Source organism: Oculina patagonica, chromosome 13, assembly GCF_052425735.1.
Source record: "Oculina patagonica isolate OP01 chromosome 13, crgOcupat, whole genome shotgun sequence".
Classification (NCBI taxonomy): domain Eukaryota; kingdom Metazoa; phylum Cnidaria; class Anthozoa; order Scleractinia; family Oculinidae; genus Oculina; species Oculina patagonica.
Genome location: NC_135770.1, coordinates 18,301,315 through 18,416,864, shown reverse-complemented (window position 1 = coordinate 18,416,864; position 115,550 = coordinate 18,301,315). Strand labels below are relative to the sequence as shown.

Sequence of the window (115,550 nt, the reverse complement as noted above, 5' to 3'; positions counted from 1 at the left end):
TTACAAAGGACATGGAAGCAATGTTGGTGTACCCAAGAAAAGAAGTCCTTACAAATTCTTTTATTAAAGGTACACCAGTATGGCGGCTATTACGTCATATCCCGAAATGTCTGGATGTTCTCCTTGGCAAAACCATGATTTGACACTTCGCAAACTACACTGACTTTATAGATTTCAATACACTTACAACTAGATATTTCAACAATATATGAAGCGTTCAGGCATTGCATCAATCAATCAATCAATCAATCAATCAATCAATCAATCAATCAATCAGTCAGTCAATCAATCAATCAATCAGTCTGTCAGTCTGTTAGCCATTCGTTACTGGGTCAGTATGTCTTTCAACAGCTCCTACTTTCAGTTAAACATTCGACCAATAAATACCAATAACAATGATGATGATGATGATGATGATGATGATGATGATGATGATGGTATATAATAATGACCAACCATCCATTAATTAAACATCATTTCAACAACTCTTTCAATAATAAAAGGAGGCAAGCGTGGCCGAGTGGTTTAGGGCGCTGGTGTTGTAATCCGGAGGTCACCGGTTCGAGGCCTGCCCTTGCCACTAGCTGGATTTGTATCTCGGTTGTCCCGAGTTCAATCCTCGACCACGCTTTGTATTGCCAACTGGTCTGCCTCCTGCCAGTTGGGATTTTTAACCTTGTTATGTTCATTTAAAATTATTTGTTTCCTCTATTTCGTGGCATGCCTGTCTCTTCTCGTTGGATATGGCTAAGTGCAGACCACTAAAAAAAACACATAACACAAACACATAATAATAGTTATCAAATAATCATGCTAGATCGGTTTACCACAAGTTACTCAGCCATGAAAATAAACTAATATCCTAAACTCTTGTACAATGCAAGCAGACTTTATTTCCCAATCACTATGACATCTTCCAGGTATTTCCTTTAACACCTTGTCTTCCAAAAGTTTCCTAAAACGTAACAAGAATATAATCCAGAACCAAATTTTTTCTTTGGGGTACTCATAGTTGTCAAGTACCAGTAACTTCAGCTCACAGCCTAGCTCAAATCATGATCGATTTGATATCTGCGTTATCAAGACTCATGATTGCATTTAATAAATTATTTGAGAAATAATCCGAGCTACCTAGCTATGGACGCAATAATGCAAAACAAAAAGGAAAAAAAAACATCTACCAAGTGGGTTGCGTCAGCAGCAGTGGGTAGTGAGTACTAAGGCTTAACCTAAGCATACACCATTATAAGATGTTGACCGAATGATCACGTTTACCAAGGTATATTAATTGGGACAGCACTCGAAGGAGGATGAATGGCAGAGAACTTGATTACCAAAGCAATTAGATGGGTTACACAGGTATTTAAATGTAAATAGCTCGGCTTAACTCCTTTGGGCCTTGTGTGCCTTGTGTAGCCACGAAATTGTAAGGCAAAGTGAGTAAGGAGTGTGCTTCAGTTTGAGACGTTGTGACTTTCCTATGCGGTTGACAATCTCCGAAGCAAGAACTTTTATTTTGTAGAAGTAAAAATGTCCAATAGAATGGTTTTAATGGATGGACTGCATTGAAATAACTCTTAACAGTTTATTTTGCCAATGTAATAAAGCAAGATGTGTTATTGGATGGCGCAATTTATTGAGCAAGTCTTGTTCTCGCGCCGCCTTTGTGTCGTTGGGTAAACATTGTGAATTGATGTTGGCCATGTTATTCATTGCTACTAAAATCACTATTATTCCAAGTACTGAGGGTAGATCGCAACTATAATAGGTGCTTTTGAATTTCTTTCCAATAGACCCATTAGCGTTTTGTTGTTTGTATATGCTCGTGTGGTCTGTTCCATTATTATTATGTGGCCTTAGCAAGAGAACCAGTGCTAATAACGTTGCCATTAGAAACCAAACAGTCTTTGTGAGTCATTCATTCCTTCAGTTGTGATGTAATGCGGCTCGTTTGTACAAGGATTAGAGAAGGCCACTGTGTGTCCAATATTATTCACTTTTGCCTATTTTAATAATGCATGTCATCGCGAGCGAAACAACAAGAGCTGTGATGACATGTTCAATTGCTCACCAAGTTAGGACACAAATTCCGGCACGGGTAATGTACATTTATAGGGCACAGGCCGAATTGCCAGACAGAGCATGACTTGGTGATGCGACACTCTTTTGTACCAAACAAACTCCTGCAAACTTTGTTTAGCTGGCACCTTGGACTTCGAAAATTTTGCTTCACATGCTATGCTCAAAGTTTCGACGCGACTCCACCTACCTAACAAAATCCTTCAAGCTTGTGCTACCTTATCCAAACTTTCTGATTGTTGAACAAGCTCGCTTATGATCTATTATTCAACAGTATAGACGATTGACAAGATGAATGCGTTGTACATGTAAAGTTTGGAGAGAATGCAATGGAATTCATCTCAGTGATAAAGTAAGAAAAAAAGGCCTGCTGGGAAAATAACTCAATCATGGAAGACAGCTCACTGAACGCATGGCCTACCATGCCTGAACGCTTTGCCGAACACCTTGTCAGCGGTTTCTCTCTGGCAGTTTTGGAACAGGTAACTATTTAATGTATGTTGTTTCTTTACTTTGTTAAGTGGCAGAGCATTCGTGTTTGCCAGGTGGGTATTGTGGTCATGAATATACTAGCACAGTGCGTCTTTTTTATTTATCATTGCGTTCTTGTCTAACGCCAAACTATTCAGAATGGCATTTTCTGTTACCAGCGTTTCTCTGTCAACCACCCGCACCGGAAAATTTAATTTCGAGGCATATCCGCTACATTGACGTGATTAAGAGGCGCCGGTCTTCTACCAACAAGAGGGTTTGGGTGAAAATTTAGTAATCGGATAAAAATGTTTTAACTAAGCCCTTGTGTAATGACGCATGGGCTATTGCTGACCGTCCTCGGCCGTCTTCATTGATTTTCAGATTACAAAGCTTTTAGACTCTGCTCAGGAGCCTAAGCCAGATCCCCGGAGCCTCCAGAACAACATAGAATCCCTTAGAAAGGAGAAAGAATACTGGAAGAGCTTCATGGAAGTTGACGAATGGAACAGAGATACGGTTCGTGAGATTGAAACAGCATGGAGGAAAAGGTATTCAGCCGGAAACTTGGTCTGTTTAATATTATCTCAAAATTGGCTTCTTCTCTTTTATCTTTGTCAGTCAATCATGATCAGTCATCAAGCATGATGAGTCACATTGTTTGCTACTTTGTCAATCCAATAACCTATAAACCAAGATAAGAAACACTCGATTGAAGTGGAATGTTTTGATAATAATATATATGACGAGGAGTCAAAAATAACACTTAGCTCTCGCGCAGTTTGATATTGCTTTAGAAGTTATTCAACTGATGGCATGCTGAGAACGTGAAAAAGCAATTCAATTTTTTTTTGCAGCTAGCAAGAGAGAGGTTAAAATTACTACCACGATCGTAGACTCCTGTATTTTTTTCAATGATGTTCGGGAAGTACGTACGAGCAAAAGCAATAATCCTACATGAAGAGAATGCAAGTGTAGTGTGAAAAGCAACACGCTCGAAAATTTGCATTCGTGCGCAGGTAATGGAACGAAAATTAAGTGAAGCTTATCACTTAATTTTGCTTTCGTGTGAAAATTGAAGGGTGACCTAGAATTCCCGCCCCGTAAAGAGAGTCAGCGTTATGGTATGCTCTTTGTTTCCACTGAGCCCACTAATTGCTCTGCTGGATAATACGGCGGCAATTGGCAAAATATCAAACGGGCTGTTTGTAGTATTCTTAATGAGCTGTTTTTTACAGAAACAATAGCTTGTTATCACTTCGAGGTTGGCTTTTGTCGCAACAAAAAGATTTAGCTCTTTTTCGCGTATCCATGTTAAACTAGGTTGATATGAATACAGAGCTCTCTGCTGGGTTGTTATTAAATTGGACAAGGCCATTACGCATTTCCTGCTTTACTTAGATGGAGACTACTTGTTATATGACCTCAAAACTGCATTGAAAACGATATCATTTTATCACGAAAACTACAAAGTTGTTTTCTTGTTATTTACAATGCGACGACGAACACTAAATGGTGGTGCCCTTAGCACCACTGATTTTAAGTTGAAGACAATTAATACCTTAAAATTTTCTATCTTACTCTTCACGAGCCGGCCTGTTTTGCTATCTTTGAAATTGGAGCAACATTGAACGTAACGCCGATTTTGTACCTTTTTAATTTTTGAGCACGACATGAATAAGAATGGTGGTTTGGGTGTTTAGACTGAGGATAAGGAGACCGTGTCCGCTTCTTGGAAACGATTGAGTTTCAATGACGACCTTTTTTCAAAATGGGTTGTGCACACTTGGATTCTATTAATTATTGCTTTGTAAATTGAGGGTGTGACAGTTTCGGAAATGCAATCTTTAAAAACATGAAATTTGGTTTAAATAACGTGACACTTTGGCCCTAAATTGCCTGTCTAACACGGTCATTTATCACCCGCTTGATGGTTAAACACAGAAGTGATTAATTATCACGAAAACGTCTTCGAGAGTTGAAGTGTTAAAGAAAAAAACGATTTCTTTTATCAATACCATGCAACATATCATAATTCAAGAAACAAAATAAACAGGCACAAATATCGTTTTATCAACCTTACTATATTAAATGAATCATGTTTACTAGGATTTTGTACTGCATTTACACTGAAGTCTTTTGTCTTGAAGAACAAGTGGAGAGACGTATTATCACGCATGCCGCAGGCAAAACGATGTTAAGACATGTCATTAGGTTTACCCTAACATGCACGAATAAAGTATTTTACCTAATCATGTAGCAAAAAGAATAATGAATTTCCGATTTGGGGGGGTTTGTAGGTTTAGAAGGACCAATATTAATGGGACAAAAATAAGTTGATAATTCAATAAAAGCGACACACAGACACATACTAAAAAAGAAATAATGGTCCTTTTCAATCCAGGCCTTTTCTTTTGGGAACCCAGCGTAAAGAATCTCAAACTGACTAAAACGTAATTGAATCCAGTCAACAAACGGACAAACATCGCAGCTCAAATGGAATCATTTCATCATTTTTTTGTCCGAAAAATTAAAGTTCTCAAAAGCAGCTTTGTCCTTTATCTACACTCCCCTGCATTGAAATTTCGCTCGAGGCTGTAAGCCCTAAATTAAAAATAAATACCATGTTTCACCTCTACACGAGCGATATGTTTGCCTGCAGCAAGAAAAGATAAAGGTAACAATCTGTGTTTGTGATGAATTATGCTTCGTCTGTTCACAAGAACTTGTCAGTGATCAAGCCACTGGCAGATTCCTTTCCAGAACGTTTTGAAAATGTAAATCAGACACCCTCCTCATAGCAATGGCTCAATTAATAGGCCTTATGCATGATGACGTCTTGCTCAAATTCACCACCATGCCTCGTTTACGCGAATTATTTTCAACCTTCTGTCACCTTTATGCAGTTCACGTGGGCATTCTTTTTATCTTTGCTGCTTAGGGAATTCGTTCATGATAATGCAGTCGCACTAAAGCGGGCTTGTGGTGAAACTAGCCAGTCTGACTTAAACATGCATAAGGGCTATTGCACATGAATACACTGTGGGTGTTCATTGATGAGTTATTAGGGCCTAAATCTTGTCAGCGTCTATTGTTAATAAGGCATCACTTATCATAATTCTCAGTTATAGTGCAGGAATTCGTAGTAGTTCGACAAGTATTAAGAATTTATGGGAGCCAAAAAATAAAGAATTAATATATTTTGCCGTTCACGTTTGCTTTGGGTGATAAAGGCCAATGTTTACTTATGTATCAATACAAGTTGAGGGCGCTATTTTATCAGTAGCCATTTATGCTATGTACACCAAGCTTGTTTCATAATTAGACCATTTTAACAAGATAATGGCTCTTAGCACTTGTTGTCGAAGGCCCTATTCCTCGTTGAAAAAAGGCAATCATGATGACACTTGTTGCTTATTTTTTATTTTAAATGACGCTTTTCAGCGCCCTAGTTTCAACTATTAAAGTTCCTATTGAGGGTCTTGGATCCACTACCAAATTTGAAACTCTGGGTCTAAATGAAAAACTGTTGACAACTTGCGCGGTCGGTTGTGCCGTTTGCAGCAAATTTGAAAAGAGTTTCCGAATCTTATTCCTCAAGTGAGGAAATAACAAAAAATAGCGCGAGCGCTCCTGAATACCCCAAAAGTTGTCACGTCAGCATGACAGACGTCATGTTGCTAAGCGACGTCTTAGACGTAATCCGTGGGCTCAAGCAGTCAGTTTTAGTAGACTGGACTCCGACCTTACGGGAACTTGTCACCTCAACTGTGATGTGACGTGGAAAACAAACGTCTGAAATCACATTTTTGCTGTGAAATTGTTCATCTGAATGCTGAGCAATATGCATTCCCTGTTCCCTAGCAATATTGACGGTGGTTGCACAGCTTGGATATTGCAGTTGTTAAGGTGTGTCTTCGTGCAAGTAATCGTACAAAAACAGTCGGCAAATTTTCATTACATTATGCACGGCACTGAAACACCATAATCTCACATTAAACAGAAGCTATTGCAAACGAAGTTCGGTAAGGATAGTTTAGCATTGGGTTCATGATTTGAGATACAAAATAAAATGTATTACATGTAGTGCAGGCATTCTAGTTCCGTGCAATTAGGAAGGAACTCAAATACATACACTACGATCAAGCAAACGTTCCTAACTTAGCACTAGTGCACCCATCTATTGTACGCATAGTTAAATACTTTTACTTTTAGGTAATTACACACAAAGGCATCAAACACACTCCAGTACTAGACAATACCACGTAAAACATGGCAAAACTCAAATATATGCTACTTAGTAAGGTATTTACAATGTACTTGTATGGCCGATGTGTTTGTATTATTTAGCACTCTGTGTTTACATGCAGTCTAATATTGTTCTTATCGAAATCTTTTGTCCCATTTAAATGGTTCCCAAAAAGCCACATGCACTAACTCGTCTTATCCGGATGTTTTTGCAAATACCTACTGTTTCCGAGTATTGTAATTCAGTTGGGCAACAGAAATGATCTGCGTATTTGCAGATTTAGAATGAAAATGTAGTCCAGTCCGTCACATTCTACGAACCTTCCCATATATTTTTACTTCTGTCGGGCTCTTTCAAGAAAACTTTATAACTTATCGATACTTTCAAAGTAGAAAGGCTTGTATAGGACTGCTAAGCTAACTATTCAAAGATGATGTTATTACTTCCTTCTTCCGGGAGATATGGATTCAAGACTTGCCCAAGCAATTTTCACTGAAGCAAAAGTAATATTAATCTTGCTTTGAGCAGTCTTGAAAGCAGAATGACGAGGGTGCCTAAAAAGAGAAGGTTAAACCTCTGATAATGGGCATGCAATAACTCATGCTTTAAAGAACTATTGGAAATTAATAGTACAATTTATGTAGCATGCTCTTATCTTTAGTGTTTTACGTTAAGGAGTTGAAATGCTGGAAGTTATTAAGTGGCTCATATAAATTTCAACAACTGGTTGATAACTCTTCTATCTGTACGTTTAACATTATAAAGTCATTAACGTTCACTCATTTGCGTCTCTGTTTGTGATGCCGTTATGATATTAAACTAGGTAATAAAACTGTCAGCGAAGCAGAACCATTTAAACTTATATTTTAATTGGGCCGAAAATCCGTGCAGTTATACTCCCAGAAAACAACGCTATATACGATAAATGCTTCTTTGGCTTCTACGACATTCTTTTTAAAAGCCAGGTAATTTTACAGTCTTGCAGGATGCAAAAAGGCATCTTTTGCAGCACTTAACGTGTTCAAACAATGTTCAAGTGGTGTTTTCACTTCTCTGTGAGCAGCGAAAGAAGTGTTTGTTATTTCCTGTGCATAAGCTGTCACTCGTTTAACAAAATTGCTTTTAAATAGTCTTGAAAATGGTTACTGCTAATTCCCAATTTGTGAATTTCTAAAATATGTTAGGGACTTTTTACATCTGTGAGAATTTTGAAAGCTATAACATGTTCGTTAACCATCTATTGGAAATGAGTTGTCCTATTTGAGAGCTTATGTTGGATCTTACACCTCCATTCATCTTCTATTAATATTTGTACAATGCCAATGATAAAATGACATTTATGCCATCAAAAGAGACGCTTTTTGCATATTCAATTTCCTTTTCTATTGAGCGATTTGTTTGCGTAGCACACAAACTCTTTACCGCTCATATGCATTAGTATTTCTTTTACCCCCTTCAAGGTTTTCTTCATTAACCAAAAATGACTTAAATACCTTGCTGTGTTGTTTGTATAACAATTCCGTTTAGCGGCTTTCTTTTCCCAATGATTGCGAGCAGATGTTTGCACGAGGCAAAGAGATGCAAATTTAAGCTGACTTGTTATTGCCATTCCTCCAGTGCGAGGCATTTCTATTTGCAAAAACACAGCAATCCTGTCTTTAATGGAATCGAAAAAAACATTGGACAACACATTTCAGGTTCTCATTGCCATTTGCCTCCAGCCGGCGGGCGGGATTAGACCCCAAATTGATCCCTAACGGAATAAAAGCGAGTTTTAAACAAGCCGACACTGGTACATGTCTTCATTGAGACTTAACTGGCTTCCCTGTTCTGCAGCCAATTTCATTTACGTGACAAATTACTGTTCGTCAACAATGCTTTGTTTGCTAAAATAATTAAACGCAATAACTGAAGTGCTTTTGTCGGCTTCAACTCTGTTTCAACTCTTAAGAGACAGGCTAAGACTAGCAAAGTCATGTAGACTGATCAGTACGACACACTGCGCACGTGCATTTAAGGAAATGGCGGGAAAATGTGGACGTTCGTCTTACGACGATTCTGGTGTGCTACTCGCTTGCTAGGTCTGACGGCCCCCTGGGATCAAACGCTTTTTGAATAATTTGGTTTTCTTGTTCTTGTTTAAAAATAAAACTGGTTTCTACGTTTTAATCCGCATCAAACCTCGTTCAAATGTTTGACGAGGTTGACCTTCTCCAATAAAAGTGTACAGATACATTTCGAACAAATCGAACAAAGCCTCTTTTTAATTGAAATGGTTGAATTACAACACATTTAAACGAAATAAAATGTGATCAGAAGTTTTATGTGATGAAAAGCAATAATATACCAGGAGCAAATTGAAAAAGGAAACAGACAAATGTAAGGTTGTTTGAGAGCTGTCTTTCTTTAGATCACGCAGAGTTAGAACCGAATTCTGGAAATATTGAAATGTTTTCTTCGTCCGTGGCCTGCTGAAGTCCTATTTTCAGTTTCATGGGTTTGATAATTGCATGTTACTTGATAAACTGTAATACATCAGATGATTGTCATTACATGTTCATTTTAATAAATGCTGCCTTTTTTTCACCTTGTTGGACGTGACACTGACACATCTCACTATTCATTGACGTGTCAGATCCAAGGAATTATTCTTTGCCTCGCGTAGTCCCAATTACCTTCGTTAGTGCTTCTATAAAACGCTCTGAAGGACATTTTCGGGATGTATTTTAAGCACTTACTGAAATTTTTTAAAGATTATTTTCTGTTTTCTTCCTTGTCTACAAGTACTGCGTAGCATAACATTGCATCACACTAACAACCCTCCACATCGACACCATTATGTTCACCACCAAAAAGGCCAGTCATAAAACAATGCCTTGCGAGCAGCTCTTTGAAAAGTTCCGCGCTCGTGACGATAGTTGCATTGAAAACATTACGTGTGTATAAACAAAAGCCCTGGGATTCCATCATTGATAAATCGTGCAGAGACATTTGGGGCAACCTTGCATCTGCAACTAGCATATTCCACCAGTTCAGTTTTATTTCACCTTATGTTAACTATCTTGAATTAACTTTGGAGATATAACAATGTTAAAACTTTTGACTGTCGAAGTTGTCGCTCCGGTTCGGGTAACAGGTAGTAGGTCACTTTGTGATATCAGGTAACTAAACGTTGTGCTTTCATTCTTATTGACCGGCAATTTTCTGCCAAGGTTCTTTCACTGCAAAAAGAGGGATCTTTTTGAAATATCTTGTTGTAGTATTTCTGTTTATTCTCAAATGTGTTTTGGTCAATGTTTACAGATCTCAGGGCGACCAACCAACGGTCTTACCACCGCTAGAGCAACTTGCTGAAAACGTAAAAGAACCTGTCGAAAAGCCACCTCCTCACGCACGACCCCTCAGGCGGTCACATACAGATCCTACAGACCTACTCTGGGTATTCCGCAGACGAGCTTCCTTGTTAACAAAACGAGTTCATCAAGAACTCGTTTCGAATCAAAGTGATGGATGCAATGAGCCCTATCGTGTTGAAAATGATGGAAAGAGCTACCAGACAAAGCCAGGAACAAGCGAGGGTCTCATGGACAAGGTAAGTACATGTGTGATAATTATTTATAATGTAACTTTGTACATAAATGTAACTTATAAGACATGGTTTCTTTCGAGAGAGAGATTCTGAAGTTAAATGTTTGGCTTTATCTGAATTTTTACCCGGTATGTCAACCAATCTATTGTTTCCGAAATGCTTCTATAATCTCTTACTGGAGATAATTTACTACAAGAGTTATATGTGAATAATATCTTGTTGAGAGACACATTAGGGGTCTAATTTACTACTAGATGGAATGAGTGCCTGCATATATTTCTGAGTCATGATTGTTCGAAACGTACAAATGTATTTGCCTTACACAAACCTTTTTACTATTATTTGCAATGTTAATTTATTTTGAGTGTTTGTTCCTTGTAAGCCTGGGTGTTGACTATTATGCTTAATAGCAGATACTTTTCATTGTTTTCCACAGAATGTAAATGCCGTTAATCTGTATGTTAAAATAACTTGTCTCACTTGTCTCAATAATAAGCGAGAAAAAAGTATTAACAAATTTTCTTCGCCCAAGTTTGATAGATGAAGTGTTCTGAAACCTTAAAAGGAACCTTAAACATCACCATCAACAAGCACTTTCCCAAATATAAACATAGAGTCATTTTGAAATAAGTCGAGGGAACTTGATTTTCTTAGTAGCACGGCGCCAGACTGTCCAGCAATTAGGAGCTTTATAAGTGCAATTGACAAAACATACTCTCTGTTTGTAATTGAGATCGTAAACGGTAGCTGTAATCAATAATAATATAATAATCGAATATTAATGCAGGATAACCCTTCAGAAGTTGCAGCTTGTATGGTTTTGTGTTTAGTTATTGAAGATGATTTGATCAAATTCAGTTTACACCAATTATTTTACGCGTTCTTTTTCAGTTTTCGCCTTTTCTATCCAATGGCCATTTCCCTTTCTCAATTCTTACTAGTGGACAATCAAAGCGTAAATTGATGCTCATAAACCTTATCGTAATTTCTTTTGATTCAACTAACAACACTTTAAAACAATTGCTTTCCCTAAAAATTATATTAAGGATTTAAACAACATGATTTTTATTAAATCACCAAATTTTCAACTCATATAATTGTATCAGTGTAGAATACGAGCAATTTCGTTTTTAAAATGTTTGGCGTGAAACGAAAAAAGAGCGTCCAGTATTGCGATAAATTAGCTCAAGATTCAATTGTTCTGTGTTGAAAGCAAGCTTCGCTGCAAAATAAAACTTGAAAGAAAGCAATTAACCGGAAGTATGTAAACAATGAGAGAAATGAATCGAAATGGAATGCGATCATAGCCTTTTAGAGCTTTTTTGCGGAGTAAACCATTGACTTCATGATATAAAATCTTTCTAATTCTACTAAGGACCACCTACAAAGTTTTGAGATTTGTGATCCACAAGCATGCTCGACAAATTCGTTCTATCAGGCTACCAGATTGGTAGAAGCTACAACGCGAACAATTATAGGCGTTAAGAGACGCAAAAAATGACAGATGAATTTTAATTGTGGTTTTGTATTGGATTGCATTGTTTGATCAGCGGCTTTTATATCACAGTGGGGGGTCAAAAGATCGGGTTGAAGCGACTAAAAATCTTTTGTCTTTACGTTATTTTATTTCAAGTTAAATGAATATCTGCGTCTCTTAATAAACTTGGTGTTGAAACAAGATCTTCGATTATTATGTGCGACTTATTTTTCAATGAGATTCGGCTAAGAAAAGAAAAAAATGGAGCAGAACATAATACGAATACATGATAAAAGGAATTACATTTGTTTAGTTCTTTCTACACAAGATTTAGTGAGATGTTTTTGACTAAGTTTCTTCAAACCTCATTCTGTAGCTGACGAGTTTTAAATTTAGAGGTACTTTTGTCCAATGTTCTACAATTTTGTTCAATGTTCTTGAAAAACAAGTCGGCAAATAAATCGTTAACAGAATGAAAAAGTAGGATGAGTAATTACAGGTTTTATTGTAACCTATTGTTTGAAAATATGGTTAAATAAAGCCCTTGTGTTTCTGTGAGTAATGTTTGATCCGATAAGTGCGCAAAGAAGATACCATCTTGAGTAAAGAGTTTTCTGTCAGCTTCGATCAGGTTTCTTTTTCATTAGTTTTCTACATCTCACTGTGTTAAGTACGTAACGTCGGACATGTTCTTGCAGTGAAACGGTGTGGAAAAACACTACAGTCAACAAAAACACTAAGAGACTGTATTGATTGTGAGGACTGAATTACCGGGGTATGTCTGTACGCATCTAGTTCACTAGTCTATGAATGTTCTTAGTTTGTCTCTTTTCAACTTAAAAATTCTTCACATAGTTTTTCCACCCACTATACAACGTGTTGTTACAATGGCTTAGAAGGTGTTTTGTTCGGTTTGTCACTGTTTAACCCCTGAATTTCTAGTAATATTTGTTTTTATGAAACAATATCAAAACTAGTTGACAAGCAGACAGATGACGAACCTTCCCATTTTGTCCATCATCCTATTTAATAATGTTTCGTCTTCTGTAAAATATTATTTCAAACTGCTGCTGAACCCTGATATAATTAGCCCTTAACGAGGTTCTCGGAAAAAGAACGATATTCTTTAACCCGGTTTAAATTACTACAGTACTGTGGAATCTCGATTCCTTCATCCCTTGATATCTCGAACCTTCCGCCTGAAAACTCGAACCAAAAGCCGTTTTCCTTGGATTTTCTACCCTCTGTCGTCGAACACTTTAATTAAGTTTAACCCCCGATTTCTCGAACTCTCGATTTCTTGTAGCAGGACAATGTATTGGAACAATATCCCAGTATAACGAGCCCCCGTTAGACGACTACATTTTTCCAATCCCTTGGCACTTCGTTATATTCTGTACTTCTTAGAGTTCCCAGGGGGACTCCCATATGAAATGGACAGGGTGCTCGACGTCTCACTTAGAGGTGTAAATTACGGGTTTTGGTCTCAACGTGTTCAGGGAAAAACGCCAATATTTATGATAGGTCCAGGTCTCCCTGATACTAGGTCCAGACCTATCAGGCAAAAGTTTTTGCCACGCCCAGATTGGTCTCCTTAAGGGTTTTTTTTTTTTAATGTGTCCAGTTTAGCTGGGCTTAACCACTTTAAACTTGAATCAACATACAAATTTTCTTAACTGGTTTTCATTTATTTCTTATTGCACTAGTTTGAGGAATTTGTCAAAAACTAGGAAATATCTTCTTTGGTGATCCCTTCCTTAAATCTCCTGTCCTCTTTTCGTAACTATCCGCTTGAGACCTAAAGAGAAATTTGATGCTGTTTTTTGATTTAACAGACAAAAAGCTTAACAGTCGAAAAGTGGAAAAATACAATCAGTCAAAAATTCTCCTTGCTTAATCCTCAGTAACCACTAGTATTTTGTTACTAAGGGTAGAAGGTGGTAGATCCGTATTCGTTTTGGCTGTGGTTGATCACATCCAAGTCATAACTTCAATCCAAGAAAGTTAAAAGGAAACAATGTACATAAATTGGCATTTTATTCATGCTTATCTAAAGGGGTCTAATCTGGCAACTTACGTACTATATTCTGATTACGCATAGCAAAGTATATGCAATAAGACAAGTCAGTCCAGGTGTCATGCCTGCCGAGAAAGATGTAAACCCACCTTTGAAAAATTGACGATGAATGTTCTGAGCAGCAATCAGCAGTCTAACAGTTTTGGCCAGTTGAAGTCAAACAAGTATTTCGAAGTCAAGATTTGCAATCAGTGTAGGAAGATTTTCAGTGACCGAGAATTTTTGATTAGTTGAGAACTAGTTTTGTCAGTGGGAAATTTTAATGGATCAAGAATTAAAATAGTTTTAACTTCCTAAATGAAATGCCTGAGAAACTCCAGCTCTTGTGACGTCGTTTTTCATCTGTAAAAAAAAACTAGTTTTACCTTATCAAGTAAACTCCTGCTCCTGCCTGTCAGGTATGCCGTTATAAAAGTTACCTGACAAACTCCTACCGCTCTGTTTACCTTATCTGATTAAAGTTACCTCACGTCAGTCTTTACCGACAGTTAAATTCCGAAATTCCACAAGCCACACATCAGTCTTTAGACGAAATGACGAAATTTCGACAGCGACATACGGGCCATTCTAAATTGCCGATGGAAATCTTTAACATTCCGACGAGAGACATGAATACATACCCCAACAGTTCCTCACTAACCCGCAGATTCTTGGAATTTCCACCCCACAATCAAACAGGAAACATAAAGGGCAAACTGTTTACAACCTGAGACATGGCCTTTTATCCAGTGAGATATGAATACTGTCGAATAAGAATCTCAAGTCATATCATGCAATAAGCGGCACAGCCTTTTGTATACGAAGTATTCACTGAATAAACGGTTATAAACAAAGATAAATAAATGAGTAAATAAACAAATAAATGAATAAAAAAATAATATATCTGGATTAAAACAAACATCTTAATCAAGGAAACGATGAATAGTAACATTAAACCTGGCTTCCTGCTTTTTTGCTAGCAGTGTCCCACTAATCATGACTAATCCGAAAATGTTACTACGTGTACGTTGCATGCAATCTTCTCTCTTGATCTTTTCAGTCGCCTCAAAAACCGTATTGATAAAAGTGATGTAATAAAACTAACAGAACTAAGGCTCTCTTTTTACCATGTCTGAACAGTTTCCTATTTTGGTACATATTATGCACAAATTGTTCATTTTGTAACCAAAATCCTTACTTATAGCAAAGATTTGTTTGAGCCTGTACACGTGGCTCGTTGTCATTTGCGAAATTCTTTTGTAAATCATCGCTTCATTCACTGGGATGGTCATTGCAATTGCACATACACGACATGGAATTCCGTGGGCGAAAATAATAAACTGGGCGGAAATATTGTAATACAGCCCCACTAGGAAACGATTTTCAGATGGATCCTCTTAAACCGTCGCATGAAAAGCTTTAGCTCTCTCTTGCTTCCAATTAATTTGATGCAAAATAATTTTTAACGATGAGATACACCACCGTCGCCATGCATCATTTGCGTGCGACGTAAATAAATGTCATTGTTACACCTCCCATGTCCTTTTGTCGTCGCAAGGCTATCAAGTCGTTAAACATTGATTGCGTGCAGTGCACCCTGCGACAATTCCTAACGCCGGTCTTCGCAAATACAGGTGACTTATTAGACCATTGAACACCAAGGATCCCGTTGTGTGAGGATCCCGTTAGGATTAAGGTTGTTACCAAGTAGAATAACATTCTTGAGAGTTGATTTTTTCAATATGTCATACAACGCTTTCTTCCTTTACAGACGCGCAGCTCGCGTTCAGACAGTCCCTCTTCACAAGACAGTCACCCCAAAGAACTCACCATGGAGGACAGAGCGAGAGAGTCGAGCAGTGACAGCGAGACAAGAGATGACACTCCTTATGAGTGGACTGCCATGGTGAGCAAATTTTAGAAATCTAGTCATTTCTAATTGCTTCGATTGAACAGCATTCATCACTCTCGTATGCATGATCTGCTATTTCGTGAAGCCGGGCCAAAATGCCACTCGATGCTATTTTGAAATTAAGATCAATGAAGGCGATAATAGACATAATAAGCTCTAAATTAGAAATGGTGTTTATTATTTACATGTCAAACTACTCAGTACTATTGGTCTCCATGAGACTGTTTGCACTGAGAGGCTTAACATATTGATATCTATAGTGCAAATTGCCTAACAAAGCAGTCATGCAGAGCTTAGACGGGCCCTTTGAGTTTAGACAAATTCGTCACCGTTGGTTTGGCTTCTTTTCGACTGAGATTATATATAAGTCTCTGAACAATGACGTGTGATGACGGAATCAAAACATTCACGAAATAGGAACAGAAATGTTTGAGTATTTTTACAAGCCGTTTTAGAAATGATAAATAACAGTGCGCAATTATTCAGTACATGTAATGTGATTTATCAGATGCTTTATGAATAATTTAACGTGATAAGATGCTCAATGAATGATTTATTTGACAGCAAACCGCTATAAACTTGAGGAAGGCAGTAGGTTAAAACAATTGGCTTATTCACAAATGCACATCGAACCGTGTTGTTAAAATACGTTGGCTGTCACGAGGATTAGATAACCTTGTAAAAGGGACCTAGTTTGATTGTCCAAATTACAGCAGTGTTTCAATTAAAGATCATAGCTCATACTGAACCATTTATACATGCCTCTCCATTTTTTCAACCGCCCCTGTAATATGAGAAAAAAAAGCTCCCTCTCAGTCTGACTTTGCTGGTTGAAACATATTGTAGCAGAATTCACTTGAAGCAACACTGCACTTTGTTATCTAAAAAGAATTGACCGGATTGAAGAAAAAATACTTAATTACCAACTGAATGCCTTCCTGTCCTCTTCGTAATTTTATGCGTTTTCCGTGTGCTACTTTTAGCTTCACAAAAGTCTAAGGTCTCCTGACATAACTAGATAACGACGAAACATAAGAATCAAACTGGCGGCGGACTTTTCTTGATATTATCCTAAAAGCCTGACAAACTTCGTGTCGATTGCAAAACAAACAGTGCGTCATCAAAAGTAAACTTTACCTTTTTTGCCACTCGTCATAAGGGCCGATAATAATGCCATTTTGACAAGACGTGTACCATTAGTGAATTCCACTGTTACCCCATATGGATTTTAGTTCAGTGAGTGATTGATTCGATGTAGTTACAAGGTAACATTTTTTGCTATCACGAAATATTTTTGTGAGAATTTTATTGGATTTGACGTTGCTTGGAGCAACGTGGACGATTCCTTAGGGAACACGTACAAAGTTTGAATTTGAACAACCGAGTAGCTTTTGATTGTTTGTGGGATCGATTCTCAATTGGATTAAGCAACTTTTGAATTACGTTCTAATTGACTAAGGAATCAGCGGTCACTTCAGAGTTCTTACACAGTTATAGCTGTGATAATGAGCTCAATTCGTCGTCGACAAAGTCATCCTCGTGCATCAAGAACCGTATCTGACCCTTCGAGAAGTCAGGTAACATAAAGTAATTGTTTATCTTTTTAATAGTTCAGTAGAGGACTTTTGTCTCAATAAGCCCGAAATATGACAATTATGTCTTTCATATTATTGCCTATCACGGTGTTTTTCGTCCCAACTGCATGTCCAATCAACAGACAATTTCGTTATTGAAAGAAAGTGAGTTGAACAACTAAAAATATACATGTATATTGAAAATCAGTTGAAAAGGATTGATAGTAATCTTAAATGTTTGCCATTTTCTTCTGGCGGCGAAGCTAACATTGGAAGGGATTGAAGCACCGCTTTTGTGTGTGCTTGTTTTGATGAATGGATGTATTTTTTGTTTAATTCGTAATTAGTAAGGAACTGTGAATAGTTGATAAGACCAGGTAATTGCCTTCAGCAAGTGCCGGTTTGAATATTGATCACTCTGACGAGCGAGTGTGCTTCGTCAGATAAGAATAGTTTGAGACTTCCTCCAGCGTCTTTGATTCAGCTTTCCCTATATAGATATATACTCTTTCCTGTTAAAAAATTCCAAATTCGTCAGTTATCGACGTGCAGATAATATATACGTGAAGAGCCACTTAAGAATTATCTTTCACTGTCCTTCATTAAGAATACTGGAGAGTTTTTTAAGTCCGAGACAACAGATCGAAAATAAGTGAGGCGAGGTGACCGTCAAAATTAATGTCCATCAGGCTTTTGCACTTTTCTGACTTTTGAACGGTACATTGCCCTTTAGTTCATTGTTCAAAACCTAAGATCAGTATACCGCGTTATAGATATTTCCAATGACGAATCAAAGCAGACTTATAGGTCGGTAGAGAACATCAGGTTTCTTTTATTCCATATTCAACTAAATCATGTTGCTTATCAAACATTAATCTAAGACGAGTCCATTTAAGGTCATTTTAAAGATAGGAGAGGCTCATTTGCATTAAAATTACGCGTAATTAAACACTGCAGTTATTTCAGTTGCGCTTGGTTTCATGAAAAACATGTCTAACCTGTATTTGGCATGTAGCAAACTCTCCATACCAGTCGTTTCCTTTCCGGGGGCGCTAGAGGCGAGTAATAACATTAACTTGGAACCGTCTCGAATAATACAGACAAATTATGAGAGGGTGGAGGGGAGGCTCGAAAAATGGAACGACTACTACGTGCCGGCTAAGCAAAGGCTCAGGTGCAATTATATCTGACCGCGAATCTCAGAAAGAGTTGGAAAACTAGATCCGTATATGCCCTTTGCTTTATTTTGCCGAAAGGCACAAGGAAATAAGTTTAGACTGTAAAACCAGAAAACGCCCCCCCCCCCACAAAATCTGAACAATTTTGTAGAACGAATAAAATCACTTTCCATGGCTTTATACCTTGATAAAGCTCTCTGTACCCCTCTCGACACCGAAAATACGTTCTATAAATTTTGTAGTAATACACAATCAAAAGGGAAGTGTTCGATCTACAACCCTCGACAAAAGTGTTGGCACGATTTCGAAAAAATGATCTCTTTTCTCCCCGCTACTCTTCTCACTGTTGAGCTCCCGAACATATTTCACAAACAATCCTTAGCCACAATGGGTTCGACATGAAATGGGGGAGGGGGGCCTCTAAAAATGTTGCATGCGCCGTTGACTAATGTTTAAACGTTAAGTATCCGCATTTTTATCTTCTAAGCGTCAGCGTTCCAACTACTTCTGCGCCATAGCTCGCGCATAATAATATTAGGTCGTTACTTAGGAAACCGCTTAGTTTAGCGTCTTTGTCATTTCTCTTTCGCTCTCGGTTACCGTATTTATTCGATTAAGCGCCCAACCTCGAATAAGCGTAAAGTAACCGGCCTACTGTTTATCGATATCTCCAAGGCGTTTGACTCTCTGAACCACAAAGTCCTACTACGCAAGCTCGAGCATTTAGGACTGTCTGAGAGATCTTTAAGATGGTTCAGATCATATCTTACCAATAGACAGCAAAGTGTTTTGATAAACGGAGAATCATCAGAGCCACACACCATCACACTTGGTGTGCCAAAAGGCAGCATCTTGGGCCCCGTGCTGTTTAATGTGTACATTAATAGCCTGCCAAATGCTGTTAAAAAGACCCGGATGATTTTGTATGCAGATGATGCTGTTTTCTTTTGCGACGCATCAACACGTCAAGAACTCCAAATTGCTCTGGAACGTGAATTCACTAAAATAAGTAATTGGTACACTGATAACAGGTTGACTATAAATGTCAAGAAGACCAAACTTATGCTGGCAGGCAGTAAAAGGATGCTGTCCTTATTTGAAGACTTTGAGTTTCAATCAAATGGTACACAAATCGATCGCGTGCAGTCATTCAAATATTTGGGAGTAACAATGGATGCAAAATGGAGCTGGAAGCCACATATCAGCAATTTGCTAAAGAAACTAGGTCATCGCCTTTCTCTGTTTAATCGCATATTTCATATGTTAGACAATAGAACTCGCATAGCCTTCTACAATGGGCTAGTGCTGCCACACCTAGACTATGCCGACACAGTATGGGGAGATCAACCCGGTCTAAAATCAGAAATGGAAAACTTGCAAAGTTTTCAGAACAAATTTGCGAAGAAAATTAAACTAGGCAAAATGTCTTCTTCAGAAGCTCTGAAGTCTCTGAATTGGCTCCCTCTGGCTAGAAGACGTCTTTCTCACCGATGTACAGCCGTACAAAATGCAATCAAAGGAGACATTCCGCAACATTTTGAAAGTTTTAAATCGACATTAAGATGTCTACATGGCTACAACAGACTGCCTAAACCTAAAACGGAAAGCGGAAAGAGAGTATCCTACTTCCGCTTTACAAATGACTGGATGTCTCTCCCAGTATTTTTAAGAAAGCCAATGCCATGCGCGATTTTTAAGAAAACCCTTACAAGGTTCTTACTGGAAAAACATTTTTAGACGATGAACAAATATTTTTAGTTGCACAACGTTATATAATGTTAATAGATAACTATTTGTAATTATTTTTTTAGGACAGTAGGTGGTTTTAGTAGTTTCAATTATTGTATATTTTATATTTTAGATCTCTGACATTTGTACTTCCTTTTAGATTTCAATACTTGTTTATTTCCCATTTTTAACCTTAGTTAGTAGTATTTTAATCCTTGTCCTAGTTTTTAATCTTAGTTAGCATACCACACAGGTTTTGTCTTTTTATTGTATTTTAGATTTTAATGTATTTTAAGAATTAACATTTATTTTCTCAGAAGACCCTCCTGAAAACCACCCCCCTTGGTGATTGGAGGCCTCCTCTTAAAATATTATTTATTATTATTATTTATTAGAGCGCATAATTGAATAAATATGGTAATAAAGTGTTGTTCGTGTACGGAGTTTCGTCTCAACTTACTGGCGCTGTCTATGGTTGTAGATTCCTGTTGATTTGGTTATCATCCTTCAAGAGTGTCTCTTATGTTATCAGTAATTTTTAAGTTTTCTTATCGTTACATGTTGTCTTTATATTTTATACAGCCAGTGAAGCATCATGACGAACCTCGACGCAAGATCTCTGCGCCTGCGTATCGCCCTGGTCGGCGGGAATCCGTAGTGGCAGTACATGCCAATCGAAGAGCAAGTGTAGCGGCGGCCCCAAGGCGCATAAACAGGAGAGGAAGTGAGGTAATAATATAACTAGATTACATGATAAAACGCTTTAAACTTCGCAGTAAAATTCGGATTTATGTCCGTTTAATGTACTGCTTGCGTGCGCTGCACATTTTTCGACAGGGATCAATTTGGGTTTAACTTTGCAAAAGTCATTACTAGAAAACGGCGATAACGTATTAGCACAAAGACATAGCGTACTGTTACTGTTTATTCAAACATTTACTTAACTCAAAAGATTTACACAGCATGTTTTGACAATAGTCTCTTCAGTGGACAGTGGTCAAAAATACCAAATTTGTAATACTTTACCACAAAGTCACAAGGATGGAAAACTTTGAGGAAGACTGGAATAGATTTCTAAAGACAAACTTGAAAACTCTTAAAACCTTTACGATACAGTTTCAAAGATGTGTATTTGGTGGTTGCGCTATGAAGATCTATGAAGCTCGTAACTGAATTACAACAGCGTGGCCTAGCCCCAGTCGAATGCCAAGGGAAGCATGTGCAAATTTATAATTTTCTCATCCAAGAAACCAATAAAATGCCTATATAATAATGTAGATGGTTTGTTACGTGAGCAATCGGCAAGAGAAGGAAAACATCCGGTTATTCTGACTTACTGTAAGGCCGCAAGGTGTAAGCCGACACGCAAGAAGGCCATAGCGGTCCCCTTTTGTAAAGAACCGCTCTGGCTAGTTTTTCAATAAGAACTATTCAAGTTAACTGCAGCGACGTGGACAACAGCACGACAACAAAAGGTGGACGTTTTTTTTTTTAATTGTAAAATAATATTTGAATCAAAGCTACAAGACATACTGTTTCTTCCAGTTCAGTTTTAGTAAAAAGACTTTCAGTTCCATATCAGGAGTTGGGAAATATGTAGCTTGCCTACGTACTTGCAGTTTTGCTTCGTTTACCTACTCTCTGATTAATGTTCCTGTCGTATTACTTTCGTAAGCACACTGACCTATAATTGACCCGCTTCCTGTAGCATTTAATAAGTACAGTAAATGGGCCAACCATTTATTCGCGCCTTTGCAAAATTGTGCAATGCCGCTTTGTGTGAAACTAGCGTTTCTACACAATAAAACCGATTTCGGTCATAAGTTCACACGTCTTTGCTAACAGGTATTCGATCAATTTTTCTCAATAAAGAGCACAACTTTCTTTCAATGCATCCGCTTTTAGCCCATTTCCGCACCAGCAGCACAAATTATCCCAGCCAGCAAAGTATGACAAAAGCTTGACGTCACGTCGGCCCTTTGAATGGTTTCACGTCCGCTGTTTACTAATAAGTTCTTTTGTTTATAAATAATAGTCACTTTGGTTGAACACACAACAACTTTAATTTTATATAAACTTGACAATTCTCTTGGGAAGTGCGTCGTCTTGGTTTTCGTCCTCAAGGGATCAAATAAACATCTGAAGTGTAGAGCCAAATTCAAATCTTGATGCATTTGAACCCGTGCATGAAAAACTGAAGACGGTCTGGTATGGAACATCGATTCAATGTATCATTTATTCATTACTTTTCCGATGCAACAGAATGGATCCTCGACTCAGTAATGTTTAAGGAACCTATCGAGGTTGATTCACAAGTAAGGTGTCATCGCTTCTTTCTTTATTCTATGATTTTTAATTCATTCTGTGCATGGAAATATTTGAAGGTTAACTAAATACCTCACCGACTGCGCTTATCTAGCAAACTGCAATTACTCGACACACCAGCTCGCTTTAGTGATTTGTCCAGTGTTCTTTTTGAATTGTGTCGTAGAAATAAGAAATATAACGCCTTGCTAAGCACTTCAGCGTGCGCAGAAATTTTTGACTAACCCGCACTGAAACACCTGCTTTGTAGATCGTGAAACTGAGTTTAAAAATTCGAGAGACTCGTTCTCCAGTTAATAACGTTACAACTCAGAGCCGGTCTCATTACATTACAACCTGACTGCAAATGTGCGCTGTTAAAGACTGCGGAAATTTCTTTCTAGGGTTTCTCAACGTCTTTTACAAAGAAACCGAGAACTGGGCAGGCACTTACAAAGTAAATCGTGGCGGACGCTTCTGTCGTTTGATTGTATCTTGCCATAGTTACCTTTCAAGTCGGATTATATTTCATAACTTTTATTGAATGTTTTGAATGTTATGCTTAGATTGAAATGTTCGTGTCAAAGGTTCTTTCGCAATTCTTTATATAGATTTGCTTTCTTTTTGTGAGTGAGAACAAAGCTAACGTGTAAAACAATCAACTTTGATGTCACAGAGAAAGTTGGATAGGAAGTAAGAAATTACATTTTAGCGCCACGGCGTATCACGTTTTTATATTTATATACCTGGAATTAAGCAGTCACTTAATTTTACAGGAGGAAGCCTTTTTCATGTTATTTAAGCGAAATTGTATTCGATCGCTTTGTCTTTACTGAGTTCACCAACTTAATTCATTTATCATGCAGTCACGTATTTTGGTTAAAAGTGGCCCATGGGACCATAAATTTTCAAAGCGTTAAGACAAAGCTCGCGCGTCGTTCATGCTTTTGCAAAATAGAACAGATTCCATCGAACAATCAATTTTCCGAGGCACATGTATAATGATGTGCTTCGCTTTTAATTGCAGTTAAAACCCCGCAGTAACAGCTGCATCTTAGCTTGTAAACGCATCCTGTCGCTATATTAAATGTTGTAGCAGTAATCACTCAGTCAAAATACCCAACGGGTTTTTCAAGATAGCAAACAAAGAAAAGTACGTGAAGTGCCGCAATTTGTGGTAACCGAGGGTAATCACATTTTGTGGAGACAAACAAACTGCTTGATTATCAGCTCTGCGTTGTTGTCAGTTACAAAGAGGACAGATAAAACGTCTGACAGTTTGTTCAGCAGAGCGAAGAAAAATAATGTATAATGTTAGTTTTAAAAGCGGTCTTGAAGTTGAACCACAAAAATGCGAGTTCTGCATGACCAGAAAACAGTCTATGCAGTTTGTGTCTGTCAGCTGAATGAAGTTTACTTCGTTTGAATATTTCTCGATGATAAGGTTTCGTTACCGTTTTAAAACACGTTGTCAAGGAACTCATATGTCGAGGGCGAATATTCCAGTATTCTTTTTGAAGCAGAAGTTATAAAATCGATGGTGTGTATCGAGCTAGCCCAGTGTCTGATTGGGTGAGAATTGAGTGTCAATTGATCTATTAGCACGTACTCAAAATGATACGTGTTCATGAAATGATATTCCTTATTCGCCTTTACGTAACAAAAAGTGTAGGTTTATTACTTATTTCTAGTTGACACTATCTTACAAATGTGTTGTATCCACGACATTGCGGGAAATATAACGGCCAATTAAGTGCAAATAAGATAATAATGCAACGTTACGGTACGACTGAAAGACTGAAGTTAGGAATTTTAAAAATGAGTTTCCATATTTATAATGTGTATTTGCTGTTTTCGTACAAGTCACTTTAGGTTTTTAGCCAACTTGCAAGGGCAATGGGATATAAATAATTCTACCTGTACTGCACTGTTTTTCTTTCTTTTCTTTCTTTACTGAAATGTCAAAATAAAAGCTATTCGAATTCTATATTTCTTTAAGCAAAGCACCATAATAACAGACCACCTCAAAGTTGATATTCGCTTTGTATAGTAAAAAAAAATAACATCGATGCTGCTAAAATGGGGTTCTTAAATTAAATTAGTAGAATTCCAAACATAGCTCACCAATTCACAACCTTCCTATAGCGGTACATTTGTGTATCTTGCCATACCGGCACGGCGAGATATGGGAGCCAGTGTCATTTAGAAAAAAGCCACTTGGCTCATTATGTACACGAGCACTTTTGATTATGCACATTTTTTTTATCAAATTTTAAAGAGCTCTTCCCGGCCGTGTGATTTCTTTTCTTCGCAGTTTTTATTTTTTACTTTAATTTAATTTAATTAATTTTATGCTTTTGGTGCAAGCCGAATATCAAAACTTAAAAAAAAACTTCGAGGTGGTGTTGATATTGTTACAGTATTGCTTAAACGCGGTACTGAAAGAAATGTCCTCGTATTCCCGGCGTATTCCGTGAGTATTTTAGTAGACGCAATTAGCATTTATTGCCGAACAATTGAATTTGGAAAGTTAAAAGATTATTTTATTAGCAGACTGAACAATCTCTGCAAGCGACCGGCGTCGGATTTATCTGCTGCATGCTGAGACTCTTATCTCTTGACCATTATAAAACGGCTGTTAATTTTCAGTATTTTTTATTGTTTGTTTTTTTCTTTCTCAAACTCATGACACAAGAGAGTGAAAAAGTAAGGTTCAAATCAATACAAAACGTTTCCATGTGCTGCAGTTCACAAATAATTTTTGCAGGTTGCCATCAAGCCATTGAATAAGTACGTAGACAGTGCGTAGAGCCCGTCACCGTTGACAAGTTGTTCTGGTCACGTGATCATAAAATACGTCATGCTGTGTGTTTATACCGCGTACCGAGATGTCAAATAGAATTTATCGAACTTGCAAACACTGTGGTCAGAAAAATATTTTTGGTTGAGATGAAGATAACGAAGTCCACTCTGCGTTAAAGTATTTCAGCCGCGTTCTTCCTGTTGTTCGGCCGCTGAAACTGGCTCGATATCCTGTCGGCCTCTAGACCGACAAACAGCTTAGAATCAAATGATTACAACAGTCAACAAGGGATTTAGCACTCTTTCTTGCCGTGTGTAGATCAAACAATCGGCTTGGCTGCGGCCTTGTGAACGGAATAGCTATGCTGGGAATATCGAAGGACGATTCCTCGCTTTACTTAGAAATGGTATGTTACTCAGAAAATTTATTCGTTATCGTATTAAAGCTGTATCCGTATTGCATTTTTGTAAAGATTTTTAGCGTGTGCATGGCAACAGGTGTTTTTGGATGTTAACGGACCAAAAAACTTACATGTAAATTGCTGCACGCGACCTTTACTCTTTAAACACAAAGTTCCAGCTAGCTCAACTGTCAGCAACTCAAACAAGTTGCACTCTCGGATTTCGATCTATGTGAGTTATATTGCGATTTGCGACGAAAACCGGTCCATTTTTAAACTGAGCTTTTTTCGAACCGGAATTCGATATTATTCCTGTGGCTATGACTTTAAGGACCAAATTTATATGCAGACTCGACGGCGTCAAAGTAGAATTTAAATCTTGGCGTCACGCAGTTTTTTGGTTCTTCTACAAAGTCGATACAAAGGTTTTCTTTCTTTTTCACTCAAAAACCTCAGTCGCCTTTCAAAATTTTTCTCATTCCAGAACTACCGTAGAACTTTGCAATAATTTTCTGCTAGATGAAAATAATAATTTAAGTGATACAGTTACTAGTTAATTATACAATATCACAAATTCCGCTTGATTGCTTCGTAAAGAACTAAGCAACTTTTTAACCAATTGAAAGTTCGGTTTTTAAGCATTTTTGCGATACTTTACTCTAGGTGACTATTCAACACATCCTTAGTCTTATAGTTGGTATTGTAACGTTTCCCGTAAACGGTTCTTTGAATGTAGACCAATGTACGTATCGCTCCATACAGCGACTCGAAATCATTACCTAATTGTGGAAATATGCTAAGCAATATAGTTGCTTATCTCAACACTTGTCGGACCATTCAATCATCTGGGTGGTCCAGTTAAACGTTAAACACTTAATTTTAACTTTAACATCCGTTTCTTACATCCAATGTTGTTTTGAGGTAAGGGCGCGGCGACACATCATACTTCCGTTACACGAAATACTAAATCGTTTTGTGACATCACTATTATTATCTTCCAGGCACCAGCCCTCACAGTCATAGCAAGACGGCGAAACTCGCAATCTCACCTCGCATATCCTGTGGGGATAAGGAGAAAAAATTCAAGGGCCGCCGGTATAGGTGAGTCGAGGCTCTTTCATAATGTTGTATTCTTTGTTACGTACAGTCAGCAGAAGATCTTGGTTTTTTCAAGATCAGTACACACACCCCCTTTCGGTCACGAATAAGCTAAACAAGAGGTTGGATAAGTTTGTTTTTATTTCCTTCAATTCTAAGTAATCTAGTTTTGCGGTTACAACGAGAAACCTTTTTTTCATAAATATACCTAAGTTTGAGTGTTTCCACTCTCTCGAATGATAATCATTTTTAACAGTTTGGCCTCTCTTTGAACTGAGCTCCAGTCAACAAAATGACCTCTTCAGTAGAACAAAGGAACGACACAAATCATTTAAAGCAGAGTGCTATGCCAATGTCTTTTAGCTCTTCTTTATTAATCTTCCTTCTCTTAAGATGCCAGAAGAAAACAGAAATGATAATTGATAAAAACATGAACAATATTACTAAAAAGACGCGAAAAGTCTCTACCTTAAAAATAACGCAAAAGGAATGTTAACTATATTTTGTATCCGCACGACGTGTTGCATGACTCGAACACGTCATTTAGCGGCTTATCACAAAGCCCTGTGTGACTATTTTATAAATCCTCTCGTAAAAGGGCCTTTGAAGAAAAACACCGCAGCCTTTTAGAATTGCGTGCGTTTTGGGACTTTACATTTCTTTTGAGCAACATTTTTGCCAGAGAAGGCTATGGGCCGACATTTATTCAATAAGGCACCAACAATTTACAGGGTGTTGTAATAAATATTTTATGACCACAAACGCATTCTCGCGGTGAGTCTCACGAAAGGTTAAATGGAGGGAGTTTTTCACCGCAGAATTCGCGTGCTTTCTTGTTTTTGTAATGTATATTTATAATGCGAGTGCTGTTGTACGCACATTGTATCTAATTTAATTAGGGATTTATTAGTATTTTTGGATCGAGTCATTGCTACATTTGGGGATTATAGTTTAGACAAAGTCCCACAGTTTCATTCCCACGAAGCTTAGCAGATGGGATTTCCATCACATCCTGAGGACAAATCATACAAAGTAAAACACATGAAATTAGTAAAAGCGTAATCACAAATCTTAAAACAATATTTGGACTTTGTTAAATTCAAAGTTTTAAATTAAGTAAAGAGTGATAATATATGAATAGTCAATATATATATATATTAAATTGTTTTAACGAGGTGATGTGAAGTTTAAGCCTCAGTCTTTATATAAAGAAATTGTCACTTCTTCTAAAAGATGGATTTATATTATTTAAATAAATTAGCTATAAAATACGATTAGTGGAATTAAGAGATTTGACCTGGAAACAAGACACGCATCTTTAACTCTCTTGGCCAAAGGAACAAACACACAGCAGACTCATGCGCAGTTTTACTTATTAGTTGCTTACCCGCCTTACTGCGCATGATCGTAAGTGTCACCTATAAATACAAAGGTCAATCTATGTTGTCCACTTTCACAGATAATCAGCTCAGTATACAAGCCAAAGCTAAGCATGAAATGCTAGCAAACCTTGTCCTTCCTGCATTCGTCGACCAACCTCCAAGAACGAGAGAAAGAAGAAACACTTTTACCTTCCAGGCCCCAAGTATGCGAACCAAGAAAGACGGTATGTATCCATCATGAATTGTACTTTCTGTGATTTGCTAAGATGCCGTGATCATGAGAAAGCCGTGCTGCACACAGCCCCCGCGTGAGTTTAATAGCTTACGTTGATTGCATGATTGATGATGGGTGGAAATTGATTTCTATAGGAACACCCAAACGAAACGAAAATTACATTTTACTACTTCCAGCCGGCAAACGTCAGGGCAGGATAACGACAAAATAGGAGACTTAACGTCGTAAACAACTAATTGGATATTAGTTGCGTAGAGCAACGCAGTAAAAAAATAAATGAATCCTTTCGATAATTGGAAAAAAGCAGAACTGAGCATGACATAAACTGATAAATAAAAGCAAGCTATTATATCAGTAAAGAAAAACTTAACAATTCAACGAGCTTTTTCCCAATTTTACGATTTTTTTGCGTTCATCGATATTACGTTCATCGATATTTTTGCGTTCATCGATATTTGAACATCCATTCGTCTGCATGTCTATAACTTATGTCATTAAAATTTGTTAGCAACTGTGTTTATTACATTTACCTTAGTGACTGTGGAGTTTTTTCCCGTTTACACCACCAAGACGCGTATTTTAACCAAATTTGTTTACAAAGAAAAGTGACTGAGATCTAAACATTGAACTGAACAGACCTCAGTAGGGAACAATTTTGCGAAAAAAAATATTTTTATCCTATATAGTTAAACATTTCCGTATGTTTTTAGCAAGGACAGTTTACGTTGGTTACATGCACTGAAACCTTTTGGTAAACTGTTTCCAATTTTGTTCTCTTTGTTACTTATGTATTTGTCAGCGTAAAGATAAAGATATATAAACAATATTACAATTTGTCTGTGTTTTCTGATCACAAAAAGCCACTTTGTCTGTGTTTCGTAATGCCGAAAAGCCAACTTGTCTGTGTTTTTTCTCTCGATGCAGAAAAGAGATATCAGGTTGCCAAGGAGATCTTGGAAACAGAAAAGAAATATCTTTCCTGCCTAAGAACTCTTAAAGAGGTGAGATTTGTACGACTACCTCAAGGGGTTGTAAACGTTTATTTGCGGCGAACGCGTGTATGATAATTGAAATTTGCTGTTTTCGAAAATCTATATTGACACTTTGTATAGAAACTGGAAAACAAACTCATTTAAACTAAAAGTACGTAGAGTTTTAATTTAGACTTAGGACACTCCATTCTATGTAACGATAAAGTTTTTAATGGTTACTTATCATTTAAAAGAGTTTAAAAAGCCTTCGTTAGATGGTACATTTTTCTTATTCCTGTACAATTCTGTTTTTAGGTATTCGAGGAACCAATGAGAGAGAGCAATTTAATTCCTTCAAAAGACATAGAGTAAGCGCAATGTCTTAGTACATGTATTTTAAAACAATATCAATAACGACTGTCTTATATACTTGAAATCATATCATACATGCTCAAATATCATGTTATTAACCTGTTGTTGGTAGTTTACTTTGGCCGCCTTCTACTTATTTGCTCTAAAGTTTTAATTTTTATTTCATGCTTTGCCAGCTTTTTTACAATTTCTACAATTTTCTGAATGCAGGAAGTACAAAAAGTCTGTGTATTACTATGATCATTATTTTGTTCTTTTATATCTGTAATGAGAAGTACAGTAATTGGGGTTCCAGTACTGCAAGACAAATATTCTTTAACTGATTACTCTCTTTATTTGCGTCACCTGCTTAACAGTGCATTGATTTAGCAAAAACAAATTCAATTTTGATTGCATGTGGGCCTCAAATTAATGCTTTGTAATTTCTCTTCTTCTAGCATTCTATTTCCAGGAGAGCTGGTACACATCCTTACAAGTCACACTCATTTTATGAAGGACTTAGAAGAAAGGCTTCAAAACTGGAAGTTACAAGGCATCGTTGGAGATATATTCACTAAGCTTAGCGGCTCTTATCACGTAAGTCACAACCATTTACCCATATAAAATGTACTTAACTCTCTTTATATCTAAAAAGCGTTTTCCTTAGTGACGTTGTCAGTTGAATATAAAGCTTAAAATGTCCCACTCCTTACTAAGTTTGGCTCACTTTAGCTAGCAGTCATTATCACCAGCCCTTTTGGTGGAAAAGGCTATGAAGTCTCTTAAATTTTTTTATATAAATAAAAGGTTGGTTTCCATAGCCTTGACCTTGACTGAATATTAATTTTCTGTTGATAGTTCTCTCTTGTGTATTCGCTGATACACACTGAAAAATAGAGAAAATAGAACAATAGTACTGATCTTTATCCTAATCATACTAAAGTAAGTCTTCAGGAGACAAATAACATACAGTATGTTATTCTTGAAAACTTTTTTGCAGAAGCAAACTCTGCTAATAATCTTTTACGAGTAAACCTTAACAGAGGTTTAAAGAAAAGTTCTGATATTGGTCTTGAGCGCAATTGTTTCTTCACTGCAATTTGTAACTTTATTTCATGTGTTCCTTGTTACTGATTCCATTTTCTTATTCGCAGATTGATGTTTTACGAATTTATTCCAATTACGTGAACAACTTTCCCAAGGCGATTGGCGTAATAAACAAGAGTTCAAGAGGATCCCAAAAATTTAGGAAATTTTTACAGGTAAGTCAGTAAAAGGCATAAAACACATATAACCCCTTTTCTTTTAATTTGCAGAAGCAAAGAAATCCTTGACTTTTTTGCCGATGGACGAGATTAAAACTGATTTTATCTTGCTGTTAAAAGTTACTTAGTTTTTGACTAATGCATCTTTCAAAAAGTTCTACACCGACATCGAGTGTTTTTATCTATGCTCGAGATATTCTGAGCTAACACTGATGTGTTTAATGAAAGTCATTCTTGTACTCTTAAACCAGATGTGGTCAGAAATATTACAAATATGTTCAAGTGATGTGGTGTTTTTGGAAGAGTTATCCTTTTCTTTTTTTGATAATTTTGCTGTTACTAAGTTATTAATTTTTCTTGTTACATTTTAGAATTGTTCATCAAAGTCAGAATGTGAAGGACTAGATTTACCTGCATTTCTTCTTACTCCAATTCAAAGACTTCCGCGATATGTTCTTCTTCTTAGGGTAAGTAAAGTCAAGCAAATAACTAATTTCCATATTTCAAGCTCTAGTTTCGTCAATATGTTTAGTCTTGAATTCATATCTGAAGAAATTTGTTAGCACGACCCCCATACTGAATTAACTGGGACCTGAAGTCCTTGTAAGCGAAAAGCTATAAAATAGTCTGTAGGTCTGTCCATCTGAGGTTCAGTTTTTATTCTGATCTGTCGGGGTAATACTAAACTGTTTTCTATATTGTGTCACATCATCACAATACTTGTGTTCTTGGTTCTTATATCCGGGACGAACCGTTACGAGAAGTCCGCAGTTTCAAGTTACATTATTCTTGACAAATTTCATTATCCTAAATATACGGACTTAAAAGTGTAATAAATAATTGTTTTCATGTTCTGTTTCCTTCGTTTTAACAGCAACTTTCAAAGTACACCGATGCAGGACATCCTGACAGTTTCCATATCGAGAACGCCTTGGAAACTATGAAACAGATGATTAACATTCTAAACGATTCCATTCAAAACTCTTGCAAGCTTGCCAACAACTCTCAGATTCGACGGAGCTTTAAAAGAAAGTAAGTTGATTTGTTTTGGTAAAGGGAGTTATATGTACGCTGTTATGATCACAGTTCCCCATACAGATAGCCATAATTTTTTCTTAATGTCAATTTAAATGTGCCAAATTAAGACAATGTCCTGTTATTGATCTAGTTATTTTTTTCTCGGCACTCATCTCCCAAAATTAACTTTTTTTTAAAATTAAGTTCATTATTTATCTATATGTTTGCTTCATCTTTGACGTTTTTTTGTCACTCAACTTTTCGATCTAAGTACTCAAGCAAGTAATTACGGACTATATTGTATATAATCTACGTACAGGACAGTTCATTAGCTAATATTGTCACTTGATCTAACTCATTAGCTAATATAGTAAAGTAAAGTAAGTAAGTAAGTAAAAAAACACTTTATTAAGTCTCTCCAATCAGGGATTTTCAGACCTAATGTACAAAATTAATTAGATAAATACAAATACGTATTCACAGGTCCTTGAGGAAGAAGGGAAAAGAGCTTCAAAAGAACAGACAAAATTCACAGGACAACGATAGGTGCGTAACTTATTTGACTACAAGCAATATAACCTAAACAACAATTTGTCACTTAACATTTTCTCTTGATTTGAAAACTGCTAGTCCCTCCCATGTGGTGGACTGAGGTTTGAGGCTGCAGCTCCGATAGAGATTGTAACATATGTCAAAACAGGTTGATAACATTTTTGTTATTTTCACAGAGCATCTATGGGAACCAGCAGCGTATCAACCCTGTCGATGGAGTCTGGTGGACCAGGAAACACTTGCTCGCAGGATGGATCACCTGAGCGTATCACGTCTCAAGCTGTTATTTCAGAAGAGAAGTAAGATAAACGATTTTCCTCTGTGGTTTACACTAAGATAAACTCTATCCCTTCAGGTTTATGATTGAAAGTGACGCGCGTCATGTTTTTACACTTGCCCGCCAAGGCAGCATAGCAACTGTTTATTATTAATCACCAGCAATGCTTACGATGTTTTGTATAACACCACAGAAACACACAAACAACAACAACATGACCTGAATGGCTCATTTTATAGCTTAATTATTATTCCTTTTTTATTTTAATCAGTGGGTCTCCCACACTACATCGCGCTAATGGATTTGACGAGAGGACCTCGGACGGAAGGAGATCTCGGCCTGTCAGTACCGGAGACATGGAAACATTCTATGAACGAGACGCCCATGAGGAGTTTGCTGTAATTGAAGAAGAAGATAGTGAGGATCTAAAAGACAACAAGAACTCAGGGTAAGTCTGGATGAAATTTTTTAGCATTCTTTTGACAGTTTCCCTAAAATGAAAGAGACACGGTGGCCCTTAACCTAGTGGGAGCTGAAACATAAAAAAGAAAAACCGCGGAAATCAGGATAACCTTTATGGCGGTGAACAGAAATCATGTCTGAAAATATGGTCTATAATAGACAGAAATTATCGATATCTTTGTTTATTATGTACCTGCTTTTTATCAGTAAAATTAGTTAAATAGAGATGGCAGCCTTAGCAACTGCGACAACCTATAAACCCGGCTTTTGCAAGTATAATATCGACATGTAGTAATGTTTGTTTCATTTTCTGTGTCACAGACAAAACGTTTTTCGAATGGCTGCTGACAGTTTGATAAGGAACTGGCAACGGAGGTCCAAAAAATGGCGGCGGTCGACTGAGGAACCGTTCAAGAGGGAGAGCCTAGGTGAATTGGACACCCCTTCAAAAGAAAATGAAAACAGTGACCATCAGAATTGTATTGAGCAAAGTACTTCTGTACTAGGACAAGAGAATACTGAAGATGAAAATGGAAATGTCAAGCTGGACGATAAAGATTCTACAAAGGGCTCAACGCCACCATGTACTCCATCCAGAAAATGTGTTAGGAAAAATGCTGTTACATCTCCTACAAGACCTCGTCCAGTTTCGTTGGGATATCTCTCTAATTTACAATTAAAAGAGCACGAGAACAAAATAAAAGACAAGGTGTTGTCGGATCCTAGTTTGACAAAAGAAAAGAATAAATCACTTGAGAATCCTTCAGACGTTTGGATACCTAGGCATCAATCACTGTTAGCAAGGAGGAGACCGTCTGACAACGCGCGACATTCAGTTTGTTCGAGGACCTCTAGTGTATTTTCCGGAGAGTCTTCGCCCTTATCTGGGAGCAAGAAGAGTTTGTCGCGTATTTCTCAAGAAAGTCTGGCAGATTCTGGAGTTTCTGAAACGCCTGGAAGCTCACCTTCTAACACGCTCAATAGCAGGACACGTAAAACTTCAAAGGAGAAAAGGGACAAGCTTAGTTTCTCGCTCACAAACGTTTCTGGCACAAGTGAACCTAAAAGAAAACTTTCTCAGTTAAATAGAAGAAGTTGGGGTGACTGGGTATCCGCTGAAATGGAAAACACTCCCGACGAGGTTTCTGTTGAAAGAGACGATAATGTTGACGAAGTCAGCGTTAAAAATAAGCGCAAGTTTAAAGATGTGGTGAAACAGTTCTTTTCCTCCAAGAAAAAGTAAGTATCTTTAAAGAAGTAAACGTGTATCATGGTTACTTAATAAAAAAGTTAGCGTTTGTTTGTACAGCTGAAACCGTGACTTAGTGTCCGCTTTCGAAGTCCATTTGGTGTGGGCAAGTGTCATGTGCGTTGTGAGCTTTGATTTTCAACGTGCCAGCTGCCTTCTGTATGACAGGAACAAATCTATTTTTCTATACATGTACTTATTATTCGGCAAATTGCTACGAAACCCAATTAGGGCCGAAAGTCCTTGTTATCTATCCTCCGTACGTAACAAATATCCTGAGATACACGCCAGGATTCGTCAGACTTTCGCAAAGCGCTGCACAACCATAGTTCAATTTGTTGAATAATAAAACAATTATCCTGCTCACTTGGCGTTCGGAATATCGTCTGATTTTAGACAACTCGGCCTAAGGCCTATCAGGCGATATTCCTCGCGATTTCGCAAGGCAATTGTTAAATATACTGATTTTCCAATTTCCTCTGTATACAAGTTATACACGATCGGACTTTACCGAAGGGAAGGAAGAACCCCACTTAACATATATGATGTATGCTATTTTATGGGGCTAACTTTTGTACTTTTATTTTTCTTGACAGAAATGGTCAATCAAGTCCATCATTCCCCGCAGAAACTACCACAAACGCGCATTGCTCTACTAAGAAATCTCCAAAGCCAACAAGGGCAGAAGTTGGTGAAAAGATCTCCACGGTTTAATGGCAAAGACGAAATATCTTTTCTTGTGCTTGTCATTTTACCACTGCAGTCAATGCCTATGTTACGTTGACGTCTTCGCTTCAGATGGTCTAAGTCACTCGGTGGAGGCACGGTGATGGAAGAACTGGCATGTCAGTGGATTTGAGATTAGGAGGTTGCCGGCTCCCACATACTCTTTTTCCAGTGCAGCCGATGTTATCGTGTTGTGTCTGTCTAAGACAAGGGACTTCTAACACTCATGTTAAGAAGCACGGACTAAATGCTGAGACTAGCCTGTCACTGGCTAGAATCCCAACCATGGGAGTAGCAATACTTCAAACAGCCCAATTCGTGTTGCAGCTAAAAGTTTAGCGCGGAACCTTAGGAGCCATCAGACATCTTCACTTCTGGAGTTAGGACAGTCGTACCTAGCAACCTTACTTACACGGAAACGATTAGCCAATTTTTCATTTACGAACTTAATTTTACAATAAATTTGAATTGAAAGGGGCTCTGTCACGTTATAACTGGTGATTCTTAACAAAAAACAAGTGATGTTCTAGCATTATCCAAGCAGCACGTTTTTTTTAGCAGCTGAAGACAGTCATCCAAGTTTCGTGATGTAACCCGTTTTAATTACTTTAACATCGTACTTATTAGATGGCTTTATTTCAAAACCATTTGTTTTAGGTTTAAGTCGAAATTCAGACTAGTTTGTATATAGAATAAGAAGCGCTTACAGTTCCGTGACGTAGCTTCTTTTCCTTCACGCCAAAACAACACTGATGCACAAAAACACATTGACAATGTGTTTTCGCTATTTATTTTGACGAATTCAACTGTGTACATGTACTGGAAACATTTACGTTATACAAAATATCGGCCGAAAAGCTGAAATTCTCGTTAAAAAAAATATAAAAGGTATATCAAAAAGTTCATAAAACAAGAATTATTTCAAAAGTATATTTAAACGCCAAATGTTATCAACATTCACCGTGTAAACTACATTTAAGGTACAATTCGTCGCATTTGTTTTGTTAATTGCTGAAAATATCAATAAAAATCTTATCATGACAATTTCGGTGTTTGACCATTCTTTAAGGGTGTTCGTGTTGAACGTTATTTCCTTTAAAAAAATTATGTTCAGACACTGTCATCGTTACAGACATTACTTATAAATCGCCGTCAGAGTGCTACTGGAATAGTTAGGGAGCTTAAGCAATGACAAAGGCGACGCCGAGGGCAACGCCTTGACAAAAATATAATTTATATTTTACTCGAGAATATCGCGGATATCCAGATGTATTCAATGTATGTATTGGTTAAGGACTAGCTCCAGCTGAATGTGTTAAGAAAACACCCAACTCCAAATAGAAATACGTAAATTTGGCCGTCGCCGTTCACGTTCTCCAAAATACGCAGAATTTGGTCATCTCACGTTGTTTTACAGAGAACGGCCAAGAAATGTACCAAGATTTAAAACATACGTGCAGAGTTATTATTCCGCTCATCAAACCTTTTGTTTTGTAACGTTCTCGTTCTCGTTGCCGTTGTAGTTTGCTTAAGCTTCCTAATGGCTGATTAAACAGACGGACGTTCGCGATTAAACAGACGGACGGGCGGACGAACGCCGCACGACCCAAATGAACAAACGAACAAAATAGCGAACGAGTGAGCGAGTGGGATAGCAGGCAAGCAAGTCAAGGAGCCATTAACCAACAGACCAACCTCGTTCCAAGGGCTTTTCCCTTGGCAAGAAAGAATCAACTGTCTTCTATTCGTGACCACTATGACCGACCGACCCACCTACCCATCCGCCGACCCACCGACATAAGAAAGACTCGGTACCAGACTTTTGATCTCTTATGCGCTATTCGAACTACGTTTTGTGCGTTGTAAAACTTTTAATTTTGTAGCGATATTTTAAAAAGAACTTTACTGTATCCGAAACTTTTACCTTCATCTTCATTATTAACAATTGCTTTTTTTTTTTTTTCAGGAAAACAAGTTTAACCGGCCTCCTTCGGGATTGTTAATAAAATAGAAGGCAATAACTTTAAATCACAAAGCTTCCATTGCGAACAAAACAATTAAACGAATTATATATTCAAAATATTTGAAAGGTTTACACCTTAAAAAAAGTTTCTTTGATTAAAAATTGTGTATGTATCGACGAGGATGGGATTCGAACCCACGCGTGCAGAGCACATTGGATTAGCAGTTCAACGCCTTAACCACTCGGCCACCTCGTCGGTGTACAAAAAGTTTAAATGAACAGATTTTTAATTAATATTCACGCACTGATAAAACGAAGTCGCAAGCAGGTGGGTGCAATATTTGTGTTGACTTGCTTTTGTCTTTTGTGAGTTTAATCAAAAGTGAACTCACTCCCTTTCTTTAGTTCAGCCATAGTTGCTTCCTATACATTTGCTTTACCTTTTAGTTGTTTTTCGATTAACATTTGATCACAAACAATCTCCTCTTGAGACTCCGGCTTGACGCTACAAGTAACTCTTTTGTTTCATCAGTCAGTGAAAAGAGCATACCCGAGATTAACAAGTGCTGTGGTGAAGCGCGAAAACGTTTAATAAAATTAATAATGATACCTAAATTTTATTTAAAAACATATTTTTTTATTCAAATTATAAAAATCAGTTGTTCCCTTAATTTGCTGTCATATAAAGAGCAAATTCCTAACATACTGAGTTTTGTCAGTTTCTTTTCGAGTCCAAAATAATAATAATCTGCTTCTTTGCACAAAGTTTAAATACAAGTCTTGATTAGGGTCCTGAAGGGTGACGCCCGGCTCTTGGGTCCGGGGCTTGGCCGGGGGCGCGCGCTCCCCACCGGCTCCCTGTGGGGGGCCCCCCCAGGGGTAAGGGCCCCTTGAGCCAAGCTTGGCGGCGGTGGGGGTCCTCGGGGCACTGGGGGGAGCGGGCCGGGGGCGGGGGGGGCGGGGCCCGGCGCGGGGGGTGGGGGCGCGGGGCGAGGCCGCGGACGGAGAGTCAGCAAAAGGACCTCACAAAGTGGGAGCGGAGTGGCAGGCTAGCAGGAGGCTCGGCATTCCTGTGGTCTTTCTACTAGACTGTTCACAGTCCCCTATTTTTCCGTGGTCGTAGAGATCGATGGTTCCGCCCCGCCACCCACGTTGGGATTTTTGCACTCTCCCCAGTTTTCGCTCGCGTTTGTAAACCAAGATGGCGGCCCGTCGGACTGAACGATCGATCTCTACGACTTAAATTACCATAATTTTTTGGGAGGACCCCGCCCGGGCACGAGGGAAAAATCAGGGAGTGGATACATTCTAGACATCCCACGACTGCGCTGAGACCAGATCCACGCACTGGGAATCACTGTGGGACTGGGATTGACAATGGCTGGGGGGGGGCAATGGCTGGGAATGGGTGGTCCCCTTCAGGACGCTCTTGATTTTCCTGTGGTCTTTCTACTGATTCACACTTTTTTTAGTTAGGCAGGCTTCTTTTGATTAAGTGGTATGGCAGAAAATACACCTATTGTTATGATATTCTTGTCATTCTTGAAAAAAAGTGAATGCAAACATTCCTTTTATGCCGTCCGCACAAGAGGAACGAACAATTTTGTTTCATGTGCAAATACTTAAATGCCACTTTGTGTCACGTTTGGGCGGAATAAGAAGAAGACGAAAGGGTTAATGCCAAATGAATCACTTGGGATAACTCAATATGTTTATTAACTAATTATATTAAACCGTAACAAACAACTGCTTTCTTCTGGGCCGCGTAATCGGCTTTAAAAATTATCTATATATTCGATTCACATTAGTGTGAACCCTGACATGATAATTATATGTCCATGATAACAATGGTCTTCAAGTACATAACTAACATAGCAATGTCTGGAAGCGGCATTTATGTTAATCTCTTTAGCAAAAAGTCAAGACTTATAGCATAATAATTTACTTAAGATATCAGTCGGCGAGGACGACCTTTTAACGAAAGAATGCTTTGCCTGTTCCGAACAAAATGGCTTTATTCGTATTGTGTGCAAAATATGCGATCCGTTATGCCTGGCAAAAATGAAATGCGATTCTCGCATATGTGGGCGTTTTTTCCTTCAGCCGTCGAGTTAGGCAAATCTTGTTGCCGCAAGTCTTTCTTTGGCTTTAACTTTTATGCAAACTGATGAAGCCGCAATGTGTGACCATTCACTAAGTACCTTGAGCAGTTAACTTTGGTATTGTACTGTTTGCTGACAACCTTAGTGTGTGCGACCATTATTTTGAGACCATTTACATTAAAGTTAACTGCAGACTGATTGCATGTAGTGATGTTTGTTTTTTTCAGTGTTTAACTTCATAGTTAAATTTGGGCTTATTTTACATTTTGAATTATAGGGTACTCTTGGGAGTGAAAGAGATAATCTTAAAGTTGTTATGACTTTGTCTTTACGTACAGGCATATGCATCTCGAAGAAGTGCGAAAATTTCCCTCCCAAAAGTTGATTAAACCCATGATACACACGTCTAATAAAATTCGGAACAGTTTACTTAAGAACGGATGTCCGGTAAAAATAGGCTACAGAATAAATATATATATTTGTTTTTTTTTTCCAGAGAAAAAGAACAATACTTAATTAAACTATTAAAAAAAAAAAACGTTCTGAAAATTAGTCCCAACTCAGTGTAACTTTTCATAGAAATTCTCGTTTACTGTCAGCGGTCGTTTACTCACGGCAACAGAAAAACTGTGCAAATTTTAATAATGGCGGCCGGCGCGGGATGTGTAAACAAACTGAAATGTAAACAAACTTACCAACTTTATGTGCACGTAATATCAGGGTCGGATTTGGGGGTTTCAAATGTGGTCTTATTGCTCAAATTCAATTTAAAATATCCGTAACAAAAATATTTCCAATTTTGTTGTTGTTCAAAATAGCTCATTCCATTCGTCGGCATTCCGGCGTTCTTTGGTTAACGTTGCTTTTTTGTGCGGTAATCTCTTCGTCTGTTTTCCTTTGTTGTCGTTGTTTTTTTTTTTCTTTTCTCTTCGATATCGCCTGCAATAGGAATTTGCAATTGTCGCAAGTAATATTCTTGTGTAGATCTAAAATAATCTCAGCTATACCATGTTGATATCTCAATCTATGATACGTGAAGTAAAATTTGCCCCTTCCAGTTAGCCTCCATCATGGCGCACACTGACTGCGCACTGTCTTACCACAATAAATATAAAAAAAAATAAGTTCGGTAACATTGGTATGTCTTAGTTGGCAATCTTTTGAAGTTAAGTGATAGCTGTACATTTTTATTCGTATTTCTATTTTCTCTAAAATACAGCATAACCGCAAACATTTTTTTTCATCATATCAGGGCAATGACATCGCAGTTCGTTTAGCTTAACCCTTGCATTCCTTAGCATTGCTGTGTAAAGTCTAGTTTAATAACATTAAAATATATACTGCCTTAATAAAAAAAAGAATGAGATTTAGTTTATCATCATATCTGATCAAGAAGAGGTCAATTTTCCAAAAATAGTCATATTTATTAAGCTAGCTGATCCCACTTTTCCTCGCGAGGGCAATTTGTGGTTCCCTTTCTAGTCGATAAACATTTGGCTTGGGCAACTTGATATGTTCCAGAATAACACTTTAACAAACTCTTAAAACACATCACGTCCTCTAGAAGTATTTTTAGATAGCACTCTTAACCTACTACGCAGTTGAAATTTATCTGCAACGTATCACGTCCACAGCGTACGCGTTGGGATCGTTTTCGTGTATTATGAGAAAACTGGACGGGAAAGTGTCTCGGCCATCCTTTATTGATACACCGACGCAAAATCGTCGGTGTCTTTCAATTCTCTTATAACTTAAAGACGTGTTAAATTAGGAAGTTCGTAAGATAGTTCTGATTTCCGTTTACTGAAAAGATTAAGTTCAATTTACCCTTGCGGTTGGAAAAAAATATCATGCATTCAATGCACGCTAGAGGCCGAGTAAACATGTTCATTACTGTTGTTTACAACAGTTAAAAGGCATAAATATGAAAAGGTTTATTTTGATTAAAGGGACACGTAACGCTCTATAAATTCTGCCCATTCGCTTTTTCCGTTATTTTTCAAATTTCTTTTTGTATTTTAAGCATCAAGGCAAGCTGAGCCTTCCTCCTGTCGCTTTGAGGGGGCTAAGCTACGTCGGGGATTGCCACTCTTGATTAGAAAATAAAGATATCAATTTAAAGCTATTCAAACCACGTACATGATCTGTTGACTCGAAACATCGTGCTTTTTTCCACCGCACCACCATAAAGCTCCTGAGAGCCTCTCGATTGTATAAGAGCTTCTATTTATGGTCGGTCCGTAACCCCGGGCCGGGTCCGTAACTGACCAGTTCCCAGTATTACCAATGCATTGCTACCAACACTCAACATTTGCAAATATACTGCCGGGTATAAAACATACATGTAGAAATTATTATTAAGGTTTTGAGAACTCTGCATGAGACAACAGGGGCTTCCTTGGACACCTCGACAAGTGCTTGAAATACATCCGCCGACGTCGTGGTTTCGTGAGCTGTTGTTTAAACAACAACATAGCTGTTCCGTTTTGTTGGACGATACGGGAGGTCTTTTGACTATGACATCACGGCATTTTTTACATTTTATTGGTAGTTTATCAACATTACAAGTATCTGTGTAGAATTTTATACAAATGTTTAGAAAACTTTATACTCACTGAGTTTTGTACGTGATGAGTTAAATGTTCTCGATATTTTTTGGCTACAGGCATGTGAAGAAATCGTGATAATTTTGTTTTAATTCTTTTGATTAATTTGTTCATTCACTTTAGTCTCAGTCACGAAACCTCTCAAAGCAGCATGCACCTAGAGACTTGCTTGCTTCCTGTGTTTGCTATTCTAGCGGAAAGTCGAATAGAAACAGTTTTCGTTGGTGTTAAAAACAAACAGCGTGAGCCCTTTCAATAACTCATTCAGAAAGAGAGACCTGCCGGTTATGAGTCAACACATCATCCGATCTAAAGGCCTCCCACCACATTCTTCAAAGCGCATGTTGAATGCTACACGATACTCCTCATCCTGTTTGGTCGCAGATTGGACCGGTTGCGGATCAGTCTGTGATAAACACGCAAGAATCAATCCGGTGCACCTGATATTATCAATCCCACGGGGGTTTCGTCATCTTATCTCTCAAGGGTGGTTAGGTCACATACATCGAAGTTCGCGCCTTTAATGCCCTAGTGTTTTGCCGCGTTTGGTAAAAACCGGGCTTTTACAAGGAATTGCTTACTAGAACTATACGATTAAAGCCAATTTGGTTGAAAAAAGAGCGTTGGGTGGTGTCTTTAACCATGGCGCAGTTTATTCATCCCTACAAAGTCCATCCCGAGAGAACACGAGCATGGACCATGGAAGAAACAAAAATTCCTCATCGGCCTAACTCGTCGAGTCGCTCGACGAGAAGAGACTTTCGAAGACCTGTGGTTGTGAATCCTGTCTATCAGCAACAATTTAATGAACAAACTGAATCTGTTCATGAAGAAGACATGGAGCCCACATTAATGAAAGCCCCACAAGCGCAGGGACAACGTCGAGTGACTAAAAGAGAGAACATAAACGTGATACGGGAATGCGAGTGGGACGTTAAAAGACATCAAGGACGAGAATCTCAGCAGCAAAACGCCACTAAGTAGACCACTTGTTATCCTGTTGGGAATGGTCTGCCTCACATCAATTGTTTCACTTCTTCTTACTTTGCTCATTCTCTTTGGTTCAGTGGGAGTGGGAAACTGTTCTTGTAGCGACAATGCAGGTAAGCCGGCCGTATTGATAAAAATAGGAATTCCACCTACTCGTCTAGGGACAGTTTTATCTTTTGCAACGAAGAACTCGTTGCAGATGCCTTGAAACAGCCGAATTCGAATTTTGTGTGCCGTTTTAATTATTTATTTAACTGCGTCATAAAAGGAACGACGTGCAGTTCCTTCGTACGTTTTCGAGTGTTCAAGTAAGTAGAAAAACGTCAAAGATAAACATGACGTTCCTGAAGTTTTATAGTTTTGGAGACGAAGTTTTCATAACGGTCGAGTTAAGAAGCGGAAATTCCTTTCGCTAGATCCGGCTTAAGACACAAAACAGATGTGCACTAAGTTCTGCCCAAAGTACAAACAAAACTCGTCAGCCATTCCAAAAAACAAGTATCAATTGGGGACAATAAATCTCAGTATTAGATTTGCCTGGTCCGACGAATTCTGCTGGTATATAACCAAACTACAGTGAGTTCCAAGTATATCCACTGAAAGTGGCTCCAGATAGATGGTAATATAAAAGGTCTCGTCAGATTAGTAAAACGGAAAAAGTTCTTAAGGGTACTTTTAGGTTTTCAGATTAAGGCAAGTCGAAAAGGCACCTTCCATGGCTTTCAACTAAACTTTGAACTTACTTATCAGACTGACGAGAACCACAATTAAAACTCCAGTTGAGGTCAAGAATTCGCAAAAGTCCCTTTGTTATGTTACCCAAGTTATAAACAATTTTAGAAGTGAGTTAGGCAAAATCTCCAAAGCGGAGTCAAGTTTGGAATAAAATGAATTGTACCTGTTTTAAATGTAAAAGTGCTTTATGTTTATTCAGCAAAGCTTGCAATTGTGTCCACTGATCTCACTATAAATAAGCTTCTAACGGTCTTATACGTAGATCATGCGTCGTTTTTAGCGACTTTTTCCCTTACAAGACTATATTCGGCAACTAGTTCTAAAGTTACGAGCATAGTTGGATTCCTTTGTTGGAACGGGTGTTCATTCTTCTTACTTAAATCTAGTTACATCATGCTTAGAAAGGACCGCAAATAAGGAGGGCTCTGTACAAGTTCAAGTAAAGGTCTCTCGTTATCTGGTGTTTGCTTTTTGTTTAATTTTTAACTGTCTGGTTTATCTCAATGAGACCTCTTTATTTATTTTAATTAACCTCTTATCGTAGTTTTCCGGCCGCGATGTGAACACAGTCATGGTTTTGATGTTTTGGGGTAGATTTGTATTCCTTTTTTTCGACTTGTATGTGGTCCTTTAAATTGAAGACAATATCATGCCATGATAAATTGACAAAAGAAAGTATGAAGCGATATCGAATCACATCTTCTTAATGATGATATGAAATCCTTGCAGAAAACGATATGTGTTTGGATTTCCAAACATCTTTTGGCCCTAAGGCGGAATATCCATCTGAAACCAGGCTGCTTTGACCTCATGAGACCATTCTAGTGTTTCGAATTCATGGCTTATTTTTTTCTGTCAAGGAGATTTCTTTCTTTCAGTACTAGGACAATAAATAAGGATGTGTTAAAATGTAAACAGTTTGAAGTGTTGTGATTTTACAGACTAATCTTCAACAGAAGTCCTTTCCTGAAGATAGATTGTTGATCTGTCCCACAGATCAACTAAATACCCAATTGAATTTTAATTGAAAAGTTGAGACAACATAATCTAGCTGCCTCCACTGAGCTTTAACCAACAGTCGTTATTAAAGTTCTTGAAAGTCTTGTGCAAAATGTTATATTCATTACAATGGTAGCTGTGTTATCAATGAGAAAAAAAAAACAAAGGCATGCAAACCTGATACAAACTGTCGTAAATGTTGTCCAGCAGTGTCTTTGATTTTAAAACATAAAAGCAGTCTGTGCTCGCCATTGCCATATTGAGAAGCTTAAATGTAATTGGTACAGAAAGAATTAAAATAGCTCTTTCTCAGATGTTCATAAATCTTGTTTTCTCAACCTATGCGACTCGACTGTGGACCAGCGCGATTTTACAAGTACTTAAAAATAACCCAAATTTCGTAAACCGTTTACGAAACTAATACGCTTAATTTCAAAGAGTAAACCTATACTCGCTTTTTTGTGTCTGTATATTTTATTGTCTTGCATGTACAGACAGATTAAACATTCGTAGTCTAAGTTGAAAAGAAATTGCAGTTACGAAGTGGATGGGTGAATTGCTGCTTTTCAGAGAACCAGATAAACAACAGAAAGGAATCGCTAGAACGAAGTGCAGCTAAATATACGATGACAATCTTGAGATGGATTTTTAATTACGTGCAGGAATAGACAGATATCTGTCGTCAAGTCAATTGTATTTTTGGTCATTTCTCCGCATTTTTGCTCATGAATGAAATAGCGATAAGTGACAAGGGAGGCGTGATTTGGCTTGTCAGTCCAACGAAAATCGAGAAAATTCCGTAAGATAACAGCCGCAAAACAAAGATAAAAATAACAATTTATAACCCTTGCACTCACAAAGGTACCAATTCATTTTTTACTAAAATATATCACATTTCAATTTTCAGAGTTAATAAAAAAAATACAAAACCGCCCCTTGAACATATGCCTCGAAAGCAGTGCTTTCTTTGAAGGACCACCCTGAACAGCATTAAAAAAGACACTATACGGTATACGAAGTACTGCTCATGATCAATAGCTCTCGTTCACGTACTAGGGTTTTATTCGCAAACTTTCAAAAATTTATATGAATTCAATGTTCGACCCAGGAACTGAAATGGTCAATGTAACACCAGACAGTGACAAACGGATTTAGATAAACAGATACAGGGGAAGTCACGCGACATTACTTGTTTATTTTCCGCCTTCCCTATCGCTCAACACCATCACAGGCGTAGATTGAGGCATGAGAGGGCCGCTGGTGAGCGGCGAGCAGTGAGCGACGGCCATCCTTTCAGGCTTTTAATGTGCAAATGATTTCAAATTTCCTTCTTATTTTTATTTCTTATTTAGTTTTACCTTATTTGTCTTTTCCCTGGTGACACTCTACGGGAAGGTACGTTTTTTATTAGGGGGAGGGGGGGGGTGGGCCGGGGTATTTTAGAATTTTTTTGCGAAAAAAATTGTGGCCCTCCCACTTCCTAGAATGTTTTGATGCATGACCCTTCACAAACACCAACACAAAAACATGTCTCCCCCCACCTACTCAGCGTTTCCTTGGAAACAAAAATAACCGGAAGTGGAGTAGACGGCAAAAGTTTTGGAGTGGGCAGAGAAGGGAGTACAGCTCCGAAAGCTCAACCTTCTAGGGGGGTTCGGGGGCATGCTTCCCCGGGAAAATTTTAAAATTTGGGCCTCTAAGAGTGAATTTCCTGCATTCTGGAGGAAGAATTAGGTTATTTCAACAGAACCGTACATTGTCATTTTATTTAGCTAGAATACGTAAGTACTCTTAAATGTTTTTCATATATTTGATTCTAGCCAATAGTGGTAAATCATGAACAACCCTTTTACCACAGACGGCCAGTTTTCTGGCCAAGCAGAAAATATTCCATCACTGATGGCCGGAAACCGGCCAAACAAAACGAACTATCTTCCCTTTGGAAAAACTGGGAACTACTTTCCATTTTTGAAAAACTCATTTATGCAAGGAAAAGCATACGCTTTGAAAACAAAATGGCGGTCTGTTTCACGAACTGAAGGATAATGAAAGCATTGTGAAACGAAAAAGACATTTTAGGGTCTTTTTGCAAACAATGCGTTGTTCATGTTATGTTTGTTGCCGCTATTTATGTTTTTCTCTTGTTAAATTTTTTCAATGCCGAAACAAAGTTTAATCCTCCCCCTCCTGTGAAAAAAAAAAAACAGGTTTAGCCCTCCCAAATTTGTAAAATTTTTACTGATGACCCTCCCCTCTGAGGCCCCGGCCCACCCCCCCCCCCCCCGCCCCCAATAAAAAACGTACCTGCCCTAATTCCCCTTCAGTAAACATTACCAAATTAAACTCTTCAAAATTTGCGTTGAGTTCAGTTGTGCTAGCATTACAGCAAATTAAGGATCTTTGCAAGTACCAGAGAAAACTTATGGATTGGGTATTAGCCCGGTAGGTCTCACATGGAAATGAGATAATTTACAAACTTAAATACATTGTAGTATTTTTCACTTCTAAGGGATTGGTAGTACAAGCGCAATGACATCAGACGATGATGACAGAATCAAAAAGGTGTCGGAGAATATTACCACGTTGGAAAGGAAACTGGTAATGTAACTGTGTAAAATTTCAGGTTTAACAGTTCAAAGATCATAAAATAATAGAGCGAGACAATATTTTCAAATCATTGACGAACTAGGTTGAATAGATGGGTTTCAAAATCCTTGCAAAGAAAACAAAGGTTTGAGCTTGGCACTTCTTCATGATCAGGGAATTTTCAGAAGATTGCTTGCCTTCTTGACGTTTGCTGTTCCTCTAGTTATAGTCAACTCTTGTAATAGCGGTCACTTTCGGGGCGTCGTTTAGTGTCCGTTATAGCGAGAGCCATTTCCAGTCCGGCAAACTTCTTTCGCTGGGGATCTGGTTTTTGTTCGTAATAGGGAGTGTCCGCATGAATAGCGGGGTGTCCGCAAGGCGAGAGTTTGACTGTTTCCAATAAACGTATTTGTTCAAAAAAATATTGTACTAAGACCAAAGAACTACTACAAGTGTTAAACAGTATCTATACATTGTCAAATCGCAGGAATGGAACTTGCTGAGTAGTATTCCAATTTTGCATAAAATAAAGGACATCAGATAGGAATTCTAAAGCTTTTCAGGCTTTTGAACAATACATACATTGCCAAGTTGTCAAAAACTAGCACCACAAATGTCAGGGAGGACTGCAGTCAGCAAACCAGTCACTAAGTTGTACTGAGCGAGCATTAACGATGTCGTTATTATATTTTGCACATCTTGTTCAGTTCCGTATTAATTTGTGACTGGAGTCGTGGGCTTATACACCATTTTAATAAGTCGAGACACCATCTTGAGTATTTAACTTTCCGCGAATGACGTATTAAAATGAAGTATCTTCCATTGTAATAAGCCGAGGTGTCATTTTGAGTATTTTATTAATGACGTCATTCGCGGAAAAATAAAAATTTAAAATGGCCATTCGACTTATTAAAAGGGTGTATAACAACTGTCAAGCCCTGGTAACACGGTAACGCAAGTGAACGCAATTAATCGCAAGTTGAACTTGCGTACAGACTTGTGTTGGGTGCATGGCCAAACGGACACGCAAGTTTAGTGGCAACTGCACGCAAGTTTGCAAAAAGCCATTTAAAATGCTATGTTAAGAGAAAATTTGATCCATTTGATCAGGGCGTATTCATTTCGCTTGTTCCCCACTGGAGCAGGCCCCAGGACTGCCGGTGCATTTTCAAGCAGTACACTCATGAGTACTGCCATTAAGTGTCTTTTCCCTGGAATGTGAATGAAGAATATGTGTTAACTGTTATTTCAACAGGAAGAACGTATTACAGACTCTACCACCATACAGACTCTACCACCATATAATTTTAACTGACATCCGTGTTTGTGATTTACTGTCAGCTTCAACAAATTGACGAATTGAGGACATTGCTGGCAAACCAAACTGCCAAGCAAGCTAAGTGGATAACGTGGATGGCTTTCCAGGTGATGCATTTAAAGAGATAAGTTCATGATCAGTGTATTCATAATTACAGCAGAAAATGAACTCTTCCAGTTGGTATGACTCAGTTTTGTGTTTAACTGTACAATGAAACTGTTGCCAAGAGTGCATATTGATTTTGTTAAGACACTTCTGGGAGATTTTAACACGTTGTATAAAAGCTTATAGATTATGCTGCGTTTCCGGATCTTTCCTGTGTTCTGCCACTGATGTTTTCTTTTTTTTTAACTCGTTTTGTACGTGTTGCTGTAAACGAAGTGCGAGTGTTAGTAAACTAGGCGAAATTTATTTAAAACAAAATTGACGAGGTCTTGTAAGCAAAACAATGAGCAATCATCAAATATTTCCCCCGCTATCTACAATTGTTATTATTCAGTTTAAATTAATAATAACAATTAGCGATAGCTGGGGAAGTATACAACAATTAGCTGCAGTGTAAAGTAACATCAACCATCAAGTTACAAACAAATCCTTAAATAATTCGGTTCTTATATGCAAGCCCTGTTCAATAATGGAGGGAGCTGTATAAGATAGTTTGCCCGCGCGCCGCTGCACTGCGAGTTATACATTACTATTTCCCATAGGCGTACGGGCAATTTTTTGCCAGGAGGGGCGGCGAGACATTTGCCCAAAAAAATTTCGCAAGTTGCCCAAATTTTTACGAAACAGTCGAGAAGAAACGAGGGTCATACGATGCACTAACATAGGCTTACAAATGAAGTGAAAATTCTTACATAATAATCTATCATATGAGCTCATAAAACACGTTAAAAGAAATAGCTGTCCCTACCATTTCGACGGCCGAAGATATCAACAATACGATCCATGTCATTGGTGACTACAGAGTTGGAATATGCCCATCAAATGCTAATACAAGTGTGATTACACGTAATAATTTAGGCCAAGTAAAAAAAAATGTTTCTCGTCCGGATTTCTATAATAAACGGCATGCAGTGCATGCAGAGGCGATGACGTTTCCCAAAGGGGTCTTAACTTATTTTCAGGAAAATTAACGTATACTAAATAAAAGTAGCTGACAACTTCAGTGTTGAATGATTGTTCAACAACAAGACGCCTAAAGCTTAAAGCTTAAAACCGGGCGGTTAATGTTTAACTACTTGATTAGGCAAGTGCAGCAAAAACTTTTAAAATACCATTTAATTGAGAAACACACAAGTCTGTGGTTTGTTTGTCCATGCTTGAACAAATTCCTGCTTAGGCTTCCTATTTTTTTGAACAATGAATAACCTCGGTATTTTTAGATTTTAGTTTTTATCCAAGGATAATGGAAGATTAGCTGAATAGCGCTGTATAAATATTATTATTATTATTATTTATTATTATTATCATTATTATGCACTTAACAAAGTGCAGACTACTCATAAAATTTTGAACAGCTGTTCTGATAAGAAAACCATGAAAAAAAGGTTTCGCGATATAATCAAGCATGGATTTTTATTCAACCCCCCCCCCCCCACCTCCCCCCATTCCCCCTTTTCTTAGCCATTCACCTTCGAATAGCTCCCCTCCTACTCCGTCCTCCCCCATCCCCTGCAGCTTTCGACTCTACTCCTTCCCATAACACATTCTACTCTTAACCCTTCTCCCCGCCCTCCTCAGCACTTTTGTGATGGCGCCAGCCGAGCAGTAGTTTAGGGGCGAGTAGCTGTGACACACAAGTTTAATACGTTTTGTGTATTTCTTATCTTGAATAAATGAACTCAAACAGTTGAATAGCATTACAAATGATCTACGGCCAAAACAAACAAACAATTAGAAATAATTCGTTAAAAACTAAGAAGCGTTTAAGGTTTTTTAAAAGAATGTATCACACACAAAAAAGGAATAATAAAAAATTAGAAAGCTTTTTAGCTTTTAAACACGCCAGCTCTTCAAGTCAATCTGATTCTTCGATCGAAAAACCTGCCTATATGCTGCATTTTGGGAAGCAGTCACGCAAACGCCAGTTCTTGCTTGCGTGATACATAACAGGTAATTTCTTCATCGCCGTTCGGTTCCGAGTGAAATTAAAAACCCCCGAATGAAAAACCAAAAAATATATTTATTTCTCGCAAAAATGAGTGGAGTAACCAGAAAATTACAGTATTGGCTCTTGCTCGAATAAAACGAGTCACATAAATAAATTAAATAAAAATAAAACGAGTTACATAAATATCAAGAATAACAGAAAAACTTCAAAACAAAATTACAAACGAAAATAAAAAGACTAAAAAAGGGCATGCATTAGATCACGCGTACTAGATAACATATGCTGTTAAAAATCCCAACTTAATGTGAAAAAAGAAAAAAAAAAGATTCAAGATGAGGCCAAGAAACATTTGAATGGCATTAAAAATTTGAATACTTTAAATTAAAGCCGTAAAATTAGCCAAAGCGCAAGTTTTTATTTTTGCCGTCTATTATTTTACTCGATGGCTTTACCGATCCAAATTCCATTCTAGTTTGTAGAAATTATTATATTACTAACTTACATTTCCATTTTGTTTTCTGAGCTGAGCAAGAACCAAAACAAGGTTTATATTTTGTTGTGTAAACATTCAATCCGTCTATGACACACGACTTTGTCGGCCCACTGTACACGGATGAAAATGGACAAAATGGACACAATTCTTGCTAAACAGAAAACATCTTCAAAGTAGAGTCTGGCCCAAAAATGCTTTAGCTGCCAGCCGTTTTTAAAAGCAGAAGCTTGCTGCAAAAACATTGCGTGACTGACTTTAAAAAAGCTTAGTCAAAACAATCACCGGTTTCGCGCTCTTGTTCTCGCTTGAGTCGAACGCTTGAATATAAACACAAAAATATCCATTTCACGCTTTAATAACAGAAATCAGGGTATTAGACAAAATTTTAAATAGGAGAGTAATCTTAGCTCCTGCTGAGTAAATATCAAGAGTGCGAGATTTGAATCCTGGCCAAGAAACAGAAGAAAGCGGCCGAGCGAACTACTACGACAAACCACAGGCAGCCCAGGCTCTCTCGTTAATTATTTGCAACGGTCGTTGTCGGTTCGACTCAAGCGATTGATATGCTTCATAAATTGACGAATTTGAGATCTTTCGTTCCTAAATTACAATAAACTGTAAGCCATATAAATAAAGATCACTTACCTATTGTTGATTGTCTGCTTTTGTGTGATTTTGAGGGGTTTTGGGACGTTTATTCCCCACTTGCCGCTGACGCCCCCTACTATTAGTAGGGGGCGTCAGCGGCAAGCGAGGAATAAACGTCCCAAAACCCCTCAAAATCACACAATAACAGACAATCAACAATAGCTTAGTGATCTTTATTTATATGGCTTACAGTTTATTGTAATTTAGGAACGAAAGATCTCAAATTCGTCAATTTATGAAGCATATTTTTCGATCGCTTGAGTCGAACCGACAACGACCGTTGCAAATAATTAACGAGAGAGCCTGGGCCGCCTGTGGACAAACAAGGTAATCAAAAACATCACACGGTGCCTCAATCTATAAATAGATCTTGTTCGTTTCAAAAGCCTAAAAACCCAACTAAAACTTGAACAAATGAAAGAAACATGAAAAAAAGTTTCAAATGAATTTTTATTCAAGATGGGGTCAAGAAACATTTTGAAAGGCTTAAAGATTTAGAAAATTTCAAAACCGTGAAATTTTGCATGCCGTGGTAGAATTTAATTACAATTAATGGAATTACCCGCAGTGGCACCAAGATTTCATTTTGTAGACCATTTGTTTTACTTGCTGGCTTTACGGATCCTTTCAAAAATTCCATCATACTTCGTAGAAAAACTATACATTACCATTTTGTTTTCTGAAGTCTTGGGAAGTGTGTAAGTAAACACTGAAGTAAAGCTTTTTCATCAAGAATCAAAATAGAATTAAAGATTATTTTGCTGTGCAAACATTCAATCGCCTCTGATACGCGACTTTGCCGGCTCAACTGTGCACGGATGAAAATGGACATGATTAATTCGGAAAGTATCTTCAAAGAATTATTCTGGCTCAAAAATGCTCTAGCTACCAGCCTTTTTTTAAGCAGTTTAATATGCTTAAAGCTTGCTTCAAAAACATTGCGTGACTGACATAGCGGTTTGGACCTGTCAAAACAATCACCGGTTTCGCAACCCAGTACTGACAGTACTCTCTTGAGCCAAACGCTTGAATAACATTAACACATATATTTCACGCTTAACAGAAATCAGGGTTTTAGATAAAATTTTAAATAGAAGATTGATTTAATAGCTCCTGCCGAGTAAATATCAAAAGTGCGTGTTTTGAATCCTGGCCAAGGAAGCGGCCGAGCGGGTCTGGAACGATTTACCGACAAGACTACTACGACGAAAAAATTCCGGGCGATTTATGAACCGGGCCCGGCCCAGTCTCTGCCCGGTTAAAAAGTTGCGTTATCTTGTAGTGTGACATTCGATATACGATATTCAATACTTCTCGCGAGCGACACGCACGGTCAAGCGTTTCCATTGTATTAGTAAATTTAGAGACGTGATCATGTCTGTCCACTAAATTTGATAAAACACGCAAATACATAATTTGTCTTTTTCGTTTATACTTTGTATCAGTCTTTTCTAACATTCCAGGAGTATTTTGCTTCGTGTTTTTTGCAGCGATTTCTTGTTAACTCATTCGGTTCTATTGAGTCCTATTGATCGGTCGATCGCAACAGAATCGAAACAGAAAGTGGTACAAATTCCGCCCACTGCCTCTAGCATAAGGCTTGACTGACGTCATCGCCTAAAAAAGAGAGCGTGCGGGCTCATTTTTTGGTATATTTTAATTTTTTATTGTTTTGTTGCATTCCATACCTGTGTTGTTCGAAAATCGATGTTTTTTTCTTCCATCGTCAAATTCTCCAGGCTAAAAGCGCACTTCCAAAATAAATCCTGCAAGGTATTTGACCTATCCAGTACGGACCAGCGTAACAAGTATTTAAAGTTTTGGCCTTAATTTGTATTTAAAGGCAGACAAAAGCCATATCTTACTCCGTACAAAGTGAAAGTTTTTTATCGTTCTACCTTTTCCAAAAACAAATAATAACAAAAGAGAGGCGGCCCCAAAAAAATGAAGCGGGAGGGGACGAGAAGCATTTGTTTTGTAATTTTACTTGGCCTTATTGGCCTTCCTACACGTTGTCACCCCGTCAGGTGCTGCGGAGGTAAGTTTTCAATCTGTGCAACGCACTGAATGATCGTTCTGCAGAACATGATGTACGTAGCAGGTATCACTGCATGGATATGAACACATGACCCCTAAGAAACCACTGCGCTAAGAAATCACTGCCTCATGTGAATTTAACTGCTTTAACTGCTTTAACTTGCTGACTTCAGGTTAAAATAGGAAATATCTATCTCTTCGAAGAAAAAACTTCTTTTAAAACGGGCTTTGTCCAAATTTCTCTTGCTGCCCTCTGGGCCCATTTGGGGGGGGGCCCCCCCCCCCCCCCCCGCCCGTACGCCTATGCTATTTCCCATTTAGAATCTGAAGTTCAACTGTCATTTCTGTTACTGAAAATAATATCACACGTGCGTTGGCCCGGGAATTACCACATGGTGTAAGAATACTTGTCCTAATTTTACCCTTTTGCATCTAGGAAGAGAAAATCGAAAATCTTACAGAACGCTTGACATCCACGGAACGTGAACTAAAGAAAGTTGAGGCTGCACTTGTTGGACAGATCGCTGGGTTAAGGAACGCGACTAACTCCACAGCCGGTCAGTTGAGCGAATTAAGAAACATATGGAAAGCAGTTAATGCCACAATAGAGGAGACAACTAACTTAACAAACAAGGTATTCTTTTATATCCCAACGATATGGACATTCATTTCTGTAAGATTTTTTCTTCTGGCAGGCCTCTAAGAGGCGCTCAAGCGGACTAGGATATCGTAAGACAGAAAATAATCAAATTACTTTATTATGTTTTCTTTATGTTAGGTTGACATAAAATTAAGAAATATTCGGCGGGATGTAAATGAGTCAAAGGAAAGCCTGTTAACTAACATGGCATCCCAGCTAAAAAAATTGCAAACAAAGGTAGGATTGAGTGACTTTTATTAAATTTTAATAATTATAGACTGTAACCTTGGAAAGATAACCCGAACGTTGGACATGGAATGCGCGCTTTCCAAGTTTGTAACGTCACACTCCTCTGTCATTTTTCGACTAGTTTGAATTTAGCATGCGCATGCAAGTTATCCTGGGCTCTCTCTTCTCCCGCTTGGGTTCAACCATATATAAAGCGGGGAAGGGAGATTTCTCGGACTGCACTCGATCGTGCTTTATAAAATACGTAGCTGAGAAGAATGTTTGCTGACGTAGCCCAGGAATTTAAATGCGTGAGTTAAATAATTTTCGTCAACAGTTTGCAAGAAAAAAATGTCCAGCGTTAAGGTGTATGATATCTAGATGCCCGAGTTAAAGATCTCGGCTTGACTTGCTTACAACAGGACTCAATTCAGCACTGGGCTTGTGACTTGGGATTTTTGTTCATTTTATTATTTCATTCGAACATCAGAATTTATTTCCTGAGCTCTCTCCGGGGCATTCAAAACTTGTGTCTACATATTACATGCAAATAAATCACAAAAGACTACTGGTTAGGTTGCCTATACGTCATTTACCAAAAATATTTTGGACATAATCAACCACCCCACTCTGGTTTCTTAACATTTACTATGAAAACTCACTGTGTATCATTTCTTTCAACAGGTGGACAACGAAATGGAAACTGTTTGGTATAATGTAAATAAAGCGAGGAAATGTTGCACCAATTTGACATCTTCTTTTGTCTCATTCAGGAAAAATGTAAGTCATCACCGGCGGTTCAATTTTATTAACTGCGCTGCGCAGTTCTTGCTCTGCACGGGGTTTTTTTTTGTCGGTGAGTAGACTGATGCCCCCGCTCGGCCAAACCTCGAGTCACGCAACGTCTCGAAGCTATAAATCAGTTACCTTTGGAAACTTTACGAAAACAAGTCCTTTATTAGCATGATTAATGTAAAATGTTCGATTTTAAAGTTTTTGACTTAAAGAAAATACTAAATTGTCGTGCTATTGAAGAAAAATATATTTTAGCGGACTTGATACTGTGCGTAAATACCATTTACGTTCGTGTCAAAGAATGTGCTGACATGACAACTTTCACTTTCGCAAGGCATTGATTGTGATCGGCCAGTCACGCAATGTTTTAAAGTTGTTATTCAGCTACTTATGAAAAAATTTAAGAACCTTTGGTCTTCATTTGAAGGTTTAGTGTGAAATATTCTATTTTTAAGCGAAATGTATTTTTCTTTTTTCACTCTGTTAAAAACAGCTCAAGTGTTCTTCTCAAATTTGATTTAAATCTTTGCTTCAATATTCCATTCAAGAAATGATTGTTTAGTGTTTAAGACGGAATCCACTAGGAAGTCGAGTAATATTTACTAATGTTGGACAAAAATCAAGTACCAGAATGATTTAAATCCTATTGCGTTATTTCCTACCCTTAATAAAAGTTAAAGATGTAAGTAATTATCTGTGATAACACCAACAACAATTTGTTATCAGAGTCTAAGAAAATGAATTTCAAAGTTCACAAGGTATAGGCAAAATCTCACGTGTAGCCATTTTGTAAATTCGTCTTAAGCGATTCAGTAGAATTCAGCGGAACTTCGAAATTTGTTTTCGATGTTTGGTGTTGTTAGAAAAGATTTCTTTTGATAAGATATTTGAAGCAGTAACAAAAAAGTTTGCAATAAGGTGGAAATAATTCTGGTACAACAATTTCTTATCAGAGTCTGAGAAAATGATATTCAAAGTTCACAAGCTATGGGCAAAAGCTCACATCTTTTAAGCGATTCATGGGATTTCAGTGGAACTTCGAAATTTGTTTTCGATGTTTGGTGTTGTTAGAAAAGACTTCTTTCGATAAGATATTTGAAGCAGTAACACAAAAGCTTGCAATCAGGTGTAAATAGTTTTGGTACATAATTGTTTCCAATAACTACTCGAAGTCCTCGCGGATTTCCTCTTAAGCATTAATTCGATACAACACTGGATACCGATTTAATAGATCGTCTGGCTTCACGGATTAGGGTCGTGGGAATTTGGCCACCATTAGCATACAAGAAAAATGTTTAATTTCGGATGGAACTAGTCAACCATGAAATGCCACGCAAGTTGTTTTCTTACCATCTTGTTTGTCAGTCGCGACATTGTTCGACGCAGGTAAAGGGGATAAGGGCCTTCGTCGTTTTAGAAACACGAAATTGTATCACGAGACCAGCGCAGTTGTAAGCTCTAAGAGCTCTTGTCTTTGCTTTAAACTACTTCTATCAAAATCTTAAAAGCGGTTAGCTTTAAATCACTTCTGCTGGTTGAAAACCTAGAGTTCATTCCTTTTCATTACGTTAAATATTGAATTTTACATACTGTCCGTCACAAATCTTTCCTTTGCTTTTGCGTTTGCACGGAGTGCTTACGACTAAGGAGTTTTATTTTTTACCGACTCTGACATGATTACTCGCATTGAAATAGGAAGGGAAAAGGAAGATAAGTTAATTTGTTCTTGCAAATTTATTATAATAGGGGTTTTCCGATTTATTCCAGGTGGCAAATCGCTCACAAGGGCTCGAGGCAAGAATTGAAATCGAGGAACAGAAATCAAACAGCACAAGACAAATAACTGTAAGTCATCAGTGTTAGAAATAATGTGATTGATCGAATTGACAAAATTGAAAATGTTATTAGTTTTGCATGGGAATTCGTTTGCCGAAACAGTTGTACATTTAGTGTCGAGCCCTTACATAGATGCAAAAGTACATTAAGTGTCTGTTCAAAACTGACCATTATCTAATATTTTTATCAAAGGAGCTGCACTTCAAGAAAATTCAGAGCCTTCAGAACTTGTTAAACTCCACTCGTCAAGATATAAAGGAAACGTCTCGAGAACATTTAACGGCGCTGTCGTTAGCAGGAAATTTTACGAGGAGAGAATTACAGGGAATATGGACTGTGGTTAACTCAACGAAAACTGGTCTTCTCGGGCAGATTAAGAAAGTAACAGACAACTTAACCGAGCAGGTAAATGTAAATATGCCGGCACAATATGCACTTGAGATTTAAAACAAACCTAACAATGAATGTACATTATATATTATTTAGTTTTCAAATTTTTATTCCTCGCAGTTTAGCGAACATATCTGCAAAATATATTGCACCCCAGACTAAATAATTTGATTAGGATTACGAATAATTGACTTCTTCCTCATCGATAACAAATATTTTTTCCGTTATTTACCGTTATTTTTTCCGTTATTTCTGTTATACGAAATTCACCCAATAAACAAAAAAATCACATTAACAAAAGTCGTTGGCTATTAATTAAATGGCATGGGAAAATCACACATTTAAACGGCATAGAAGAACACAGCAACGAAATGGTCCTTAAATTACGTTCGCTATACAGTTGACAACACTAACTTAGTTTTACTTTGTAATTTTTGCAGCTGAACCAAACGCAAGTGCTCCTTCAATCTTCTGAAGACTCCTTGTTTGCTTCACTTATCAATATTAAAACAAGTATCACAGAAAAGGTGAGATAATGGAATCCCCGCCCAAAGCAATTAAGACCAACTAGTGACCAAAGGATTTTTGAAAAGAAGCAATATATCCTAATTTTCTAATTAAAAAAAAAATGGCTGAGTTTTTCGCTGATATCTCTCTCATAGTAAAAGCTATTCTTTGACTTAGTTAACACAGAAAAAAAATCGCTTTCTATCTTTTAATTCTCTTTGCGAAAAATTCAAGACTAAGTTTAATTTTCTACAGTATTACAGCATCATTTCTGCTTTCCCTCGCTCGTGGAAAAAGCTTTTAAACTCTAACAACCAACTACCCATTAAACCCCTTGATTCAATAAGCGATTCGTTGAGTTGTAAAACTCTCTATGAAAAACTGTTATCCCTGGAAAAGTTATCTCCCCCCCACAGCAGAAAGGAAACTTATTGAATATGGGGTAGAAAAAAACAATCTGTGTAAGGTTTATCTTTTACCTTTTAACGTTACAAAAGAAACCAAAATGAAGATGTTCCAGTACAAGATCATCCATCGCATCCTACCTACGAATAGCTTATTACATAAGATGAAGAAAGTTGACTCCCCAACTTGTCCTTTTTGCCCTACCGAGCTCCATACCATCTGGCACCTTTTTATAGAATGCACTCAAACAAAAACGTTCTAGGTAGATTTTCAAGATTGGTACAATATTCATAGTAGAAAAAGTGTCCATCTTTCGAACTTAGATGTCTTATATGGTATTTTGGACTCTCCTCGTGGTTGTTTAGCCCTAAACCATCTTATTATATTAGGAAAATACTTTTATACCTTAACCCTATTTTTGGTCTTTTCAGACCGGGGGGGGGGGGGGCGGGGGATTCCGCCCCCCCTCCGTAACTTCCAGAATATTTAAGCAATCACAATGAAACTTACAGGATATATAGTATGTCCCAAAATCCATCTTTTGGTATATGTCACGTGGAATGATGACGTCACATCACGTGACAATTACATCATAATGTCAAAACAGCCGCCATCTTGGATTTCGAAATTTTTTCAAAACGTCAGAAAACCGCCCAAAATTTACAGGAAAATACTCAAAACCAATAAAAATGTGCTTAAAACCCGTAAACAGGTAAAAATAATTGCTTTAAAGTTATTTTTCATTAATAGAAACACGAAAATTACAAATTTGGGAAAACATGCCTGTCAAAATGCCGTTGCCATGGTGACGTCAAGTTCCTGACACAACAAGCTACCCTACCAAATTATTCCCAGATAAATTTTAGATAAAGTCGCAAAGTTTGGCAGCGTTTGGTTGAATATTAAAAAAGTTATAAGCGTTCAAAGTCGGCGCGGGCACTTTCCCCCCCCCCCCCCCGGTCTGGATAGGGTTAACACCAGCCAAAAAAATAAAGTTCAGTTTAACGAGTACATATCCCTCGTTCGCGACAAACTATCGTTAGAAAAACATATTGCTATCAAATCCGGTAAATACGATAACTATAGCAAGAAATGGAATTTTTTACAAAACATTTAGTTTCCTTTTGTTTTTTGTTTCTCGCTACATTGTTCTTTTTTTTCTGGTAACAATTATAGGCAATGTTATTTGTTATTTCGTTTTGCATTGTTAGCCTTAGTGTTGTAATGTTAATAGTATTGACTTCATAAAGTAGAGTAAATTTTGTAACTATTTTTTTCTCACACTGTCTTAGCTGTACTGTAAAGTAGCTCCTTTTTGTAAAGTTAGTTATCTATATTCTGTAATCATCGTAATGTTGTATGTTTAATGTTGTAAGTACTTGCAAATAAAAAAAAAAAAAAAGCTATTCTTTGTCAAAGTATAAAGAATAGATATTACATAATGATCTGACTGATTAGCAGAACCCGTCAACCGATTTCTCGTGCATGCGCGAAAAAGAAATTACATCGGAACTTGTCTCCTTTGCAAAAAAAAATTTTCTCGTAGCAGTCGACCATTTGACGGAATTAACGTACTTATATCAATCACTCAGGGTTACTAAATGGCGTGCTAGAAACCTCGCCTACGGTATATGTACTCTTTGCGCCATCTTGGAAGAGAAATGGCGTGGTAATCTTATCAGGGTATTTAAAAGTTATTTGTTTAATCCACAGATCAAAAACGTCAGCAAGATGACGGTTCCTATTGGACCTCGGGGTTTCAAACATTTACTATGAAAACTCACTTTGTATCCTTTCTTTTAACAGGTGGACAACAAAATGGAAACTGTTTGGTTTAATTTAAATAAAACGAGGAAATGTTGCACCAATTTGACATCTTCTTTTGACTCATTCAGGGAAAATGTAAGTCATCACCGGCGGTTCAATTTTATCTTTGCTTTAAACTATTTCAATGTGGCTATTAAACTATTAAACTATTTCTATCGTAATTCTGTTTGTATTTCTATTTCTATCGTAATAATATACATCAAAAAATTTCTCGAATCTGATTGGCTTAGAGAAATGCAGTTTTTAGGAAATTCGCTGCAGAAATGACGAAATTCAGTGCAGAAATGACGAAATTCAGTGCAATAAAGAGAAACAAACGCGGCATTCTGATTGGTGAATAAACAAAGGCAGCCACAGGGGGCCAACCAAACGCTTAAACGCGATTCGAATGGCGCGAAGTTTGGATCTGCTTCGGGATGCAAATGAAAAAAATGGCTGGCGTTTTGATCACAGTAGAGGACCAGAAGACAGCTGTAAATACCATAGCACTGAAAAGCACTGGTTTTTCATTCTCGTTTTGGAATAACTGGTTTCCTAACAAGGAAATTGCCGACGGAATCAAAACTACAAGCCGACTAAGCTTCACGCTTTGCTTGAGCAAATTTATTTACACCGAATTCGCCGAATTCCAAAACAACAAACACATTTTCGAAGATTATGGACCAGATAGCCTCAAAGTTATGCTAACATCGCTTGAAAGACACTGTACTTAGAGAACAGAACTTATAGGTTTTCTATTGTACAAGACAGAGGAATGTTTCGTCCAAGGAAGTGTTGAAATAAAAAGCGAAACAGCTTCATTTGGCTGGCCGTCGAGTTGAAAGCGCTCAAGCAAAGCTCGACAAGTAGAAAAAGAAGAAGAAAATATCGATCTGGAAAAGGTTAAACCCAAAATCTTTTTTCAGAGAATTCATTTGACTGTTTAGCCAGATTTTTCGACTAAAAACTTTTAAAACATCGAGGAACCTAAACGTTGTTCGGGGTTTGATCTTGTTTTGAATGAATGCGTGATGATATTTGCCGAGTTTGAATAAATTGTTTTTGTACGAGATTTGCGCATCTTATTTTCTCGCAATTTTTTCATGAATATTATTAATAAGTATTCACATGATTTTTCTCGTGGATTTTGGGATAAATAAGCACGAGTAAATTTTTCAAAGTCTACAAATTGCACTCGCCCTGCAGGCGAAAAAATTGACAATATCAACGCATATTTTACTGTCAGTCGAGTCAGTCACAAATATTTCCTTTGCTACTGCTATTGCTTTTGTTCGGAGAGCTTACGACTAATAAGGATTAGTGACTTTCTTATAATAAGGAGTTTTTCCATTAATTCCAGGTGGAAAAACGCTCACAAGGGTTCGAGGCAAAAATCGAAATCCAGGAACAGAAATCAAACAGCACAAGACAAATAACTGTAAGTCATCAGTGTTATAAATAATACGATTGATCGAATTGACAAAATTGAAAATGTTATTAGTTTTGTATCTTAAAATGGCGATTAGTTTGCCAAAACACTTGTACATTTAGTGCCGAGCCTTTACATAAATGCAAGAGTACATTAATTATCTGTTCACAACTGACCATTATCTCACATTTTTATCAAAGGAGCTGCACTTCAAGAAAATTCAGAGCCTTCAGAACTTGTTAAACTCCACTCGTCAAGATATAAAGGAAATGTCTCGAGAACATTTAACGGCGCTGTCGTTAGCAGGAAATTTCACGAGGAGAGAATTACAGGGAATATGGGCTGTGATTAACTCAACGAAAACTGGTCTTCTTGGGCAGATTAAGAAAGTAACAGACAACTTAACCGAACAGGTAAATGTAGATATGTCGGCACAATATGCACTGGAGATTTAAAGTAAACCTAACAATGAATGTACATTATATATTATTAAGTTTTCAGATTTTTAGTCCTCGCAGTTAAGCGAACATATCTGTAAAATAAATTGCATCCCGGATTAAATAATTTGATTGGGATTACGAATAACAAATAAAAAAAAAAAATCCGTTATTTACCGGCCGTGTTACATTTCTGTAATACAAAATTCACCCAATAAACAAAAAAATTTACATTAACAAAAGTCTTTGGCTATTAAATGACATGAGAGAATCACACATTTAAACGGCATAGAAGAACACAGCAACGAAATGGTCCTTAAATTACGTTACACAATGGGCAACACTAACTTAGTTTTATTGTGTAATTTTTGCAGCTGAACCAAACGCAAGTGCTCCTTCAATCTTCTGACGCCTCCTTGTTTGCTTCACTTATCAATATTAATACAAGTATCACAAAAAAGGTGAGATAAAAAAAAAGGAAAGAAGAATAGAATCCCCGCCCAAAGCAATTAAGTTCGCGCGGGACCCTTGCTCATTAATAAATTTATTAGCCAAATTTCTTGACGGAGTGCTATCTTGTAAAGCTTTAATTCACCACATTTTGAACATCGATTCCTCTAAAACTTAACAAGGACATTTGGGGATGATGGAATTACATCATGATTGTCCTTTTACTGAGAGATGACCGTTGTCTGTGATGTTACAAGCCTTAAAATGTTTAACTGCAGATAATGCGATTTTGTGTCCAAGTTTTCAGCTAGAACAGCGCACCAAATTAAATGATTATATAGCTTAGTGATAAATCATAACCTCTTTTGTGCTATGGCTAGAACAAAATTTTCGATCACAAAAACCGCTACAAGTTAATGGCTTCTAAGAGAGCAAAGATGTGAAATCTAAACTTTGAAACGTGCTATCTTCATTTTGAGAAGGAAATTTAAAATTTAAAAATTCGCTCTAGTCATAGCACAATAGAGTACATTTTTATACCAAAAAAACAAGGGTTTTGTAGATATTACGTAAGGAAAAAGTGTCCGGTAATAGGGCAACATACTGTACACCAAGTTTATGTTCCTCGCGAATCAACTCTTGAAATTCTATATCGGCGGAGAAAATTTGGACACAAAATTGCAGGTTTTGAGGCTTCCGAAGACCTTCCGAGTTAATGTTTACAACAACGTGTGACATATTCAAAGCTGTGAGTCTAATTATGATAATTCCCTATGTTCCAGCGCACGTGCAAAAAGCTGAGAACAATTACTAGTAATTACTTGTACAAAAGAGTTTAAAAACAAATATTCTCATGAATATTTCGTTTGATGTCGACCTCAGTCGTCCGGCAGTTCGTGCATACTCTTTAAATAAATACACATTAATGATTGCAAGGGTCCTGCGCGACCTTAAGACCAGTTGAAATACTAGCAACCAAAGGATTCTTGAAAAGAAGCAATAAATCCTAATTTTTTGACCGTTATCTCTCTAATAGTAAAAGCTTTTTTTTGACAAAGTAATAAGATAGATATTCGATACTGATCTGACTGATTAGCAGTACGCCTCAACTGATTTTTCGTGCATGCGCGAATAAGAAATGTCTTTGGAACTTATCTGCTTTGCAAATATTTTTTCTCGTAGCAATTTTTCTTTTTCCTTTCGAACAGTCGGCCATTCGAGTGAATTAAATTATATCAACGTAGCGAAATGGCGTGCTAAAAACCCTCAGCTCCCGCAAATTGATACTAGAAACTTCGCCTACGACACAGGTGCTCTCTGCGCCATCTTGGAAACGAAATTTAATGGCGTGGCAATCTTATCAGGGTAATTAAAAGTTATTTGTTTAATCCACAGATCAACAACGTCAGCAAGATGACGGGTCCTATTGGACCTCGGGGTTTCAATGGAAGTCAAGGACCTGCTGGGGCCAGGGGAGCCATCGGTCCCCCAGGTCCCAAGGGAGCTGGAGACTTTAGTTCATGCCAGTACAAAGTAGTGAAGGGGGATTACGTTGGAGGCCGTCCTCCTACCGGCTCAGCAAGTATAACTGAACCCAATGTAAGTACATTGTAGATGCTTCTTCAGATTGGAACTTGTTGTGTTTATTTCTCGCTCTCACAGTACGCATTAAAGCGAACAAGGCGCAGGGCATAAAGAGTAACACGGCATGCTATGTATATTTTTACCTTTAGTACTGATTGTACTTTTGAGTTGTTGTAGAAGTCTTTTCTTTGTCTTTTTTTTCGCTTTATTTTGTTTGTTTGTTTGTTTATTTATTTTTTTTTTTTGGGGGGGGGGGGGGGAGGAAATACTCCAAGTCTCTTAAATCAGAAACAGAAACAGGGATAAGGTCCTGCGATATCAGCCAATTGGCTCGACGCAGACCTTTTACTACTTGTAGCAACCTCGTCATTGACTTCTTGCACAGTTCATCCAATGAACTTATTTCCTATAAACGCAGGAGGCCTGGCGCTAGCTAGTGTTAACATTTATTTGGTTCCTCGACAGGGAAAAAGGATAGTGGGTGCAGCTTGTTCCACGACTTTTGCAGAAGAGTATAATCTTAATGCCGGGCGACAGCCATCCGGAAAATGGACATACGTATGCAACTGCAGAGGAACTTCCACTCTTTTTACTCGACCCAGGAACGCGGACAAGAAATGTTCCCTGCATTACTGGGAATGTCCTTTGACAACGTGATTTACGTCACAATAGCATAATTCCAATAAGATATATGTATAGATTTATATTAGTATATTTAAAATGACGTAACTTTAAGTTGTAAATTATTTGAGACTATGAAATAAGAAGTGAGCTTTACACCGCAAATAATGGTTATAGCTTACTCGAAGCTCTACTGAATAATGACGTTCTTTTCCTTCGGATCCTTTTCAATTATCCTTAAACATTACTAACTATCCATAGCATAGATGAACATACAAGACAAGCCCAGTTGGATTTACACACGCCTTGCCTACTTTTTCGATACCGAGAATCTTAGCTACAATAAACCACCGCAAATTCAGTGAGTTTCTTAGAATTTATTGTTTGGGATAAGTGACGTTTGTGTTGTAGTTTTGATGGTTAAATTGGCCTCTAGATTTCAGTTTCTTACATAAGGAATGAAACTCGATTAGCGTTTTTTTCTCCCAGCTAATTCAATTGTTCACTGACTGCGGTGTATAGCACAGATGTAGATACACGACAAAAGGCAATTACTATGATGTAAGCCTGGTCAACTTATTCGACATGAGAACATTTGCTTACAAATTCTCTGAAGTTACCCGAATTGAAGCAATTCACCATCGAGCATTACGCGAGTTTCTTCACCAGTTCACACAACTGGAGAAAAATGTTATATAAAGTATCGATAGCACTTTTGCAAGTTGCCCTCGTTTGACTTCAACTACAAGAATCCATTTCGCTTTTCCTTTATTATTGGTGGGGTTTGAAAAACAATTGCTCTAATAAGAGTGATAAAAGAGAAAAAGCGATTGATTCTGATAGTTGTAGTCAATGACGCAATCATGCAAATCGCCTATTGAAATTAAAACCCAAACGTTTCGAGCTTTGCCCTTCATCAGTAGATAAGAGTTCGAAGAATCATATCTTTGAATAATAATTTATTCACACATATAATTAGCAGAAGAGAAAATTTTGCTGATGTTTGAGTGGCAAACAAAGGTTAATGATAAGCCTGTAAATTTCACAATTACAATCCAGTTCTTTCCCAATTGATTCACAATCAAATTTATATTGGGCTCAATCATGATTATACAAAATCTTTCGAAATATCTACTCACTCGAAGAAATTATGATATAAAATATATGCTACTTAATTTTAGATAATAAAACCACTGCGGTATCTGTAAAAATGACGTAAATTAATATATACAGAACTTTCGTATTCCAGTTACAAATATTCTTCGTACCTAGGCAAGTTTAAAATCGTCTACATAGTTAATATATGACAACCTTTTCAAAAAGATTTTGTAATTAGTTCTAGTCTGAGAAAAAAATGTAATATTGACGATACGTAAACCGAAACGTTTTTGGTTATTAAAATTTAGGGCCTCTTCACATGAGCCCGGTTTACGGGATGTCTCGGTTACCAAGACGGATTTTGACGTCTGTTCATATGGAAAATTTTAGCCCGGTTGACGGGGATAAAATTCAAGAAACGAGACCGAAATGGCGACACATAAAGTTGCATCTTTCGCGACTATCGTAGCTTTATCGACCCTTTTAACTTTACTTTTAAAGCTAATTCGCATATTTCTAACGTGGAAATAGATACGAGGCAAAAGAATGCCATTTTGACCGCCCAGTTACGAAAGGGAAGCTATTTTCTCAAAAAATGCTGCGTCCCGGCGACCGGGCTGGAGTGTTCGTATGGGAAAATTTTTTTCCCGGTTGCCGATATCTCGGTTGTAGAAACCGAGATATCGGTAACCGGGCTGGCCCGCCTTCTCATATGAACACATCGAAAATTCTACAAAGAAAATAGGAGTGAGCCGAGATCTCGGTAACTGGGCCAGCCCGGTCAACCGGGATCATATGAAGAGGCCCTTAAAGTCCCCTGTGCGTATTAAGCAGTTTTATTGACATCTGGCCTTGAGTAACAGTCAATTGATTGGCCCTTACTTAAGAAGTAATTAATTTTCATTCAAGACTGGAAAAGCTAGGGATTTCAGTAAATCTGCTCCAAACGTCTGGCCTTGTTTGAACTAGTTTTCCAATTGCATATTGGAATCTTTGTAGCCCATGAGCTATGTGTTTTACAGAAATTAAATGTTGTCGTCTTCTGTATATTGTTCTTATTTGCATTTTTTCATTGGCTTTCAGCCTCTAAAGTTTTAGATACGCAAAGAGCAGGCACAAACATAAGCTCTGTAAATTAGCGATAAAATAATTACGGCAAAATATTTTTGAATGCAGACAATCAAAACAGCGAGGGAAAAGTTAGGAAAACTAGGTTACTCGTAGAAATTGTGCATCGGTCAACTAATTGGTATATTAAATAAGTGTCTGACTAAAAAAATAACAACAACCAAACGATCAACCTGAATGAGACTGAAATTATCAAAGATATAAAACAACACATAAAGTATGCAAAGGAAAGTTGCCGGTAGGTGAGGGGGCGTTAACCCTATTCAGACCGGGCTTTTTTGGACCTTTTCCGACCGGGGTTCGGAAGCCCCCCTCCCCCCCCCCCCCCCCCCTTTGTAACTTCCAGAATATTTAAGCAATCACCATAAAACTTATAGGATGTATTGTACGTCCGAAACTCTTTCTTTTGGTATACGTCACGTGGGATGGTGACGTCACATCACGTGACAATTACATCATGATGTCAAAAAAGCCGCCATCTTGGATCCGCCATCTTGGATTTCAAAATTTTTCCAAAATGCCAGAAAACCACCGAAAATCACTGCAAAGTACTCAAAATGAATAAGAATGTGCTTTAAACCCGCAAAAATGTAAAAATAATCCCATTTAAGTTGATATTTATTAACAGAAACACGCAAAATTACAAATTTGGGAAAACATGCCTGTCAAAATGCCGTTGCCATGGTGATGACAAGTTCCTGACACATCATCCAACCCTACCAAATTGTTGCCAGATAAATTTTAGGAAAACTCAGAAAGTTTGGCAGCGTTTGGTTAAATCTTAAAAAAGTTATAAAAGTTCAAAGTCAGCGCGGGCCGCAAAAGTCCCCCCCCCCCCCGGTCTGAATAGGGTTAATCCTAAACTACCTCAGTAACTATTAAAGTGGCAAAAAGAAACTTGAACTTAAAACGCGGCCTATCGTCGTGCTACCAACAAGGCCGCGGTTTGATCCTATTCAAATCCAGTTTCACTATGTCTGGGACTGGTCGGTGAGTAAAAATCCGCGAGTAAGTACCTATTTTTTTCCGGTTAGCCTAAACAGGTTTTTGCATATATGGTAGTTAACACAAATTTAGGTTATTTAGACTCTTAATAGGTTCTTAAAAATTTACATTGTTGAACTTCTAATGGTATTCGGCCTAAAAAAACGAAGCCCTAATCACTCAGAACATGGCATTATATACTTGTACGGTAATGCCTTGTCAAAACTTATTTTCCTAATAGTAAACATTTTAATCAATTTTGGAAAATAAGAACTTGTTTCCAAATTTTAGCCTAAATTGTCTCTTTTACAAAGGGGGTCTAATTTGCAAATTTTATCCCGGTTCTCTAATGTTTGGTTCTTACTCGAAGGTTTTTTTTCTGTATTTATTGTCTAGGACGCAGAGATTTTGGTAGGAAAGCAGCTTACACTACCCAATCTACCCTAGAACAACTGTTATATTTTAAATGCATCCCCAAATGGACATCATAATTCTTTCAGTACAACACTGCTTCTCCATTCCCCTTTTTCACCTCGCTCGAACTTGTCAGAAAAAGCAAGAAAATAAATGAATAAAAAATAGAGGGGAAATAGTACATAGTCCACTTCCATGCGTCCTTCTGAACGAAAATAACACGGTTTGAAAACATTTACTAAATAACTGATTGCCAAGAAGTTCCTTCTTCTTCACATAAGACTTCATCCTAGTAATATCAACAGGGATAATGGAATTGAAATTCCTGAAGCATGGATGCCCACGATAAAAAAACACAAGAACAGGAGAACTGTACGACAGCGGACCGCTGAGGGAACAACAGGACACAGAAACAGCGAGGATCGAAATGCACCAATCACAGCTGTTGAAAACCAACCAATCACAGCGCAGCAGCGTGCTTTATAAGTTCACGAACAACCAGTCGACCTTATCGCCTGATTAAGACTAGCAGTGTCCAGTCGAAACGTCGCGATCTCCATCACACGTGACTACGTCGTCAGACAAACGAAAAATACTTTATTGTTAAGTTCCGTCTTCCCTCAAAAATTCTCAGTGAAAACTCGTGCACAAGAAAACGCTTTTTGTAATCTGGATGATGCATCAAAGTAAAATATAGTGTTGTTACGTGGTGGTACGTAGCAGTCATGTCTGTTTTCATTGTTTTATTATTATTTTATTATTATTTTCTACGGAAAAATTGGAGTTCCAGAAAGGGGTCTACGTTTTGTCTACATCCTTAATTATTTTTCAGTAGGAGAATGGGTTAAACGCTCGAAGGTAGAATTTGTATATTCAGACTACCACGTTCTCCGAGGATGCATGTTTGGCCGATTAAAGATCGCCAGTAAAAGTATTTAACTTGTGAAACTGAAATCGGACATCAAGGCGAAATTATTTTAATCATGTTAATTAAGTATGACTGGAATGGGGACTTTCGTGGAAAACGTCTCCACAAAGGTCTTCTGAGAGGTAAAGACAAACATAAAAATCACATGACATGCAGTATCATTAAGACTCAGGGCATATTTCATTTCTGTAACTTTTCACAAGCCAAAGCAGTCCCAGCGCTCGATCCTGAGGCGATGAATAATACGGTATCCGGAGAAGAAAACCTTTACTTTGAGATGGAATCAGTCAAAAAGGAAACTGATGCCAGAATCTATGATCACGTACGTGATCATGAGAGTGCTACTCCCGGAACAGAACAGACGAGCTTGGAGAAGTGTATTCAGATGCTGAAGAAAAACGAAACGCATTAGTACAGTATGAAAATACCGTCTGCCAATGTAAAACGGTTCTTCTTAGGCGAATGTTCTTCCTCATGTCTGTAGTTGCTGCTGTTGCTCTCCTGACTGCCATTGCCACTTCGATTTTAGCTTTGACAGTGATGAAGCTTGAAAATGATTTGACCGCGAAGGTGCAGGATAAGGAAAAATAGTATTTTCGAAATATAATTTCATATAATTTTATACGTAAGGGACGATTTATTGAAGTAAGAGCGTATTATCGATGGATTGAAGAGACATGTAGCTTTAACAATGCGTCTAGTGTCAGTAGATTCACTGATACAGTTTTCTAGCTATAGAATTTAATATACGAGCACTATAAGAGCACGATACCGCCAAAAGTATGAGCAAACGGTAAAACGCGAGAATTATGCCAATGATGATCTTTCAATCTTTTCGATTCCAATAAAATTTACAAATATTCTGCAAGAAATGACAAGCGTATCATTGTGAGAAATATCATGTCATTAACTTCACTATGGAAACCATAATTAATTACTTCACACATGCAAAGACAGGTGGTAAATACTGTAAATCAGAACAACAAGACTCACTTCATTTTTTTTTTACAAGTGGGAATTGAATCCACGTCACTTTACTTAATGTCTAAATTTTCTAACGAGCTTGTATGCATTTTCAATCACATTAAAATTTAAATAAATGTTTGTGCTTGGCTGAAAAATGAAATCGAATTCCGAAGTAGTGAAAATAATTTCATTTATTTGAGCCACAGTCTACACAATTACCAAAGTTTTTGTAATTTCTATATTGTGCGTCAAATCAATTTGCCTTTTAGTGTCATTTAAGCGTCTTGAGTTTTGATCGGAAGGTTAATTGATAATTTGCAACGAAAACTCAAAAGTGCCCAGGCAAATCCGAGATTAAATCAAGAACGATGTCATCGGGTTATTTCCTTAGGTGTTGGAATCGCCAGTATTAATCACACAAGCCTAACACAGTTGGTGAGAACTCGCAAGACTGCATTTATGAGACTTTCACTCTTAGGACCCTGTTAGCAGTTTAACTTCGGATCAACCACCCGGTTTATGAGCATCTTCACGAGCTTTTTTGATGACTTTCCATGGCGCAGTTTATTTATCCCTACAAAGTCCATCCCGAGAGAACACGAGCAAGGACCAAGGAAGAAATAAAACTTCCGCATCGCCCCATCTCGATAAGTCGTCCGACGAAAAGAGACTCTCAAAGAGCTTTGGTTGTGAACCCAGCCTTTCAGCGACAATTAAATGAACTAAATGAATCTGCTCACGAAGAGGACATGGATCCCACGTTGATGAAAGCCCCACATGCGCGGGGTGCCCGCCGAGTGACTAAAAGAGAAAACATGAACGTGGTACGAGAATGCGAGTGGAAAGTTAAAGACAGTCTCGGTAGAAGAACGTCACTGAATAGACTCCTTGCTGCCCTGGTAGGAGTGCTCTGTCTCACATCAATTGCTTGTCTTGTTCTAACTTTGCTCATTCTCTTTGGCTCAGTTGGAATAAACAACTGTTCTTGTTGCAACATTACAGGTAAGCCGGTTGTTTTTAATAAAATTACAAATTCCATGTCCTTCCACAACTTGAAGTTTCCGCCAGGAACTGAAATTGTCAATGTAACGCCAGAAGTACAAACGAAGTTAGATAAAAAGATACAGGGGAAGTCACGCGGCACATAACTTGTTTATTTTCCGCCTTTTCTATCGCTCAACACAACACCAACGCAGGCGTAGCTCGAGAGGGCCGCCGCACTTGCTGTGAGAGACGCGGTACGGCCACCCTCGCAGGCTTCTGATGCGCAAATGATTTCAAATTTCCTCGTTATTCCCTTTATCCTATTTTGATTTACATTTTCATTTTGTTTGTCTATCAAAAGTAAACCCTTCAAAATTTCAAATTGGCGTTGATTTTAGTTGCGCTGCATTACGGCTAATTAAGGACCTTTGCGAATGCCAGGGAAAACTTTTTGATTGGGTATTAACCCAATATGTCTCACATGGAAAAGGTAATATTGAAATATTTTTTTTTACCTCTAAGGGTTTGGTAGTACAAGCGCAAAAAAATCAGAAGATGAAGACAGAATCGAAAAGGTGTCAGAGAATATTACCACGTTGGAAAGAAAAATGGTAGTGTAATTGTGTATAATTTCTGGTTTAACGATTTAAAAAAAATCATACCCCCTCCAAGAAAATAATGGTCCGTCTCTAAGACCAGAGGGGCTGCTACAAGTGTAAAACGGTATTTATACACTGTCAAATCGTGGAAATTGAACTTGCCGAGTAGTATTCCAATTTCGTTTATGTATAAAATATAGGACATCTTTAAAGAAATTCTAAAGCTTCTGAACAATTCATGCGATGACAAGTTGTCAGAAACTAGCATCACGATTTTATAATGTCAGGGAAGACTGCAGTCCAAGTTAGCCACTCACACAGTTGTACTGAGCAAGTACAAATAAGGAAATATTGTCAATTAGCTCTTATTAGCTCTCTTATTATCAATTAGGTCTTATGTCTGTTTTTGCATTTTCACATCTTGTTCAGGCCCTTAATTATTGTTTTGTGACTGTAGTCGTGGGCTTCTAATAACTGTTACACATTCGCGTATTCATTTCGCCCGTTCCCCACTGGAGCAGGTCACAGGATGGCGGGTGTATATTCAAGCAGTGCACTCCATCGTGAATACCGCTGTACGTAAAGCCGAGTTTGACATTTTATCATCTTTTCTCTGGAATGTTTTTTTTTTCCACATATTTATTGCCATTTTTGAAAATACATTAAAATACATTAAGTGTTTACAAAGACTCTCATAAGCTATTATATAGTATATAAGTATATATTAATTTTTGTAAGCTATTAATTTTGTAAACTATTAATTGTATATAAGTACCACCTATATAATTGCCACCTAGCCTGAAATTGTTTCTGTGTATTACACAGCAATAATAATTTTACAGCAATATATTTCTCGGTTCTGTATTTTTGGTCAACTAGTTATAAAGACAATATTATTTACGATGTTGTTATGTCTGTTATTACATTTTGCACATCTTGTTCAGTTCCTTATTGATTTGTGACTGGAGTCGTAGGCTTATAATAACTGTAACACATACGCGTATTCATTTTGTCCGTTCTCCACTGTAACAGGCCACAGGACTGCAGGTGCATTTTCAAGCAGTGGCGACTCATAAATACCGTCATTCTTAAAGCTAAATGCGCCATTTATTATCTTTTCTCTGGAGTGTTATTGAAAAATGTTTGTTAACTGTTATTTCAACAGGAAGGACAAATACAAGTGGAAAAGCGTTTATCAAACGAGGTAAAGACCATCAAATGTCAATTATTTATTCTGGCACGGTAAAAAGAATGTTAACTAACATTTCTGTGTATGATTTGGTGACAGCTTCGTAAAGAAATAGACGAGTTGAGGACACTGCTGAAAAACCAAACTGCCAAGCAGGACAAGCAGGCTGAGGGGTGGCGAATGGTAAAATCCGAGACTCGCCGAGACGCCGAGACCCTTGTTTCAAAATCCGAGACCGAGACTTAAATGATTTAAGAAAATCCGAGCCCGAGACTCTGTGAGCCTCTGTGCAGTAAAAAACCGAGCCCGAGACTCTGTACAGTAAAAAATTTAGCCCGAGATTAGTATTTTTTAGTGAGACGTAAAGAATTGGCGAAATGTACTCACAGTTAGACGCCAGCTGCTAGTTATGGATTAACTTCGCAACCTTGTTACGACCTATCACGACCTATCACGACCTATCACGACCCCACGACCTATCACGACCCCACAAATTACGTATCGAAATTGGTAGACACACAATACCCAAGACTCCTATTAATTTGAGAATCTGTTCTTTCTGCCATTCGGATGAAATTGAAAACGAAATGCATTTCTTATTTTCATGCAAGCTATACGAAAACATACGTTTAAAGTTCTTTAATGAAATAACCGCCAAATATAGTATTTTTAACGAGTTTGATATTAATGCAAAATCTTTATTTCTTTGTAACAGCATTGATCCTGCTGTTTGTCGATCAACTGCTGCTTTTGTTTTTCAAGCTATGTCTCTTAGACATGAAACTTTATTTTCCAAATGATAAAATCGCATTTTTTTTTTGTTTTATTTCTGATACTACTTGTAATTTCTCAAGTGTAAGTAGGTAATGCCATGTATTTTTATGGAAATACCTCAATAAATTGTTGTTGCATTTAACTATCCAAGGTCACGCGCTCTGTCATACCATGCGAGCTTTTGCGTCACGACATCTTCCCGTTTCCGGTCGGAAAGTATCATATCAGTCTCTTGTAACAGCCTTTTGAAGGTCGCCAGATCGATCTGATCGCTTGAAGGTTTTGGTCAGCTTTTGCCAACTTTTGAGAACTGGTTCATAGATAAATATGGACGAAGAAGGGGAGAAGGAAAAGCATCGGCGAAAACGGAAACGTAAGTAGCGTAGTATGAGATAGTATAAAGCTTAAACGAGTAAGTGGTTACATGATGGCATGGTCTCCACGTGTTTTGGCATTGCCCTTGAATTTTACCAAAGCTTTGGCTAGCTTTAACAATCGATTATGCATAACTGCTTACTTGCGTGTTCTAGCTAAACAATTTGTAAATAGGTCAACGTTTCTTATATGCGCGCAATTCATTGTTTTTGCGACCACGTTGGAAATATGGCTAAATCTGGAAACATTCCAAGACTAATCCAGAGAACCAGGAATTTTACCTAACATGTGTAACGGTATGAGTGTGTGACAGAATTGAGCCGAATTCCCACGAAGGAATCCTCTAAAGAAATGACGACCAGAGAAGACAACAGTGCAACAAGCTCCAGAGGGCGATCTCTAAGGCTTCCACATAGATATCGCTAGTAAAATCTACAAGTGCAAAGTGACATACACTCTTGTTTTTTTTTTTCCTATTTGAATATTTTTTCCGGCCCAGGCTGTGTATTTCAAGTTTTTCCGCCGCTGTTAGGCTGAAAATACTCTTGTGTACATTCTTAAAGTTTAGCATATTACATCTCCGTTTATGTCGTATACTGTGCATATCGTCGTATTGCATCGTCCGTTCATCGAACTGTCATAAGCATCGGACATTTGGCTAGTAACGGTTTTTTACTCTCATTTTCAATTTTTCTCGTTTGGAGAAACAAAGAGCTTTACATGTATATGGTCCATTTTAAAACATAGTTATATGGTATTTGCAATTTTAACATAAAATTTATACTCTTTTCAAAATCTCGGGCTTTGGATCATTCTTAAAAATTTTCCAAATATTCATATCAAAGAAATTGTTATAGTATTGTTACAGAGAGTTTTATATGAAACGGGTCAGAGATTCTGCTATTTCAGTACAGCTACTTGCACCCTGAATGGAATATCAGTCCATCGCATCTTTCTCAGTTCCTGCCCTATGCTGAATTTCCTTGAGAGTTCACCGCTACCGTGACTTATATATACTCCAGTGTAAGTAAGGCATAGGAGAGCAAGGTGTCTTAATCTTGAATGCAGTACAGCACAAGACTAACCACTCAAGGTACTACAGAGTTCGAAGAGCACGAAACATCGGATTAAAAGGGTAAGACAAAACCTATTTATTTAAAGTTATAGGGTTAGCTATAATTAGAGTAGCCATACGGATAAAGTTTCCAATTCTGAACCATGAGTAATCCGTACATTCCGTGTACGTAATCTTTGACTGAATATACTGGCTGGTCACGCCATTATACTCGATAGACTACGATCGTACACATATATAAATCGTATTCAAGCGATTTCAATACGGGCGTCTGAAACTTAATGTAGAGTTCATTGGTATAACCTGGGAACGAGAATGCCTTCTGACCAGAAGGATCGCGGCCTCTAGGCGACAAGAATGAGCGGACTTTCCTCGTTAGCTCTCGTAGCTTTTCGTTAACAACGATTCGTTTTGTCCGAGATTCTGGCTCAAATAATATAAAATCCGAGACTCCGAGACCTTGCGGCCAAAAATTCGAGACTCCGAGACACAAAAAAATCCAAAAAAAACGAGACTCCGAGACTCATCACAAAATCGTCCGAGATTTCGAGATTTGACCGGAATTTTCCGAGACCCTGGATTTTCTGGGTACCATTCGCCACCCCTAGGCTGAGCGGATCACTTCCCAGGTGATACATTTTAACAACAAAAGCTCATGATGAGTCTATTGATAATTACAGCAAAAATGACTTTTTATTGAAATATACTTTTCGTGCATAATTTTCACGAAATGTACTTTGCGGATTTATTGCACCGAGTGAGGTGATCTGAAGTTTAACATGATTTGTTCTGGCAATTCTTTACTTGTCAAAGTTTGCGGTTTTCGATTCTTGTTTCATAATCAATTTTTCGAGTTCAGTGACTCATAGCCACTTTGATTTAACTCGGTTTGTTTAATGAACTAAGCTACATTTAGAAAAACAAGTTAATGAGGTATATAGCTAATCAGTAAACAATCATCGAATATTTCTACAACCACTCTTCGAATTGTTAATTTCCAATTATTAACATCTGTGGTGTAAGGTAGCCTTATACCTCAAGTTACAAACAATTCATTTAAATTTAGTGATGGAGGGAGCCGTAGCCTTATATCACTTGCGCGCCTTGGCAGGTTTTGGCCTGTTCGCGCTCATCTATGATATGGAGGTCAATTGTCATTCCCACTACTGAAAATTATTATTATCACCTCTCCTAATTTTACACTTTTTCAATTAGAGAGAAACTCTGAACAAGAATGAACAAGATGTGAAAACTGTCACTGCACGCCTGGAATCCATACAATTTGAGCTTAAGACAATTGAGGCTGCACTTGTTGGACAGATCGCTGGTTTAAAGAACACGACCAACTCCACAATCGGCCAGCTGAGCGAATTAAGAAACATATGGAAAGCAGTGAATACCACAGTAGAAATTACAGCTAACTTAACTATCAAGGTAATCTCAATAGCCCAGTGATATGGATATTTAGATTTACTGTTCTGATACGCCCCATCTCCACGGGGTTGGGTGTTTTTAAACCTCAAAGACGATCAAATTTTATTTATATTTTTTTATCTGGTCAGGTTGACGAAGAATTTAAAAATGTATGGCGTGGTGTTAATGAATCAACGGATAGCCTTTTAAGTAAAATGACGTCATTTCTGAAAGGTTTACAAACGAAGGTAAGTTAGAAAATGTTGTCAGATGTGAGAAGTACGAAATATTAGCTGGGTGAAATAGCGCGGGTTACTAGTTACGATAAAAATTCCAAAGCGTAAGACGAGAATAATTTAAAAGGGAAGTGGATTGAACTATGGATGTGTAAGCGCATTCCCCTTATGAAACCTTGACAGAAACAATAAGTGTTAACATACCGGCGCTTTATCAGTTAAGAAACCGATTGAAGTAAGCGTTGTTTGTAGTGGACTTAAGAGTCGTAGAGTATTGAGAAGTTTCATCATCAGTATTTAATTCACTAAAATGCACTGCCCTTTGTTCGCACGTAGATGATGAACAAAGTTAACTAAGAAGAATATTTGACGCAGTCCTTTTATTATATTGTATATTTTTTAAATATTGTTTTCTCAATTTTCTATACGCATTTAAAACACGTGACCAGAAATTGAATGCCTGACTACCTCGGAACATAAGCGTTCACCAAGAGCAATATCTCACGAATGAAACTTACTGAACGAATACTCCTAAGCTCAAACCGTTTACTGTAAGTTACTCACCTTGTTACTTTTCTTTCCGCAGGTTAACAACGACATGAAAAGTGTATGGTTTAATTTGAATGAGACGAGAACATGCTACAACAACTTGACATCTTCTTTTCGCTCGTTTAGAACAAATGTAAGCCATTTTTAAGGGTTTCGTATTGGTTACGTCCTTATTTTAATGATAACACATTAGTCCCATCTGTGAACTCAGAATTTTTTCTGAGTTCTTCCTCTCCACACATCAATCCATTATTATTATTATTGATAACACGTTACTTTTCCAATTTATTCCAGGTGAGTTATCGCTCTCAGCAACTCGAGTCCAGAATCAAGATCGAGGAACTGAAATCAAATAGCACACTTCAATTGGCGGTAAGTCGTTTTGTTTGTTTCCATATAAACGTTCTTCAATTGGTTAAATTGATATATTTAAACTGGACTTAATGTTCTAGCATCTGTCCACAACTGAAGTCTTTCCATCTTTTTCTTCAAAGGAGCAGCACTTGAACAAAATTCAGAGCTTAGGGAACTCGATAAACTCTACTCGCCAAGACATAAAAGAAGTGTCTCAAGAACACTTTAAAGCGCTGTGGATAGCAGGGAATTCCACCAATGCAGAGCTTCGCAGAGTGTGGACTGCAGTAAACTCAACACAAAGTGGTCTTCTGGGGCAACTAGAGAAAGTAAAGGACAATTTAACCAATCAGGTACATGTATATTCTACGAATACATCTCCTCGTTTCAAGCATGATATTTATACACTTGCCCCTGATAATATTTTCTCCCAACTGAGATCTCTGATTTCAGATCATGACTATAGTCCTCGGTTTTTACAACTATACAGATGTGATACGTAAAATGCATTTCTGCTAACTAATTGGGGTTATGAGTTCTCCTAAGATGACTTCTTCTAAATCGAACATTTACCTCAAAATATTAGTCTCCTGTTCAGTTCTGTCAGGAGAACATGTTTTTTTTGTCTTCAACAGACGGGGAATCTACCGTTTCACATTTCAGCCATATTTTAAGTCCCTATCTAGGCCATCATTCAAGACAGTTTTACAGTAAGACACTACCTCTCTGGAACCTTTATTTTCATTCGCCCGCTGTAAACACTACCTCTTTTGTTATTCAGGGCTAGGGGCATTGTTGTCACCTGTTATCTATTGTTTTAAGAACCAATTAATTAATTTTTAGGTTGTTATCGAGTAAAGGCATAAAATGGCATTTTTAAGATGACGACGAGGACCTTTCCGAGGAGATGTTAATTTGCGTTCACCTAAAGCTAGCGATGTAAAAATGCCTTTATCTGTGCTTATTCGAATTGCGATGATACGTACAAATATAACAACTTGTTCACTTTGAGTCAAAATTGTAAAAACGAAATCTGTTTTCTGGGTTTCGTTTGTGCTTTGGCACATGTACAGAAGGCCAAAATCCTGTACAAAAATGAAGAGACTATATGAAATTCATTTAGTTGAAACTTGCAGGTCATGGAAGCTTTACAAAAAAGTATCGGGAGCGTCACCAATAATTTTGAAAAGTTAGTTTTTGGGCGAAATGGTACCATTCCGACAGCCAAGGTTTATAAAAAATAACAAAAACACAGGACGCACAACCGATTTAATTCTATACAATACCTACAATTTTCAATTGGCCTTTAAGTAAGCCTTTAGTGGCTCAAATCGAAATGAAAATTACACCAGGTATAGGTTTAAGATTGAAATTTAGTTTACATATTTTTTAAGGTAATCGATATTTCCATGACAACGATAAACAGAGAACTGCCACATCAGTAAAACCTGAATTTTTGGCGAATCAGATTTCGCGTTAAAAAAAACTAATATCAGTGTCTTCAACAGAAATGTAGTGCACTGAATAAAATATTCAAGAATAGAAAAAATGCGTATGTTTGATTTCGAATAAATCGAAAAAAAATGTTTCAAATTGTACTTTTTGCATATCGATAAAAAATGGACCGAGACACAAACACTTCGTAGACAAAGTAATCTCACATTATGTCAAATATGTACTTTCAAAATTATCTTTTGGCGCCGTGAAAGTATTGTTGAGTTTCCTCAAATCGATTTCGAGAATTTTTTTTTTTTCATGCAAGACTAATGTTGTTCTTTCATATACGAATGAGCCTTGATTTAAGTTATGGCTTCGATACCATTGACTTAACCACCTTCAATTTATCATTTCTGCAGTTAAACCTAACTACAGCACTTCTCCAATCCTCTGACGCATCTCTGTTTGCTTCACTGATCGATGTAAACTCCACCATTACAGAAAAGGTAAGAGGGATATTGAAACACATTAGTTTAACATAATTAGTATAGGAAATCACATGGTTCAAAGAAAACCGATAAGGGTTTTTAAAACTTCACAAGTATTTTTAAATTTTTCATAAGATTGCCCAAGGTTTCTAAAAAATAACAAATACATTCCTTAAAAACTCCGGACGCACAACCGATTTAATTTTTTACGTCCAGAATAAGAATATTTGTTTTTATGTTAAGGCAAGCCACTTTTAAAATGTTGTAAGTACAGTAAGAATTGTTGATCCCCAGGTCAATAACGTCAGCAAGATGGCAGGCCCCATCGGACCTCCAGGACACAATGGAAGTCAAGGACCAGCTGGTCCTGCAGGAGCACGCGGTCATCCAGGTCCCAAGGGAGCTGGGGATTTCAGTTCTTGTCAGTACAAAGTAACAAAAGAGGCTGTGACTCCAGGTGTTACCTGGGCCTCAGTAACGGAAACTGAACCCAATGTAAGCATGACTGACTAAATAAACTCTACAACAACCTGACCGATTTGTCAGTAGCAGCCCATCTGAAACCAAATAATGAAAGAAGAACCTGTTGGAGCCACGCTTTTAAGTTTGTAGTTCTTAGGGCAAAGAAAGATGTTTTTAAGTTTTCTTTTTTCTCACGAACAATCAGTCAATGGAACTTCCTTCCAGAGGATATTGTAAATACAACGTCTGTAAATAGTTTTAAATCAGTTCGTTATTTAATAGTTTTTAATATTTTATTTTTTAGTTTTAATTAGTTTTAACATTTTTAACATTCTACTGTAATTTTTAACATTCTTTTTTAGTTTTTAACGGTTGGTGTGATTTTTTACCGAACTAATAAAATGTTGATGTAGATGTAAATTCAACCTGGCGCGGAAATGGACGAATCCCAATTCTTTTGCGCGGCCTGGAGAGGCATAGGCATATACCAACAGTTATCAGAAGGAATCATGATAACAATTTTTTTTATGTATAGTCACCAAACAGAGAAGAAAGATGACATAAGCTAATGTTAGAACTATTTTCGTTTCTTAACAGGGAAAAAAGTTTCTCGGAGCAACTTGTTCGACGAACTTTGCAACAGAGTATAATTTTAAGTCGCAGCAACAGCCATCTGGAAAATGGGCATACGTATGCACCTGCATGGGAACTTCCGGTAGTTTTACTCCACGCAGAGGAGAGACCAAGAACTGCTACCTGCATTACTGGGAATGTCCTTTGACAACGTAGTTACTTACTTCTAATGTGATGATTTTATTAACATATGACGCAGCCTTGTGCATGTGAACTTAGGAGTGAGCAAATAATTGTTTCAGCTGACTCGAAGCACAATTGAAACATGACGTTTTTATCTTCCATTTATCATCAATATATATATCGTCCATATTCATACACACACACATACAAGACGAAAGGAAGCCTATTGAGTTTTGCATGCGCCTGGCTTACTTACTCGATACCGCGAATGTTAAATATCATAAATCACCACATGTTTATTAAGTTCCTTCAAATTTATTGGATGGTTAAATAAGTCCTTTAATTTCACAGTTGAATATATTTTGCTGTTGATGATGATGATGATGATGATGATGATGATTTCATAACTGGGGAGAAACTCGAGCTGCGATTTTCTCTCCCAGATGATTAATAATCAAATGCATATATTATTGACTGCATCATCTAACGGTGTATAGCACAGAGTTGAATACAAGATCAGACAAAAGGCAGTTAGTACGGTGTAAGCCTGGCTAGATTATTCAACACCGAGAATGTTTGCTCACGGTTCTCGGAATTTAAGCATTACACCCTCTGACATAACGCGAGTTTCCTCACGTTATTGTTTAGGGAGAGAAAATTTATTTCAAATTTGATTAGCAAACAAAGGTAAATAAATTAGCCTTTTGACTTCCCAATCGTATCTTATGAGAAACGAAACTCTGAGTTTTTCTCTCAAATGATTCAAAGCCATAGTAAGATTTAATTGGGATGATGCATACTCATGAATGTATTCTAAAAAAAACATTGTGTTTTAAACTATTACGCATTGTACTTGTTATAATTCAGTTTAAAATATTCTTTGTACGTAGACAAATTTCATTTTTTGTACATAGTTGCAATATGACAACCCGAAAGGTAGTTCTTACACACCTGTACACACAAACGATCGATAAGTCTTGAGCTATCTTTTAAAGTTGTCATCTAGTGTAATATATGTAATATACTGTTGTGAATGTTTTATACTGGACGTTTTCCCAAATAAAGTTTTTTTTAATTAGTTCTAGTCTGAAAAAAAAGTGTAATATTGACCATACCTAACCGGAAATTTTGTTAGTTACAACCGGTCTCCCAGACGTTTCGAGCAGTTTTACTGCCCTGCACTTGAATAACAGTCAACTGGTATTTAATAGGGAGCTTTAGCAATGACGACGGCGACGCCGAGGACAACGCCTGGTGCAAAATAAATTTAATTTAATCTCGAGAATCTCCCGATTATCCAGAGGTTTTCAGCGTATCTATTGGTTTAGGAACTAGCTCCAGCTGAATATGTAAAGAAAGCGTTCATTCCCAGATAGAAATAGGGAAATTTAGCTGTCATTGTTCTCGTTCTCCAATATACGCAAAACTTGGTCATTTCACGTTGTTGTTTTGCAGAGAACGGCCAAGAAATGTACCAGGATTTAAAACGCACGTGCAGAGCTATTATTCGGCTCATTAAACCTTTTGTTTAGTGAAGGTTTTGTTCACGTTGCCGTCGTGGTTTGCTAAAGCTCCCTATTTTCACTCAAGACGAGAAGAGAAGTCAGTAATTTACAGGGCCGTACGTGGGATTTTTTGTCTGCGGGAGCAAGTTTTTCTGGCGGGGGCAATTGGGGTTATTTTATTTTAGTTTTTATTTTTATTCTTAAGTTTTCTTAGTTTTTTAGTTTTCCTGACGGGGGCAACACTGCCCCCGGCCCTAGTTAACATTGTCCAAACTTCTTGCCTTCGTGGATGTATTAGATTTTTTCGTCCATATACTTACAGAAACTTACATACAGTTGTCGTAGTCTGCATATTGTTAAAATTTATTATAAAGCTCTCAACCTCCAGAAATTTAGTTACGTTAGTTACGATGTTAGCCTGGGAATCAGTGTAGAAATAACTAAGCCATGTTTTGGCACCTGACTGGGTGAGAAAACTTTTATATTAGTTTTTGGAATGTAGCCAATCAAACAAACAAGGAAAAAATAAAGGAAAACTAGGTTAATCTTAGAAATATGCATCTGTCAACCAATTTGTATATTAGATAGGTGTTTCTGATTAAAAAACGATCAAAGGCTAAACTTGAATGAGACTGATAAGTTAAAAAGGAATGAAACAAGACAAAAATACGCAAAGCAAAGTTGCCGGTAGGTGAGAGGACGTAATCCTCAGTAACGCGGACCAACGTCGTGATACTAATAAGGCCGGCCGCGATCTAGTGAATGCAGCTTACCTGTTGCTTTTTCTACCAGGTATAGCCTATTTGCCATTTGTTTTGTGTCATGTTATCCCTCAACAGTTCCGTTTTAATATTTCTTTAAGAGCCCAGATTGAGTATATTAGTGACTTCTCCTCCATTGTTTATCGTGGGAGGGGGTGTCTAGAACTCTGGTATCAAGCAGCTGATACTATCTAATCACCCATAAAGCATCTGTCATTTTTAATGCCACTCCAAATGGATTATTCTCTGCGCAAACTACGGCTCCTCGTTCCTCGATCCTGCTTCACCTCGCTCCTCTTCTTTATTGCTGACTACGCCAAAGTGTATGAATACAAAACTGAAAACAACCTTAAATTCATTTAATTTATCTTTTGCGTGCTACCTTAAGTTTACATGTGCACAGTTGATAAGTACCTTAGAAACCTATTTCCTTTCCAATTTCAACTGAAATACTCTACTTTTCTTCTTTTCGGGTTCTTTATTCTCAGTCTATTATTTTATATATAAAAAACTATTAGCTACTGGTCGAAACGGGACGGCTGTACACCGGCTAAAACTTTTTTTCAGCTCGCAGCTAAGATTTCTTTCTCGACGGGAAGATGAAAGAATAAAACGTTTGAAGATGGTCGACGTCTGTTTATTCAGACTACCACGTTCTCAAAGGTTGCATGTTTGACCTACCATATATAGATTGCAAGTGAATTGTAAATAGTGTATCGTTATTACTATTCATTTTTACAGTGTTTAAAAAGAATAGATCGCAAAAGAAAAAAAAAATTATTTTATTTGAAACTGGTGAAAACGTTTACCATGGCACGAGTACATTCGAGTAACACGTCTCTGCATGTTCTATTGAAAACTGAAGAAAAACATAACACAAAATCACATGACAAAATAATTGCAACTGCAGACATATCTGCTTTCTTTCTTCAAAAGCGGAAGTCACAGTGCTCGATCCTAAAACGATGGATAAGACAGTATCAGGTGAAAAAACCGTTACCTCGAGATGGAATCAGTGAAAAAAGAACTGAGGCAAGAATCAATTAATGATGAAGTAACTGGGTTTTTTGCCCATTATAGATCGTAAATGAAAGAATTTCAAATGAAACTGAAAGAGGTTATCAAAGTGGAGGCATTAATCATTTAGAATAACTGGCACGAATCGAATACGTTCAAGGAGCACGTCTCTGCGTGTTCTTTTGAAAACGGAAGAAAAACATAACACAAAATCACATGACAACATAATTACGGTAGCAGACATCATTGCTTTCATTCTGCACAAACGGAAGTTACAGCGCTCGATCTCAGAACTATGAATAAGACAGTATCCGGAGAAGAAAACCTTTATTTTGAGATGGAATCGGTCAAGAAGGAAACTGAGGCAAGAATCTATGGTGAAGTACCCGGTGAGAGTGTAACTAATGCAACAGAACAAACGAGTAATGAAAAGAGTGCGCAAAGAGCTGAGAAGAAACAAAACGCATCAGCAGAACATAAACATGTCTGTCATGAATGTGATGCGACTGCTCTACGGCGGATGTTCATCGTTATGTCCGTAGTTGCTGCTGTTGCTCTCCTGACTGCCATTGCTGCTATGATTTTGGCTTTAACAGAGATGAAGTCTCGAAACCATGCGACCGCGGAAGTGCAGGGTGAGCGAAATTTTGAGTACTTCTTCATAATTTCCTAGCTATAGATCTTGGTGAGTATTAATGGCGCAAGTTATAGTTAACGCATATTTCAGGGGTTCTTTGGGGCCGGTATAGTTTATTTCGTTTCGTTTTCGTTCAGTAGCCTCCGTATCTCATATCATATGACAAGCATATGGAATTGCAGCTACGAAAAACATGACACTATTTTAGTGCGTTTGGGGCAAACAACCAAATTAAACGATTTGTGTTCCTTGTCCAAAAACGGAAAAATTGCTCATGTAGAAGTCAGCGATAGTTTTCATGATAAGTTCCTTACCCATTTCCAAACAGAAACATTACGACCTTCGACTTGATGGATTAATGATACGTAAAGCCAATGTACAGCCGTCCCGCTCCGCTCAGTAACAAACAAACATTCGAGCGTATTTTGGGGGTATAAAATGCCGTTTTATGTCAAAAAAGTGTCAGAAGACTGGGTCGAGTTTTCATTACGTAATTCTTACCCATTCCCCAATTAAGCCTAAAAGCGGAGCTTCCAATTTACTGACCAATAACAGAAAAAATAGCACTCCAATGTAAACCATTATTTTGTCAGCGGTAAACTTCAAAAAAAAAACATTCAACCTCGATGAGTTCTATATGTGAGCCCGCGATATGGTCATGTGTAACTGGTCAGCTTGTTTTGACAGCTGTCAATTGACATGGATGTCCAATTTTAAAGATGTAAGCTGGCGTTAACCATATAACCTTAAACCGATTTCTGAAGTATGGTCGCCATGTTGGGGCAACTTCGTCGCACGCGCCCGCGAGCCATGCCGCTAGGAATGATGACCATGAAAAACCAAAAGCATGGGTATGTTAATTTTCTATGGGTATGGGGCTCTGCTCTGCGGCCCTTCGGGCCGCTGGGAGCTCCGCTACTAAAAACATACTAAACTCTAGGGTTGGAATAGTCAAAATATTACCAGCAACATCGAGAAACGAATACGGGGGATTCATGCGACATAATTTAACTTGTTAATTTCGCGTCTTTCTAATTATCGCTTACCATCATAACAGTCGTATCTTGAGGCGGACACCGTACTTTGGGTGAGTGGTGAGAGACGGTGACCTTCTAATAATTCTTATAATTTTCAGGCTTCTGATGCGCAAATGGTTAAGGGAAAACGTAGTAGCAGGGTCTCCTGACTAGCTGGGTAGACGTTATGTAATTAATGACTTTAAATGGTAAAGATATAATTTAATAACGTCATACTGATATATATTTTTTAACTTGAAGGGATTGGCAGTACATGTGCAATGGGAACAGGAGATGACGATAGAAGCCAAAGGATGTTGGAGAACATGACCACGTTGAATAAAAAGCTGGTAAGTCAATATATTAATCTCTCGTTTAATTAATGGTTTAGAAGACAGAAAAGCCGTGAGAGTCAAACAAACCCCCTGTATGTTCAACGAATTAAATTTCAAGTGGTTTAGCGCTAAAACTGCCTTAAAAACAGACTTGGCACTCAATCAGTCGATCTTTAATTTATTGCCTCCTTCAGGTCTTTAGTTTTTTTTTAAAGGAGAAATTTACTCCAAAATAGCCATATTTTTTTCTTTCTTTACGCCAATGAAAAGTTTTAAAAAGGTATAAAAGGTATGTTATTAACCAAAATTTCAGATTCCAACGAGCACTTATTATAATATCGTACGAAATCCTTTTCTCAAGTAGCCCAAAACTCGACAACTGAACGCCGCGCGCGCCATCTTGGAGCTGGTAATGTACGCGTGACGTCAAAGAGCTCAGCCTGTTTTTTGGCGGGAAAATTTAAATACTCGAAACTCCGTGTTTCTTTGTAGTGGCTTTGGTTTGTCAAAAACCTGTTTGTGCAGCTCCTTTTTGCTCAAACAAAGCTCCAAGAGATACAAAAAGAGTTACTTCTTTTCACCTTCTTTTCCAATGTCTAAAAGAAAAGTTGATCAAGAACGGCTTATAACAAGAATGGGCAGAAAAGAAAAATTCCTGCCAAAGCGGAAACAAATAATTGTGTTTTCCGAACACTTTACGGAAGACTGCTTCAAAGTGGAACAGAAATCAAATAACACAATTCAAGTGGCAGTGAATAATTTTGATTGTTTCCATAAAAAAGAATACTGTTATTGATTATTAAAAAAATAATATATTTAAAATCATGACTAATGGAGATTGCAAATACATGGACGTAGAAGCGTTAACAATAAGTTCGTTTTAATGAACATAATGTCAGTACATCTATCCACGATTGAAGTTCTTCCATATTTTTCTTCAAAGGAGCAGCACTTCAAGAAAATTCATAGCTTAGGAAATTCGTTAAACTTTACTCGTCAAGACATAAAGGAAGTGTCTCGAGAACACTTTAAAGCAATGTGGTTAGCGAGAAATTCAACCAGTGCAGAGTTTCGCAGAGTGTGGATTGCTGTAAACCAGAAACCCATAAGGGTTGAAACGTGTAACGCGCGCGCACAGCGTTTGAATATTTGTTTTGCTAAGTACCATATTTGGGAACACAAAGAATTCGTAAGGGAATGTTTTATACACGTAATGACACACGCAACATAATTTTTGGTTTTGCGGCAAGTTGCTTGAATTTCGACCTAAACGCCGTTAATTTCGTACAGAAATTAACTAAAGAAATACATTAAGTGTATCGAAGCGAAGTTCTCCACACTACTTCAAGAAGACGAAAGAGGAGAATTAAACCAAATTTAACTTTATTCAACCAAGCTTGTTCAAAAAAAAGATTGCGCCATCGAGCGCGAGCTAGCGCGCGCTGTGAATTTAATCCAAATATAGTAATTTTGATTGGTTAAATGTTTCTCGTCATTTTCCAAATATTGTACTTAGTGTAAACGAATGTGCAAACGCTTTGTACAATGCGAATCATAGCGAGTTACACGTTTCAACCCTTATGGGTTTCTGTGTAAACTCAAAACAAATTGATATAAAGAAAGTAAAAGACAACTTAACCGAGCAGGTATGTTACATGAATACTTCTACTTTTTATTTCGAGCACAGTGTTTATACACCTTAAAACCACTAATAGTAACTTCTCCCAACGAATTCGCCCAAGCTGACTTCTTCCATATCTTAAACAGTGCCATAGCAGGGTAACTGTATTGGGGGCACATCACGAGCGCCGGGCTTCTAGGGGGTCCGGGGGTGTATTGCACGGGCCGATTTTCAAATCTGGGGTCTTTAAAATAGCATTTTCAGATTTTTAAGAGCATTGTTCAGTATTCTTTTTCTTTTGTTGGGGGGGGGGGGGGAGCCCTCAGGCCTCTCCCCATGCTACGGCACTGTTAACTGTAGCTCAAGATATTATTTTCCGTTTACTTCCGCCAGGAGAAGTCGGTTTTCCTTTAGCAGACGCAACCCTTCACAATTCAGACTTTTTTAATCAGACGTTGTAAGCCTCAATTCAAGATATAGTTATATAACTTGTTTTATCCCGTCAATGGATTTAATTTATCCGAAACAAACCATTATTTATAAAACCTGTTCCGTGTTTTTCCGAGTCATGTCAAAAAGTTTTTTTTCCTTTGATTTGCCTGACAGTTAAGTTATTGTGCCGGTACCATTGACTTACTTTAATTTATCATTTCTGCAGTTGAACCTGACTACAACACTTCTCCAAACCTCTGACGCGGCTCTGTTTGCTTTAGTTGTCGATATAAACTCCACCATTACAAAAAAGGTAAGGTAACAATTTAAACACTTTATTTATCATAATTTGTCAAGTACAATAAGAAAAACTGAACTTTACACTGTCTCTGTTTTAAAATATCTACACAAAGTTGAAATGGGTATGAGCGAGCATTTTCATTATATATCGGAGGTTTGACTGTAAATTATCCCTAACCCATTGCAAGAAATTTAAGGAAAACCAGACATAATTTTTAGAAAGTTGGTTCGGGACGAAATAGTGCTCACATGTTTTTCCCGTTCTCGTATAGCCTGCTCATAGCCTTCTTCTATTTTTTTTTAGAAACTAGGAGGCTATTTTCTTACAGCAGATGTTTTTTTTTTAGAAAATCTATACATTCCTTTAAAACTCTAGTTAGACAATCAATTATTTCCTTACGTTCAGAGAAAGGAAAGCCATTCGCAAAATCTTATATGTCAGAACTGTTGATCCTCAGGTCAATGACGTCAGCAAGATGACGGGCCCCGTCGGACCTCCAGGACACAATGGAAGCCAAGGATCTGCTGGTCCAGCCGGAGCAAGCGGTCCGCCAGGTCCCAAGGGGGCTGGAGATTTTAGTTCTTGCCAGTACAAAGTAAAGACACAAGCTATGACTCCAGGTTTTTACTGGACCTTAGTATCGGAAACTGAACCCAGTGTAAGCATGAAAGACTCTGCATTACTTTTCTTTGAAGTGTTTTTCCCTCACTACACTGTTCAGCAAACTCACTCAGGAACAAACAATTTAAACCTCTCCCACGTGTAAAACGAAAGACCAATCAATTATGGAGTATAAAATCCGCCGAAAATCTAACGCTTACACCCACCGTTTTACTCTCAACGTCTCTTTAAGACTCGCTAGTTGGCGACCTAGAATAAATATTTCAAATTGGCGCAGAATTGGCCAAAATCCCAGTCTGTTACACCTGGAGAGGTAGAGGCATACCAGCATTATATTCCTCGAACCGACAAACAAATTATCATGCCCAGTCACCAATAAAAAGAAAGCTGGCGGAACTTATGTTGTTCCAGCAGTTTTACTTATGTTGAAATTTTTTCCTTTTTTAAGAGGGAAAAACGTTTCTGGGAGTAACTTGTTCGACGAATTTTGCAGCAGAGTATAATTTCAAGTCGCAGCAACAGCCATCTGGAAAGTGGATACACGTGTGCACCTGTAAAGGATCTTCCACTCTTTTTACTCCACGCAGAGGAGAGACCAAGAACTGCTACCTGCATTACTGGGAATGTCCTTTGACAACGTAGTTATATAATTCTAATGTGATGATTGTATACACATATGTGTATAGCTAGGTTAATGTTAGCTTTTTTTAAAATAACGCAGCCTTGCATATATTCTAAAATTATTTAGAACTATAAACTAAGAAGTGAGCTGCATACATACCGTAAATGTTTATTTCAGCTGACATTAAGTTCAGTTGGAAAATTACGGTTTTTTACCTTTCATGTATCAAAAACATCGTCTACAATCATTGTTAATGGGTCCTTAATGCTAACTTAGCAAAGATGTACACAGAAGATAAAGGGAAGTCCACTGAGATTTGCATGAGCCTGACTTACTTATTCAATACTGCGAATATTGAATTCAATACACATACCGCAAATTCATTAATTGTTTTTAATTTTATTGTTTGGGAGAAGAGAACAGTGTTTGTAGTTTGGATAATTGAATTCCCCCCTAGATTTTTCAGTTGAACATCTTTTTCTTTTTTCCTTTTACAATATTTTTATAGCAGTCGGAGTCAGTTAAAATCATAAAGAAACACCCAAATCGCAAGTTCTCGTGGGACTTTCTAACCACCGCTCATTCATGGATGAATAGGAGAATAAAAGAAGCGCTTTATATCGCACGTTTCCATCCGGAACTTAACAAACAAGTCCAATCATTTGACCTAACCTTGTTCCCCATGGGAACTGTCATAACGTAACCAATAAAAACCTATACTATAAATAACACTCAGCTTCATGCAGATTTTTAGTCTGATTCTGATTATTTTAACAGCTTTTTAACCTCAATATTTTATATATTTTATCGGGAAAATGTACAAAGTATTATCAGTGCCAACTAATTTTACAGTGTTTCCATTCAGTAGGCCACTCGTTGCCAGTTAGTAGCTCTGACACGTAAATAAAGTTGATGATGATTTTATAAAGGTAAGAAAATCGATCTACGATTTTCTGCCCCATCTGATTCAAAATCAAATACGTATATTGTTGGCTGCATATTTAATCATAAAAGGGTTCGAAACGGTACTTAGCACATATGTAATTACAAGACAAAAGGCAGTAACTACTATGTAAGCCTGGCCAAATTATTCGACACCGAGAATGTTTGCTTACAGTTACTCGAAATTCACGCAACACACCACCGTACACAAAATGAACAAAATAGTCTATAGACTTCACATTCACATATATTTTATATAATAAATCGATTTATTATATAAACATCAGTGAAATACCAGGAAATCTTTCGCGCGAAAAAATAATATCTTCACACGTGAAAATAACATGTTATTTTCACATGTGAAGATATCGATTTCGAAACATTTTCTGACAAGTTTGCCCAGTTTCAATGCTGAATAAGCCAAAGTAAATCGATATTAAGTCGAAACATCTTCGGATCTTCCTCGGCAATCTTCGGCAATCTTCGGATATCTTCGGAAATTTTCGGAAACGTTCGGAAAATTTCGGAAACATTCGTACGACCTTCGGACAACATTTTTCAAATCTTCGGAAATCTTCGGAAAATGGTCGGCAATCTTCGGAAAATCGTCAAAAACATCGTAATTAGTAGGTTTATATAATAAACAGAATATTACATGGTTGCTTGGAGATATGAAATTTATCTTCTCGTGTTCAAATCGATATCCGACTCGTTCGCTGCGCTCACTCGTGAGATATCGATTTGAACACTCAAAGATAAATTTCATATCTCCGCGCAACCATGTAATATCCTCTATATACTGATTTAGATCTGTAAGTACATTCTATGACTAAAACTGTACCTTTTATACTTCAGTTTGAAATACTCTTTGTACCTAGACAAGTTTCATTTTGTGTACATAGTTGCAATATGGCAACCTTAAAGGTGGTCCTCTCCCTCAAACAATCAATAAGTATTGTGCTATCTTTTTAAGTTGACATCTGGTGTAATATATGCACTGTATGTTTTATACTGGAAGATTTCCCAAATGGGATTTTGTAATTTGTCATAGTCTGAAAAAAGCGTACCGCGTATTATTTTTTTCCAAGAGGGCACGGTAACGAATCCTGCAATCTGATTGGTTCTTAGCGCGGGCAAGATTCTCCTATCTCTGCCCGCTTCCACGGGCCACGGTAACGCTTTCGTGAGTTTAATTTCGCGGCGAGACGAACTAGTCCATGACAGTTTTGCTCTCCAAAATCGATGTTGTTGCTCACCAACCGTTGTTAAATTTGTATGGGAAAATTAGCAGTGGAATTAAAGGCCTTGAAGTTCTCCAAAAGGCGAGTATTCATGATCTTTATTGACAAAATGAAGTTTTATGATCGTGGTTTGTCGATCGATGTTTGTGCATTCGCACTGATTTTCACGCCATTGCGGTTAACTGCAAGTCGGCGGGAATACAGACTCGATTTATCCGTTCAAACACCTTGCTTTTCTGCTACTTTTCTCCAAAAACGGATACTGCTTATCGCCATTCAAGAAAATGAGAGGCTTTTTTAATAACGGTCAAATTAATTCTCGCAATATTGTGCCGTGTGTAGGCGACCAAACTACACATTTCAGCTTCATTCAGTTTCACTTTCGCAAACTTTTTATCAAAACAGAATACTGTGGGAATAAACACAGAGGTTTTTGACTCGTTAAATACAAATGTAAATAGCTGGAAAATATGTGTTGTAATTGCTTTCCAGTCCGAAAAGTAAGTTTAATTAACTGAAAGAACTCACAAGCCGAAATGGAGTTCAAAGTGTTTCGCAACTCGCTGATTTTTTATACTCTGTTTTGGTTCTACATTGTGCTTTTTATTATTCAGATGCTTTTTTCTTGCTTCTGATGAACTTCTCCTTGAGTATTGTTCATTTTAGCGAATTTAATTTGTTTGGCAGTAAGCTCTTTGATATAGCAGTGAATATAGCAAACGAATCATTCTTCACTCTTGCCGTAGACTGACTAGGATGCGCGCGGATAATACAAACACATTTTGCAAGAAAATCTTTGTTGGTTTTTTTAATCAAACACATTAGAGGTAGGAAAAAAATAAATAAGTTATTTACCGGCTTAGGGTCAGTCCGTATAGTGAAAAACTGTGACCTCGGCCTTGAAAATGCTGCCCTCGGCCTGCGGCCTCGGGCAGCATTTTCAGACCTCGGTCACAGTTTTTCACTATACGGACCTCCCAGCCGGCAAATAACATATATATATTGACCATACGTTGCCGGGAATTTCCCTTGGTTATACAAACCGTCTCCCAGAGGTTCTGGGCCGTTTACTGACCTGTTGCCTTGATTAACAGTTGATTGACCTTCACTTAAGAAGTAATTTAACGAACAGAAGTCAATAAGCCTGGTACAAATTTCTGCCATTCTGAGAAGAGTTTTGTGAAATGTGTATTGGTTTTTTTAGCCCAATAGCCATATCAAACAGAAAATAAATGGAGTCGAATTAGTCTACATATTTTAGTTGTTGTTGTTCTTGTTGTTGTTTGCATTTTTGGCAGGCACAAACATCATATAAGCTGATGTTATACCAATCCCCCCCCCCCCCCGCCCTAGACGATACCTTATTTCCTATAATAAGGTATCGTCTAAGGCAGGGGGGGTGCTTAGATCATTGGTATAACATCAGCTTATACTACATTCTCATCTCCCTTTTAAAAAGCAACGTTTTTAGTTCAATGCCACTCCAAATGCAGCTCATGATTCTCTTTGTACACCACCGCCCCACATATCTCCTGCCCTGCCTCGCTCCACAGAACTCAATTGTCCTCTGAGGAGTTCTAAGTTTCATTTTTCTTGGCAAGATTTCCTGTTCTTTCTGAGAACTCATGTCGTAGATCAGAGTTACTAAACATTGAGGGCCCTTTACGGTAAGCTGAAGTGAAGACACATGACGACTATATGGAAATAAAGCTATGGAAAGTTTGCACTACGACAATGAAATGACTTTGCTTTCTCTTTCTAAACACAATTCGCTCTGTGGACAACAGTTCGAGGCTGCATTACCTTCAAAGCTTGCTGCACGCGTACGCACCTGAATGGTTTTCTCGCGTCAGCGGAGCTGATTGGTTAAATTAATCGGATAATGAGCCAAGAACCAATCAGTTGCAGGGCCGTTAATGTAAACTACAGCCCGCTAGGAGTCATTTGCGGCCTGCAAAGCGGGTGTTCCAAGAGGGCGGTTTTCAATTTGGCTGCGTGTATTGATGATAATATAAAATTATAGTATGTTGGGACAAACAACCGAGCTAGGTGATTCCTGTTCCTTGATCTGGCCTGAGATTCATCAACAGCGCTGTAGAGGAAATCAGCAATAATGTTCACGATAAGTTACACACGTATTCTTCAACAAAAATACTATGAACTTCGACTCGATGGAGCGAAGAGACATGTAGCCTCAACAAAGCTCCTGGTGTCAGTAGATTCACTGATACAGTTTTCTAGCTATAGAATTTAATATACGAGCACTATAGGAGCACGATACCGCCAAAAGTATGAGAAAACGGTAAAACGCGAGAATTATGCCAATGATGACATCATTTCGATTCCAATAAAATTGACAAATATTCTGAAAGAAATGACAAGCGTATCATTGTGAGAAATATCAGCAATGGAAACTATACAGTGCACATGTCATTCACTTCACTATGGAAACCATAATTAATTACTTCACACATGCAAAGATAGGTGGTAAATACTGTAAATCAGAACAACAAGACTCACTTCACTTTTTTTTTACAAGTGGGAATTGAATCCACGTCACTTTACTTAATGTCTAAATTTTCTAACGAGCTTGTATGTATTTTCAATCACATTAAAATTTAAATAAATGTTTGTGCTTGGGTGAAAAATAAAATCGAATTCCGAAGTAGTAAAAATCATTTAGTTTATTTGAGCCACAGTCTACACAATTACCAAAGATTTTGTAATTTCTATATTGTGTATCAAATCAATTTGCCTTTTAGGGTCATTTAAGTGTCTTGAGTTTTGATCGGAAGGTTAATTGATAATTTGCAACGAAAACTCAAGTGCCCAGGCAAATCCGAGATTAAATCAAGAAAGAAGTCATTGGGTTATTTCCTTAGGTGTTGAAATCGCCTATTAATCACGCAAGCCTAACACAGTTGGTGAGAACTCGAGTGACTGCATTTCTGAGACTTTCACTGTTAGGACCCTGTTAGCAGTTTAAATTCGGATCAACCGACCGGTTTATGAGCATCTTCACGAGCTTTTTTGATGACTATCCATGGCGCAGTTTATTCATCCCTACAAAGTCCATCCCGAGAGAACACGAGCAAGGACCATGGAAGAAACAAAACTTCCGCATCGCCCCAACGCGATGAGTCGTCCGGCGAAAAGAGACTATCAAAGAGCTTTGGTTGTGAACCCAGCCTTTCAGCAACAATGTACTGAACAAAATGAATTTGTTCACGAAGAGGACATGGAGCCCACGTTAATGAAAGCCCCACAAGCGCGGGGTACCCGCCGAGTGAATAAAAGGGAAAACATAAACGTTATACGCGAATGCGAGTGGGACGTTAAAAACCGCCTCGAAAGAGGAAAGTCACTTAATAGACCCCTTGCTGCTCTGGTAGGAGTGCTTTGTCTAGCATCAATTGTTTCTCTTGTTCTTACTTTGCTCATTCTCTTTGGTTCAGTTGGAATAAAAAACTGTAATTCTTGTAGCAACAATACAGGTAAGCTGGCTGTAATGATAAAATTACAAATTCCACAAGTCCTTCCACAATTTAAAGTTTCCGCCAGGAAGAACTCGTTCCACATGCTTTGAAACAACCGCTTTTTAGGTGCTATATTAATTTATTTCGCTCGACTTTGTTATATCAGGAAGCTAAGGACGTGCTTTTACCTTTAAATATTTTTTAAGAGCGACATTTTTCACAGTTTTCATAACTGTCAAACAGCAACATTGTATGAAGTAAATAAAACTAAATTCGCTTTAAAATGCTAGTTTACATCTCTCTTTATCTGAAACAATAGGCTTTATTAAGCAGAGGCTATTTCGCCGAGCATTGTTTCGGCTGCACTCGTGAAAGGATTGAAAGTTAGGACCATTCGTGCGGCTAAAGCGATCATATTTCAAACTTGGGGCGCAATTGGGAAAAAGAAATGTCCAGAGAGAAGCAAAATAAACTGCCCTGGCAGTAATTTTTATGAAATTTCCAGTTCAATATAATTTGCATATTTTAGTTTTAATATAAAGCTTTAATATACTATGATGTATTTCGGCAGAATACCGAAGTTAAACCCCCTTTGGCACGATTAAAATGGTTCATGAATCGCCAGAGGGTGACAAGCAACTTAGAGAAACAAATACGGAGAAAGTCAAGCACCATTATTGTACTTGTTTATTTCGTTTTTTTCATATCGCTCGCCACCATTGCAGACATATCTTGACGAGGACGCCGTACTTTCGGCGAGAGGGGTATCGGACTAGACCTAGTATAATGACCATGACTAGAAGAGATATTTTACCAACGTAATATTTATCGTCACATTTTTTCAGAAGATGACGACAGAATCCAAAAGATGTCGGAGAAAATTACCACGTTAGACAGAAAACTGGTAAGCCAATCTATAAATTTTTGGCTTCACGGTTTTAGAAAACAGAAAAGTGCGCGAGTCAAACAAGCTCTCCACACCACTAACGAATTAAATGTTACATAGTCTAATGTCAAACTGTCCCTTAAAAAAGCGTTTCGGTCTTAACCCTATTCAGAGCGGGGGGAGGGGGTGGGGGTGGGGGCTTTTGAGGCCCGCGCTGACTTTAAACGCTTATAAAAGCTCAGTCTGAATAGGGTTAACCCTTTATGAGGGTCCTGAGGGGGAGGGCTGGTATAAATATCATTTTCGAGCCTACATTTGGTTCAAATTCCATTTTTTCAGCCTATGTTTTGTCCAAATCCTAATCCCATTCCCATTTTGTTTGTTTGTAATTCCCAGTTCCAATGAATCAAATATCATTTTTCAAGTGAAAAATAGGCAAACCCCAGTTCTATTTTACCCCTTCGGGCCCCTCCTTTATCAGTGGATCTTGAAATCATTGCTCTCCCTTGGCCTCGTTAATATAGTTTACACACCTTGTTACTCACTGATTAGTGAGTGAGTCGTGGGTTCATTACTACTGTTACACAGAGGTCTTTGCGGTTCTTGACGCCATCTTGGTTTGGGGAAACCACAGTAAAAATTACAATAAATCTATTGGTAAAGTGGGTTTTATTCTCCGTATACCTGTAAAACGGAGCCGCAGGTCCCAGGAACATTTTGAGACATTTGCGCGAAAAACTAAAAACTGCGATTCCTCGCCTCCCAAGAGAGCTGTATCCTTCAAATTTGACCAACAAAATCTTCTGCTAGATATGTTTACCTTTAAGTTGATAAAAGGTACAGAACAATGCATTAAACTACTATAAATTATTGGGCATGGAACTCCCAACTTTTCCCATACATTTACTGCAATTTTCGTTGGCACTCACGACTCACGACTACGCGGTGAACTTAAGAGGCAGTCGCCATAATTCCGTTCTGCTAATTTTCGGATCAGTAACACAATTGCCTTCAAACTTTGCCTACGAGTCTATCTTAATTCAAAAGCAAATGAAATCACCTTAGTTTTTGCAAATATCGTAAAATAATTTTTTTATGAATTTTTTTCGATTGGACCGCGACTGGCCTATTTTTAGCAATGGCGATAAGTGAAAAATAGGAAAATTGTCGAGTTCACCGCTTCAAAATTATAAGATATTAGAAATTGTTTTACTTTTCCTGGATTAAATTGAACCTTTATTTATGCAAAGCACACAATTTCGGTTCGTTTAAAAGAAACTTACAATACGAAATAATTTTTTGTTTGCAGCCTACTTCGCCATAAACGCCAACAGCTCAAAAATGCACATTTTCAACTGGCCATTGCGCAAAAGTCCAACTACTTCCGCGTAATATTTGTATCCATACCAACTAAAAAGAAGTCAAGGAGCATAGAAATGTAAAAATATGTTGTGGTTTAAGCGAATTTTTAGCGCAGCCAGGCAGCAACTTTGCTGTTGTTGCGAGCATGTTTATTTACATTGACACAGGAAAGTCGCTCACGCGAAACGAATTTAGCATGAATAACACAATATTTCGCAAACGTCCTAGCTTAACAAAACTTTGAAATAACAGCTGACACAACAAAACATCATTTAAGACCCGAAAACCTCACCAGCTAGTCAAAAATATATATGTGACCTTCCACGGGAAAACAGGGACAAAGGTGATAGCACGCTTACAACACGCTTCCACTCTAAAACAATAGATTTCGATTTTAGCACGCTTAAAGCGTGTTCTGAAACTTGCCTCATTAGTAAAGCCTTTGTTTTACAGGACACACTAAACACAATAAAGCGTGCGTAGCCGAACAAAAAAGCGTGTCAAGCACACTAGGTGTGCTCGCTCGCACGCCTAGTGTGTTGTCCTCGCACGCCTAGTGTGTTGTGCTGACCTAGTGTGTTCATCACAACACACTAGGCGTGCGAGCGAGCACGCAAAGCGTGTCCAGTCTACTTTATAAAGAAAGATCGTGTTGTTCTTAACCTACCATTCCTTCGCGAAAACGAAAATACGAGGAAACAAGTTGTGTTGAAAGGGGTTATTGCTACGAATTTCAATTCTCGAGAAAACATCCAAGAAAGCTTTGCACCGTGTATAGTTCAGCAAAAGCTGCAATTCCTAAGGATTTCAATTCTCTTGTTTAGTCTTTTATAGCTTTTCGCTATGTTTTAATTAGAAAGCGACGCCATTTTTGTATCGCGGCTAGAAGATTCGATTCCAGTATTTCGCGGCTTTTCTCTTGTACGATAGGAAAAAAACTTAAAAAACTTTTAAGAGAATCAAAAGAGCAATTGAGCCATGTTTCCCACAGCGCGCGCGTATTGAAGGAAGCCCGCGCTAAAGCTGGATTTCCACCGACGCGTTTTTTTTTACCTGCGTTTACGTGCGTGAAAAAATTAAGAGACAAGGTATGAACGACTTGAATACATGTTTACACAAGTTGTTCATACATTGTCTCTAAATTTTTCATGTACGTCAACACATGTAAAAAATTTCTCGTCAGTGGAAATCCAGCTTAAGTTGAAAACCAGTCGTTTTGCCTAAGAGTCGTTTCGCTTTGACCAGTTCGCTAACGTCACTAAGTTTAATGTCAACTGCAGTATATTGTGTTGACGTCTAACAAGCTTTTTAAATTCACACTTGTGTTCCAATAACAGGGAGTGAAAACCCTGAATACTGTTCGGTATGAAGCCTGAGCAAATTAAGAGAGATTACTAAGAAGATGAAACTTAATGGGCATTTGTAAATGAGTCTTTCTTTGTTTCTTCCAGACAAAGTTTAAGTAAGTTAAAGGAATGTTTTTTTACGCTCATTTTCATAATTGATTTGATCATAACACTGACGGTTAGTTTGGTTCGGAAACGGCCGGGAAACGGTAGATAATAGCTTTAATTTTTGCGTTTTTTCCTCGTGTGCGTAAGTTTCACAATTCATGTTTGCCGAACATAATCTGTACTGAATGACTGTTGTTTCATTCATAACCTTAGCGTGTTCTCGAGTGTTCAAGCGTGTTAAATCGCACGCTAAGCGTGACTTTGAGTCGCATGCTAAGCGTGTCTTCGAGTCGCACGCTAAGCGTGTCTTCGAGTCGCACGCTAAGCGTGACTTCGAGCACACTTATCAAAACAAAAGGTTTAGCGTGCGAAACAAGGCTTGCGTGTCCTGCATTGTTGTAGTGATTAAATATGTGCATATCTGTGTCACAAGAGACGCTAAGCGTACTGTGTTAGCGTGTTGTGAGTGTGCTATCACCTTTGTCACTGTTTTCCCGTGGAGGGTCACATATACTGTCGCCTACCTGCAAGACAACCGCACAAGGTCAAGTCCGCCATGTAATTAGATTTCGCATTCCTTTCTAGTTTTCGTCGAGCATAGTATTCGCAGAAAGTTTCGAATTGAAACCATTGCCCATAAAACACTTTGCACAAATCATATGAATTCCAATAATCTGAACAAATGAAGGAAAGTAGCGGGCAGCACAACCGAAGAAATTAACCGAACACAAAACATCGGCTTGAACGCGAACGTTGATTGAAAGTTGTGTCACGCAATCTAATCTAACCACGTTATGTGCCAACTGAAGAAATCAATAATTGACTGTACAAAATTATAAATATTGTTTCACACTGTCCGGAGCCTGATGTTGTGCTGTCTTCGTGTGTACCATTTTGGTGAGTTTAATTGAAGCCAAGCGTGCATTATTTACCTAGGTTGTTTTGATTTTCTGATTTCGACCACTTCCGGTATATCTTCCTATCTTGATGTTTCCATCTGTAAAATTTTTCGTTCGCTTTTCAAATACAAAAAACTCACTTTAGTAAAATGATATATAGTTTCTGTTAAGTTGTAAAAAATTTTGTAATCATTTTGGTGAGTTTATATTGAAGCTAAGCGTGAATGATTTACGTTGAGTTTCTACGTAGGTTGTTTTGATTTTCTGATTTCGACCACTTCCGGTATGTGTGTGTGCACGTGTGTGTGTTGGGGGGGGGGATTAGGTCGCTCGCGCATGAAGGGAAACTTCACGGTAGCTTGTAGTTGTTTAAGCTCCATTTACATCAGAAATGGTTAAAAATGTTTATTTGATATGTGTTGTGTTTACGGTGTGGCGCAAATTGTTCCTTAACAAGAAAATACTGAAACTGAGTGTTCTGTATAATGTCTCTTTTTTACGCGTACAGAGGCCAATAAAACAAAATCTCTGTCACGTTTATATGAATGTAATGTGAACTAGGTTTACCAACCTGATCCAATCGGGACAACCACTCCATGGAGTTTCATAATCTCCTTTGCCATCCGAGCATTTATTTATTACAATTTAATTTATGGCTAAGGCTAAGAAAAACACGGCCAAAGGATGAACTACAAAAGAGTCAAGGACCCCATATTAAAGCAGATCACCTAAGATACTAAGATAAAAATACAAAAAAGAAAGTGAAATTATAATAGTAATAAATAAGTAAACAAGAAAAATATTTAAAAATTTTGCTGATCCATTTATAACATCTCTGCTTTTGATGGCTTTCTTACAACCGCGGTGGGTTGGATACTGGAATGGCCTGCGCTGTTTCCAGTATTCCTTAAGTGAATGACGATGCTTAGGACATATAAACATTTTACTTGCCTTTGATGGAGGCAATTCAAAAACACCGGCTCTGGCCAAAATAAGTTCGAGTTCGGTCAAATTTCCCGCGACAAACACAATACCATACTGACAATACATTACTTTATTTAAAGTGGGAAACATGCTTAGCTTAGAATAGCTAGTTTACAGATGTTCCACTAAAATAAGAGATAAAAGAAAACTAAAATAGAATCTATAAGAATGGCACGAAGTTAATTGGTTAACTACCAGGCCCGTAGGCTGGGGGGGGGGGGGTTCGGACGACCCCCTCCCCCCCATTGAAAAAGTCCGGTCTGCGGAATGATACAGCATATTGTCCGCTTAAAAGAATTTTCACTGACGTTATTTGTATTCAGGAGTGAATTTATTTTCAACAAAAATAACATAATAAACTAGTAAACCTTTCACCTGTATTCCCCTCTTTTCCAGTTTTCAGACTAGAACCAAAGGCAGATCGTATCACAACTGCATCTCATATTGATTCCACTGATTTGAATATATATTGCAGCTCGTTTAACAAATTTCAACAAGTTCTGAGAATTCGGAAGGGTAGGCTTAAGCAAAACGCTTAAAATTTATTTCTCTTATGCAAAAGTCTCATTTTTAAAGCCATCGACATCTGCATGCTGTAGCAACTGAATGCGAGCATCGATGGGGAAAGTCGCTTGTCTAACCTTGCTCTTCTATGCATCCACTATGATACCCCTGTGCACCTTGACGCGAACGAAAGTAGGCTGTTGAGCTCACTTACACCCCGTAGACAATAAACTCTGATACGTAACGGTGGTAATGGCTTGGCCAGCATATATATAGGCTAGTACTCTAGGGCATACAAATTTTTCAGCATCGTATTTTTTCAGTTCAGGCTGGAGCTTTTTTCAAGTTAAAATGAAAGGCAATATCTACTGGCAACGGATCACATATCTCTACCCTTTCGCGATGAGATCAAGGCTCATCGCGCAAGTGGAAACTGGCTCCGGACCAATGCAAACACGTACAATGTTATGTGGCGTTAAAGAAAAGCTCGTTTATATAGGAATAAGTGAAAGTGCAATCCTCTGTTGTGAAATCTTTGACTTTATGTGCTTCCAAAATACAAGAAAAATCGCCATAAAGTAAAAAAAAATCCCCATGGAAGCGTACCCACTGTTGGATCCTCGAAAACGGCGGCCCTTGCGGGCCAGTTAACCAGATCTATAGTCCAGTCCCTGAACTCTCCCTTCCGCGCGTCCTTTAGTCTACAGTTCTTTAAAGCTGGCTTTGTATCGCCCCTGATGGCATTTTGTGTGCACTGCTAAAGTGAATAAAGAGAAAAAATACTAAGCAAATGTTCAGTCCAACTGTTTGGTCCGCTTTAAGAGAAACGAACCTATCCGGGCAAAAACCAGGCTACGGGCCTGACTACGGAATCATTACAATCTCCAAGGCGAACGAGCTCGGTTATTCCCCTTGAATTACCACAACTACTTTTGTACTTCGAAGTGTATGATAGAAAGCACAACTCCTCCATTTTGTTGGAAAATGTGAAAACTTCACGAGAACAAGACAAAGTATGATTGACATGTGCTGGATGGCGGCGGGTTTTTATAGGCCTCTTTTTGTTTTTGCTTTTTTCATTCCTGATCATCCGCATATCTTTTTCATTTACATATTTGTTTACAACTTAACAGAAACTATATATCATTTTACTAAAGTGAGTTTTTTGTATTTAAAAAGTGAACGAAAAATTTTACAGATGAAAACATCAAGATAGGAAGATATACCGGAAGTGGTCGAAATCAGAAAATCAAAACAACCTAGGTAAATAATGCACGCTTGGCTTCAATTAAACTCACCAAAATGGTACACACAAAGACAGCACAACATCAGGCTCCGGACAGTGTGAAACAATATTTAAAATTTTGTACAGTCAATTATTGATTTCTTCAGTTGACACATTACGTGGTTAGATTAGATTGCGTGACACAACTTTCAATCAACGTTCGCGTTCAAGCCGATGTTTTGTGTTCGGTTAATTTCTTCAGTTGTGCTGCCCGCTACTTTCCTTCATTTGTTCATATTATCGGAATCATATGGTTTGTGCAAAGTGTTTTATGGGTAATGGTTTTAATTCGAAACTTTCTGCGAATACTATGCTCGACGAAAACTAGAAAGGAATGCGAAATCTAATTACATGGCGGACTTGACCTTGTGCGGTTGTCTTGCAGGTAGGCGACAGTATATATATTTTTGACTAGCTGGTGAGGTTTTCGGGTCTTAAATGATGTTTTGTTGTGTCAGCTGTTATTTCAAAGTTTTGTTAAGCTAGGACGTTTGCGAAATATTGTGTTATTCATGCTAAATTCGTTTCGCGTGAGCGACTTTCTTGTGTCAATGTAAATAAACATGCTCGCAACAACAGCAAAGTTGCTGCCTGGCTGCGCTAAAAATTCGCTTAAACCACAACATATTTTTAATTTCTATGCTCTTTGACTTCTTTTTAGTTGGTATGGATACAAATATTACGCGGAAGTAGTTGGACTTTTGCGCAATGGCCAGTTGAAATGTGCATTTTTGAGCTGTTGGCGTTTATGGCGAAGTAGGCTGCAAACAAAAAATTATTTCGTATTGTAAGTTTCTTTTAAACGAACCGAAATTGTGTGCTTTGCATAAATAAAGGTTCAATTTAATCCAGGAAAAGTAAAACAATTCCTAATATCTTATAATTTTGAAGCGGTGAACTCGACAATTTTCCTATTTTTCACTTGTCGCCATTGCTAAAAATAGGCCAGTCGCGGTCCAATCGAAAAAAATTCATAAAAAAATTATTTTTCGATATTTGCAAAAACTAAGGTGATTTCATTTGCTTTTGAATTAAGATAGACTCGTGGGCAAAGTTTGGAGGCAATTGTGTAACTGATCCGAAAATTAGCAGAACGGAATTATGGCGACTGCCTCTTAAAAGCTACGTTTGGCATTTTATGCTGATTTCTCTGATTTATTATTGAGGAATGTGTGTTAACTGTTATTTCAACAGGAAAAACAAATACAGCAAGTAAAAGAGTGCATACCAAACGAAGAATGGGTAAGGCAATCAGGTGTTGAATTATAAATTATGGCACGGTACAACATCCCTGTATATAATTTAGTGGCACCTCGCCGATAAACAAATAGACGAGCTGAGGACACTGTTGAAAAGCCAAACAGCAAGGCAGGACAAGCAGGCTAATCGGACCACTTCCCAGGTGATGCATTTGAAGAGCCTATAAGCTCGTGTATTCATAATTACAGCAGAAAATGACCTTTAACTGAAATAAAAACCCTTTGTGTTATACTGCGCGAATGAAACTGTCACAAAAGGTGCGTATTTCCTTTATCAAGCCCCGACTAGTAGTTTTAAACCCAGCAGTATAAAATAAGGTTGGGTTTTCTGTGTTTTAGATCCCCCATTGACGTTTTTCATTTCCTTTTTAACCTTGTGTTTACGCGAGGAGAGCGAGCGTTAATGAGCTAAGCTATATTTGGTCAAATTAAGAAACAAAGTTGATTTCCTCAGCTTTCCACAGAAGGGACTTTTACTATACAATTAACAGCAGTGGTGTAAAGTAGCATTTGCCATCACGTTACGAATAAGTTCTTATTACATTTGCGTGCCCGGCCGTGAAAAGTTAAATATCACATGCTGGCCCAGGACATACCAGGGGGAGATACCAAAACATTCCAATAGTCCTGATTTTACCCATTTGTAACTAGGAAATGGAAATCCAGGGTCTTAAGAAAGTTGAGGGTGCACTTGTTAAACAGATTGCTGGTTTATGGAACGCGACTAACTCCACAACCGGTCAGTTGAATGAAGCAGTGAATGTCACAGCTAACTTAACAAACAAGGTAATCTTTGATAAACGAATGATATGGACATTTCATTTCAGTGAGATTTACTCTTCTGCCACGCCACACCCAGGCGGTCCAGCGGACAGGGATACTATTCCATTAGACAGACGATCAACTCATTTTAAATATTTTTCTTTATGCTAGGTTGACATAGAATTTAGAAATATTCGGCGGCTTGTAGAAACAAAGGAAAGGCTGTTAATTAACATTACATCACAACTGAAAGATTTGCAAACGAAGGTAGGAATGACCTGTTTGCTACATTAAACTGTAAAGGTCGGGACACACTAGGCGATAATAGAAGAGACAGCTAACTTAACAAACGAGGTAATTTTGATAATCCAGTGAAGTGAAGATTTCATTTCTGTAAGGTTTACTCTTTTGTCATGCCACGCCCAGTAGTTTAGCGGTCCGTGATATTGTTAGACAGACGATGATCAACTTACTTTAATTTTTATTTATTTATTTTTTCTTCATGTTAGTTTGTCTGGGTAATCACATGATTTCGAGTGCAATTTGGGATAAATAAGCACAAGTAAATTTTTCAAAGGCTAACAAAATTGCACAAGCCCGTTGGGCGAGTGCAATTTGTAGTCTTTGAAAAATTTAAAACAATTTATTCAAACTCGGCAAATATCATTACGCGTTCATTCAACACAAGGTCAAAGCCCAAACAATGTACAGGTTCCTCAATGTTTTAAAAGTTTTTTAGTCGAAAAATCTGGCTAAACAGTCAAACGAATTGTCTGAATAAAAGATTCTGGGTTTTACCTCTTCCAGAGATTTCCTTCTGCTTCTACTTGTCGAGCGCTTTCAACTCGACGGCCAGCCAAGTGAAGCTGTTTCGCTTTTCATTTCAACACTTCCTTGGACGAAAACATTCTCTGTCTCGTTCAACAGAAAGCCTATAAGTTCTGTTCTCTAAGTACAGTGTCTTCCCAGCTTTGTAAGCATAACTTTGAAGCTTTCTGGTCCATAATCTTCGGTACATTATATCATAACTTTTTATCACATTTTATTATATATCTTAGTCTTATATCTTAGTTTTTATATTAATTTGCATAGAAGAGCCAATATTGTTATTTGGAATGCAAATAAACCATTATTATTATTATTATTATTATTATTATTATTATTATTATTATTATCATTATTATTATTATTATTATTATTATTATTATTATTATTATCATTATTATTATTATTATTATTATTATTATTATTATTATTATTATTATTATTATTATTTAGAGCTGTCTTCTTGTTCTCGACTGTGCTCAAAACGACAGCCATTTTTTTTTACTCGCATCTCGAAGCAGATCCAAACTATTATTAGACATAGAATTAAGAAATATTCGGCGAGTTTTAAATGAGTCAAAGGAAAGCCTGTTAACGAAAATGGCATCACAACTAAGAAATTTGCAAAAGAAGTCAAGGGGTGAGACATTTATTAGATTTAATAATTATAAACAGTATCCTCGGAAAGATGACCTGATCGATGAATGTTCGGCTGGAATGCACGCCTTTCAAGTTAATAATGCCACACTCCTCTGTTATTTTTTTAATTAATTCGTTTTGAGCTTGCGCATGCAAGTTATCCTCAGGACTTTCTCTTCTCCCGCTAGCTAGGTTCAACCCTATATAAAGCAGGGAAGAGAAAGTTCTGGAACTGGACTCGTGCTTGATTAAATACTCTGCTGAGAAGAATGTCTGTAGACCAGGAATTTACTTTAGTGAATTTAAAATTTTTCGCCAAAATATCAACCAACCAGTTTGTAAGAAAAACAAAGTCAAGCCTTCAGGTATATAATATATTGATTCCCGAGTTAAACCTCTCGTTTTGACTTGCTTGTAACAGGACTCAGTTCAGCATTGGGCTGAATGGAATGCTGAGTGACTCTGGATGTTTATTCATTTTTATTTCATTCGAAAATCAATTTATTTCCTCACTTCTCTTTCAGAACGCTAATCTCGTTCCCAGATCTGGGAACGATACATCTCGCCGCATTGTGTCCACATATCGCATGCAAATAAATCACTAGAGTCTACTGGTTAGGGTGCCAATACGTCATTCCCCAACAATAGTTTGGACGTACTCTGGACGTACTCACCCTCGGGTGATTATGTTATGGCCCATGGTTTCAAACTATGTTCTATGAAAACTCACTTTGCATCTTTCTTTTTGGAAGGTGAACAACAAAATGGAAACTGTTTGGTTTAATTTAACTCAGACTTTAAATGAAACGAGGAAATGTTGCAATTCGACAACTTGACGTCTTCGTTTGACTCACTCAAGACAAATGTAAGTCATTACCGGCGGCTCATAACTACTTTTATCAAAATCAAAAGAGAGGTTAGATTTAAATCACCTTCCCAAATTAACAATTTAGAATTCCATTTCTTTTCATTACATTGAATATTGAGAATATTAATACATATATGTTATTTGCCGGCCGGGAGGTCCGTATTGGGAAAAACTGTGCCCGAGGTCTTGAGTACGGCCCGAGGCCGCAGGCCGAGGGCCGTGTTTAAGACCGAGGGTACAGTTTTTCCCAATACGGACCGACCTAGGCCGGCAAATAACGTTTTTATTTTTTTCCTACTTTAATTTGTTTGGAAAAGAAACCGAGAAAAAATGCGTCGCAAAATTTTTGTTTGTATACGCGCGGATATGACTTCAATGTTGAGTCCGACTCGATCGACGAGCAAGAGTGAAGAATTCTGTTTGCTATTTATTTCGGAATAAAATAGCTTCGTTTAAAATGAACCATTCTCAAGAACGGTTCAGCATATTTAATTTACACTGCCGAGAATCAAGAAAAGCAAAAAAAAAATCATAAATATAGCACACATAAGACACAAAACTTAACACATTTAAGCTTAAATCGATTTCGGCTTCCCGAACTATTGCCGATAAATGTTTTGAAAAGTCTTGAAAGAAACTTTGCTCGTAGGGTGTTAATCCTATTTCTCTTGACTCAAAAATACTCTTGACTGAAAAGCAGTTTTACAAGCTATTCACACTTGTATTGAACAAATTAATAATCTCTGCAATGATTCCTAGCAGAATTTTATTCTGATAAACAGTGCCAAACTGAATGAAATGCGTAGTGTCTACGTACGGCAAAATATTGTGATAACTAATTTGTCCGATTTTAATCAAATAATCTCATTTCCTTGAATGATGGCAAATAGTGCTCTGTTTTTAGCGAAAAGTGGCGGATGAACAAGGCAGTTTAACTCTTAGAGGAAGTCTAAAAACCGGTGAAGTCTACCGCAATGGCGTGAAAATCATTGCGAAATGCATGCACAAACAACGGCAAACTACGAACGGTAAACTACAACTCAATTTTTTTGAGAAATAAATAAATACTCGCCTTTTGAAGAACTTTGAGGCCTTTAATTCCACTGCTTTTTAGTCCTTTCAAATTAACAACGGTTGGTGAACAGCTATTTCGATTTTGGAGGGCAAAACTTTCATGTGTTCGTTCGACTCGCGCTGCAAACTGATTTCGCGCGGAACTGCATCCCGTTCCGTTGACCGCGGTCAAGATCGGAAAATTCCGCCCGCTCCTGGAACCAATCAGATTGCAGGATTCGGTCCATCTTGCCCGCTCGCGCGCTGAGAAAAAAATAAATATTTTTACTGTCCGTCACAAGTCTTTCGTTTGCTTTTGCGTTTGTCCGAGAGCTGATACAACTGATACTGTTATACATCCGTAGTTTCTCTTGCTCTAAAGACGATTCTCATTGACTGATTCGTGATCACGTGACCTTGCATCAATTTAAATGTATCCCGATCCGGAAACATTTCCATCAAATGTATCCCAATCGGGATACATTGACCTGAACGTGATCAATGACCAGGAAAAGCACGTGATCAAAACGTGACCAAGGCCTGTGGCGTGATTGTGACGTGATGTTTTTGAAGCTCACTTCTCGGCGATTCCAGGAAATTTGTTCCTAGTTCTTTGAAAGTCCGTGAAACACAGTGCAACAGTTTGAGGCAAAAACCGGCGCTTTTTACTTTTTATCCGAAACACGAAGTCAAAAAAACTTTTAGAGCAGAAGAATTTCGAAAATGCCTAGAAAGTAGGTCGGTTTTTTGCTTTCTTTTGTACGTATTTTGCGATGTATTAGTCGTGCATTTGCAGTGTTTTTTTAGAAATGCTCAGGCGTGCTGTTGTTAACGCTAATTTCTTCGTGCATTTGTTTAAATTGTTCATCCTTGGGATGTATAACAAAGCGCTTTTAACAAAGCACTTTAAATTTTTCCCCTCGGGACCAGTCATTAAGTGCAAAAGGTTTTATTTCTTACCGGTTAAAACTTGATTACTCGAAACGTACCTTATAATGAAGAAACGGGAACAAAAGAAGGGAGAAAAATTAAGTCATTAAGTTATTTTATGCTTTTGTTATAAAAGTTTTCCCATTTATTTCAGGTGACAAATTGCAAACAAGGTCTCGAGGCAGGCCGGAATTTATATATAAAAAAACAATAAATAAAATAATACCTTAAGGTAACTAATTTAAGCGATTTTAGTCAGTTGGTTTTAAATCGCTAAATTCATAGCCTGCGTACGCATCGCAGAGGGTTTAGTTTCGTCTGCGGCGCAGGCTACTCGGATAAATTCAGTGCTCGCTAAAATTTGTCTCGGTTAAATTCAATACTCGTTAAATTTAAGTACCTCCCCTCCCACCCCAAAGGGAAAAAACAGTAACCTCAAGGTATATAAAAAATGGACGACTTTTTGTCCTATGTCATTTTTTTTTTACATTTACAATGTATGCATTATAATTAATTTATTTGAGTAACGCTCTATTGTCTTTGTGAGTGTTTACGGAGTGTTGTAATTAGAAAGGCACGTTTTAGCAAAATAATAATGTTTAGCGGTTGTAGCATTGTAAGTAGATATAAGTAGTGTAAGTTGGTATAGTATCGCAAAATAAAATAGAAAACCCCTAAAATAATCGAAATCGAGATAGAGAAATCAAATAACACAAGACATGTAACTGTAGGTCATCTGTGTTATAATTGATTTCTTTTTTTTTTTTTAAACCGTGCGACTGAATATGAATTGTTCGAATTGTTTTGTTTTATCGTTACTTACAGTGTTATACATTAAAGAATTTCATATACATACTGCCGGGGGCGCGGATCAATGAACTTCCTTCGTTTTTGTTCGCGATGACATCGTACAACTCGGTCAGCCGATTCGCGACGAAGTCGTACGAGATTTCAACAAGTTTGTCATGCAGCGTTTGCAAACTCAATGATAAAATACATTGGAAAAACGTAAATAAACGTGAACAGTTGGCCTACAAATGTGTTGTTTTGTGTCTTGGTATGAAGGGTCGCTGAGTATTTTCTGATATTCTTACTTGTTGTTTTCGTTTTGACTGCTTTGTGGGATAGCTTTACAGTTTCTTATTTGCGATCGCAAAAGAGTTATTAAAATTAAAAAATAACATAGAAATAAAACTGCACATAAAGTATGCAAAGGGAAACTGCCGGTAGCTAAGGAGGCGTTAATCCTACAACAACCTCAGTAACTCATTAAAGAAGCAAAAAGAAAAATTGAATTTGAGCGCTGCCTAACGTCGTGCTACCAATAAGGCTGCGGTCTGGCTCCTTATCTAGAGAATGCAAGTTGTTGCTTTTTACCTGTTTAATCCTACTCAACAGTTCTTCAACAGTTCCTTTTTGATATTATTGTGGGGAAACCAGTTTCGATATGTCTGAGACTGGTCGGTATTAATTGTCTAGGGCGCGCAGATTTTGGTAGGAAAGCAGCTTACACTGCCCATTCAACCCTAGAGCAAATGGACTGTTCAGAAGAACATCATGATTCTCTGAGTACACCATCGCTTCCCCATTCCAGTTCTCCACTTCACTCATACTAGTCAGCGGAAAAACAAGAAGGCAAAAAAATGGCGGGGAAACAGTCAACGTCCATGCGTCATTCTGGACGAAAATAACACCTTTTTAAGACATTGTCTAAGTAGCTGATTGCCAAGAAGTTCCTTCTTCCCTCAGAAATTCTCAGTGAAAAATCGTGCACAAGAAAACGTTTTTTTTTTTTTTGTAATCTGGATGACGCATCAGAGTAAAATATAGTATTGTTACGTGGTGGTACATGTACTTAGCAGACATTTCCAGGACGGACTTATACAACTCCTGAAAAGCTACCTTAGTGACAGATACAATCGTGTCAAAATGGGCAACCAAGTCAGTTCGTACAGGTTGGTGAATAGAGGCTGTCCCCAGGGCTCTGCCCTGGGGCCGTTACTATGGAACATTTTTCAGAACGACCTCCCCTTGTGCTTAGCAACCAGACCATCTATGTATGCTGACGATCATCAGATTTACCACAGTGGTCATGATCTAGGGGAGGTTACATCTAAGCTTAGTGAAAGTGCGGATCAGGCAACAAAGTGGTACGAGTCAAACTTGCTGGCCGGAAACCTAAAGAAATATCAGACGTTAAACATCGGCTGCAGCAAGACAACTGACTCAGGCACTAGTGCAGTGATCTATACTAACAATCAGAAAATTAAGACCGCAGATACTCTTAAGCTTTTAGGGGTAACTATTGACTTCAAACTGAAATTTTCGGAACACGTTAGCTCAGCCTGCATAAAGGCAAGTCAGAGAATCGGCGTTCTAATGCGACTAAGGAACTTAATCCCCACTAAGGCCAAACTTCAGTTATACAAGTCAGCTGTACTACCATACCTTACTTATTGTCACCTAGTGTGGCACTTTTGTAGAGCTAGCGATGCACGCAAACTTGAACGACTACAGGAAAGGGGCTTGAGGGCCGTTTACAAGAACAAGCATGCTAGTTATACTGATCTACTGGAGAGAGCCAAGTTGCCAACGCTAGCGAACAGGCGTTTACAGGACATATGTATTCTCATGTATAAAGTTAAACATAGATTATGTCCAAATAGCATCTGTAACATTTTTAACGAGCATAATTCCACGTATAACCTGAGACAATCAGATTTTTCTACTCCTAGATACAACACTGTTACTTATAAGTCTTATAAAAATTGCTCTATCTTCAGTTACATCTGTCATATTAAAGCCAAATTTGGATATGTGACAGACAAGACAAAGGGCTATCTGTCAATCAACATATTTATTAATAAGTTACTTATTAATGATGTCTAACATGTGGTTGAGCATTAAGTTAGTGTAACGCAACATGTTGACTTCAATGCTTTTCAGTGTCCTACACTCTTGATTTAGCCATGAAAATTACTGCACATGTCTAGATTGATAGGCAATTTATTGAATATTATTTTGATATCACATTTGCTACCTTTGACTCTTTCAAAGCTACATTAGGCCCCTAAAAACATAGTAGTTGAGTGTCACGCAAAATAACTAAAAGCAACTTTTCGTACGAAAATGTTTTTGCTGTTGCACTCTATCGTGTCCTTTTCTCCCTAGCAACAAAAACAAATGTTTCGTAACCTTCCTAGATCAGAAACACCTTCATTGCACTCATAATCTTCAATATTATTGTCATGAAGGTTTAGTTCCTCTTGTTCTTCAACAAAATTATCATCCTCGGAGGAATAACTTCAGTATTTTCATCCTCGGTGTCACTTTGTAAGCCTTCGACATCAGAATTCAACCATCGTCGGGTAGGTCAACGTTTTCGTCGAGATAATCGTGAATATTCCTCCAAAGTAAAACTTCCCCTACCTTCAAATATGTCGGGCTAAGTCAAGGAAAGCTTGTTCTCTTCATAACAATCGAAAATTTCACCAAAATTCTGCAGAAACTCGCTAAAAACAGCACAAAATGGCGGAGAATTATACTGCCAGGCGTTGTAATGCAGGGGGAGACTGGAAACTAAAAAGCGGTAGTCCGCTGAGCGAAATTGCGAGGTGTGCTTTGATGTCCGATATATCGGACACTCACACAGCGGTCAAACGCAAAAATGACGTCACCTCCGGTTTTCGGCGCCTCGAACTTTTCTGAGAATTTGTCTCGAAAGTGTGCAAACTTTTGTAGGAAATTGTTAAAGAAATGGTACGGTGAAAGAACAGTTCAAGCTGGGACACTCAGTGGAGATAAATTATCAAATTTCCAATCCATAAGCGGCGTATAAACCTTAACTTTCCAGGGACGGCGTTAACTTTTGGCTTTAAAGCGAAAGTTTTCAGAAAATTTAAGACTTTGTATGGAGAAGTTTGGCGGCAATTACACATGAACTGCGCACGCGCGCTGCGTTTGACCGCTGTGTGTCGGACACTGGGCTTCAAAGGGTTAATGGACAGCGGCTGTAAGGGATGCATCCTATGCTGCACTTAGTGCCACTCAAGTCAAAACATTATTATAAGATTTTAACATTTTTTACACCATAGATTATAATAACATTTTTTATATGACTTATATATATTTTTATTGTATTTATATTTAGTATTAGTGTAGCTTTTAGTTTTTAGCAGTGTCCCCTAATTAGTATGGTTTTATTTTCCAGGCTATAAGGCTTTGACACTTAAATAAAGTTTCTTATCTTTATCTTTTTTTATTTCTGTTTTCTTTATAAGCAAGGGTTTTGATATACATAGACAAGTAAAAATAAACTATAATAACGAACGACGTTTCGGAGTCGTCATGACACCATTTTCAAGTTCAAAAATGAAAAGAATAAACTGTCAGAAAAAGTTCGCTTAAGATTAACATAATAAAATATGCAATGTCACGCAAATAGTTTGGCTCGGATTGAGTCTGATTGGACATTTAGAGATGGTGACAATTCTCTGATTACTAGCATTAATTTTCATGCACTAAACAATCTGATTGATACTTTTACTCGCAAAAGTCCCACCGCTCGATCTTTAGGCGATGAATAAGACGGTATCCTGAGAAGAAAACCTTTACTTCGAGATGGAATCAGTCAAAAAGGAAACTGAGGCCAGAATCTATGATCACGTACGCGGTGAGAGTGCTACTCCCGGAACAGAACAGACGAGCTTGGAGAAGTGTATGCAAGGCGCCGAGGAAAAACGAAATGCATCAGCAGAGCATGAAAAAACCTGCCAATGTGACACGGTTGTTCTGCGGCGAATGTTGTTCCTCGTGTCTGTAGTTGCTGCTGCTGCTCTTCTGGTTGCCATTGCCACTTTGATTTTAGCTGTGACAGTGATGAAGCTCCAAAATGATTCGTCCACGAAGGTGAATGGTAAGCAAAAATTGCAAGTATTTTCGAAATAGAATTTCTTATATACGTAGGGGACGCTCTATTAAAGTCAAAGCGTACTGAGAATTCAATTAAGAATTTATTTTATGTTACTGGTCGCATCAAAGGATTCAGATGATCCTATTTTTTCATATTCTAATGAACAGCGGTGAAACATGGAAAAGCATTGATTAATAGCTGCATTGGTGTTAACTTTCATCGTTCCAGTCGTTCAAAATAACTGGAAAAATAATTTGACAGTTTCTTGGCCGGTGTTGCAAACGTTAAAATGATTTTAAATGATGATGCAAAAGGAAATGTGTATGTGAAGTTGTCGCAACAGACAAAAAAACTCATAACGAATGCACGGTGCATTGCTGATTGAGATTTCTAGAGACGCATTGGCTTTCAGTTATTATGGGAGAGTGTTGTCCCTAACTGAACAGGCGTGTGACGGCGATGACTTAAGTTGGTGCATGCCAATCTGTGTGGTCGTCATTAGATCTATAATCAAACCCAAACAGCATACAATTTTTTAGACAGTCACAGACCTTTAGCCCTAAGGAATGGTAAATAAATCTTGGACTTCCGATCTCTAAGTCTACTACTAAGCTATCTACGTCTGACCTTCGTGACGACAATGGTGCTTTATATATTACAATACATTTCAGTTGGTCAGATAATTTTTCGTTTAAAGACTTAAATCCCTTACCCCATGTCTGAAGATTGACGGTTGATCTGGCCTTTATATATAACCAACACCGAAATTGTACTTTGGATGAGTTGTTGGGACTGCATTAATCCACGAGCATAAACACTTTATTTAGCAGTGTGCATACTTGAGGTTCTACAAAGAAACATTGTCTCCCTAATTTAAAAACCTTGTGTAACTGCATTTGACATATTCGTAATTGTTGGTGCAAGGCCTTGGGGCCTTTCTTACAAACAATTAATCGGTATCTGACTTACTGACTGACCTGTCCTGAATTTACTGACAAACCATTATTACAGAGGCAACACCCGAAATCTTTATGTTAAAAATATATGTCAATTATGTGAATACGTTCAT

The 115,550-nt window shown here is 37.7% G+C and overlaps 3 protein-coding genes and 1 non-coding gene across 8 annotated transcripts; 3 read left to right on the top strand and 1 right to left on the bottom strand.

The window, feature by feature from the left end:
- Positions 1-2,170: 2,170 nt before the first annotated feature.
- LOC144634547 (uncharacterized) lies at positions 2,171-36,558 on the top strand. Of its 5 annotated transcripts, none has more exons than XM_078493537.1 (18): positions 2,171-2,561; positions 2,935-3,101; positions 10,103-10,391; positions 15,693-15,827; positions 20,896-21,042; positions 26,822-26,921; positions 28,378-28,524; positions 29,460-29,536; positions 29,822-29,874; positions 30,316-30,454; positions 31,012-31,119; positions 31,494-31,589; positions 31,997-32,154; positions 32,623-32,685; positions 32,868-32,990; positions 33,240-33,416; positions 33,752-34,669; positions 35,276-36,558. In XM_078493537.1, exons 1-18 carry the CDS (start codon positions 2,469-2,471, stop codon positions 35,391-35,393), a joined length of 3,108 nt encoding a protein of 1,035 aa, XP_078349663.1. In that variant the 5' UTR covers positions 2,171-2,468; the 3' UTR covers positions 35,394-36,558. The 5 variants fall into 5 exon arrangements, with proteins under 5 accessions (XP_078349663.1, XP_078349664.1, XP_078349665.1 ...); XM_078493538.1 differs by having other exon boundaries at positions 2,171-2,624; positions 35,276-36,557; XM_078493539.1 differs by lacking the exons at positions 2,171-2,561; positions 2,935-3,101 and adding an exon at positions 6,334-6,459 and having other exon boundaries at positions 35,276-36,555.
- A 984-nt stretch (positions 36,559-37,542) lies between these two features.
- Positions 37,543-37,624, bottom strand: Trnas-gcu (transfer RNA serine (anticodon GCU)). Its single transcript has one exon. It is a non-coding gene; the product is annotated as a tRNA-Ser (tRNA).
- Positions 37,625-42,995: 5,371 nt separating this feature from the next.
- Positions 42,996-67,389, top strand: LOC144634584 (uncharacterized). Its single transcript, XM_078493596.1, has 15 exons — positions 42,996-43,179; positions 47,310-47,398; positions 48,728-48,811; positions 54,432-54,629; positions 54,774-54,872; positions 55,548-55,643; positions 57,426-57,503; positions 57,687-57,899; positions 58,325-58,411; positions 60,603-60,698; positions 61,963-62,040; positions 62,232-62,444; positions 62,843-62,929; positions 64,314-64,517; positions 64,968-67,389. The coding sequence occupies exons 1-15, from the start codon at positions 43,083-43,085 to the stop codon at positions 65,157-65,159; spliced, it is 1,911 nt and encodes a 636-aa protein (XP_078349722.1). The 5' UTR covers positions 42,996-43,082; the 3' UTR covers positions 65,160-67,389.
- Positions 67,390-71,195: 3,806 nt separating this feature from the next.
- Positions 71,196-90,258, top strand: LOC144636994 (uncharacterized). The gene is made up of 19 exons (XM_078496175.1): positions 71,196-71,643; positions 72,148-72,236; positions 73,390-73,428; positions 73,513-73,578; positions 76,246-76,266; positions 76,853-77,071; positions 77,200-77,298; positions 77,873-77,968; positions 78,130-78,207; positions 78,330-78,542; positions 80,046-80,132; positions 80,409-80,609; positions 81,174-81,361; positions 84,856-85,250; positions 86,530-86,618; positions 88,127-88,249; positions 88,883-88,969; positions 89,415-89,615; positions 90,029-90,258. The coding sequence occupies exons 1-19, from the start codon at positions 71,196-71,198 to the stop codon at positions 90,218-90,220; spliced, it is 2,931 nt and encodes a 976-aa protein (XP_078352301.1). The 3' UTR covers positions 90,221-90,258.
- Positions 90,259-115,550: the final 25,292 nt, after the last annotated feature.

Excerpts from the sequence above, each read along its gene's own strand:
- LOC144634547 (XM_078493537.1), top strand. The coding sequence starts at position 2,469 with ATGGAAGACAGCTCACTGAACGCATGGCCTACCATGCCTGAACGCTTT. Across the intron at positions 28,525-29,459 it reads TATGCGAACCAAGAAAGACG|AAAAGAGATATCAGGTTGCC; the intron begins GTATGTATCCAT and ends CTCTCGATGCAG. Across the intron at positions 33,417-33,751 it reads AAAGACAACAAGAACTCAGG|ACAAAACGTTTTTCGAATGG; the intron begins GTAAGTCTGGAT and ends TCTGTGTCACAG.
- LOC144636994 (XM_078496175.1), top strand. The coding sequence starts at position 71,196 with ATGGCGCAGTTTATTTATCCCTACAAAGTCCATCCCGAGAGAACACGA. Across the intron at positions 76,267-76,852 it reads CTGAGCGGATCACTTCCCAG|AGAGAAACTCTGAACAAGAA; the intron begins GTGATACATTTT and ends TTTTTCAATTAG. Across the intron at positions 77,969-78,129 it reads TTCGCTCGTTTAGAACAAAT|GTGAGTTATCGCTCTCAGCA; the intron begins GTAAGCCATTTT and ends AATTTATTCCAG.
- LOC144634584 (XM_078493596.1), top strand. The coding sequence starts at position 43,083 with ATGGTCTGCCTCACATCAATTGTTTCACTTCTTCTTACTTTGCTCATT. Across the intron at positions 62,930-64,313 it reads ATACAAGTATCACAAAAAAG|ATCAACAACGTCAGCAAGAT; the intron begins GTGAGATAAAAA and ends TTTAATCCACAG. Across the intron at positions 64,518-64,967 it reads CAAGTATAACTGAACCCAAT|GGAAAAAGGATAGTGGGTGC; the intron begins GTAAGTACATTG and ends GTTCCTCGACAG.